Here is a 111,177-nt window from a genome sequence, read left to right as displayed (position 1 = left end):
TTAATGCCTAGAGGCCCCCATTAGGATCAGGTCTGTACAACTACAGAATAAAATGGCAGTCCCTGTCCCTCCGGAAATTACAATCTAAACTGAGAAAAATAGCAGGAGTAACAAACAATGGGAGAGAGAATGAATGAAACAGCAACAAGAATGTATGCCAGCACAGACAAGCTACATTCAGCAAGATAGTCATGCTTGTTGTGCTGTAAGATTAACAATGTAACCAAGACTCCATGCCAATCAATCTACAGACCTTCAAACATTCACTTTTTCTATACAAACAACTGTGCCACTACCTTTCTGTGACTTCTTTTCAGCATTCTGCTGCAGGTCATTAGTTTTGCATTGTTTCTAGTACTGAAAAACAGCTCCTCCCATAAAAACCATATTATATGTAAGCAAACTGCAGCACTGTCCTGCTTTTGTTTGCTTTAATTTTGAAATCCTTTAAGCAAGACAATTCCATATTTATCTTTGTCAACAAGGAGGCAGGAGATGCCATATACTGTAGTATTTATTAAACAAGACAACTATGGCTAAATTTTCGATGTCATCTAGGGAATTTTGATGCCCAATTTTCATTAAAATTAGCATCCAAATCCCCTTTAGAACATCTCAGCATACATTTCGTAGGGGCTAGCTGGAACCATGACTTGGTGTAGCAGCCTTTTGCTCCTGGAGTAAAATGTTCATTACAATCAAAGTTACACACCCCTTAATCTTAGGGTAAAGACTTAGTTACAAGTGAATCTGTTCAGTGGCTTAGAACTTAAATTATTCCTTTTTGAAACCTGGAGCATGTGGTATTTTTCCAATCCCCTTAGAATTTTTTTCTTGTAAATCATCATATTTAACGACTGGTCGCTGTAGAACAGAACAAAAAGTTTTACTCTTATAGTTCATACTGTGTTACCAACAACATGTTGTGGATTAGGGCGAGATTTAGAAGTTGTCCCAATGATCAAGCTGAATTTAACCAAACATTTGAACGTTAAGGGTAGTTTCACTTCACTGCTCGTTTAATCTTTGTAATGCTGAAATTTTGTAAGGGTTATACAAAACTACTTCAACCTTAATGTTAAGCGAAGGCTTTTTTATGTGGCAACAACATTTATTCTGGTAACAAGAACCTTGCTGATCTGCAGGGAGTAAAAATTAAAAAAAGTGTACCTCAGAATTTGTCTGCTCCTTTGCTTTGTGTTTCAGTAATTCTCTCCCCATTCATGAAGGCTTTGGAGTAAATCAGCTGATGGAATAAGAAGCTGAGAGCAGTAGTCTGTTGCTGGCAAACAATTTGAAAAACTGAGTAGAGAGGTTTGCATAATTCACTGCAGAAAAACTACCCTTTAGCAAATTATTCCCACTTCAGCTAACAATGTGTCAGCGTAAGGAACTGTAGATGGCACAGCAGAAGCTCAAGAGTTATGAACACCAGAGTTATGAACTGACCAGTCAACCACACACCTTATTTGGAACCAGAAGTACACAATCAGGCAGCAGCAGCAGAGACAAAAAAAAAAAACAACCACCAAACACAGTACAGTGTTAAACTACTTAAAAAAATAAAGGAAAGCAGCATTTTTCTTCTCCATAATATGGCTTTGAAACTTTACTAAGTCAATTTTCAGTTGTAAACTTTTGAAAGAACAACCATAATGTTTCGTTCAGAGTCACGAACAGTCTCCATTTCCAAGCTGTTCATAACTCTGAGGTTCTACTATATGTCAAAGATAAAATAGGTGGTTGGTTTCAGATTTATGCAATCATTAGCATGCAGAGAATTGCATAACTGCTTATCCCTCTTACTTGGAAGAGACAGTACATTTCAGGGTAACTGAAAATTAAATTAAGGAAAAACAGGAGCATAATGTATTACTATACCAACCAAGGCCTAAATAGTACACATGGTCCCTATGACTAGTGTCCATTCTTCCCTAATCCAAACACTTAACAGAATATTAAAAATATTAAGTATTACTATTAACAGGAAAGAGATTTAGAGACTGACCCACAGTCTGAAATTAGGCTACCTTACTATTTCTAAATTGTAGTCTTAAGTAAGATGGCTGGTCACATGATGCACCAGTGTCGATAGCTGAGAAAGACAGACTAATGGAAGATAAATGCAGAGCAGAAATAGCATAATTCACATTTCTTGAAAGAGGGCAATAAATACAGGCAAAAATACATTAAATACATTCCTAATATTTGCATGTGTAAGCACTGCTGTAGTTGCGTAGGGATTTGAAAACTTGTGCATGCCACCTATTCTGGTCAATACAGAGAAGAGTATTTGTGATAATTTAGAATTTCTAGAGATAATTTAAGACACTGATGTCTAAATGGGCACACGATCGCAGAACTACATGCATCTAAATAGACATCTTAGAATTGTAAGACATTGCACTGAAGAATAACACTGAAGCTTAAACCTAAATTTAATTTATTTTATTAAAATAAGATAATCAGAGGAACCTTGGTTTACAATAAAAGGCATTTTCTTGGAGCAATAAAAACAAAATTAAAACCCAAATCAGCAAGAAAAACTGTATACACTCAGTTTCCCCTTTTATAGTGCATCTCTCGGAAGACAGCATCAAATGGGTTGAAGTTGCTGTGTGTTTTGCAGAAATATTAGCCTTTCCTCATCCAAAAAAGCCTGTCATTCCGCACTTGATACCTCATTGGGCTGTAAGAAACAAGTCAATAGTACCAAAAAAGCTTCTTAAGTTACTGGAGAGGACCATAGCAAGATTGTGCTAGCTTCCTTCTCTGAGCAGTACTATTCAGAATATATTCCACTCCTCTGCAGAAGTTTTTCTTCTATGTGCAAAACTATTTTTGTGTTGATGTAGCAATTTGTTATAACACATTTCATCTGCTTCATGAGTACTCTTCGCAGAAGCTGATTGCCAGAATTAGTTTCTTCCTCTTTCCTCAGTCTTGTTTGTAGATGGCCATTTTAATCAAAGTCCCTCAACTTTACAGTGGCACGTGGCATGGGACATCCAAAAAACAGTACCAATCTGCAATATTTCTTTCCTCAAATGCTGAGTCATTCTTGCTATAAAAATACCAATTTATTAAACAGAATCAAGACACAAAACTGCCAAAGAAATGTCCATCTTTTCTGCTATGGGAAAATAAGGCTCAAGTGCATCTATTAAAAAAAATAGTAATAGATTTTCTTGATTAAAGTCTCAGTTAACTCTATCCCAATAAAAGAAATGGTAGAAAAAGGCATCATGGAGAAATGTCCCTGTAGGATTAGAACTGTAGAAATCCTTAGCAGCTTGTTCTTAAAACTGGGAGACAGATAATCCTGCTGGCATTGCAATCCTGTACATTGAGGCATTAAAAAGCACAACTGCTATGACTGTTTTTCTTTCTCATTATTGGTTAGAGCAAGGGAGAGAGCGTGCAATCCTAAAAAATAGGTAGTCTTGTGGATGTTAATGTGCATGAATTTATGTCCTCTGTGTGGGCTGCACGATGCAGAGAAGGTTCAGAAGCGCTACGGTTGATTTTGGGTAAAGAATGCTGCAGCAATTCAATGGAAGACAGTATCTGGAAAAAAAATGAACACCAAAAGGAAACTTTTATTTCAAGAAGGTCTGTTAGAAACAACGTGCCTGAAAATCTGTTTTTAATCCCAAACCTCAGTTTATTATGGGATTTGAGTGTCCTTCAAGATCAGTAATTGGCTTTCATTGGAACACTGGTCAGAATTGTCTAGTTATAGTAACCTGCCGGTTGAGTAGTCAAAGCATGGCATATCAGGCTGAAAGGGCTATACTACATAAAGGTTTATAATAGCAATGAAAATTTGAGTAATTGCACAGTGGTGGGATTCCTTCCTCAAATTCTTCCATGTGATGATCATCAAGTTTCCTCTACAAGAGATTAAGAATATAAAACCTGCCACATTGGGTCAGAAAATTGGGTCCATCTTGCCCAGTATCCTGTCTCCGACAGTGGCACATACCAGAGCTTCAGGGGGCATGTACGGAACAGTGCAATGATGGAGTCATTCATCTATCTTCCACTCCAGACTTCTGGCAGTCAGAGGTTTAGGGTCACCATGAGCACGGCATTGCAGCATCCCCAACAATTCTGGCTAATAGCTATTGATGGACCATGAATTTATCTAGATCTTTTTGGAAACCAGTTATACTTTTGGCTATTACAACATCCCATGGCAAGCAGCTCCCCAGGTTAGTTGTGTGAAAAGAGTACTTCCTCTTGTTTGTATTAAACCTGCTGCCTATTAATTTCATAGGGTGACCCTTTTTTTTTTTTATTGTGTGAAAGGATTAACGACACTTCTCCCTCGCCTTCTGTGATTTTATTTAGATGTCTCTTTCCTAAGATGAAGAGCCCTAATTTTTTTTTTTAAATCTCTCATATAGAAGCCATTCCATACCCCTGATCATCTTTGTTCCCCTTCTCTGAACCTTTTCCAATTCCACTATATCCTTTTTGAAATGCAGCAATCAGAATCGGACATAGTATTCAAGGTGTGGGTGCACCACAGATTTATATAATGGCATCATATTTTCTGTCTTGTTTTCTATCCTTTTTCTAACACGCTGTTAGCCATTTTGACAATTGATACACATGGAGCAGAAGTTTCCAGAGAACAATCCACAGTGACTCCAAGATCTCTTTCCTGGGTGGTAACAGTTAATTTAGAACCCATCATTGCATACAGTTTGGTTTATTTTTTCCAACATGCATTACTTTGCACTTATCTACCTTGATTTTCATCTGCTTTTTTGTTGCAATTTTGTGAGATCCCTTTGTAACTCTTCGCAGTCAGCTTTGGACTTAACTAACTCGAATAATTTTGTATCATCTGCAAACTTTGTATCAAGTGCAAACACTTCTCTGTTCACCCCCTTTTGCAGAACATTAATGAATATGCTGGATAGCACAAGTCTCAATATAGATTCTTGGGGGACCCTGCAGTTCACATCTTTCCACTGTGAAAACTGACCATTTATTCCTACCCTTTGTTTCCTATTTTTCAAACAGTTACTGATCCATGAGAGCACCTTCCCTCTTATCCCCTAGCTATTAGCTTCCTTAAGAGCTGTTGGTGAGGGACCTTGTCAATGAATTTCAGGAAGTCCAAGTACACTGTATCAACTGGGTCACCCTTTCCACATGCTTGTTGACTCCCTTGAATTCTAGTAGATTGGTGAGGCATGACTTCTCTTTACAAAAGCTGTGATGCTTCTTCCCCAACAAACTATGTTTATCTATGTGTCTGATAATTCTGTTTTTTATTAGTTTCTTCTAACTTTCCAGGTAAAGTCAGGCTCACCAGTCTGTAAATGCCAGAATCTCTTTAAGCTCTTTTTAAAAGTAAGCACTACATTAGCTACCTTCCAGTCATCTGGTACAGAGGTTGATAATAAATTACATACCACAGTTGTTAGTTCTGCAGTTTTATATTTGAATTCCTTCAGAACTCTTCAGTGAATAAGTAACTGATCCTTGTGACTTGTTACATTTTAGTTTATCTATTTGTTCTAAAACCTTTTCTACTGACATCAATTTGGGCCAGTACTTCAGTCTGTCACCCAAACAGAACAGCTCTGATGTGGGTATCTTTTTTAGTGAAGAACAATGCCAAGGATTCATTTAATTTCTCTGCAATGGCCCTGTCTTCCTTGAGTGCTCTAACACCTTTATCATCTAATGGCCCTACTGTCTGTTTGGCAGACTTCCAGCTTCTAATGTACTTAAAAAAAAAAAATTAATTAGTTTTTGCATCTTAGCAAGTTGCTTTTCAAATTCTTTCCTGTCCCACCGTATTATACTTGTACACGTTACTTGCTCGAGTTTGTGGTCCTTTCTATTTTCTTTATTACCTTTTGACTTCCAAATTTTAAAGGATGTCTTTGCCTTTAACGGCCTCCATTACTCCGCTCTTTGGTGGTCCTACCTTTTTTTGTTTTTTGTTTTTTTTAAACACTAGGGGTATAGATTTAGTCCAAGGGTCTATTATGTTGTTTTTAAGTAGTCTCTATGCTGCTTGCAAGCATTTTACCTTTGTGACTGCTCTTTTTAAATTTCCATCTAACTAGTTTTTAAAAGTTATATGGTACTGTGGCGGGTTGCCTTCTTTTTTTGGGGGGGTAATTTCCCACCTACAAGGATGCTAAATTTAATTAGATTACGGTCACTATTACCAAGCAGTTCACCCATAGTTACCTCTTGGAACAGAGTCTGTGTTCCATTTAGGACTATATCAAAAATTACCTCTCCCCTTGTGGGTTCCAAGACTAGCTGCTCCGATCAGCAGCCATTTACAGTTTCTCTAAATTTTGTCTCTGCAAAGGGAGATGGTGGGGAGAATTGTATGCTCTGACCATAGTCTTAGAATTTAAGAATCAGAATTTAGAGATAAATATTCTCAACAAAAAAAGTTTTATTTTATCAGAAAAATGGATATTTTTATAAAATCCCACCCATGCCAAAACAAAAAATCCAATGGCTATGGGGAAGTATGTAACTTCTGAACCCTTTTGTTGGGAAGCTGAGGGAAGGCATCTTTGTCAAAATACTCAAAAATGGCCTCACAAAACTACCCAGAGCAGGTTTATTTTGGAGTGATACTGAAGAAAAAACATGTGGATTCAAATATGGATAAGGCAAACTGGCAAAGTTAATGCAAACAAATAAATTCAAATGTGAATAAGCCACAGTCATCTGGAAGTAAACGGTTTTAACGCTGCCCAACTAACAGTATCTACATCAGCATATGTAAGATGACGTTTTTTAATGACATTTGCAAAATTCAGTGCAGTTTAGGTTATTAATTGTCAAGTGCTTAGGGAAGCAGGCTCATGCAGGGCATGGGTTTCAAAAATATATATCAAGCATAGGATACAAGTAGCACTTCAGTGCTATCCCTCAGTTTTCAGTGGATTTGTCTTCCTTCTTCACTACTGAACTTCATATTCTTAATATTATTTCTACAGAGTCTTTTTGTGAAACAGAGAACATGCAATGGATATTTCTATGACTGGTTTAAAAATTAAACTGAATAAAAATAGACTCCTACCTGTGGAAATAGAGGTCTTTCCTCCTTAACTTTCTTCACACAATCTGCTACAAGCCTCTTCATAGCTTTGGGACAGTTCTTGTACAGTTTACTGAGGTCTGGAGATGCATAACCTCGACCAACCATAAAAATGATCTAAACAAGGAGGCACAAACACAGCCAATCTGAACACCATTGGTGTGAATTACTTCAAGCCATTTAATACAGTCTTTAATGTGGAAGTACTGAAGGCAGGGAGGCAGCAGGTCCTACTGTAGTCAAATGTTTGTCAAAATTAATGAACTGGAATTGTGGTCCTGCTTTTCCAATGTACGACATTGCCAGTCTAACATCTAAGTGACACCGCATAGTTAGTTCATAATTTCTTCATGTATTAATTTTTATATAATTTATAATAGCAACAAGACCAGAGTCTAGAGCGTTTTCTGACATAACTTGCTGGAGTTGAAGGCTTCAAGTGACAAAGAACACAAACTCCATCCAGAAATCCAGTCCAATTTATGTCATTACTCATTAATCTACCAATGCATTTTGATTGATCAACACAAAACAGTATTTTTACGTTTAACTAAAAACTCCTTGTCAGACCACATATCTATTTAGAGGAGGCTATAAAGCAGAAGAAGGCCTCTTACAATATTTAAATGTGAAGGAAATTTTTTTTTCTAAAGATAAGCTTCAGTTTTCTTAGACTGCAAGCTAAGATGCAAAACAGCGTCTGCAGGTTTTGTTTCTTCTCGAGTAGCAGAACATTGACTCAGATTTAGCAATACTGTTATTCAGGCGTTAATGAACCTTACCAATGTGATCAAGGTGGTTAACAGACATCTAGTGATTTCTTGGCCCAGATTAAGCTAATATTATAACTCAGGATTTGGTCTGTACATATAGCTTAATAAAAATATTGCAAGAACTGTATCACACTTAAATATAATTCAAAACTGCTAAATTTCCCAAATAGGAATCCAATTGCCTAACATTAAATAAAGTTGCTGAAATAAGAGTCTTACTACAGGACATGGGGAAACGTTCCATCTGTTTCAGAAATAAATACTGGTATTTATTTGAATGGTAACAAGACAACCATGTTAATACTACTGATAGGCCAATGTTTTAGAACAGGGATGGATGTTTAAAGCTTCCACATAATTCAAATATAATGGCATTCTGAGAATTTAATGGGATTGTTTCAAAAAAATCCAAGTTTGTTTTCTAATTTGATGTTCAAAGTAGTTACAATTTAAGGGTAACAAATGTGGCCTTCCTGTGGTTTCGAGTATGGACTAAGATATTCTAGATCTTTTTAGCCAACAGTTTAACTAGTTTTCTTCCATTACTCATTACTAAAGCTTCAAAAAGAACTCAGATCAAAAGACACTAGAAATAAAGTTGGCCTATGAGTTCAACAACATACCGTGCCAGTGCAGATTACTGGGGGAAACATATTTATTAATAAATTAATAGGATACTTGAATTTGGCAAAACATTCAGGAATAGAGAATATTTTTTTTCCACTAATTTATTTTTAATTCAGTAAATTTCAGGATAATTCCAAAGTGTCAAGATTCCTAGATATTAATGTGCTACTGTTATGCTGGGTCATATGAAAGAAGTTCTGTATTAAAATCACAAATTAGTTTGATTCCCCATAGTTTAAATTCCAGGGTATTACTAATTAAGAGGTCTCTTGGGTTTTGGTCTCTTATTTGTACTGTTTCTCTCCCTCTCTGTGTGAAACCTGCAAGCTGCTAATTGCGTTAGTACATCCTAAAACAGAGTCTGTTCTCAAAGCAATACTTTGTAACAACAACTACTCACACAGAGAGAGAGACTCAAAGGGATACTTTGTAACAGAAACAGCACACAGAGACTCCCCGCCCTTTTGTTGTATTCATCTCGCTTTGTTAACAATTGTGATTAAAATAAAGAGGATGTACGTGGATGGATGCTTGGTGTGGATAATAAATGAATGATCAGGGAGGTGCAAACCTAAGAATCCACTGTTGATCAGCTGAAGAAGGCGTCAAGTGGAAACAACCAGAGGACCCCCAGAGGGCAGACTGGAATCCACCCAGCAGCCTCAAGGATGGGAGAACCGAAGAACAAGATAACATCTGGCAGCATGGAGCCATCAGGAACGTGCCATCTGCTGATTGCTTCAGCAACAGCATGATGAAGCAATTCCCATAGACTGGCATAGGAAGAAATTCCTATAAAAATGGACTCTAGAAACGGAGAACTATGGGGTCTGATTCTGCAAACCAACTTCCAGGAGCATCAGATGAGCACCTGACAAGGCCCTGCTCCCTCCTCGTGTCCCTCCTGGCCGGTGGCTTGGCACGAGCAACTCTAAGGCTGGTAAATATGATAACAACCTTGCAGAACCTGTGCGTGTGTATGAATGAATGTGTGGATAAATATGAAATTGAATGGAATGTTATAGCTATAACTAACTGCTTACTATGACTCTTTCTGTATTCACAATAAATGTGGCATTTTGCCTTATTCCCTTTAATAAGATCCTGCTGGCTTTTATTTTATTGGTATAACATTACCTTCCTGGTAGAAAATCTAGACAACTGCAATTAATAAAATTTTCTTTATAAATAGGCTCAAACTAGAACTTCATTAGGCCAAAAGGCCCATGATTGAAATTAGAGGAGTTCTCACGTCTCTGCTAAGATTCAGCAGCAGTATGATAATTCACTACAGCGCTCTGCTGCAACTTTACTACTCTAACACCACAGAATACTGATCACTTGAATAAACCCACGGAGCACTTTATAAAGTTCTGGTATGCCAGGAAGTATCCTGTCCATGGTATAGATCAGAGATCAGCAACCTTTGGCACGCAGCCCGTCAGGGAAATCCGCTGGCGGGCCAGGACGGTTTGTTTACCTGCAGCTTCTGCAGGTTCAGCCGATCGCAGCTCCCACTGGCCGCAGTTCGCCGTTCCAGGCCAATGGGGGCTGTGGGAAGCGGCGGCCAGCACGTCCCTCGGATGTGGCTAGCTGTGCATTGACACTGCTGGTATTAATTTAAGATGATTTACCACATTATTATAGTGTCTACATAAACTATATATCCCAGGGAAAATCCTAATACAAGTTAAAAACATAAAATGTAAACACTTTTGCACACATTCAGTAAACAGATTGCATATTCCCCAGAAATACAATGCATTATACCAGAGTTGAATGTTTCTCACCTGATCTCGGTTGTTAATATGGGAGTATGGCAGTTCTCCTGTCATCAGTTCATATAATACTATTCCATAGGAGTAGACATCTGACTGAAAACTAAATGGGTTATTATCCTGCATCCGGATCACCTCTGGTGCCTTTCAAAAAAACCAAATTAACAGCTACATTAACTGGAAGAAAACAACATTAGCTTAAGACACAGGATAAGTTGTTAACTTTCTACTCTAGTAAAGGAATTTTAAAAATAACTATAGCTATGACAGATTTTGGTAACTATGCAATTTGCCTCACAGTGGATCAAACCCACTACACTGGATGATAACTAACAGAGAAGCAACGTTCACATTTAACAGTTTACCATTAGGTAAAATACTTACTATTCTTACTCCTAGTATACTATTGTACATGTAAAGCGGCAAAATTAAGCATAATTACTGGTTCAGTTCCATCATTGTCAATTTATAAACTAAAATAACCAAGATGACAGAAGGAGCAATCTGCTTTGCTGAAAAGAACAGCAGCCTGTACATGGTTTCAGTAAATCTGCACAGGTCCTGATGTCCAGACAGGCAAATAAAAACAAAACAAAAAAATTTCTCTGCAGAATTTCTCACTTTGCCACAAACATATGTATTTTCACATATCATTGATAGTTGCGCACATATATTGATCAGGCTTGGGATCAGAGAACAACATAATGCAGGGCCCAGCATATTCTACTAACCTTTTAAAGCTACTAAGTAAGTGGAGTGAAAAATGGGAGTTTTTCCCAACAGTGGACATGTACTAAAATAATACACCCACATTCCCTGTGGAAGCCACACACATCTTTATACTTCACCTATTTTCTTGCTTTTCTTTTAGTTTTTTCATATAAACACCAAACGTTATATTTTAAGGAACTTTTTTGTGTCTTAATCACTCATTTAAAAACTAACAGAATTAGAGCATGTGTTGTGATTCATAGGTACCAGTCTTTGGCCTTTGTACTGTTGTTAAAAGGGGTTGGAGGAAAGAAGAATAACGTATCAGCCTCCAAGACTTGGGGGAAAAAGGCAGAAAATCCAATAGTTCCAAGCCTGATGGAGGGAGTGGATTCCCATGATAAACTGTCTTTCTGTTTTAACATCCTGATGCCAGAGACCACAGGGCACTGTATTTAAAAGGAACATCATCAATTGACAGGTTTCAGAGTAACGGCCATGTTAGTCTGTATTCGCAAAAAGAAAAGGAGTACTTGTGGCACCTTAGAGACTAACCAATTTATTTGAGCATAAGCTTTCGGGAGCTACAGCTCACTTCATCGGATGCATACTGTGGAAACTGCAGAAGACATTATATACACAGAGACCATGAAACAATACCTCCTCCCACCCCACTCTCCTGCTGGTAATAGCTTATCTAAAGTGATCACTCTCCTTACAATGTGTATGATAACCTGGATTTGTACTGGAAATGGCCCACCTTGATTATCATACACATTGTAGGGAGAGTGGTCACTTTGGATAAGCTATTACCAGCAGGAGAGAGAGTTTGTGTGTGTGGTTTTTGGGGGAAAAAAAAAGGGGGGGGGACCTGGATTTGTGTTGGAAATGGCCCACCTTGATTTTTCTCTCCCCTACCCCCCTTTTTTTTTTCTCCAAAAACCACACACACAAACTCACTCTCCTGCTGATAATAGCTTATCCAAAGTGACTACTCTCCCTACAATGTGTATGATAATCAAGGTGGGCCATTTCCAGCATAAATCCAAGTTTAACCAGAACATCTGAGGGGGGGGGGGCGGGGGTAGGAAAAAACAAGGGGAAATAGGCTACCTTGCATAATGACTTAGCCACTCCCAGTCTCTATTTAAGCCTAAATTAATAGTATCCAATTTGCAAATGAATTCCAATTCAGCAGTTTCTCGCTGGAGTCTGGATTTGAAGTTTTTTTGTTTTAAGATAGCGACCTTCATGTCTGTAATTGCGTGACCAGAGAGATTGAAATGTACTCCGAGGGGTTTATGAATGTTATAATTCTTGACATCTGATTTGTGTCCATTTATTCTTTTACGTAGAGACTGTCCAGTTTGACCAATGTACATGGCAGAGGAGCATTGCTGGCACATGATGGCATATATCACATTGGTGGATGTGCAGGTGAACGAGCCTCTAATAGTGTGGCTGATGTTATTAGGCCCTGTGATGGTCTCCCCTGAATAGATATGTGGGCACAGTTGGCAACGGGCTTTGTTGCAAGGATAGGTTCCTGGGTTAGTGGTTCTGTTGTGTGGTATGTGGTTGTTGGTGAGTATTTGCTTCAGGTTGGGGGGCTGTCTGTAGGCAAGGACTGGCCTGTCTCCCAAGATTTGTGAGAGTGTTGGGTCATCCTTCAGGATAGGTTGTAGATCCTTAATAATGTGTTGGAAGGGTTTTAGTTGGGGGCTGAAGGTGACGGCTAGTGGCGTTCTGTTATTTTCTTTGTTGGGCCTGTTCTGTAGTAGGTGACTTCTGGGAACTCTTCTGGCTCTATCAATCTGTTTCTTCACTTCTGCAGGTGGGTATTGTAGTTGTAAGAATGCTTGATAGAGATCTTGTAGGTGTTTGTCTCTGTCTGAGGGGTTGGAGCAAATGCGGTTGTATCGCAGAGCTTGGCTGTAGAGGATGGATCGTGTGGTGTGGTCAGGGTGAAAGCTGGAAGCATGTAGGTAGGAATAGCGGTCAGTAGGTTTCCGGTATAGGGTGGTGTTTATGTGACCATTGTTTATTAGCACTGTAGTGTCCAGGAAGTGGATCTCTTGTGTAGACTGGACCAGGCTGAAGTTGATGGTGGGATGGAAATTGTTGAAATCATGGTGGAATTCCTCAAGGGCTTCTTTTCCATGGGTCCAGATGATGAAGATGTCATCAATATAGCGCAAGTAGAGTGGGGGCATTAGGGGACGAGAGCTGAGGAAGCGTTGTTCTAAATCAGCCATAAAAATGTTGGCATACTGTGGGGCCATGCGGGTACCCATAGCAGTGCCGCTGATCTGAAGGTATACATTGTCCCCAAATGTAAAATAGTTATGGGTAAGGACAAAGTCACAAAGTTCAGCCACCAGGTTAGCCGTGACATTATCGGGGATAGCGTTCTTGACGGCTTGTAGTCCATCTTTGTGTGTAATGTTGGTGTAGAGGGCTTCTACATCCATAGTGGCCAGGATGGTGTTATCAGGAAGATCACCGATGGATTGTAGTTTCCTCAGGAAGTCAGTGGTGTCTCGAAGGTAGCTGGGAGTGCTGGTAGCGTAGGGCCTGAGGAGGGAGTCTACATAGCCAGACAATCCTGCTGTCAGGGTGTCAATGCCTGAGATGATGGGGCGCCCAGGATTTCCAGGTTTATGGATCTTAGGTAGTAGATAGAATATCCCAGGTCGGGGTTCCAGGGGTGTGTCTGTGCGGATTTGATCTTGTGCTGGAAATGGCCCATCTTGATTTTCATACACATTGTAAAGAGAGTGGATGGGCTATTACCAGCAGGAGAGTGAGTTTGTGTGTGTGTGGGGGGGGGGGGGCGGAGGGTGAGAAAACCTGGATTTGTGCTGGAAATGGCCAACTTGATTATCATACACATTGTAAGGAGAGCGATCACTTTAGATAAGCTATTACTAGCAGGAGAGTGGGGTGGGAGGAGGTATTGTTTCATGGTCTCTGTGTATATAATGTCTTCTGCAGTTTCCACAGTATGCATCCGATGAAGTGAGCTGTAGCTCACAAAAGCTTAGGCTCAAATAAATTGGTTAGTCTCTAAGGTGCCACAAGTACTCCTTTTCTATTATCAATTGAATTTTTTAAAATTGACTCATTTTAAGTTTGACAGCACCTACCCCCTAAATAAGATGTACAGAAGTGCAGGGGAAGTTTTTAAATTCTGTTTCAAAAGACTCCTAATGTTTTTCTGCTTTCCTAACACACAAAAATGTTCAAAGTTAACAAACTAAAGAAATCTTCCTCTCCCAACACCACCAATCTCTTTCAAGTATAATAATTGAATGTGCTATTTGTAATAAATGTAGGCATACAAGTTTCAGAAATGTGATTTTCAAGTTGACTGACTAATCATTCTTTTTTCATGATGACAAATACCATCAATATGAGGCTTCTCTATGAGTACATGCGTTCCTATTCACAAATCAGCAGTTGATATAATCAGCAGACTTTTATTCCCTAATAGAATTTATACTGCAAATATTTAACAATGAAGAAATGTTTGTAAAAGAATGTAAAGTTAAGGTTGAAAAAAAAAAACAGATGGTATGCTAGAGCCACTACAAAACACAGAAATAAAATCAACTTGTGCCCTGACAAATGCAGCCAGAAACTGATTGAAAGAAACATGGCTGAATGATTCTGCTCTCATAAACCCAGACATAAACCACTAAATAGCTTTCCTTGATCAATTTCTTCAGAAACCTTCTACCAAATTTTTTTTTTTTTTTGGTCTGGGGTAGGGATGAGGGGAGTGACCAAGCATGCTAAGAATACCAATGTGGATATTGCCGCTGAAGCAGAGACTCAGTCTAGCCACCTAAACTCAGAGCCACGGGGTCACATGGGCTTGAGAGAGCCCAAGCAGTCACCTGATCCACAGAGCTGTTTTTTTGGATTAAATGCATTACAGAATTCATCAGTGGAATTAAGAAAGTTAGAGCTTTTCACACTTGGAGAGGGAAGCTATTTGGAACTGAAGTATTGACACAATGATACATGTTTCCATCTCACTGTATTTTTTTACATTTCTAAGTTAACCTGTTGAAATGAATGGGGTGATTCAAAATTCTCAGTGCTATTGTTTCAGGTGGTTTGCAGACTTGAATAAAACAGCATTGGTTTATACTCCATTCAAGTTTTCCCGATTTTCTTCACAATCATGAGGACTAGAAACATGGATGTTTTTGTTTTAAAATTTAAAAAAAAAATCTTGGATTCTGTGGCAGAACTTTTTTATACACACATAACAGCAGTGGTTCTCAAACTTTTGTACTGGTGACCCCTTTCAAATAGAAAGCCTCTGAGTGCAACCCCTCCTTATAAATTAAAAACACTTTTTATATATTTAACACCATTATAAATGCTGGAGGGAAAGCAGGATTTGGGGTGGAGGCTGACATCTTGAGAACCACTGCATAACACGGATTGATTCCAAAGTTCCACAGTGGTGTGTAAAAGTAGCAAAATAGATATTACTGGTCAGAAAAAATTGTCACGCCACTGACATGCATGAGGATATCAGCTACTACAAAGGGCCAATACTGTAGGAAAGGATAAAAACAACGATATTCCTCAAAGAAAGGGCAGGTCTCCCCTAATCTACAACAAAGATGAATTTGGACCCCTAAGAACGTTGGTATAACCAAAAAAACCCACACGGGAATACTGATATTTCATGAGTCTTGACAACAGAGGTAGTCAAAGTGCAGGCCACAACTGCCCTCAAGCTTTACTATAAGGTGTGACTAGTGGAGGCTATCAAACCAAGAATTGAATGCTCCATCTTGATGAAAGCAGCCCTCTGCTCTGTGGAAAACATTTCATCATCAGGTTAACTAACAATACTATGAAGTTATTCATTAGTGAATAGATCCAGAAAGTCATACAAATCTATGTCTACCTATGTTTAATTCTAAAAGTTCTTTAAAGAGTACCTAGAGGCTAATATATTTTAGTATTAAAAACTGTATGTTCTAAAAGTAGCACCATCTTTATGTGTAAAAAGAAAAGGAGGACTTGTGGCACCTTAGAGACTAACCAATTTATTTGAGCATGAGCTTTCGTGAGCTACAGCTCACTTCATCGGATGCATAGCTGTAGCTCACGAAAGCTTATGCTCAAATAAATTGGTTAGTGTCTAAGGTGCCACAAGTACTCCTTTTCTTTTTGCGAATACAGACTAACACGGCTGCTACTCTGACATCTATCTTTATGTGTATAACTTGCTTTCTCAACAGAGCCTGACAAATCCACTTGCCAACAGCTAGTTCAGGGGTGGGTAAACTACAGCCCACAGGCTGGATCCGGCCAGCCAGCTGTTTTAATCTGACCCTTGAGCTCCAGCTGGGGAGCAGGGTCTGGGGCTTGCCCTGCTCCAGTGCTCCAGCCAGGGAGCAGGGTCAGGGGCCATGCCACACAGCTACGGAAGCAGCAGCATGGCCCCCCCTCCAGCTCCTACGCATAGGGGCAATCAGGGGCCTCCGCTCTGCACACTGCCCTATGCCAAGTGCTGCCCCTGCAGCTCCCATTGAGACTGCAGCCAATGGGAGCTGCACGGGTGATACTTGCAGACAGGGCAGCATGCAGAGCCGCCAGAACATGCCTCGCATAGGAGCGGGAGAAGGGACATGCCACTGCTTCCGGGAGCTGCTTGAGGTAAGCGCTGACTGGACCCTGCGCCCCCTGAGCCTCTCCCTGCACCCTAACCTCCTGATCCCCCTCCTGCCCTCTGAACCCCTTGATCCCAGCCCAGAGCACCCTCCTACACCCCAAACCCCTCATTCCCAGCCCCACCCTAGAGGCCGTACCTCCAGCCAAGCCCTCACTCCTCCCTGCCCCCCCCCCCGGTACTCCTCTCCCCCATCTCAGCCCAGAGCCCCCTCCTGCATTCTGAACTCATTTCTGGCCCCACCCCAGAGCCTGCCCCTCCAACCACAGCCCTCACCCCTTCATGCACCCCAACCCCAATTCTGTGATCATTCATGGCCCACCATACAATTTCTATTCCCAGATGTGGCCCTCGGGCCAGAAAGTTTGTTCACCCCTGAGCTAGTTGCTAATAAGGACTTACCAGAAGTTGCTGAATAACCTAAGCTTTCATGTTTCTACCCCTTATGGTTACAAAGATAAAAGTTCCAAGTGAGAACCAAATCCATCAATATAGTGCTGTCTTCCTGAATCTGCAGACAGCCTAAAATAAGAACTAGGAAGTGCCCAAATCTTGGCCCCAGTTCACAAAGTCTGAAAAGCCAGACTCATCCTTGTGAATTCCTCTACAATGGCAGAGAAATATTTTTCCCCCATCAAGTGTTCCTTCTATGCTATTTCAGTTTCCAAGTGTGGGTTATTTGGAATATATAGGCAAAAACCAAAGCATTTGGTCTTTTGCCACTTAAATCAGTGTCAAGTATTCCCTTTCCCTTCAGAGTAAATGAACAAAGTGTTCTAATTAAACAGAAAATTGTACTTATGACAGCAACAATAAAATCTCAGTAAATGCCTTGTTCTGCTATCAACAGGAGCACAATCGAACCCTAAATTGGGTCCTTTATGCATAACAGAAACCTTTTCAGCTCCTGCAAGAGAGTTGTAAGTAATGCTTCCTGGCTGAGAATTTGCTAGAATATAACTTACTGATTCTGACACAAAATCATCAGAATAGATATTTGAATTTAATCGAAGACCTATAGAAAAGTTTAGAAAATGTACTTTATTGATGATCTGTAAAGTCTAAGCCAAATTGAAAGGAAAATTTCAAACAGCCTTCAAGTTTCACTTTTGCGAGTGTTAGGATTCAGTCTTACATCTTTCCTTCATAAAATGAAATCTAGCAAAATAAATCTTATTGGAACAACATGTCAAATATGTCAAAAAAAAAAAAACCCACAGAGCTCCTAAGAGTACTAAATATAAAAATTTTAGTGGTCCTTTAATAATAAATGTCCATTATCAGGTAAAAAGGAAAAAAAGTTTCTTACCCAACTCCTTAGAGTATTAATTTGAAACATTTTAACAAAGTTTTCACTTTCATCATTTATATTCTTTTCTTTTTTTTTTTTTTTTTAAAACCTTCACTCAGTTTTCACAATGAAAAAAGATTGGTCAATATCATTTTCCAGATTATGTTCTAAGACAACACTGAAAGATTCACACTGCCTCGGAATAATTTAACTCAAAGATTTACTGAATTTTAAATATTTTAATTAACACATTTTAACAGTCCTGAATTTTAGTATTAGACTACCTGCAAGTGTTACTTTAAATGTAAGCTCTTGGTGTTAATATGGGCTGGCAGTCTTCATTGTTACTCTAGATTTGTGGTCTGAGAAAAACCAGGAAATGTTTGTTAAGAATACAAGGATGCTTGGCTAAGATTTGTTTATGGAAGATAAGTATACAAATAATCTAAAACATAATAGCAAACAGAAAATTGTACCAAAAATGCAATGCTTCATAAAAGCTTTACTCCCCCTTTCTTTTGTGTAATATTTTTATTTCCTAGAACTAATTTAAACCTATCGATTTAAAAAACTTAACTGTTTATGAGAAAACATATCACATGAATGCCAAATGCTAAAGAAAACTTCATATAATCCTTGCTCTTTAAACATTAAAGTTAAAACTCTAAATGCCAAAAATTGTCAATCCTAAGTGTTCAGCCATATCCTATCGGTTTTCTCTAGTGCCCATCATTGTAGTACCTAATTCTTTAGGGCTCTTTAGACAAGTTCTTGATGCTACGAACATATGTATTTAGCATTAATATAGGGCATGATAAACCTGGACATGAATAAAAAAAAAGACAGAAAAGGAATTAACTGTCAATACATTATAGCCTAGTAAGAGTTCAGCTTTGGAAGGAACGTTGAAATATAGCAACCCATAAAGTATTGGACTATAATCTCAGAGAATGCAAAACTATGCTATCTTGAAGTTGTGATGTAGCTGAAAATCATCATTCAAAATGATCACAGCACATGCACTTTCCAGTGTCAGAGCAATAACTGTCTAGTACAAATTATTTAGATTTTATTTGCAAATTTGATACCAAAACAGCACGCCACATATTAAAAACTACTAAAAGGAGGGAAGAACTCTCTACCTTCACAATCTTACAGTTTTGGTTGACTGAAATACACAAGATATACCAAGAACAATACAAAAACCTAAAATGTACAGTTGAATACAATCCAGAGCACGTTTTCTAAGTTTAAGGAAGTGTGAAACTATGCAATCATTAGATTGTAAAGGGCAAAGTGTTATTCAGATGATCAGTCCTTAAAACAAGTACCACAACCGAATTAATTTCGGGAGTATTTTTTCATGAGTAAGGACTGCTTGAATGAGTAGGGGGATTGCAAGATCAGAGCCAAAAAGCAGTTGACGCCTTTTATGGCTAAACGGCAGCTATTTGAATTCACATCCATTTTGTTTGTTACACATGGATTGCATGATTACATAGACTACTTTAAAGCTGCAAACTATGTCCAGCTGTTCTGATATCGCATGTTCTGCCATTAGCCAAGAACAAAGTTATGTAACACTTAAGTAAACTTACATCAATCTTCAACAGGAGTCCAATTTTTCCAGTCCATTGCAAGCAGCGAACATGCTGCAAGCATTATGCCAAAGTAGTAACAAAATCCTATACTCAAGTAACATTTAGCAGCTGATGCAAGCCACAAAAGCAAGGGTGGGGATATAATGACTTGTTGCATTATGCCTAGGTAAAGAAGGGGACCATCAGTGTGCAGTGAAATTTCTATGAACAACAGGGTGTGAAGAGGATAGAGAAGAAGCCTTAAATTTCTGTTCCTTACTTGCAAGTTTCAAACTTAATACTACTTTGTCTATATTTCCTTAGAACTGGCATTTAATGGTAGAGAAAACACTCTATAAGGTATTGTTACTCTTGCTTGTATAAAAGAAGAAAGACAACACTTACTATTCTATATCCTAGTTTTACAGACAGGAATCTTAATAGAAGCATGAGATGCCTAAATAGTGTTAATTATACCCTCTTCTGTCAATATATGCTACAAGAGTCCTCATAGATATCAACTATTGACACAAGGGTAGTTTTGGTCCATAGTGCTAACAGGAATTGCAATTCCTTTAAAAAAAATTCACTTATTGGTTTCAGTTTGTTAGAAAGCAGTATATACAAGTAGGAAACATTGAAAAAGGTAAGAAAGAGCCAGAGCCATGAATCAGAATTAAGTGAACTGATCAATACAACCCAACATAGGAACTGTGTAAAAAGGTAATTTCATATTTGAGACAGAATATTTAGATAAAAAGCAATTCACTTTACTATTATTTCTATTTCTCTCTTGCTATTATTCAAGATGTGTACATTAATAAGAACGCATCCTCTCTCACGTCACTCTGTTTGATCCAGTAATGAAACCACACCATGTGTTGGTAGCAATATCATATCTTTCACAAAGCGCCTTACAACTTCTTTGCAAAATCAAATGGGGAGAAAACTAAACAGATCATAGAATCATAGAATATCAGGGTTGGAAGGGACCCCAGAAGGTCATCTAGTCCAACCCCCTGCTCAAAGCAGGACCAATTCCCAGTTAAATCATCCCAGCCAGGGCTTTGTCAAGCCTGACCTTAAAAACCTCTAAGGAAGGAGATTCTACCACCTCCCTAGGTAACCCATTCCAGTGTTTCACCACCCTCTTAGTGAAAAAGTTTTTCCTAATATCCAATCTAAACCTCCCCCACTGCAACTTGATTAGCAAAATGCATTTAAGTAGTAAATAGAGCATCAAAGGAGGGCACATAAATATTTCCCCCACAGTGTGACCCTCTTTCAAAGGTACAGTAAGTTATACACATGTTACTCCCTCCAAGTGGTTCAGGAAAAAAATATTTCCAATTTAATCAAAAGTCAAAACAAATACACTCCACAGATGCTGAGTTGGAAAACAAAAAATTCTCATGTCCTGCCAAGTCTACTATATTGAATGTATGCAGTAGGGATATACATTACAAGAATATGCAAGTATGCATATTAGCAACAGGGATTGCCCATGAGTAGCTTCATAAAAAAAAAAAAATTATCTGTATAGTAGCACAGGATGTTCTTTATGAGTTGACTGAAAGGTAGAGACACTCATTTGCTCAAAGTCACCTAGAACAGTGGTTCTCAAAGCCGGTCCGCCGCTTGTTCAGGGAAAGCCCCTGGCGGGCAGGATCGGTTTGTTTATCTGCCGCGTCCGCAGGTTCGGCCGATCATGGCTCCCACTGGCTGCGGTTCACCGCTCCAGGCCAATGGGCCTGCGGGAAGTGGGAGCCGCGATCAGCCAAACCTGTGAACGCGGCAGGTAAACAAACCAGTCCGGCTTGCCAGGGGCTTTCCCTGAACAAGCGGCAGACCAGCTTTGAGAACCACTGACCTAGAATGATATTTTTAAAGTAGTGCCAACAAAATCACTACAGGGGCTTTACAGAAACACAATAAAATACTAATCCAGCAACACTCAACATTTTTTAAAATCCCATCACACCAAGGGAACAAAAATTAATAATTTTAATAATCTGCATATTTTCTAAAAATTAGAATAATTAACATTTCTGCTATATGGCAACGGCTGAAGCTTACTGGAGCCTAATGTGCCAGAATGGATGATTTAAAAAAAAAAAATATTTTGAAGCACAATACAAGCAAAATGCCAAACTGTTCTAAAGAATTCTGACTCTTTCAACCCTTTAGGTAAAGCAAATATTTTGCTGTCCTATCAAAACCATTTTTAAAAAAATGACACTTGCAGGACTGACAGCAGCATTTGTTCTATGCTGGTAAACCATTCTCAGACGTGAGCACCGAAATAAGGAAACACAGGACGCCCACATCTCCATGGATAAGAGATCAAGTACCCAAAGGAACTTACATGCTTTGGAACAACAAAGTACCTTTGACTAAGCAATTAGCTAATTAACGAGAGAGAGAGAGAGAGAGAGAGAGAGAGAGAGAGAGAGAGAGAGAGAGAGAGAGTGTGTGTGTGTGTGTGAGTGAGAGAGAGAGAGAGAGAGAGAGAGATTTATTTACGTATTTATTTGCAATTTCCCTTTGTTTTATTTAAGGTATAATTTTGCATATTATCAAAACAGTTTGAATCAGATTATTCTCCCACTGACAAAACATTTTGAATTTGCACATAAACGAGGCAGAATTAAAAAAATCAGCAAGTATTTTTCTTACCATCCAGAGGATTGAACCGGAAGGCTGTTCCACCTGCTGAGACCCACTCCATCTGGATTTTACTGTGGCCAGACCAAAATCTCCTATCTTCACTGTGAGGCCTTCATGAAGAAATATATCTAAAAGGTTGTTTAGGAACTTCTGCAGAAATTTTGTGTAAATCAGACTGGATTTTCTATCACCTTTACCAAATGGTTTCGTTTTTCTCACATTCCAGTCAGTGGGCCAAGAGTTTTGCCCAGTTTCTGTATTTGCTCTGATTCATTTCATGCATTACCTCAATAGGTGGTAGTTAAAAACATTTTCCTAGCTTTGAAATAAATATAATCCCAAATACCTCCCCTTTCATTTTATTCATATTTATTGTGCCTACACTAACATAACTAACACTCAGGGAAAATGCAAATATTTTAGCAGAGGGGCTGGAATAACTATAGGAGATGGCTCAGTATTATTGTTTAGTGCACTAGGTACTCCTGGGGGAATTCTGCGCCAAAAAATTAAGCATTCTGCACACAATACTTTCAAATTCTGAAAAATTCTGCATATTTTATTTGTCAAAATAAAACTATATAATCACACCAGTTTCAATTATTTTTGGTCATTTATTTCAAAATACCAAGTATGTCTGCAACAATACAGACAACAAAAAAGATTCAGGAAATGTTTTTTGACAAATAGATTCCTTACTACGCATATTAATACAGAACTCGGAGTAATAATTCATTTAAACTACAATACAGAACCATATTTCCAACACCCCTCAGAAGCAGTGCAAAGGCTTGGGGGATGTCGGGGTAACAGAGGAGCTATGGGAGAGGGAAGTAATTGCTGGGAAGGAGCCTGAGTGTGAACTTGGAGGGTAGCTGGGTTTGGGTGGGAAAAGCATGGAACAGGTTTTTGTTTTGGGGTTTTTTTGGGGGGGGGGGCAGGCAGGGATTGTTAGGGAGCTTCCCCCATGCAGACCCTGGCTGACCCCTAGTGTCTCTCATTCAGTCAGTCACATCTGCCCCTGTCCACATGTGTCCCTCCACCCCCACTTAAGACACCCACTCCCCCCATCCCCATGTGTCCTTGCACCCCCTTGTCCACGTGTCCCTCCACCCCCAGACACTCCTTCCCCTCTATCCCCATGTGTCCCACTCAGCCACCCCCATCCCTATGTAGCTCTGCACCCCCTCCCCCATCACCATGTGGGCCTGTTCCTCCCTCCCCCTGCATGGCCCTGCGCCTCCACTCCCATTCATCCCCCTAGTCTGTCCTCACGCACAAGCCCTTATGAGCCAGTCTGATCCCCTCCCCTCAGCAGCACCATGAGGACTGTCTCCCCCAAAGCCCGTCTCCTGACCTAGCCCAATAGGCACTGTGAAGAATGCAGGCTCTCTCTCTTCCCTAGCTGGCTGGGAGCAGCTGCTCTGTTCTAGAGCCAAGGCGCCCTCTGGTGTGCAAAAGGTGGAACTGCAACAACTTTCCAGCAGAAGCTTTTTTCTGCACAAAAAAATAAAAAGTATGCACAGCTAATTAATTATGCACATGCAGTGGTGCAGAATTCCCCCAGGAGTAACTAGCCTTTCATCTCTACCATAGCTAAGTTTAGATCATAACTCTCACAACAGTTCATGTCTGTATCTGCATATATACCTAAGTAGGTGAAAAAAGCACACAGTTTATCACAGAATTCAAAATAAGTGGAAACATTTATCACTGGAAACAGAAACCAAATTAAACTCATCTATCTGGTGCTCATTGTTGGGGGGGTGTGCCAAGAAGCTTAATTTAAGAATGTCACTCAATTGAGAGATCTACAGTCTGTAGCATGGGATATAAGTCTTACACAGTATACCAATCATTAACAGCTCCAATATGTTCTTTAGTAGTGGTATTGTTCCAGAAGGAAAAACACACTTCAAAATCTAATTCAAGAATTGATTAAAAAAATCTAATATTCTGGAAGATTCTATAGATGTGTCAGAGAGAGCTATCCCTTACTCTTCTTATGATATCTGGTGAACTCGAGGGGAAAAGCAGACTGAAATAAAATGATATAAAAGATAGTTGCAATTATAAATGTATCAATAGCAATTTTACACTTAAAATGATTAGTCTTTCATCCTCATTGAAAACATCAACACTCATTTGTTTACTGAACAACTGAAGTTATCTTTGTAGAAATTCTGCCATTTAAGAAAACAGCTTCCCCCCCCTACATTCTGCTGAGGCAAGTTTGAGTTTGTTATTTTGCCAGTTTCAGTCAACATTCTACTTGGTAGTTTCAAAGCCAGAGACTTGTATGAAGTTCATAAGCCAGAGATTTGCCAGATATTCAGTTCATAAACTAAGCTCCTAGAATAGAATTTTCTTTTAAATTACCTACACATAAGCCTCACATATCAAGAAAAGAAAAGTGACATGCAAAAGGAAACTGCAGAATCTTTATTTAGTATGAATTATTCAACAGGTATGCTGCTAGGAACATAATAGTCAAGTTCATTATACATTTTCCTTTCCCAATTTTAGAATCAAGAAGATTTTTGGCTCAGTTTCCACCAGAAGTTTCCAGATTTTTTGTGTTTTTGGTCATCTAATCCCATGTGAAAGTAATCAAAACAAGAGTCTAATTTCTGTCCTAAATTATCTTTTGAAGCTGGGGCTATACTGGAAGTCAATTAGATTAGAATAGGCCAGGTTTGCATCCCAAGATTGTATATGAACACAGGTAAGAAAGACAAAGTGTATAAATATATATTCCATACATCCTTACCTGGCTGGAGAATGACTTCCTCTTGATCACGAAAGAGAACTGGTTTTTTTTTGGTTTGTTTTTTTAATTGTTGTAATTTTAACTAGGATGTTTCAACTTCACAGGAAGACCTTCAGAGTATTTATATTCAGTCATCAGTCTGATACCAATTTAAACAGTTAAAGGAAATTTGACGAATTAGAGAAAGGATACTATTTGATTTCATGTCTCTGTGGATGATATTCTTTGCATGTAAATAGCTGTGAAAAGAAAAAAATGTTTTAAAAATATATCAATTGTTACATATATATTTATACTAATTTGGCAAACCAAATTTAGTCTAAATAAATTTTTTTACAAAAGCTACCTGAATAAATTATAAGATTATATCACTAAGTGTTTTAGGGTTATAGTTCAACTTGTTCTAAACTTAAAACTTGGTCCTAAACGCCCTTTGGCTTCATAGCATGTATTTAATTTTACCAGTCCACAAGACTAAAAACAGAAAATAACCATCATTTCTGTACGTTCTCCATAAAGTTCTTTTTGTGCTTATGCCCCATTTGCTGTTTACGTATCAACATTTGCCTTCAATAATGAGAAAATACTATAAGAACTGTGTCATTCCTTTCCACATGAATTGGTCAGTATCTTTTCTTTTAGAACAGCCAAAGAAAGGGATGCAACTCACCACTAATGTAAAATTATCTTTACCTAATATTGCATTCCATTAACCTACATCAACCCAAAATTACACTAGTGAGGTTGAAATCAGCTTAAAATTGTCTGCCGATAAACTAAAGGTTAAACTATATCTTCCAGCTGCTTCTCTGCAAAGCAAACCAAACGTTGCACACATTGCTAATTAAAAACATACTGAAAATTTGTGAACTGCCCCCATCTCTGAAAGGCTGTATGACAGTGTTATCCTGTGTCTCAGATTTAAGAGCAAGAAAGAAAAGATTATCTAAATGTCACGCAGCACCGACAAGAATTTTTAAACTTACTGTAATCTTCCTGCAACCTGTGCTGACAGATAATTATAAAGGCATACTGGCACCACTGTAAATATATAAGAAACTGCAGGGATTTTCTATATTAATTTTTTTAGTTGCTTACAATTTGGTTTTAAAATTTATTCTGAGCCAAAATTTACACAAACTATCTGCCTAGCAAAAACTGTAAATATATTTCACTTTGTTTTTTAAATCAAATTAACTTCCTTAATTTTTATTACATAAAAGGTTACTAATTTAAGATACTTTTCTATACATAAAAATGGATTTGATTTTTGATAGAACCCACACAGGGAGACTAGGACTAGACTATGCAAGGTAAGCATACTGGGACCGGGATGAGAAGCGTGGACTGGGTAGGCAAACAGAATGGACTGGGGTGGGGCAGAGACAGGACAGGCACAGGTTGGAGGGGATGGGGTGGAAGAGTCTCTGACTACTAGAAACAATTTCCTCCAAAACTCAGAACACAGCCAAGATTCCTTGAGTCTCACCATTTCTTTGGTGTCAGCAAATATCTATGAAACCCTGTGGCAAAGCCTGTGCTCCACCTCCTCTAGTGCTGGTGCACAAAGAGGAGAACCTATTAGTTACTCCATTAGCACAAGTGGCAGAGGTCTGAGTGGCAGATCTAAAAGTTCCACCACTGCTGAGAACACACACGCGTATCAATATAATGCCACATGGTGGACTTTGTTTTTTCAGTTTGCTTTTTTAAAAGCCTTGGAAAGTAGAAAAAAATCTACATTAGAAAAACGTTAAGTTTGCAGAATCGGGCACTCAAACATTAGGAAATGCCAGAATTAAGATTTCCCATGCAACCTTAATTCAAATCATCTTGTGCATATGCGTTAGGATACGGTCTTTGATTACATGATCACATGCTATTTTTCTCCAGTTTTTTGTGTATAATACAAATGTACATTTTAAATTATATGACAGGAGGATTTTAAATTGTGTTTTTAAGAAGCTCTGAAACATTAAAATTTCTAAAATGTTATTCAGACTTTCAGTCCCCAAACAACATTATCTTCCCTAATAATTTGTACACAGGAGAACCTCAGAGTTACGAACTGACCAGTCAACCACACACCCCTCGTTTGGAACCGGAAGTACACAATCAAGCAGCAGTGACCCAAAACAAAAAAAGAGAAAATACAGTATTGTGTTAAACGTAAATTACTTTAAAAAAAAAAAAAAAGGGAAAGCAGCATTTTTCTTCTACATAGTAAAGTTTCAAAGCTGTATTAAGTCAATGTTCAATTGAAAACTTCTGAAAGAACCACCATAACATTTTGTTCAGAGTTACGAACAACCTCCATTCCCGAACTGTTCATAAATCTGATGTTCTACTGTAACTCTTTGAGGGTTTGGTACCATGTTAATATCTATTATACATTAGGACAATGTTTCTTTTATGTATTAGTTGCTCCTAAAGAAGGTCGATAGATCAGAATAGACAATTTCTAATCCTACTCACTCCATTCCTTGTGCTGTCTGTCGGGCAATATCAATGAGCTGAAACATTTGGAACTTGGTCTCTTGTACATGCAGGTGCTTATACAGACTGCTCCCTTCACACCACTGCGTAACAATAGCCAGATTATCTTTAGTCATGTAGCCCATGAACAGCAAAATATTAACATGCCGGGTCTTCCTAATGGAAGAAGTGGAAAGGAAAAGAACATATATCTTCTTTTAAACATTTGTAAAGTTCCCTGAAATGTATTCTTGGCTAAGGAGACATCAACGTATTTAGATCTAGAGTTTAAAAAAATTATTTGAGGAGCATGTGGATGCATATGTGCAAGATGTTATTTTTAGAAAACAACATACCACAATTACATCTTAAAAACAGGAAAGATAGCAGGCATGTTTTTTAAAAAAAACCCTACCAATTATTAACTTTAAAATGTTTCTTCTTAGTTTCAATAAAGTTACGTCAGAGTCCAAGTAAAGACAGATTAATACAATACTTAAGTATAACGTGACAGAATCAAACTACTACAGCTTCTGTAAAGGCAAATTATCCCTCTCTTCTATGTTAAAGAACTCTGGAAAAGTTAACTGAAATGGTATCAAAAGGTCAAGCTGCAGTTTGCAGATGACATCAAATTGTTCTGGTTCACAGAAAAGACTAGAGAGACATGAGAAAATGACAGATTTAAATACAGTGGAGCATTACGCAGCATGATAGCGGACACTTTTAACTTCATAGTGTAAAATAATTAAATGGAGGCAAAAAAAAGCTAGTCCCAAACACATAAAATGACTCTTAATTACAGGGTTTCTACTTCATCATTATTGATGGATCAATGATATTGGACACTGCATAGGCAGTAATTAAAGCAAAGAGGTTTTCTGAGTTGACTAGGGAATGGATTTTAGAAGTACAGAAAATACTATTACATTATATAAAAAGGCACACCTTCATCTCAAATATTCTGTCCAGTATCAATCAACTTACCTAAAAGTGATGAGATTCAAGAGTTCCAGAGAATGGCAACAAAATTATGGCAAGGTTCATATATGACAAGGGATTACAAATGTTAATACTATTTAGCTTAGAAAGAAGAGTACAAGGGATAATAAATGAGGTATTGAAAATTATAAAGGTCTCAAAACTGACCAGTACCTCTATTATCCTGCACCATGTGATAAGCTGGCACTCAAAAGGCAGTAAATTTACAGTCCATAGCAGGAAACACTGTACCACATACTGTACAGAAAATTCAGTAAATACAAAATTATGCAAGTCCATGTTATCAGCTCACCTTAATACAGCCACTTCATTTCTGAAGGCCTGAAACTGTTCTGGGGTTGGATTTACAACCTTTAATATCTTCACTGCTACATCTCCTGCAAATACATTTAACACAATATTGTTGGTAACCTTTATAACAGTCTTTTAGAGCAGCTTTATCACCTCTAAACTTAAAAATTCTGAAATTTCTGCATAATACATCTTTGGTAATTTGTACAGAGAGAGGTCCACGGACAAAACAGACTTTTGTATTTTCATACAACTCATTTGGTGGAGATGGTATCAGGTAACCTCAAATAGAAGATCAGTCTTTTTCTAACTACTTGAAAAGGGTTTCTTTATTATTAAATGGTTAGTAACCGGCTGATGGGACCACATATGTGATCTTAAACAAAGGCCACTGTACAACATATTTAAATCTGAAGGTATAAACAGTTTAGTTATTAATCTAGGGGAAACCAATTAAGTTGTTTTTCTAAATAAGAGCTATTTGGGGAGAAATGCATCCTCAGCACATTGTTTCAAGCACTGTATCCACTGTATTCAATAGATTTCTGTCAGGAACCCAAATTCTCATTTCTCTTCCCTCTTCCCAGTTTTAGTACAGAGAAGTTAATAGAATTAGACTTTTATTCCCTCAAAATTAATGTCTAGAGGACAGCAGAATAAACCATGATTTTAATGTTTGAATTACAGAATTAGTGGACAAAGGAAGAGTAATAGTGCATCAGTTCTTTAACCATTTGATACAGCATATTACAAAATATTACTTGAAAAGCGAATTCAAATTAACTTGAACATGAGCACCTGTTTGGATTCTGCACCTGCTGCAGGAATATAAACAAAGACCAAAGTTAAGCAGCAATTTAGTTTATGTATGGGAAGACTGATATCCAGGGTCAGCTGTTTATAATTATATTACTTGGGTAAACAAAGAGGGAGACAAATATGATTCAAGAAAGTACAATAATAATGGTACGATGCTGAGCAAATGAATGTAAGGAGGAATTTTTAAAGCAGGGACCATCAGTCCCTCCAGGGAAGTAGTGAAAGTTACACTCATTTAACATTAGACTGTACATTGCACATTAGAATATGCTGGAGGGAATAATCTTGTATTGGCAGGGCCTCATGAGGGTGAGAATGGTTGTAATCCTCTTGTCAAATAGAACTGCAGGAAGCTGGCTGGCCTAATCTGTACATAAGTAAACCTAAGGACCTGCCTGATGATAGGCCTGTTTGATGCACCTCACACAGTTTTAAGGTTACTCCTATTTAACATTGCCAAACCACCTACGTTAAACAAAGCCCCAACGGGCACAGGCTTATCTGCAATCATAATGGCAAATTAACGATTTTTCCAAGATGGTCTCTCCTGCCTTTAGAAAAAGATTAATCTCCAAAAGTTCTGACCGGTTCTTTGAGGAAAAGTCTCCACAATCCTTTCAGCTACACAGCAGGTGTTCCATATATAGAAATGGATATTAATAGTATTTTTCATGTTCTGTGTGTTATTTTAAATCACCATTATTATTTGTATTATTGTAGTGACCAGAAGCCCCACCCGGGATTGGGGCTCCATTTTGCTAAATGCTATACAAACATATAGGAAGAGTCTCGCTGGTCTGAGGAGCCTTCAATCTAGAAATAAATAAATAAAAGAGAGGGGGAAAGGGATACAAACATGGGCGGCCCGTGACCCAGCTGCCAAGGGAGGCTAGCCCCCAGCACCTCCCCTTGTATCCAAGGCCCTGCTCCCCTCCCCCACTGGAGCCCAGAGCACCCCAACCACACACCCCAGTCCTAGCACCAGGTGGCAATGCTCCCGGTGGCCAGGCAGGGCAGTCAGCCCCAGTCCTCCGGGCAGCCAGGCAACAGCATTCCTGGTCCTGACTCCTCCCTATAGGAGGCAGGCCAACCAGCCCCAGCCAACCTCCAAGTCAGAGCACTCTGGGAACCGCAGGATGGGGCCTGGGTTGGGTGCAGAGTGTGGGCAAGGCAACGCTAGGCTGTTTGGGAAGGCACAGCCTACCCCCTATGATACCCGCTGTCCATGGATTCAACACAAGAAAAGTAAGCATTTGTTGGCTGACCATCTTCTCTACTTAACTCATATTTATTTTTGAATTAGCCACAGTACTGGAGCAATATCTACCAATATCTTCCTACAAGAGCTTTTTTGTAAAGAATCCCACTGGAGTCTTTCACAGCCTCCAGCTAACCCCCTTTTTCCTCTGCCCTCCTCTCACACATAGTACTAAAAACAGGGCAACCATTATACTATCACTAACAGTTGCAGTTCAGAACTATACCCTGGCTTCACAATGGAGCTCTTTTATCATAACATTTATCCACTCTTGCTCCTAAATCTATTCCCATTTCTGTGGGGGAAATGCCATCCTTAATATAGTCAGTCCGGCATTGCAAGCTTCCACAGGACTACTGCCACTCACTTCTCAGCTGTCAGGGCAGGTCTCATCTTGGCATTCCTGCACTTCAGGGCGGGGGAAGGTAACTCACAAAGTTCAATGGAAGTGGTCTTACACATGCAAAAGTTTTGCAGACACTGGGAATCATCCCATACCTGCAACACTATGCAGAACCACCAGTCTGTGCTTGTTTGCCAGGCCCAGAATCAGCGTTCCACTCTATCAACATACCCCAGTGCTGTCATGATATCCAAATTGCCACATCCCATGCTTTCAGGATTGTCTGTGTCTATGTCCTCCTCACAATCTTCCTCATACTGGCGGCTCCTAGCTAGTCTCTGCACATACTGCAGAATAATGTGCGAGGTGTTTACAATGCTCACAAAAGCAGTGTGCAGCTGAGCGGGCTCCAGGCTTGCCATGCTATGGCATCTGCACGGATAACCCAGAAAAAAAGCAGTGAAATGATTGTTTGCCGTTGCTTTCAAGGAGGGAGGGAGGGAGGGAAGGGAGACTGACGACATGTACCCAAAACCACCTGTGACAATGTTTTTGCCCTATCATGCATTGGGAGCTTAGCCCAAAATTCCAATGGGCAGTGAGGACTGCGGGATAGCTACCCATAGTGCACCACTCCGTGAGTCGATGCTAGCCACGGTATTGAGGATGCACTCTGCCAACCTAATGCGCTTAGTGGGGTCCTGCATGAGATGGGGGAAAAAAGGGTATAAGGGAATTATGGAGGTAAGCAGAAGCCCAGAATGCAGCATCCCCTCAGCAAGAGCTAGAGCTCCCCCTGTTAAGCAAGCCCATTGAACTCTCATCCTGACAAGCACTACCCCAATACACCTAGACCCCCAGAACGAGCTGCCCACCCCCAGACCTTCACCCCACTGAGCCCCAACCAGCTTCACCAGGACCCCCACTCCATCAAGGCCCACTCCCCCAGCACCCAGACCTGCCCCCAAGCTCCCCACACCCAGATCCACCCCCACTGAACCGCATCTCCCCACACCCAGACCCCCCCGCTAAGCCCCAATCACATGCACCTGGATCCCCTGCAAACTCCCATTGCCCCTGCACCCAGAACCCCCCCAAAGAGCCCCTGTGCATCCAGATCTCCCGCTCAGATGCCTGCACCCAGATTGCCCCACCCAAACCTCTCACCCCAAACCTGGATCCCCCCCATACTAAGCCCCTCCATACTAGGATCCCGCTGGGCTGCGCCTGCCTACCCCCACCTGGTGCACAGAATCCATAGGTTGGGATAGAGTGCATCTCTTGTTCTGCAACAGGAGGTGAGGAGTGACTGGAAGAGTCATCAGTGGACATAATGCCAGCTGTTATAGGTAAGGGTACCACGTCTGTCTGGGCTATGTGGGCGCAATCAGTATGATGTTTGCTTTTTCTCTTTTCATTTTCAGCTGGATTTTCAGTAATAGAAGGAACGGGGGAAAGGCATAAAGAAGGCCCTTGTCCCATGAGAGGAGGAGTGTGTCTCTCCGAGTGTCGTCCAATCCCCACTCTGGAGCAATACTGTGGACATTTCTTGTTCCAGTAAGTAGCGAACAGGTCTATTACCAATGTCCCCAACTGTCAGAATATGTCGTAGAGTACCACCAAATCTATCTCTCATTCGTGGTCGGCATGGGAATTTATGGCTGAGACTGTCCACCATCATGCTACATACTCCTGGTAGGTAGGCCGCTGATATTAAGACATTGTGGGAGAAGCATCAGTTCCATAGTTTTAATGCCTCTATGCACAGGGAATGAGACCTGGTGCCTCCCTGTCAGTTTATGTAATACATGCAGGCCATATAGTTCATTATGATGTGTGTGTGTTTGTTTCATCAGCGGGAGGAAGTGAACGCACGCATTTCTGACTGCTCTGAGTTTGAGCAGGTTGATATGGAGGCATGCCTCTGCTGGAGACCATTTGCCCTGTATTGTGTAACCACTGAGATGTGCACCCCATCCTAAGACGGATGCATCAGTGGGCAAAAGTAGAGATGGGGAAGACTGAACAAATGGGATTCCCATACAGACATTTACTGGGTCCTTCTATCAGTCTACAGATTGCTTGACTCTGGTAGACGTAGAAGTTTGCTTATGTGGTCTGGGGTCTCTGTTTGGCCTGTAAACCGAACCGAACCATGCTTGGAGGCATCTTGTGTAGTCTGGCATGAGCAACAACAAACGTGCCCATGGCCATGTGCCCCAGGAGCTGGAGGCAATGTCTGGCCAAAATTTGGGGACTGAATTGTGCTGTCTCTATCAACAAGGAGAGACTGGAATCCGTGATGAGGGAGAATGCCTTCAGGTGTACTGGTGCTAAAGTTGACTTTTGTTTGTTGATCTCTTGGCCCAGATTCTGAAACAGGTCCAGCGTGGTGTGAGTGACTGCTTGGGCTTCTGTGAAGGACCATACCCTGAGAAGGTAAGGATAAGTCCAGGTAAGGATAAATCACAAAGCCTTGAGAGACTAAGTGGGCTGCCACTACTGAGAGGACCGTGGAGAATACCCTGGGGGTCAATGAGAGGCCAAAAGGGAGTACTCTGTACTGATAGTAGTCCTGGCCTAGCATGAATCTGAGGTAACATCTGTGACTAGGTATGATGAAAATGTGGAAGTATGCATCCTGAAGGTTGAGGGCCAAGAACCAGCCTCCTTTCTCTAATGCTGGAATGATCACTGACAGAGTAACCACCTTGAACTTCTGTGCTTTGAGGAGATGGTTTAGCCCTCGGCATAGCAGACTCTCGTGAGAAAGGTCCCTGAAGAGGGACAGGGAAGGTTGTTTGGGAGGGATGAAGGAGGAAAAATGAATGGTGTATACATTCTGGATGATCTCAGGACCCACTTGTCAGAGGTTATCCGTTCCCAGGTGCTGTGGAATGGGGTAAAGTTGTCTCCGAAGGGATGAGCGAGGCTTTCCACCATGAGATGGTGAGTAGAGTGTTCTATGGGCACCTCAATCAACTCGTCAAAACTGCCACTTCAAAGTGGAGGGCTGAGATGCAGTTGTTTGGGGTCCTGATTGTTTTTGTCTGGGGAACCTTTGCTTCCTCTGTGGCTCCAAAGATCTTTGTGACAAATACCAAGATGTGTACTGTGATGATCAAGACTTGAACGGTGGTTGAGAACTGTACTTTCTTTTTGTAGGCGGGAGTATAAATCCCAAGGGATTGAAGAGTTGCCCTAGAATCCTTCAGTGTGTGGAGGAATTCAGCAAATACTTCATCTCTTCCAAAAAGAAGGTCCTCTACCATAGCGTGGACTTCTCTAGGGAAGCCAGACAAATGAAGCCACAAAGCCTGTCTCATCACCGCCACTGAAATTGATCATGCCTCTGTGTCAGCCACATCTAATGCGGACTGGAGGGATGTCTTAGCCACCAGTTGGCCCTCGTTAACTATGGCCTTCAATTGGTCCTTATGAGAGTCAGGGAGTTGCTCAATATGGGAACTGAGTTTTGTATAGTTCTGATAGTCATATTTTGCTAACAAGGCTTAGTAGTCGGCTACATGGAAGTGGAGGGCAGCTGATTAGTATGCCTTCTTGCTGAACACATCCAAACATTTCCAGTCCGGATCATAAGGGGTGGATTTAAACTGGTGCTGTTGGTACTAATGATATTGATGGAGCCACGGATTGTTTTCAGCTTCATTGGGGCTTGCTATGGGGACTCACAGACCTTCTCTTAGTGGTCTTGTGTGACTGTCATCTCTCTGGGCTCATCTCCCTTCGAAGTAGAAGGCTGCGGAGAAAGTTCCCGCTAGGACTTTGGCCGTTGAAGGGCCAACTCAATGAGAAAGAGTCTGAGCCTTACTGCTTAGTCTTTCCTGGACCTGGGCTTCAGTTGTTGGCACAAACCACACTTTTGTGCTCCCCTCCTCCCCCAACTGAGGAACTTTTTGAAGTACTCTTGTGGGGGGGGGGGGGGAGGTGTCCCCGCCACCAGGGTTGGCGGGAGGGAAACTTTTCTTCTTTGTTTTTTTTAGGCACAACCCAATAAAATGTAAACCAAGTAACAAAGAAAAAGGCTTTAAGGGAAGCTAAAATTAGCAAATCTAAAGGGAGTTAATGAGCTGCAAACAGCTCTGACTCCATCTCTAGCCAGGGATAGTTGAGAAGGAACTAAGGAGGGTTGCCTGCACATGCTGGCTAGCCTCATGGCAGGTGAGGAGCAGCACCTGTGCAGGCAGGAGGGACTGTTACCGAAGTTCTCTGATCAGCAGCGCAGGGACACACACACTCCAACAGTGGAACACCCATAGGAACACTACTCGAAGAAGGGAAAATTACTCAGGGACACCAAAACAAAGTAAACAACTGGCAATTACTTATATGACCCTCACATAAAAAAAGCGCCAGAAATTTAACACCTTTCTCTCCTTCCCATTTACTAGAATGTCATCCTAGCCTTCATCCACTTTGGTTTAATCGTCACAGTTTTAAGTTATATGCTTTTATAAGATCCTCCCTGCTTGTCAGTATTAGATAAAAGGGACCTATCAGAAAACCTTTATGAAGGTTTACCTTACAGGTGGGTTTTTTTAGGATATACTTTAAACATTACAGATGAAACTTATTCTGATATGTGGCATATGAACTGAATAAATGATGGGTACCAACTGTTTCATCTATAGCAAATTACGTCAAAAAGCATGAGACATATACAAACGGGTAATTCAAAGACCCATGGTATTAACCCCATAATTTAATAAAAACAGTTACTCATCTTCTCATAACCGTTGTTCTTCAAGATGTGTTGTTCATGTTGATTCCAATCAGGTGTGCTCACGCACCGCAGGCACAGTTGTTGGAAAGTTTTCCCTTAGCAGTTCCTGTTGGATCGGCTATGGAGCCCCCTGGAGTGGTGCTTCCATGGCGCTCAATATATGACCCTGCCAATTCAACTCCCCTTCAGTTCCTTCTTGCTGGCTACTCCAACAGAGGGAAACGAGGGTGCGTATTGGAATGGATGTGAACACACCTTGAAGAACAGTTACAAGGTGAGTAACTGTTTTTCTTCGAGTGCTTGCTCACATCAATTCCAATCAAGTGACTCCCAAGCTGTACCCCAGAGGTGGGGTCAGAGTTCAGGAACCATTGATTGGAGCACCGCCCTGTTGAATGCTGCATCATCTCTGGCATGTTGGGTGATAGCATAGTGAGAAGTAAACGTATGCACCTGCCCTGCAGATCTCTTGTATCAGGACCTGGCCCAGGAACGCAGCTGACTAGGCTTGTGCCCTTGTGGAATGTGGCATAAGAGTTGGGACTGGGACCTTGGCTAACTCGTAACATGTGCAGATGCAGGAGGTGATCCAGGAACATATTCTTTGAGATGAGACCGGGAGTCCTTTCACCTGGTCTGCTACCACCACAAACAGTTGGTTCGACTTCCTAAACGGTTTCATGATCTTGATGTACAATGCTAGAGCTCTCCGAACATCCAGTAAGTGCAGCCTCTGCTCTTGGGTACTGATGTGCAGCTGAGGATAGAAGATAGGTAGAAAAATGTCTTGAACAGTGCGGAATTGTGACACTACTTTGGGAAGGAAGGCTGGGTGAGGCCTGAGCTGCACCTTGTCCTTGTGAAAGACCATGTAGGGTGGGCCGGATGTCAGAACCTTTAATTCGGACGCCCTCCTGGCTGATGTGATGGCTACCACGAAGGACACCTTCCATGACAAACAGAGCAGGGAGCAAGTCACCAGTGGTTCAAAAGGGGTCCCCATGAGCCTGGAGAGGACCAGGTTAAGGTCCCATGTGAGAAGCGGTTACCTAATTTGTGGATATAGGCATTCCAAGCCCTTAAGAAAAATGTCTTACCATGGGGTTAGTGAACACAGAGCCTCCAGCCACTCCTTGGTGGAAGGCTGAGATAGCAGCAAGGTACACCTTGACGGATGACGCTGCTAGGCCCTGCTGTTTGAGATGCAGAAGGTACTCCAGGATGAGTGGTATAGACGCCTGGAGTGGAGGTGTGTGTTGCTGGGCACACTAGCAAGTGAATCTCTTCCACTTGGCTTGATAAGTAGCCCCAATAGATGGTTTCCTGCTGCCGAGTAGAACCTCCCTTACCAGCTCCGAGCATAGGAGCTCCATGGGGTTTAACCATGAAACTTCCAGGCCGTGAAGTGGAGGGACTGGAGGTCTGGGTGGTGGAGGCGACCGTGATCCTGAGTGATCAGATCAGTAGCATGATTGGGGTGTCCATTGACAGCTCCAGAAGCGTGGTATTCCAGTGTTGATGGGGCCACACTGGGGCCAGTAGAATCACCTCCACTTTGTCCCTGAGGATCTTGAGTAGCACCTTGTGTTCGAGTGGGACCGATGGGAAGGCATACATGAGGCAGTCTCCCCAGGGTAGCAGAAACACGTCCCTGATTGAACCTGGGCTGTGTTTCTGGAAGGAGCAGAACATTGGGCACTTCCTGTTGCTCCGGGTGGAGAACTGGTTGACCTGGGGAAATCCCCACCTTTGGAAGATGGGATGGATAACATCTGGATGGATGAAGCATTTGTGGTTATAGAATCATCTGCTGAGGTGATCCACTAGCTCATTCTGCACTCCTGGGAGACAGGACACCTCCAGGTGAATGGAGTGGGCTATGCAGAACTCCCACAGTTGGAAGGCTTCTTGACATACCGGGCTCCTCCCTGTTTGTTGATGTAAAATACAGCCATGGTGTTGTCCATCATCACTGCCATGCTCTGGCCTTGCAGCTGGAACTGGAAAGTTTGGCATGCCAGTCGCACTGCTCTGAGCTCCCTAATACTCATATGAAGGGAGAGCTCATCCTGAGACCACAGGCCTTGTGTTCGGAGATCTCCCAGATGTGCCCCCCAACCCAGATCTGAGGCGTCTGTTACTAGGGACAAGGAGGGCGGTGGACTGTTGAAGGGGACACATTCGCATAACATCTGGGGGTTGAGCCACCAATGTAGGGACTCAAGTATGTGTTGTGGCACCATCACTACTGAGCCCAGCCTGTCGCGTCCCAGGCGGTATATCTGGGCGAGCCAAGCCTGGAGGGGTCTGAGCCTCATTCTGGCATGCCTGACTACATACCTGCAGGCCACCATGTGTCCAAGGAGACTCAGGCATTCCTTTGCAGTAGTGGTTGGGTAGCACCTGAGGCTTTGAACATGTGTCATGGCCTGGAAACGGGTCTCTGGCAGGAACGCCCTTGCCTGTACAGAGTCCAACACCGCTCTGATGAATTCTGTTCTTTGGGTTGGAGATACAGTTGACTTCTTCATGTTGAGGAGTCCCCGCAATCTCTCGAAAGTGAACCTGACCAATCATACAAGAAACTCTACCTGCTCCCTGGTACAGCCCCTGAGCAGCCAGTCGTCTAGGTATGGGCATACCTGCACTTGCCTCCTCTGGAGGAAGGTGCTACAACCAACATTCACTTGATGAATACTCAGGGGGCTGTCAACAAACTGAATGGGAGGACCGTGAGCTGATAGTGTTTATGGTTGAGCAGAAACCGGAGAAAATATCTGTGCACAGGTCGAATGGCTATGTCAAAGTATGCGTCTTTCATGTCAAGGGCTGCGTACCAGTCTCTACGATCCAGGGAAGGGATAATAGTGCTTAGGGAGACCATGCAGAACTTCAACTTCACCATGAACTGGTTGAGTCCTCGCAGGTCTAAAATGGGTCCAAGGCACCCCCTGCCCCTTTGCCTTGGGGATTAGAAAACAACAGGAGTAGAAACTCTTGCCCCACAGCTCCTGAGGAAACTCCTCCACTGCCCCTTTGGTAAGGAGCAATTGCACCTCCTGGATAAGGAGTTGCTCGTGAGAAGGGTCCCTGAAGAGGGACAGGGAAGGGGGGTGGGAGGGAGGGGAGGAGCAGAATGAGAGAGAATATCCCACTTTTACCATGCGAAGAACCCAGCGATCCGATGTTATTTGGAACCAAGCATGGTAGAAGTGGGATAGATGATTCATAAAACATGGGTAAGGATCTGGTGGTGTGATGGGTGCACCATCCGTGGGTGCATCTTCAAAAGGCCTGTTTAGAGCCTGATGAAGGTTTGGACTGGCCATGACCTTGCCCCGAAGGGGGACTGGAAGGTTTTCACCTGCCGTTCCTGCCTTGGCCAAGAGGGATATGAGCGTTATTGTTGTGGCTGGGGCTTAAATTCTTGCTTGGAGTTGCTGGTATATGCATTCCCAACAACTTCATGGTTGCCCTAGAATTTTTCAAGCTGTGCAGCTTGGAGTCAGTCTGCTCCTAGAAGAGCCCCGCGCCCTCAAAGGGAAAGTCCTGCAGGGTCTGCTGCACTTTCAGGGGTAGCCCAGATGCTTGAAGCCATGATGTTCTCCTCATGGCTATGCTTGAGGAGAGGGTACAGGTGGCCGAATCCACCAAGTCTAGGGACATCTGTAGAGAGGTCCGTGCTACTGTCTTCCCTTCCTCTACAATGGCAGAGAATTCAGCCTCAGAGTCTGCAGGGATCAGCTCTTTGAACTTCAACATGGAAGTCCGTGAATTGAAGTTATACCTACTTAGGATAGCTTGCTGTTTAGCTATCCTCAGCTGGAGGGCCCCCCGTGGCATAGACCTTTCTACCGAATAGGGCAATCCTTTTTGCCTCTTTAGGCTTGGGGGGTGGTCCTTGCTGTTCCTGACGCTCTCTCTCGTTAACCGCCGACACCACCAGAGACCATGGCTGCGGGTGTGAGAATAAGTATTCACGGTCCTTGGAAGGGACAAGGTATTTGCGCTCCACTCCCCTGGCGATCAGAGGAATTCAGGCCGGGGTCTGCCACAGCATCTTTATGTTGTTTTGATCAAAGGAAGAGCTACCTGTGATGGACCTTCGGAAGTGAGAATATCCTCATGGGGTCCTTGGCCTCGACCACCTCCTCTCCGCTTGTAACCTCAAGTAACGGGCAATCGGCGTAAGGAGGTCCTGATGTGCCCTGTGGTCAACGGGAGGGCGGCCCAAAGCGGACGCCCCTACCACAGCTTCATCAGTGGAAGAGGACAAGGTGGCCTCCTGCCCCTCTGGCTCCCTGACCTCCTCTTGGTTAGTGCACACCCCTGTGGTGGTTACAGCCTGCAGGTCTGTAGCCTGACCCTGCAGCTGGTCCTGTGCTGGAGTGGCCTCTGCCTCGACCGGAGCCTGAAGGGGCAGTTGGGACACAGTGGCCTTGGAGCCGCGAGGTGTAGGACTGTCAAGTTGTACGGGGCTGCTATCCCTGGCTGCGATGCCGGAAAGCGCCGGTGTCAAGGGTCTCTTGTGCTAGAGTCCTTCCTCGGCACTGTGTCAGACATGGATGCCGGAGCACTCTGTACAGACGTGCCGGGTGCCGGTGCCCGGAGGTCCGCAGCCAGTTGTGGGCATAGAGCAGATTCCATTAACAGTTGCTTTAGGCAGAAATCATGCTCCTTTTTGGTTCTTGGCCAAAAAGCCCTGCAGATTTTGCACCTGTCCGTTTGGTGCGCTTCCCCCAGACACTTTAAACAAGAGTCATGGGGGTCAATGATGGGCATAGGCTTACTGCAAGCACTGCATGGCTTAAAGCCGTAGACTTGCGGCATGCCCCGGAGCCCAAGGGGGATTAGGGATTGGGGAGAGACCCCGCTCCCAACCTACTATCTAAACCAGGGGTGGGCAAACTTTTTGGACCAAGGGCCACATTGGGGTTGAGAAATTGTATGGAGAGCCGGGAAAGAAAAGCTATGCCTCCCCATACAGCCTGGCCCCCGCCCCCTGACTGCCCCCCTCAGAATGCACAACCCATCCAACCCCCCCTGCTCCTTGTTCCCTGACGGCCCCCCTCCCGGGACCCCCCGCCCCTAATCACCCCCTCCGGGACCCCACCCTCTATCCAATCCCTCCCCAACTCCCTGTCTGCCCTGACCCCTATCCAACCCCCCCCACCACCACCTAATAAGCCCCCCGGACTCCCACACCTATCAACCACCCCCCCAAAAAACCTCCGCCCCATCCAACCACCTCCTGCTCCCCGGGACCCCCTGCCCCTTATCCAACCCCCCCGCTTCCCACCCCCTTACCATGCCGCTCAGAGTGCCAGGACTAGCAGCCACAATGCCATGACGCCCAGAGCGCTGGCGACAGAGAGAGCTGAGGCTGTGTGGGAGGGGGACAGCAGGGGAGGGGCCGGGGTCAAGCCTCCCTGGCCAGGAGCTCAAAGGCCAGGCAGAACAGTCCCGCAGGCCTTAGTTTGTCCACCTCTGATCTAAACTAACTACAACACTAACTAGAAACTCTAATGACTAACAGAAGAACATTAAGGGAGCACTTGCTGAGCCAGTGAGCACTGTTCCAATGACCGTCACAGATGGTAAGAAGGAACTGAAGGGGAGTCGGGTTGGCAGGATCATATATCGAATGCCATGAGGGTGCCACTCCAGGGGCTCCACAGCCGACCCAACAGGAGCTGCTAAAGGAAAACTTTCCGACGACCATGAATGTGACGCGTGCACACCTGATTGGAACTGACGTGAACAAGCACTTGAACTAAAACATCCTAATTTTTTCCCCATCATTAACTATAACGAGCTTAAAAATACTAGTGGACTCACTGAGACTAGACTGCAGTTATCTTCCAATGTACTCATTTTAATCACTGCAGACATCCCTTTAATTTCTGTTTGCCATTCATTTGGAATCTGATTCAGAAAACACTCTGATGGTAAGAAAAGGAGTACTTGTGGCACCTTAGAGACTATAAAATTTAGTTATTACCCTCTGATCCCACTGAGGGTTACCAAAAGAAACTACACCATCTGCTCAAGAAACTCCCTGAAAAAGCACAAGAACAAATCCGCACAGACACACCCCTGGAACCCCGACCTGGGGTATTCTATCTGCTTCCCAAGATCCATAAACCTGGAAATCCTGGTTGCCCCATCATCTCAGGCATTGGCACCCTGACAGCAGGATTGTCTGGCTGTGTAGACTCCCTCCTCAGGCCCTACGCTACCAGCACTCCCAGCTACCTTCGAGACACCACTGACTTCCTGAGGAAACTACAATCCATCGGTGATCTTCCTGATAACACCATCCTGGCCACTATGGATGTAGAAGCCCTCTACACCAACATTCCACACAAAGATGGACTACAAGCCGTCAGGAACAGCATCCCTGACAATGTCACGGCAAAGCTGGTGGCTGAACTTTGTCCTCACCCATAACTATTTCACATTTGGGAACAAGGTATATCTTCAAATCAGCAGCACTGCTATGGGTACCTGCTATGGGTACCTGCATGGCCCCACAATATGCCAACACTTATGGCTGACTTAGAACAATGCTTTCTCAGCTCTCATCCCCTAATATCCCTACTCTACTTGCGCTACATTGATGACATCATCATCATCTGGACCCATGGAAAAGAAGCCCTTGAGGAATTCCACCATGATTTCAACAATTTCCATCCCACCATCAACCTCAGCCTGGACCAGTCCACACAAGAGATCCATTTCCTGGACACTACGGTGCTAATAAGCGATGGTCACATAAACACCACCCTATACCGGAAACCTACTGACCACTATACTTACCTACATGCCTCCAGCTTTCATCCAGACCACACCACACGATCCATTGTCTACAGCCAAGCTCTACAATACAACCACATTTGCTCCAACCCCTCAGACAGAGACAAACACCTACAAGATCTCTATCAAGCATTCTTACAACTACAGTACTCACCTGCTGAAGTAAACAAACAGACTGACGGAGCCAGAAGAGTACCCAGAAGTCGTCTACTACAGGACAGACCTAATAAAGAAAATAACAGAACACCACTAGCCATCACCTTCAGCCCCCAACTAAAACCTCTCCAACGCATCATCAAGGATCTACAACCTATCCTGAAGGACGACCCATTACTCTCATAGATCTTGGGAGACATGGTGCTTACAGTCCTTGCTTACAGTCCAGTCCTTGCTTACAGACAGCCCCCCAACCTGAAGCAAATACTCACCAGCAACCACACAATAGAACCACTAACCCAGGAACCTATCCTTGCAACAAAGCCCGTTGCCAACTGTGTCCACATATCTATTCGGGGGACACCATCATAGGGCCTAATCATATCAGCCACACTATCAGAGGCTCGTTCACCTGCACATCTACCAATGTGATATATGCCATCATATGCCAGCAATGCCCCTCTGCCATGTACATTGGTCAGTCTCTACGTAAAAGAATAAATGGACACAAATCAGACGTCAAGAATTCTAACATTCAAAAACCAGTTGGAGGACACTTCAATCTCTGTGGTCACTTGATTACAGACCTAAAAGTGGCAATTCTTCAACAAAAAAACTTCAAAAACAGACTCCAAAGAGAGACTGCTGAATTGGAATTAATTTGCAAACTGGATACAATTAACTCAGGCTTGAATGAAGACTGGGAGTGGATGGGTCATTACACAAAGTAAAACTATTTCCCCATGTTTATTCCCCCCTCTGCTCCCCCCCCCCGTTCCTCAGACGTTCTTGTCAACTGCTGGAAATGGCCCACCTTGATTATCACTACGAAAGTTTCCTTTCCCCTCCCCACCACCGCTGGTAATAGTTCACCTTAAGTGATCACTCTCCTTACAGTGTGTATGGTAACACCCATTGTTTCATGTTCTCTATGTATATAAATCTCCCCACTGTATTTTTCACTGAATGCATCCGATGAAGTGAGCTGTAGCTCACAAAAGCTTATGCTCAAATAAATTTGTTAGTTTCTAAGGTGCCACAATTACTCCTTTTCTTTTTGTGAATACAGACTAACACGGCCGCTACTCTGAACACTGATGGTAGAATGTGTTATCCTATTTTCTTTGTCAGATTCATTGTAACTTCAGTAAGTGCCGTATACCTTTCCCATTACACTCCCTAGAAACATTCAGCTGAGAGCCATTTTCATATTTTTAGTTTGCAGTTTGTTCTGTAACTTACAGATGTATATTTTTCTCCGAAACACCAAAATTCTACACAGTACACAACAGGCTATTAACTGACCGGATCCTGCTGTAACTGCCGTTGATGTATGTTATGAGGCCAGCAGTTAACAATACTGAACTGAAATTATTTTATTTAAAAAGGATTTATGGTGGGCTGTTACCAGATAACACACAACCAGGCAAAGATGCAGTAACCACTGATTATATAAAGCCAAACAAATTAAAATTATTCTCAATATGACTTTTTAGAATATGGAATTGTTCCATCAATTAATAGACATTTCCCACTTGTATTTTATAAAAAGACACAAAAAAGTTAAAGCAACAGGCACCCTGTCTTTTTAAGTCTAATAGCACTAGTAGCTGATGTGGCATCCACCAGTGAAGGCAAACATTGACCCTAAGGCAGGTTTCTCCACAGAAAAATACACAAGAGTGCTTGCTCCTGCTAAGTAACATACTCTAGATAGTCCTCTTCTCACCTCCCACCAACCTCACAGAGACACCTAAGTCTAGAACTGACCATTTTTTGTCAAAATGCCATCATCAGGGCCAAGGAGGAAATGTGATAGGCAGTTTTCCAACTCACTTTAAGCAACCTTTGCTCTCTTTCTTCCTTTTAAAGCTAGAGGCATGTTAGCAGGACACGACAGGATCCAAATGGACTCTGACAGTCTGTAACAGAAGTGGTGCTAATATCAAAACTAATACTTAAACCTTTCATCAGAACATTCTGGAAAAACACAGGATATCCATCCAGTTAAGCATGCATTCCTCTCTGTAAGATTACCTTAAGAGAACTATAATAAAACACTGCAAGTGATTGTATATACTTGAAAATATCTACTGATTTCACCTTTTTCCTTGAAGGCAAAGCAAGAAGAGTTAAATAAGCCTCTGACATTTTTTTCAGAGAATCTCTCAACATAGCCCTCACACTTGTGCTCTTCAATGGTCCATTGATCAGCAAGCCTCTTACTACAGATCTAGTCAATTGACCCCAGTTGGACACTCGGCAGATTGTTGGGCCCTTGGTGCTTTAAGCCTCCAGAATCTGAACACAGTCCAGGCACCATCCTGGCTTGGAGTCTCTATAAACACTCTCAAGATGCAGATCCTCTGTTATAGCACCATCTTCCAAGAGTCAAAATACCCATCGTCCAATTGCCTTGCTCATAGGACCAGTGCTAACCACTCAGAATGCACTGTAGCTTAAACACACGCTCTGTCAGAACTTGAGCTGTGTGGACACTTTTGATTTACAGTTTACCTCTTTAGGGCCCATGCAAAGTTAAAGCCAGAATCTCGTTCCAGGCCTATCTAACACACCATCATTCTTTGCTTAACAGCATAAGGTAACACAAAACTAGATGAAACACACACTTCTCCCGCCTCTGTTTCCTCACCACTCTGGAGAGTTCTTTAGGCTTGGGCAGTCCTTTGGGGTGCCAAGGATACTTCCCCAGCAGCTCACAATTTTTATTCTGAACCCATGGAGTCTTTCGGCTCAGCTAGTTTTCTCTGAGCTTGTCTGCTCCATAGCTAAACAGGGAAACCCTGCTATGAAAGTATGCCTCTCTTTTCCCCTCACCTGTCCAAAGCTTCCAGTTCCAGTCTCAGTGAGTCTCTCAAATGTAGATATCCTCCTACCCTTCCCCAACCAGTTTCTTTGTTCTGTTGCTAATTTTTCTTCCTCACTCTTCACTTCACCAGATGCCTAAACACAAGTTGGAGTATCTTCTCCCAGCTCCAGCTAATCTCCATAGTATGCCAACTGTTCGATCAGAGTAAAGATATTTAAGTTTATTGACTCTCCATAGTCCTTTGTCTGGTAAGTGCATGCTTCAGCCCATGTCAGCAAGTGGTGGATTCCACAGCCACATAGAGGCACTCCCTGATGCAGCAATTTTATAAACAACTTCATAAACCAGAATTCATAAATTGTACAGATTCCTCAAATCGTCACACCCCTATTCTTGAACAAATCAGCAATGCTTACGGTGCCTCTAGCTTGGTCTGGAAACACTATTTAGGTTACAGCAATCTGCCCATTTTGTCTCCTTTTATTTAGCTCCTGCTTGGAAGCTTTTAGTGCAATGATTATACTATCAAAACAGTTTGACACAGAGAGGCCCGTGACTTCATTAACTGAAGCATGAGCTTGCTGTTTCCTCAAACCTACACAGAAAAAGATTCAAAGGAAAATAACCCATCTAAATGATTTAAGACCACAGTATTTAACTGCATTAAAAAGCATGTGTGCCAAAACATGCTCTCCCAGAAAGCTGCTGTTTAACAAAGTCAGTGACACACCCTAAATCAGACCTAAGTAAAGTAAACAAGGCTGATTTTGACTTCACAGAAAAACATTGTAAGTTAGAACCAAACTGGATCCTACGTTGTGACTTCTGTTGTATCTCACTAGATTTAACTTTTATTTATATATAACTGAAGAGAAAAAAGTCATTTTGTTACTATTCAGTATGGTTGAAGAGATCTATTAAAAATGGGGCAAATTTCCTCATGCAGCTAGCACAAATGTGAGACCCTATTAGTTGACAAGCATACAAATAACCATTTATTGTTATATAATTGACTGCATGTACAACTTTACCCATACTGTGCACACACAACATATATATTTAAGGTGTGCAATCACAAAACCAAACTTCCTGAAAATCTGGTCCAAAAAGTAACTCAGTAAAGGGCATATGTCAGGTAAAAAACAAAAAAGATTCTTAATAAAATTTTACATTGAAGGATATTTTAAAAATTGACTTTCTCCAGTTATAATGGTTTGTTTCTATATTTCACTTGACTTGGACAACGAAAATCAGTTTAATTATTTATAACCAATTCCTATTCAGTTTAACTGTCCAATCCTCATTGACGATGATACAACATTTGAGCTGTAAAATATACAGGGAATATTTTTCCTTTAAAAATATTTTGAATCTAATTTTGTTTTTTTAACTATGGAAAAATTGTTATTGATCTTAGGCTTTTTAAAAAAAACAAAAACCCACAAGCCCTACATTTGAGGCCTAAATTGACTTGGCAATTACAAGTACTGTAACAATTTTTATGCACCTTATAGTAAAACTCATGTAAACAGATATTTTCCCATCCATATCCAAATTCCATTGCAGATGTCATACATGCTTGTTTCCTTTCTCTGAGATCACCAAGATGACTAAACTAATTAAAATTCAGTAGGTCAAAATTCATTTATGTTAGTATCTTTAGCGTCAGGATATGGAATTTCTTTATACAAACTCCATTGCTAGCAACTAAATATCCTTTTCAGGAATAAAGCTATTGTAGAGCATATTAGATTGAAGAAAATAAGGCAAGTCTGTTTTAGCATATTAAACATACGATGGAGTTGAGAGATTTGGATTCTATTCCCAGTTCTGCCATGGACTTGCTACATTACCATGGAAAAGTCATGACTTTACTGTGCCTCAGTTTCACCAGTTACTAAACAAGAAAATTAATATTTTGTGCACATCTACAGACCAAAAGTACTAAAAGTGCAGAGTATTATTACAGAGTTTATCTTTTTCTGGATAGCTGCCATTTCATAGTATCAACATTTTAAAAAAATACAAAACTAAGTGTTTAGTACTTACCATGCCATTTGCCTTTGTAAACAGTCCCAAAAGACCCTGACCCTATTCTGGTTGAGAGCATAACTTCACTTGCTTCTATTTCCCAATAATAACTTGAATCTCTCTGTCCACGAGGCCTCTGGAACACAAATACATATTTAAGGTACAAGCATGTCAACCATTGGGACAGCTCTCTTAAGTATTAACATGGCTAGCTGCCTGGACAATATGTTTCAAGGACTGTACCTAAAAATACACTCAACTTGACTCATAAAGTCTTAAAAAGATGAACTGCAGAACTGCAACACTCTGGGTGATCTTTGCTAAATGCAAAGACAATTGCTAATATGTTATCTTGTATTCTAACACATACCAGTTTGTTCCTCCATTTTCTTTCCAGGACCCATTTCAGGATTCAATGTTCCTCTTACAACAGTTGATAACCTCAAAACCAAAAACAGGTAGACAACATTTACCTGGATGATTTTGGCTCCTTACGTTATCAACTGTTGCAAGGGAAAAGCAGAACTGTGATATTAGATCTTCAAAGACAATTGAGTAAAGAAATTTTTTTTAAATTAATGTAATGTTTACAGACCCTATCAACTTCTTAAAAATTATAAGAGCAGCTACTGGTTAAAAATGCTCCTGAATAAAATGTAAATGTTTATTAAATGCATTTCAAAAGGCACCCATTGCTAGGGCCCTATCAAAATCATGGTTCATTTTGGTCAATTTTAATTATTTGCTTTTAAAATCATAACTTTCATGATTTCAGATATTTAAATCTGAAATTTCAGTGTGGTAACTGATGGACTCCTGACCCAACTATGAAGGCAGCAGCGCAGCAGAAAGGGTGGCATGGTATGATATTGCCACCCTTACTTCTGTGCTGCTGCTCATGGGGCGCTGCCTTCAGAGCTGGGCACCTGGCCAGCTGCTGCCGTTCTCTGGCTGCCCAGCTCTGAAGGCAGTGCAGAAGTAAGGGTGGCAATACCACAACCCCACTACAATAACCTTGCAACCCCACCCCCAACCCTCTTTTGGCTAGGAAGCCCCATTTTGAGAAACACTGGTCTCCCCATGAAATTTATATAGCATAGAGTAAAAGTACACAAAAAAAAGGACTAGATTTCATGGTCCGTGAAGCATTTTTCATGGTCACAGCCGTGAATTTGGCAGGGCCCTACCCATTGCCCATGGTAACTGACAAGATACTAGTCTGGCATTTTTAGAAGCCCCTAAGTGACTTAGGAGCACAAGTTCCATTTCAATGGGACTTATTTTCCAAAGCATCTAAGTAATTTAGGTGCATACCATCCACTGGTCAATATTTTGCTGACGTTACTGACAAAAATACATATTTAGTTATCTGCTTTACCGCAATCTGTTCCTGTTCACATGAAATATGTAATTGGACAATCTGAAATTATACCACATGATTTTTTTATTTTTAAAAGATATTTAAGGTATTGACAGTGTCTCCAGCAACTGTTAAGGAAAAGTGGCCTACTACCCAAAGACCACAAACAGCACAAGTAGAAAAGCATTGATTAGGAAGTTTGGGGAAGTGTACAAAATACATACATCTAGACAAGACCTTCATGGCAGTATTTGAGTACCTCACAAGCATTAATTAATCCTCAGCAACACTGAGGTACGAAAGAGGAAGACAAAGGGACTTGTCCACGGTTACAAAGGAAATCTGTGGCAGAGCCAGGAACTGAACCCAGATCTCCCAAGTCCCAGACCAGGACCAACAACTACAAAATCACTCTACCTCCTAATTTAAAATAATTCAAAATTGCCCTTTCATGTCAAAAATATCGGCTCTATGGTGAATCACCTTTCACACCAGACTGACATCCCTTACATTTAAAAGGATGCTACAAAGTGACTTAATCCTATTTCATGCATCTGAAAGCATGTAACAGAATGAAAAATGCATTCCTGATTCCAAATCTTTTTTTCCTTAAAAATGAACACAGCAGCTCTGACTTGTTAACAACACGTGAGCACTACACTTGGTGAATAATTTAAAGTAATATATTTGCACCATGACGATCATGTAAGCGCATAGCTTAGTTTATGAGCAAGACTTACATTAAAGCAGGATACATATATTACTAGGAAATACTCTCTTACAGAGCCTAATGAAGAAAGAGCAGTGCATGAGAACATCATCATTCTTGACACCCAACTGACGTAAGTTTCACCAACAAAAGCACCAGTGTGGACAGCACTAGGTCAGCAGGAGATGCACTCCTGCCAACACAGTTAATGTTGCTCATTGAGAATGGCTTAATTATGCTGGCAGGAAAGCTCTCGCCCATTGGCATAGAGCGACTATAAAGGAGACCTCATAGCAGCGCAGTTGCAGTGGTACAGCTGTGCCGCTCTAAGGACTGTAGTGTAGACATAGCCTTAGACTTACAGGCCTAAACTACTAGACCAAGATGTTAAAAGAACACTTGCATTTTGTTAAATTCAATTTTCATAACAAATTTCATTTAACTACTTACCACTAAATTGAACAGACACTGTCAACATCATTTTTCAATGAAAGCCAAAGGAAGTTTCAAATGAAGACAAACAATTTTAAAAATCTAGTATCTTTCAAAAAATATATCGACCTTTAAAAAAAACTCAGATGATAATGCTTGAATCAGTACTACAAACATTTTACATGGGACATGAACTTGAAGTTACACACAGTGATTTGTTATAGGAATTTAAAGTACAAGGTCATCTCATTTCAACACAAACTAAACAGAACATTCCCAATAGTTTCATCACCAGTTATGGCCTTCAAAAACTGGAATTTTGTCACAAAGTCCCTCTTTTTCTCCTTCAGGATTAGTCTGAAAACAAATACTACAGTACTTACAATTTTGTTTTTTTCTTGTGTGTTGGATCCAGGAGCTCTCTCTCTTTGGGCTGGCACTGGGGTTTTCGGTTGAGACCAGCCAGTTGGGCTTATATTGTTGGGACTTCCAGACAAAGCTGATGGTGAAGCTTAATACACAAAAACAAAGCAGGAAATATGAACAAGAGAAAATAAATGTTGAGTAAAAGAAAGAATTATAATTATTTTATGTATAGAAATCTTACCTGACTCACTGTGACTTCGAATTGCATCCTAAAACGGGAGAGAAAATAAAATTAAAACAAAAAAAACCCCAACATTTCAGTAAGATGTCAAACACAGAGTGTGGAGGGAGGAAAGGGGTCTGGAAATCAGATATCAGAAAACATAGATCACCCATGAAATGGTGCTAAAGAGCTTTGATTCAGGGCACCAGATTACTGACCAGTATCTTCCAAAACAGAATGTTTTGGATATTTTAGAAATCATTTAAGAATCCAACTGTTACTTGCTGAAAACATCTAGTTTGCCCCCTTTTCAACCTGGCTCTAATCATGAGCTTGCACAATTAATTTACATAATTTTCATGGGGAAGTTAAACTATATTGCTATACAATGGCTCCTGCTGAATAAGAACCTTTGTGTCAAAGAAAATACTAAACATGTTTTTGATATTCCCAGCCATTGTACTGTCTTGTGAAACTGTTATGCACCCCTGAATTTCAGATAGGTACATAATTCATAACGTGGCCTACTACCTACAGTGAGTGCATTTAGAAAATTATTATTATTTTGGCACTGCATTGAGAGAGATTCCTTACACATATAATGGGGAATATTGTTAGAATGTGAACAAACTTTAAAACCAGTAGACACTTTGGAAGTACATACACCCACTGTACCATGTGAGACTGCAAAAGATTGAGATTTGTACTCTAATACCAAAGTAAATAAGTTCTCACAAGATTTACATCGCTGACCGAAACACAACTCTACAAATAAGCTAAAAATAGGTTGTTACACTGCACCAGAGTTGGCCTTTCTCCTCCCCTCACCTCATGCCACACAAACTTTAAAGCACTTAATTCTGTAATCATGCACAGGGTCAGTTCTGGCAGAAGCAGCTTTTCCAACTTGTTCCTTCTACTAAATCATATCCCATACAAAAGTAAGTACAGGAAAGGCAAAATGGCTAAGTACTACACAAAGCAGGAACATGCACTACAAAAATGTCAAATATTAAAAAAGATTAATAGAAGTCAATTCAAATCTTCCAACCAACTATCCACAGATGACATTTAGATTTCATGGCAGTGCAGAACAACCTACAAGTACCCTACACGAAGGCTTATGAATGATCCATACTAACTCTATTAAGGTAAGCAACGTATTTTTAAAGAGTTGTCTTAATTATAATTCCTAAAGATTCAGTTAGAAAGGTATGCGGTCATGGCTAGTAACAAACTTTGACCTATGACCTGTGTTTTGAATCAAAATATTCACACATTTCTGCTGTACTTCTCTGCTCTAACCTTCAGCAGATTACAATGTGCAGAAATCTAACTCTTTGAAGCACTCTTGAATTACACTACCCGTTCAAGAACGGAGACAACCAGGCACAAAGCAGAAAACTTTATAAGAATCTGCAATCAGTACCAGTGATGGATTTTGTACAGCTGCCCAGGAGTGTAATTTCAGTCAAATGAGTTGAAAAACTCACCTACTTTAAAGAAAACCATTTTAAAAAGTTACATTTTTAGATTTACATACACATACACCTGATTTCTAAGGAAAAAAGCACTTCTACTGTACTTCAATAATTTTATTTTATCTCAGTTTGGGCTAAAGGGAAAATATTAACCTCTGCTGAATCCTTTTAGTCAAGGAAATAATATAGGCGCTCTTTTGAGTAATCCCATACATATAATTATACACCAGTACTATAATTTGTCATTTACACCTAATCTTTATGTGAAGTACAAGTAGTGCAAAGTGGCTCACTTGCCAGGATTATCTGGGTACACCTGACAATCGTTTCTCTGCCACAGCAGGGGCTTTGGGTAGTGGTGCACCTGAGTCCCTCCTATTCTCTGGCTGTGGCACATAATAGTCTAGTCTCCTGTGGGCTGCAATACTTTGATCTAATTATGGTTGTTGGACTTTGTGCGTGGGTGCTGGGTGGTGTTGGTGGCCTGTGATCTACAGGAGGTCAGACTAGATGATCTAGTGGTACCTTCTGGCCTCAAGCTATGTGACTCCATGAGCACACTATTTATTTAATCTTGGTTTCTACTTGGCTATATCATCTTGGTGTGGCCATGCTATAATTCACCAAAACAATTCCCAGAGAGAAGGCCAGACAGTACGTTAAAGGACGTGTTTGAGACAAGATATTATTTTAAACATTGTGGGGCCAATGCATCTTTAGTGTAAACCCTACTAAAGTGAATGGGTTTACACAAAGGATGAATTTCACTTTCTGTAGAATTATCAACTTAACCCATGACTGAAACTACTCTGCCCAGGTATCCCCTCCAATTACAGTACTCACATATTAGAACTGAACTAAACCAAACATGCCATACCAACATCTTTATTAAACCAATTTTAGATTAATAATTTCACTTAGCCATTACTATGGTTTACAGTCTTACAAATGCTGTTAAATTGCAAGAAAGCAAAGGCACGAAGAAAAATACCTACTCTTCCCCTCAAACAAAATCGTCTGCACCAGGAACTGGGAGAAGCATTCAAGCTGTTGTTCTAATACAAAGCAATGAGAAATAAAAAAAAAGAACAGAGGAAGTAGTAAAAAATAATAGTTTTCAGTTGCTAAGATGAATGAATAAAAGAACAGAAACAATCAGGAACTTGAGGAAAGAAAAAGCAGCTTTATTCATTAGCTCTGTGCAGGTCATATTTTTCTCTCTATTAAGTATAGTTTTAAACTACTGAGAGAATATTAATGCCCACATTTTTGAAAACTACTTTATTAAAAACCAATCTTTTCCATTCAATTACTGTGTGAAACACCTTCCAGAGATTATGTAAAAAGCTATTTGTTTCTGGAAGACTGCACATTTACATTACTTCATTCACAACCCTTTAAGATATTAAAAAGGTGAGAAGGGAGAAAGACTGGCATCTCATTATCACAGTATATGAAACACAAACATGACAATGTATCCGTCAAAGCCCTGTGTACTACACAATTATTACGGAAGCCCCATAAAGCCCAGCTTGAACATAGCCTCTGCTCCAAAAAGAGCTCAGAAGCTCTGCCATACAGGCATCTTTCCCCAGCTGTAGAGTCCAAAGGTGCTCAGAAGATACGCTCCCTCATGAGCCCTTTTGGAGGCATGCCAGAGAGGAACCAAAGGCAACAAGCCTTTCTGTGCATCTTACAATCTCTGCAGCTAGGGATGTGTCCTGAGAAGTTCCAAAATCTGTTAGAATAAAGGCTCTGGTTGGTAGGAACTGTGCAGGTCATGCTCCTCTTCCTGCAAGCCCCCCCGACCCCCAGTGAGTTTTAACATTAATAGTACCTAATAGCAACTAGAGCACCTGTTTCAGGCTTGACTGCACTGCCAATCTACAAAAAGAATAGAAGTCTGAAAGCAAGTTGCAGGAGGGTGAATCTCAGCTGTGCTGAAACTTACCACCTAATTCTAGGGTGCTTAATGCTAAGTATAGGTCTAATGGGCTGCATAGCACAAGAGGCATTGCCTTTAATATTCATTCTTTGCAAATGACATGCAGATATGCACCACCATCTGATTGATTTATCAATTTGCTTGTGAGTTTATGTTTTTTAAATGGCAAAGAACACATTCCAAAGGACCGAACAGTAAGCATCTGTGTAGCAAATCTGGTCTTGCTCTTGCGCAGTAAGAGTGATCTGTTGAACTTCTGAACATTAGGCTCCAACAATTTTCTGTAAAGCAGCACAAAACCTGTTAAAAGTTTTTGCAAAGGTGAGAGGCTGCAAGCATGAAAGATAAGATACTTAAATCTCTAGGCAGATGTTGCTCACCCTGGGCTTTCACCACTTACCAAACTAAGGGAAGATGTTAAGAAGAAAATAGCAACAACATGATTAAAACACTGGTTAAATAACCAGTAGTAGTTTTAGATGAGCTCTACACAGTTTCTTATTCAGCATATTACCTCAATTATCCTGTTGTCTACAGGCATGGTAGTGCTGACCATATGGACATTCGGGGTGGATGTAGATCTCTGTCTTTGGGACAGGGAGCCCTCAGAGGAAGGATTTGATGTGTTGAATGTGAAGGCATGAGGCGTAGAGTATCTGTGCTGGGAACTGACATGAGGAGAGAGGAAAAATAAGTCACAGTTCATTTTTCTTTCTATACTAGCTGCAAATTACTGTATAGCATCTTGCCTAAAAACAAAGACACACAGAATCCAGGAAGTTTAGTCAGCAAATAGAACTAATCCTATTTAGCCAGTTGGATCTTGCCCAGTTTAATTTAGGAACAAAATCAAAGGGTTTTAAAGCAAGATCTTAACAGTTGGCAATACACGCCTGGCACGTTCAGCAGCAGTCTGTGGTATTTTTGCCATTATTTAATTTGTTACTCCTCATTTCAACTCCTGCCGACTCATATTTAACCAATTGTTAAAATACTAGCTCAGTTAGAATTAATTCCGATCTGAGAAATTTAAGCAAGAACCTTCTTTCAAGCCTCGTCAATTTTTAGGAGTTTAAAAAATAGTTTTTATTTGCTATGAAAATTATAGTTTGGGAAGGGGGAGTAGATTGCTGGGACTGTTCAACTGATCACGCAGAACAGCTTACGAGGAAGTCATGAAACCTAATACCAGCTAAAAGGAGCTCTATACAGTTCTATGGAAATCAAACAACAGTGGTTAAATAAAGAATGTAATTTGTCTAACATATGGCCAAGTACTGGATTACAGCTGAAGCAAAGAATTACCAATCAGGATTAAAGGCCAACCAAATCCTGTTTACCTTAAATCACATAAATAGCCAGATTGAAGTAACTAACTATTTACAAAAGATGACAAGGATGCATCCCTAATCCATTTGCTATTACCCGGGTTGCAAGTGGGATAGGAGGTCAAGAAGGAATGAGTTACTACTGCAGATCCCCCAAAAGACAATGTTTCAAGTTAACATGCTGGGATCACAGAAATGGGCTTGCACCACTCCTGAAAAGACAGTCTTGTCAGGAGGAAGCTGAGGGGCATACACTTCTGGCCTGGCCTAACCTCATCAGCCTCCAATACTGCAGGGAAAGGGACCCAAGCCTGAAGTAAGGGTCAGAGGACATGCTGCATGGAAGGAGAACAATATGCATTTAGCATCTAAATCCACACAAATTTTCTTTAATTTTCAGAATTTCAAGAGTAGTATGTTTTCTTTAACCTATTATACACTTTGTTTCCTTTTTAAACCCCTCTACTTAGGTTAAACCAGGGGTTCTCAAACAGGGGGTCAGGACCCCTCAGGGGGTCATGAGGTTATTACATGGGGGGTCATAAGCTGTCAGCCCCCACCCCAGACCCCGCTTTGCATCCAACATTTATAATGGTGTTAAATATATTTAAAAGTGTGTTTAATTTATAAGGGGGGGGTCACACTCAGAGGCTTGCTATGTGAAAGGAGTCACCAGTACAAAAGTTTGAGAATCACTGGGTTAAACTAAGAATATGCAGTAGTATCAAAACTGATGGTGTTTTAAAAATTTCTATATATGACTCATGCAAAACAAATGAATCATCCATTTTCACATATGTACTACATGACTAGTTGTGCTCTAATGGGGCTATTGGCACAGGACTGTCTGAAGGAACTTATATTCTACAGCATATTACTTTTTGATACTGATATTGTTAAAAGACAATAGTCTCAAATATTTAAAAAAAAATCCCCACACCTTTAATGATCTGATTTAAAACCTCAAGACTAAAAATTCAAAGCCAGCAATCTCAAGTGCAAGTGTTTCTTAATCCTAGGAACTGTAGAAAAGGGGGATATTACACACCTTATTTACAATCTCTATATGTAAAGAGATATTAGCATTTCAGCCTTAAAACTGAAGTGATATTGTTTTAGTGCATTCTGTCCATCACCAGTATTACATGATCATTCCATTTTATTAAAACTATACTTCCCAAAACAAAAAGTAATGGAAATAGTTTACCTAACAGGCATCCGGGAGACAGACTCACGCATCCGTCGCATTGTCAAGGGAGGTAGTGCAGGGACACCACTGTCACTGATATTTGAATTAGGGAACAATCTGAAATATCAACAAAAAGAATTAAGTAAGTACTACAATACATCCTGATCAATGCTACAAAAAAGGGTATGATTATAGGTTCCTATTTTTGTGTTATGATTGATTTCTATCATGCAAGATATTAGATTTATCCATATTTATATGCAGTTTGTTTTCCTGCTCTGTCTTTAAGCTTATGGTGTGCTCTATGACAAATAAACCCTTACAGACCTAATGATTTTTTTCAAGTGTTACTTCTAAATTCAACTTTGGGTATTAGCCTTTCCTGGCATGACATTCAACACCAAACTGCTAGTGCAAAGGAAGGTTTAGAAGTTAGCTCTGAATCCTACAATTTATCCTACACTATTTGGGCTGGTCTACATTAGAAAGTGCATACCTACGCAACTAAATTTAGTTAAAATAATATAAACTACTAATGTAGATGTACTTGAACCATTTTATTCATTTAAATAGGTTTAATTGCATCTGCATTAGGATTCTGCAGCAGTATAATTAAATTTATTTTATTTATAATTAAATTTGACTTAGTTACACTTAGTTACGCAGCTTCCTAATATGAAACAAGGATAACATTTTCAAAAACCCCTTAGTGACTTAGGCCATATCTACACTTAAAAGTTTACAGCAGCACAGCTGTACCAAATACAGCTGTGCCGCTCTAAGAGTGCTTGTGTAACTGCGTTATGCTAGTGGGATAAAGCTCTCCCGTCGACATAATAAAACCAGCTCAATGAAACCACGCCCCCGAGCGACAAAAGTTTTGCTGACATAAGGACTACAGTAGACATGGCCTTAGAAACCTAAATTTCATTGAGTTTCAAAAGGACTATGGGATCTGGGGTAAAATTTTCAAAAGCCCCATAATACCAATAGTACTCTATGTCAAAAGGGTTAATTTTTCCCTGAGGCCAAGTCTACACTACCCGCCGGATCAGCAGGTAGTAATCAATCTATCGGGGATTGATTTATCGTGAACAGTGTAGACGCGATAAATCAATCCCCCATTACTCTGCTGTCGACTCCGGAACTCCACCAGGGTGAGAGGAGGAAGCAGAGTCGATGGGGGAGCAGCAGCCGTCGATCCCATGCCGCAAGGAAGCGAAGTAAGTGATTCTAAGTCGATCTAAGATACGTTGACTTCAGCTACGCCATTCTCGTAGCTGAAGTTGCTTATTTTAGATCAATCCCCCACCCCCAGTGTAAACCAGGCCTGAGACAAAAATGAGTTGTACAAGGAACTCTTGCATACGTCCATGTTGAATGAACTTTGAGGTGACATTACAGAAATTAGCTGGACATTTGCCATGTCTGGGTCTGCTTGTCCCAGAATATTTTACAAAAAGAGCCTAATATATTTCATGGCAATAGTCCTATTGCATAAACTGGCTGGGAGCAGATACTGATGGTTATTTCATCACGTCAATACACAAATCTTTTTACATATTACACTGCTCACCAATTCATAACTCTCACTGATATTAAGACTGAGTCTGAGATTCTTCAGTCACAGAGACTGTTAGTATTAGTAATTAAAAGCTCTTACAAGAGTTGCCTGATATTGCTCCAGTCCACACACATGGTTGGGACTTTAGTGCTGCAGTGTTCATGGAATTTGTAGCCACACGTCTGACACCGGAACCCATTTAGCAGGAACTTCTGGCATATGTCACAGAAGGCAAGCTTTAGAAATGTCTTCCGAGCCTAAAACACAAGTTAAATGATTAAAATGTGTGTACACACACTCTCACACCCCCTTGTGGTACCAGCTCTGTCAAGTGGCTTGGATGAATACCTAAGGATCTGGCAAAAATTAACTGTAAAATCATGAATGAAAACTTTTTATAAAACTGTTCCACACCAAATATTGAACTTAACACTATACTTCAGAAAGTCTGTGGATTTGTGCTGTTACAATTATGGATATTTTGTAGACATTTAGTGAGCTCTTTACCTAGCTATTTAATTCTCAAATTTAAGTGTATCCTTGCAAGATTCAGAGCACCATCTTGTTTCCAATAAGGTGCTTGGGAGTTTTGACATTGACTTCCTTCATTGACGTTTTAGACTCCTAATGTAAAGCACCAATCACTTCACCTTGGACTTTTCTTTTCTCTTTTTTAAACAGTTATAGAATTGCGTGTATAAAAGTAATCAATATGTTATGCACAAAAGAATGCTATTTAGTAGTTATATTCCTTATGGCAAATTTCCTTTTAGGTGAACTTCCGTGTTTTTAAACATCTTGACATCTCTTTACCAAGACTTTTGGGAAGCAAGGCATATAACAGTCCTTTCCCCCACAATGTACAATTAAGGCAGGATCCAAATCTAAGAGATTTTACACTTTCTGTTCTGCCTGGTCACAAACAAGTTCGCTTGCGGTCTACCCCAGACAGAACAATGGATCAAATAAATGGGGCATCGTTATGTCAATCATAACCTTTCCAACTGACAATCTGCTAAAAAAAATTGTTAGCCCTGCCTGATGTATCAGAAGGGTTTCAGTCTTTATCCAATATCCCTATAGAAAAATCAAATCTTGTCAGAGAAGACTGGAATGAAGTTGCCCATCAGTTTAGATAATGCATGGTCATATTGTGAAAAAATTTGGCCTTATTCCATCTTGATAGAAGGAAGAAAGGCCTTGAGAGCCAACCTTATTGTTCTCCCCTCCCACACAATTAAATGTAGCCTGGCTTTCTTTTGCTTCTAAGTACCATAGACTTAGAGTTGACATAGATCAGAACTCCAAACCTGCTTGGATATATCTGTTGCCTTATCTCTGTTGAGTACAGTATTGACTGGATCCCAAGCAAAGGAATCCCATAGCATGCTGTTGGGAAGAAACTATAATCAAAACGAGTCACCTCCTGACAGAACAAAATTCTGTCGAATTGTGAACATAGCCTCATACACAGCCTGGCAAAGAGATGTTATGAATTTGCAGGACATCAACATGCTTAACATCCTGAAAAAAACAACCAGCCTCTATAACAGATTCTATAAGTGGGCTTCATCATTGATTTTTTTGACCGAAGCATCCAGACTCCAAATGCAAGTCATTTTCAGATCCTGAACCACCTTCCAAGAAGGCCATATCCTTGGAAGCACATGCACATATACACAGTTAAACCCAGGTGACGAAGACCATCAGTCACCAGAGACAGGCATTTCATGACTATGCTTAGGACTACTGCTAGCCCAAAAAGCAACACCTTATTCTAGCAACAATCATTGTCCAGCTGATACCTTCAAAAAAAGCAAACATGCGTGCCAAAGAAACCATGAATACTTTCTCTTTGCATAAGTGATGCGAACTTTACTGAATATGTAAGAGAAATTATTCAATTTTCTGAAATAAAAGACTAAGGTGAAGACATCCATTCAGTTTTGGGATTAGAAAATACTGTCAACTGGAGTGTAAAAAAAACTCTGCTTCTGATCCTCTGTCAGGTTGTTATTTCATTACTACTATTGTAAATAAAAGAGGGCATTGACACATGTTCTAGGCCAGGTCTGAAAAAAATTACTGAGATTAGGGGACTAATACCCGTAAATAATCTGGGGTTGTTGTCATTCTGGTTTTATTGATTAATAAATTAATAGTAATTTATTGGGAGAGAATACTGTAGCATCAAGATTTAAAGTTGCTTCCCGTGTTTAAGAAGTCAACTGAACCTGCATTCAAAAAACAGAAGAAAACTAAACTTACAAAGTTGTGTGTTGTAAGTGGAACATGATCAAGGAAATCTACTTGCAGTTCCTCTCCAATCAAGGAGGCAGCATCTGTATTCCAATCTAAGCGTGCTTTTTTGCTAAAAAGGAAAAAAAACTGAGAAGTGAGAATAATTAGGTCTATTCAATAATGTAAATTGTAATACATGCTCCTATAACATAGATTCATAGATATTTAGGTCAGAAGGGACCATTATGATCATGTAGTCTGACCTCCTGCACAACGCAGTCCACAGAATTTCACCCACTACTCCTGCAAAAAACCTCACACCTATATCTGTGCTACTGAAGTCCTCAAATCGTAGTTTAAAGACTTCAAGGAGCAGAGAATCCTCCAGCAAGTGACCCGTGCCCCATGCTACAGAGGAAGGCAAAAAACCTCCAGGGCCTCTTCCAATCTGCCCTGGGGGAAAATTCCTTCCGGACCCGAAATATGGCGATCAGCTAAACCCTGAGCATACGGGCAAGATTCATCAGCCAGATGAAAACAAATACAAGCAATCTCTTAGAATTAATGGTATTTCAGTGTTTTGTTTTTAAAAAACAACACAGAATTGTACGTGATTTCCAATTTTTCAGCAATAGCAGTTTAAATACCTTACATGGGTTGTCATATATTTTGATGATTGTTTTTATAAGATAAAAGGCATCCAGGTGTTATGGTGATGGGCACAGTAGAAATCTCTTTATGAACAAATGTACCAAATTATGAATGGCAAGTTTAGTGATATAGAAACCATATTATGTGCTTGAGCGCCAAAGTTACTTGAGATCTCAATACAGACTCAGTTACACAGAGATTAATACCCACAAATGACTGTCTCATAATTGTGGCTTCAAAAAGCATTGAGCCCAAGTCTTCTGATGTGTGAAGTTAATACATTAACTCAACGAGATACCTTCACACTCTCTGCTTGTAAAATAATCATTTGGCATTTAATAGCAGCACCCCCCAGCCCTACAGAACGCAAAGGAATACCTGAGATGAGACTCAAATCCATAACATTTTAAAATTTCCACAGGAATTTATAACATTAAAATTGAATACAAGGATCCTTATTTGAGAGAATCAAGCATGTATAATGCTGAAGTATGTATCTTCAAATGCAGGAAGAAAATATTGTGTGTTCAAATTTGAACACACAATCTAGCTAGATTAGAATGATATAAAGAAGTCTGTAAAAAGCAGCTAACTCAGATTTTTCCTTCTTCAGTTTTGAAATAGAAGTGCAGACATATTTCATGGTGTATATAAAATCCTTACTATTATTCCTGAGGGAATTCTGCACCGAAAAATTAAAAATTCTTTGCCAAAAAATAAAAATTCTGCACACATTTTAAAATTCTGCAAATTTTATTTGACAATAAATAAATGTAGAGGCTCCAGCATGGCAGTGGGGAGCACTGGCCACATGGAGGTGGGAGATCACCCTGCAAAACCCCTTGCCCTCCTGGGACACGGATTTGGTGGTGAGACTGCACCCAACCCTGACACAGCACAAAGGCTGGCCCTGCCCCAGAAACACCCCAGGACCCTGTCCCTCTGTGCCAGGCACACCAGATGTGGGTAGACAGGCTTAGTCCGGCAAGATCCAAATGTGGAGGGGCTTGGGGGGAGAATCCAGGTGTGGGGTGAGAGGGTTCTGTGTGGGGCAATCTGGGTGCGGGTGGATCACTGGGGGGTTCGGGTGGGGGGGATCTGAATGCACAGGAGCTCGTTGGGGGTTCCTACAGCAAGGGGAGGTTTCTGGGGGTGGGTCTGACCCAGCCCTGGCTGCTCCTTGCAGGGAAAAGAAAATCCTTTCCTCCCCTGCCCCCAGACAATCTGGGACTAGCAGCTGAGCCTGGCGCAGGGTAGGAGTCAGTCATCGGTCGGGGTCTCGCCAGGGCCCCCCCCCCCACTGTGGTGATTTACCTCTCCACCAGCTGCTCCAGGCACCCAAAATGATGTGCCCACACTCCTGGGGAGGGACACATAACAGCTCTTGAGGCTTCTCTTTGTTTCCCCATCAGAAAGTAATTTTTCTGCAGGGAAGCAAAAAAATCTGCGCATATACAGTGGTGTAGAAATCCCCCAGGAGTATGAGCATTTAAATAAAACTAATATTTAATTTCTTACATCATTTCAGCATGCTTAAGGCATGGCTTGTTGAATAAGAAATCTGAGAAGAGCAAAGAAAGCATGAAGAGAGTCTTCACAACCAAGTTAGACTTCTAAAAATGGGGGAAGAAACCACAGTTTCTGCTAGTTTAAAACCAGGATTTGAAAAATCCAACAGAATGTTAAAACTGTTTCTCTGATTTAGTACACAGCTTCTTACCCTTTTTGTTCATTAAAAAGTCGAAAAACTGCACAGCATTCTGGCTGCAGACCTCTGACTTTGAGCGCCTTCATAAGACAATCATGTAGGGTCATCCCATTCCGCACATTTACCTGTGAACAAGAGCCAATTCAAAACTCTAATGAGGACATAAAAGGGTTTAAAATACCATTTTTCTGATCTTCATATTCTACACAAGACTAGACACATCATATTCTACACATCACTACAGTGAAATTAGACTTAGTAGCACTTTTATTAATAGAGACTGAAATTTCAAAAAAGTGTGCCTAACATGCCACACTGATGACATGTACAAGCATTTCTAGGAGCAATGCTAAAACAGATTAATAAGAGATACTATTTCCTTCAGAATTTAACTGAACAAATCCATCCAAAAATCCATCCAATATAGCTTTCCCTAGAAAACAAATGAGCCTTACATCATGCCCTTAATGTAAACACATTTGGAGCTCTCAGATCAATGTGTGAAGGAGCAATGAACTCAATCATCGTGCCACCAGAACAGTTCCCAAACTTTCAAATCCAGGAACTGAGTGAAACTGAAAGTACCTTAGCTGATTTGAGGTGGTGTGACAACGGAGAGACAAAGGTAGTCTCTTAAGTAGCCAGATCCCAAACCATACATACAGGGCTTATTAAGATCAAACACCACACAGAATGGCACCCAAAAGCAAATCAGCAGCCAATGCGGATAGCTGATATTGCTGCTCTCTCATTGGCTGCAATTTCAGAATGGTCTTCTAATGCAGCTCCCATAGAATGCATTGTCAAATCTCAATAGGATAAAGACATGGGTAACTGTGGCAAGGTCTCCCTTCAAACTGAAAGGCTGTAAGTCTGATCAGATGCACATAGCAGTGCTTTTTGGCCATCAGTGCTACCCCTTATGATCCAGAAGCATCTCCAGTTGTGAACCTCCTTAACAAATGGTATATTCACCCCCATTTAAAAGGGGAGACCTGCCTTTGCTACCCTCCCTAAATGTTTAAGAATAAACTACTATGCTTAGTGGAAATTATGGTTGCATCATGTGCATCAACTTCTGGGCTTCTGTAAGAATTTAAAACTTCAAGATAAAGAAAAGTTATCCTTCCATACAAAAAAATTTCATTATAATAGTTATTTTGCTTTCTAGGACGGTCAGCAGAAAATAAGAGGAAGTTAAGCCACTGTTTGCTTCATTCGTTTGCCTTGACATTAAAGGAAGTGAAATGTAAGGTTGAATGTTTGAATCTACATGCCCATGAGCACATTGGACAAGTTTGTGATGTCTTATGCTCAATTGGATGGTATTTCTCTGTTTGGATGCAATATATAACTTTTTAATGCTGCATCCCTACCACTTGATCTACAATAGACTCAAGAATTATGCCTGTATGACCCTTTGGCTCAACATGCCACTTGATCTTGACCAAAAGAGAAGCCAAAACAAAGGCAGATGATACAGGTTTTGTGTATGGCATTCTGAATTTGTCAATATCTTCTCATCAGTTTTGGAAGGAGGTATTTTGGTGATTGCCACAATCACTTTATTGTAACGGTTTGCTATATTTACTGTGGCTAGTTTGTTTTTCATACCAACAAAAATTGTTCTGGATATTCCTTTATTATGAGAAAAGACCGCCTTAGATTTAAGAAAAAAATTCTGCTTGCTTAACATAAGAAATATCAAACATATTTCTTTTTCCCCCTAGGAAACACTGGCAGTAGTTGGGCTTGGAATGTGATGTTTGAACCAGAGGTTGAAATTTGAGTTACAGCTCTCCCAGCCTAAGTCTCATCCTTTCCTCCTGTTCAACTTTCTACCTCCAACTATGAGGTCACATTCCAGGTCCTCCACAGGAAAAGCAGTAAGTCCTAACGTAGAAGCAGAAAAAAGCTTTTCAGAAAATGTTTGAGGCAGTTATATAGATCAAAGGATCCATTCCACTCTTTAAAAAAAGAAAAAAAACAAAAAACAAACCACCACACACTTGCTTTACAGTTCACTTTTGAAGGTTTGTCTACAAAAGTTAACTTGTGGTATACAACAATGGACTTGCTGGGACTTAATGTTTTGGCTCATGGCATGCTGTCCTAACAGGCCAGACAGGCATATTTTCTGTCACACCCACAGTAATATATCAACTTGAGTCAGGAAATTTTGTTGTAGTTTACTGTTTTTATGCTAGACAGAATGTTTTATACTTGACACATACACAGACAGAAATGACAGCACTGTGAGTGGGTGGATGGCATTATGTTGAGGGAAGGGACAAAACATGAATTAGGATTTCAAGCAATGGATAGAGTTTTAGCGTATTATTGGAATGCTCCGCTTGGAACAAAGACCAAGCAATGTTTAAGTTCAATCTATCTTCAATATATTTCATTGTAGGGATCCATGTTGAAGCAACCTGTGACAAAATCATTATATATTTGAGTTCACATAGGCTAGGATAGTTCTGCAACAGTACTGTAAATTAGGTTAGCCCACTACTGTAATCTCTTGCCATTAAATATTTGAATGTAATCTACACATGTATATTGTAGAACGTTGCATCAGAATAAGATGCTATATTTTAAAATATAGCCTTTAGGATTAATGGACTAACAGTGACTTTCCTAAACATAGACCAACCTTCCAGTTTTATTTAACATTTCTGTTGCCACATACACATTAACAATAGTAAAAGTCTATTATATCTCATAGGATGCTTCAGCACTCCCTTCTTTTGGAGGCGTGTAGTCGACGTACATGCACAGTCTCCCTACCGCAGGTAAAAATAGCAGTATAGACTGTGAGGCATTGCTTAGGTGAGTAAACTACAGATACATCTGAAGTAGACTCAAATACACATCCTACATGGATCTCTAGTCACCCAAGCCGTCCCTCCCAGTCTACGTTGCTATTTTTAGCCATGTAGCGTCCCACTGCCTCCCTGCTTCTGAAGCCTTTCCCCATTGCAGGAAAAACTCTGGCACCAGGGAAAGGCTCCAGCACCTCCCTGCTGCCAGAGCCCTTCCCTGCCACAAGATAAGGCTCTGGCAGAGGTGAAGCCTTTCCCTGCTGCCTCCTCCCAGCCAGAACTTTTCCTCGCCAGAGTGAAAGGCTCCAGCAGCACGCAGCTGCTGAAGCTTTCCCTGCTGCCTCCCCTCTGCCAGAGCCTTTCACTGACACGTGTAGCTACATACTGCAGTGTGGATGTGGTACACTTTTGACTGCTGCATGTAGCTACACTTACACTACACAGCGTTGCCAATAGACCGTAATGTAGACGTAGCCATACATGAGGCTTGTGTAGACTTACCACTGTGCGCTGCTTGTTAGGCAAGAAAACCCGAATGGTATTACTAGTCTTAGATGTATCTGAGAGCTTGCCATCATCAGAAGCTCGGCGTTGATAGCCAAACTGCTGAACAATAGTAGGTGAAATACAGTTTGATCCATCAAAGACAGAATCCTTAAATCCAAAACCGTTACTGATGGTCTTCCAAGCTCCCTGAATGTGCTCCATTGATACAGGCTAAGGAACAGCAAAATCTGAAATGAAGTACAGGCAAAAGAAATTACAACGTTCTCAGATGTTAAGATAAATCTGTAAGCAAATACAGTAAAAGACCAAACAATGTAATAAATAATACCACCTTATGCTTTTATATAGTATTTTTCATCAGTAGATCTCAAGTGCTTTACAACCATGGTATCATGCCCTAGTTATATTGTAAAATTATACAAACAACATTTATGCAGAATGCTATTGTCCGTGTTTTATTACAACAGACAAACTCATAAAAATGTAGTTACAGCAATCTCAGCTAAGTTTATTTAATTGTGTAGATCTCCATAAATACAGATGCGTGCACACATTCCTGTGAATCTTGAAAGCAACACGTTCAGTGCACACTTACATTTCTGATGGAATTTTTCCTTTCCAAGCTGAAGTATACTTCCCTCACTCATGGCTAAGTACATGCTACGTTTGAAACTAAAAGGTCTGAGTTAAAGTATAAATATATTTAAAGTGTGAAGTCTTTTTTCTGTTCAGTTTTTTTTAAGTCATTATCAAGCTTTCCAAAAACTGAGAAGAAACAAAATTAAGCCCATACATTCCCCCCCAAAAAAGATGAGCAAAGAGTATCTGAAGACAGGGCTCTACAATTACACAATGCAAGCTTTTTAAGTATATTTACCTAGCCAAGTTACAGTAAGAGAGATTATTGCTAAATAAGTCTTTGACAATTATCTCTATTCCTGATCTTAATATTCTTTATACACACAAAACTATGTTAAAAAATTAAGATTGCGAAGTCAAGCACCCAAAAGCTAGGAAATACTAGAATTAAGGCTGTCTGTGCAACCTTAATTCAGCCCTCTTATACATATGCATTATGACAGTCTTTAATTACATGATCACACTTTTTTTTCCCCCCAAAGGATCCCTGTCTCATTCGGTACATAAAATGGACAGTTCTCACTTCATGAGCAGTTATTCAATAATTTGTTTTATCTTCACAGTTCAATGTGTGGCCCTAAAACTTACTTACTGCACTTTACTTAAACCCTGTTCTGAAGGCAGAATTACTAATTTTCTCATGGGCTTTACGATGGATCACTATTTATGAGTACTCAGCATTATTTAAGTTCAAAGCACAGCTCCCCCCACTGACGTCAGTTGCAGCTGTGAGTGCTCAGCCCTTCTACAAATCAGACCCCAGGACCTCAAGTAAAGTATCCAGAAATTGAAGAATGCATAATTACAGATCATGTGTGAAAAATTTGGTTTAAGTGACTTGCCTAGCATCACATCGAAACTCTGTGGCAGAGGATAGGATAGAATCTAGTTTTCCATGGCAGCATTTAACTGCCTGCATGAGACCATCCTCTCACTTTAAGCAATTTCCTGCTCATGCACTACCACGTCTTCCAACTTCTGCAACTAATGAAGTAGGAGTCCTCCATCACTATACTACCTTGATTCATCCCCAGAGCAGGTCCATCTGTGCAGTGACTTAGGCCAGGGTCCTGTGGAAAAAACAGTATGTGATCATGTAAACACCATATCATAATAAATATATAGAAGGAGGATGAATTAAAGTTACATAGGCAACCATAAATCTGGCATTTCCTAACTTCTGTGTGCTCAACTTTGCAACCTTAATGTTTTATTAATAGGGGAGTGGGGGGATGGAAGAGAAGAGGTTCTGTGTATAATTTTCCAGTCTTTTAAAGAGCAAACAGGGAAAAAAATTCCATCACATGGCATCATACTAACACCTACATGAGTTATCAGCAGAGCTGGAAACTTTAGATGCACTGGACAGACCTCTACCACTTGGGCTAACAGAATAAGTGATAGCAGTAATAGGTTGTCATCCTCTATGTGGACCAGCACTAGAGGGGGATAAGACACTTTGCTAGTGGGCTTCACAGGTATGTACTGACAGCAAAGGAATGATGAAACTCAGAAATCTGGGGTTCCATTTCAGGCTCTGGAGTAGAGTGTTCTCTAGAGGTCAGATACTTTTCTGCCTGTTGACACCAAGTCCTGTCACTTCCAATCTGTCCAAGTACCATTCCTATCTCTTCCCCACCCCTGCCTCCCAGTCCAAGTCTCCATGTCCACTTCTCAGGCTTCTCATCCCCCAATCCCAAACTCCTTGTCAAACCAGTCTCATTTCCCCCCCTCCCAGATCTTCATTCATTCTCTCACTCTCCTTGCGGGTTCCAGTTGCTCCCAGATCTGTCCCCCTCTCTCCTTGTCTCAGGGCTTGTCTACACTTACCAAGGGATCTACGAGCAACGATCGATGCATCGGTCAATTTAGCTAAACCCTGGCTAAAGACCCACTAAATCAACCACAGATCGCTCTCTTGTTGACTCCTGTACTCCACCGGATCGAGAAGAGTAGGGGGAGCCAACGGGAGAGCGTCTCCCGTAGACACTGCATAGTGTGGACCCCACAGTAAGTAGGTCTAAGCTACGTCTATTTAAGTTACACTATTCACGCAACTCAAATTGTGTAGCTTAGATTGAATTTCCCCTGTAGTGTAGACAAGGCCTCAGTAGCCCCCCTCCCTGGCAGCTTGACCCAGTCTCATTGCCAAGTTTTTTCCTGGCTCCATGTCTTTTATCACCTCCCAGCCCCGTTCCCTGACACACTGGTCTTCGGTCCCAGTCTCCTTCTCCTCCCACCAAGCTCTTTGCCTGATCTGTGTTTCCCTCTCCCGCACCAGTTCCCAGTCCGAATTTTCTTGCCCAACCAGCCCACCCCCCATCTGGCTCTCAAACCCAGTCTCCTTATCCAACCAGCAGTTTTCCCCCCACACTCCAGCTCGCACTTATAGTTTCTCTCTAGTCCCAGTCTCACCAGAATCCTTGTCCCAATCTACTCCCCTTCTTCCCCGGTCTCCTTTTATCCCCTCAGGTTTCAAGTCAGACAACTTCTTCCTCCATGCTCCTAGGTGCCAGCAGAGTGATAATCAGAGTAGAGAAAAGACAGTTTCTCAGTTCCAGTACCCAGGTCACAGCTACTGGAAGCTACAACTACAGGAAAAGTTCAGTTTTGCCCCCTTAGCCCTAGGAATGGAGCATGCTCAGTCACTTTGTTAGGACAGTGCATGCAGAGTTTGGTCAGCACTAAGAGCTAACGAAGCATGCCCCAGGAAGATAGAATCTTCACAGATTTTAGCCACTAAATTTTGTGTTTACTGAGCACATGCAAACTAAAATTTTTCAAAGTTGTATAATTTATCCAAATTTGGGTGGATTTGCACAGGAATTACGAGACATATTCTCTATCAAATATCAGCTCTAAACTGGTTCTACCATAACATTAAGCAATCCTCTCCTTCAACTGTGCCAAAAACAATAGGATCTCCCAGATGTTGTAGTATCAAAGGGATAAAAAATTTTCTGAAATACCTAAGGAGCTCGAATCCCACTGAAAGTTAATGGGACTAAGACACTTCTGAAAATTTACCTAGCATGCATAAATGAGACTGGTTTTGTATTTGCAACTTGAGAATCAAACAGGAAAGGAGACTAATGTCAGCAAGTTAAATTACAACAGCTTTTATAGTTAAGAGTGGCTGTCTAACTTAAACTGATAAGCTGTTTAGCCAATCTGGATCAAGATTAATAACTTACTAGCTGTGATTTTTTTTTCAGGGAGAGGACAGATGTCAGGGAGCATACCTCCTCTACACTTATTTCCCATAAAATCTCAACTTGACGTGGTACTTGTTTCCCTTAGCACTGAAATACCAACTAATAGTTTTCCCCAGCCTTTCCAAACTTCAGAACAACAAATTTGTTAAGATCAGGTAGACTCTACATTAACCTATCACAGTTAAAAATGCAACTGATACATAAGAGTCCCAACAAGTTACATACAAAACGTAGAATGAAGACAATAGATGGATGCTAGCTATAATTTCCTGTAATTTCTAATCAAATTTAAGAAGCATTCATAAAAGCCTTTGATTCTGATATGCGAAAATATACATGTTACTGAACATGAATATTAATAGACTTGGTCATACTATGCTGGTTTTACAATGCCTTCCAGCTACGTATTACCTTTAAAGAGAAATGCTGCAAACATTATTTTGACTTTCTAGAATTATATCACTGGGCATATGATGTCACATCTTTAGATTGTACATAGGGCTTTAACAATTTACCAGGCATCAACAACAAGAGGCCTATAAGAAAGATTTTTGAGGGAGGAGCTTCTACCACCAGTGAGATCCAGGAGTGCAGAAAGCTAGACAACTTCCAGCTGCTGGGAAGAGGAGGGTGCTCTCCATGCTCCTCTTCCTAGCACCACAGATGTGATTAAATCCAAGTCACTTCCAACCCCCACCTGTACAGAAAGTGTCCTCTCTTCACCTCACCCCAAAAGCCTCCTTCATTTAAAGGAAGTAGTATCTGCTACTCACCTTCCCCTGTTCCCTTATATGCTCTGGGGGTGGTGGCGATTCTTAACTAGTCTACCCCTTTTTCCCCCTCCTCTACTTTTCAATCCTCTTCCAGACTTCCCTGGGAGGCAGCAAATGACATGACAACGACATGATTCTTCCCAAAAAATTCTGATGGGCAACGCAACTGCCCAGAATCATGTGAGCTTTGCACTGCTGCATTTGACTTTTACTGAAATAGTTAAGCTGTTTTTGAGCATAATTATTAAAAAAAAAATTAATTTTTCTAAAAAAATAATCTTGTAACCACTTTTTGAACAGTTGCAATATCACAACGGAAGTTGATGCAAACACACAATGCTAATTTGTTATGGCTGGATTATAAAAGGGTTTTTAAATGTATGTAGTGTATGAATACAAGAACAAACAATTAAAACTAATAAGCTCCCCAAGTTCCTTCATCTGACACTGCATATATTTGTAATCAAAAAGAGGTCACCTCAGGATTCCACAGGACATACCCAAGTATAGTCAAGTGGAGCAATATTTCAGTTATGCTCGGTTGGGCACTGAAATGCGATCGATGGAGGTGCATTAAAAAAAAAAAAAAAAAAAAAAAAGAGATACAGGAACGCCAAAGGAGGCCTTTCTTCCACATGATAGAGAAAGGTGGAAATCTAATCTGACAAGGGCTCCCACCTCATGTACTGCACATGTACGGTACATAGCACTATACTCATGTCTAGTGAATAGCAGCACACAGAAAAATGTGTTTTATTTATCTTTTTTAAAAAGTAGGAAAATCTATACAACGGAACTGCATAAAAAACATTCAAGTTGCAAATCGACCCTATCAATAGTCAGGAAGGGACAAAAATTAAAGTTGCTTGTGCAATCTTAACACTGCTGCCTTATATACATACAGATTTTCCTTATATATGTATGAAATACAATAAACTATATTTAAAGAACATTTATGTTGCAAAATCAGGCACAGATAAGTCAGGAAATGCCATTTTCACAGTTACCTTTGCCAAGTTATATCTGCCCCACTGCATGTCTATCCTGTGCACTGAATGAGGCAGGGTCCTGTGGAAAAAATAGAATGTGAGCATGCAACTAAAGACTATCATAATGCATATGCACAAGGAGAAAGAATTAAGTTTCCACTGACAAACAAATCTGGCATTTCCCAGCTTTGAAATGCTTTGACTTTGCAATCTAAATACCATTCTTTTAATGTAATCGACTGAACTTGCAAGGCCTTGCACTCAACTTAATGACATTTCTCTGTTTGGATGTAATAACTTCTGAACGCCACAGCTATTCAATTCCAAAAGTTCAGGGACTGTTCTAGGTGTCAATGGGCAGAACCTACTGATTTTGGTAAAAATGGGAAAAACCAAAAAGGGAAAATGGAGGACTCATGGAATTCCCTGGCAATACACCTGATCTTGGTTCTACCAATTCTCCCAATACAGTTTTAAAATGTTGACACCCTGAAATAGAAAGAAAATAAAGAATGGTGGTTTTGGAGGGAGATGGTGATGCACACAGAACCACTGACATAGGAAGTAGAATGGAGGAGGCACACAGAACCCATGGCATACAGGGGGAGTGGGGGAACCTGGTATGGAGTAGAAAGGAGAAATTTGGGGCATGAGGAATTGCCTGGTGAGGGCAATGCGCTCAGCCTAGAGAAGCAACAAAGCCTGTGACCCTATATTTTATTTGGATGTAATTTCCTAGATTGGTTGGGGGAAGGGGAGTAAGAAAGAAAAAAGGTACAAATAAATACTATTATGTACAACTAGAAAAACCTCTAAACAAAGATAGCCACCACTTGAGCTAAAGGATTAATTATATTAGCTGGCACAAGCAGAAGGCTCTCTCATAGTGAAGACCGCGGGGGACAAGCTTTGTCCACCTCTTTTCCCCCCCTCACACTAGGAGGTGGGATTTTGGGTTCAGGAGGGAAGAATGAGGAGAAATAGGCTATGTCCTGTGATTGGGGGATGGGACAAGCTTACTCTCTTCTCTCCCCACACTCCCTGAAATCTCTTTTCAGCTGCTCCAGCAGCTCACAAGTATTCCTTTGTGCAGCATGTGTGGCAGTGGTGGTACCAATCTAGGAATTAAAATGTTCCTTTTTTATTATTTTTAAGCATGCTACCAAAATTTTTGAGGAATACAAAAGATGAGAAAAGGCAATTTTTAAAATTTGTATCTTGCCAAAAGCTGAACAACATTTCATGGGACAAAAAAAAAAAAGCACTTCCCCAGCCCAAGGGCCTTCCTCCTGCCAAATATGGAAAGCCTACTGCATACCAAGGAACAGTGAGAGGCTGTCAAGTAAAGATCATGAGAATCCATGAAGATCACAAGAATCTTGTAATAGAAAGTGTTAGGCAGTGTAAATATGGAGATTGCAACCAGCTTCCCCTATAATATGAGTCTTCAATTACACATTCACATACTTTTTTCCTCAGAACCTTTGCCTTTGGACCCTCAGAACATTGGACAATAAAGCAAGGTTATGGAGTGCATTTGTTTAGGGGTCCAAAGCACCCCTCTTACACACTGCACTAATTGGCTAGTGTGTCATGCATAAGCCTGGTGTCCACTGTAAAAGTTTTAAGGCATGTAGCAAATGAAGCAGGATTCTGCTGGAAAAGAATAAATAGCTTTGTGACTAAGGCACTGGATTAGGAATCTAGCAATATGGATTCTATTCCTGCCTCCGCTGCAGACTTCTCGTGTGATCTTGGGCAACTCATTTAGACCCCGATTCAGCAAAGCACTTAGCACATACTTAACTTTAAGGACAGTTATATTTCCACTGAATTTGAAGAGATTACTCATATGCTTGAAGTTAAGCACATTCTTTAACAGTTTTACTGAATTCTGGAACCTTAAACTGTGCCTCAGTGCCACATCTGTAAAATGGTAGTAATACAGTCCTTCCTTGCCCTATGGGGATGTTCTGGGAATAAGTTAATCAAGATATCATACTAGTTATGACAACCATAGAAAAGTCTAGAAAACTCTGTGACAGAATCGGAGCCACTGTGTAGTCATTTAAGAATACTGTATGTTGATCTGGGTATTAGGATGTTTACAGTATGAATACACTAGTTTAATCTAATCAGAGGCTGTAAGGAAAAACCAAGCAGGAAGCCAGGACAGGAAAAGGCCCCACACACACTGAAGATCAAAAGTTGTGGCAGGTTTAGAAAAGGAACACTTTCTCAAGAGAGAGGAAGTTGTTTGGGGGAACCAGAGGAAGACCACTTGGGATGTCTGAAGAAGTTAAGCCGGTCTAGGTTACTAACAGGGGATGATAAGCCTTTAGGTAAAGCACACATCCATGTACTCCAGGGGTTTCCAACCTTTTTTCATTTGCAGACCCCTAAACATTTTCAAATGGAAGTGCAGACCTCTTTGGAAATTCAGCTTGTGGTCTGCGTCCCCTACCATACAAGTCTTGGGCTACGTCTACACTAGCACTTTTGTCGGCAAAACTTTTGTCAGTCAGGGATGTGAAAAAACCCACACCCTTGACGGACATAAGTTCCACCGACAAAAGCGCTAGTGTAGACAGCACTATGTCAGCGGGAGACATGCTCCCACCGACATTGCTACCACTGCTCTTTGGGGGTGGTTTAATTATGCCAGTGGGAAAACACTATCCGGTCAGAATAGAGCGGCTACACAGGAGACCTTACAGTGGTGCAGCTGCAGCAGTACAGCTCTGTCACTGTAAAGTCTGTAGTGTAGACACAGCCTTAGACTGAAAACTGAAGGAACAGAATTCAACTATAAATGTTGCACATGCCTGGTACAGCATTTGATGCAACCTGAGAAAGGGCATTAAACCATGAGCTTTAATAGTAACAACAAGACTTCCAGGTTTTGACCAGTAGGTGGGGGTATTCACATACTTTTGAATGATCAGAAAAATGTAATGCTTTTTGGGGATTTGACACTTGATTTTCATAAAAAGAAAAGGAAGACTTGTGACACCTTAGAGATTAACAAATTTATTTGAGCATAAGCTTTCATGAGCTACAGCTCACTTCATCAGATGCATTCTGAAACCTTGATTTTCATAGTCACCCTTCACTGACCCATTAGACATAGTATGCGGTCCATGGACCACCAGATGAAAACCACTGGTGTAAACTGTTTTAAAATCCTTTTTTCCTCTTAGGCTCTGTACCTACTAAAATAAAAAATACTTTGGTTTTAAGAAGGCTGTTTTATCACTGTGTAACAGTGGTTACAGGCTCCTCAAGGGAAGAACCGCAGGTGTCCAAACACAGTTGGAATGGCTGGGTAAGCACAGGTTTCAGAGTAGCAGCCATGTTAGTCTGTATTCGCAAAAAGAAAAGGAGTACTTGTGGCACCTTAGAGACTAACAAATTTATTTGAGCATAAGCTACATCAATGCATCCGATGAAGTGAGCTGTAGTCTCTAAGGTGCAACAAGTACTCCTTTTCTTTTTGCAAATACAGATTAACACAGCTACTAATCTGAAACCTGCACTTAAGGTGAGCTATTAGCAGCAGGAGAGCGGGGGAAGGGATCTTTTGTAGTGATAATCAAGGTGGGCCATTTCCAGCAGTTGACAAGAACATCTGAGGAACGGCAGGGGGGTGAAGGGGAGGGGACAGGAATAAACATGGGGAAATAGTTTTACTCTGTGTAATGACACATCCACTCCCAGTCTCTATTCAAGCCTAAATTAATTGTATCCAGTTTGCAAATTAATTCCAATTCAGCAGTCTCTCATTGGAGTCTGTTTTTGAAGTTTTTTTGTTGAAGAATAGCAACTTTTAGGTCTGTAATCGAGTGACCAAAGAGATTTAAGTGTTTTCCAACTGGTTTTTGAATGTTATAATTCTTGACATCTGATTTGTGTTCATTTATTCTTTTATGTAGAGACTGTCCAGTTTGACCAATGTACATGGCAGAGGGGCATTGCTGGCACATGATGGCATATATCACATTGGTAGATGTGCAGGTGAACGAGCCTCTGATAGTGTGGCTGATGTGATTAGGCCATATGATGGTGTCCTCCGAATAGATATGTGGACACAGTTGGCAACGGGCTTTGTTGCAAAGATAGGTTCCTGGGTTAGTGGTTCTGTTGTGTGGTGTGTGGTTGCTGGTGAGTATTTGTTTCAGGTTGGGGGGCTGTCTGTAAGCAAGGACTGGCCTGTCTCCCAAGATCTGTGAGAGTGATGGGTCGTCCTTCAGGATAGGTTATAGATCCTTGATGCGTTGGAGAGGTTTAAGTTGGGGGCTGAAGGTGATAGCTAGTGGCGTTCTGTTATTTTCTTTGTTGGGCCTGTCCTGTAGTAGGTGACTTCTGGCTCCTCTTCTGGCTCCGTCAGTCTGTTTGTTCACTTCAGCAGGTGTGTATTGTAGTTGTAAGAATGCTTGATAGAGATCTTGTAGGTGTTTGTCTCTGTCTGAGGGGTTGGAGCATATGCGGTTGTATTGTAGAGCTTGGCTGTAGACAATGGATTGTATGGTGTGGTCTGGATGAAAGCTGGAGGCATGTAAGTAAGTATAGCGGTCAGTAGGTTTCTGGTATAGGGTGGTGTTTATGTGACCATCGCTTATTAGCACCGTAGTGTCCAGGAAATAGATCTCTTGTGTGGACTGGTTCAGGCTGAGGTTGATGGTGGGATGGAAATTGTTGAAATCATGGTGGAATTCCTCAAGGGCTTCTTTTCCATGCGGTCCAGATGATGAAGATGTCATCAATGTAGTGCGAGTAGGGGCATTAGGGGACGAGAGCTGAGGAAGCGTTGTACTAAGTCAGCCATAAAAATGTTGGCATACTGTGGGGCCATGCGGGTACCCATAGCAGTGCCGCTGATTTGAAGGTATACCTTGTCCCCAAATGTGAAATAGTTATGGGTGAGGACAAAGTCACAAAGTTCAGCCACCAGGTTTGCCGTGACATTATCGGGGATACTGTTCCTGACGGCTTGTAGTCCATCTTTGTGTGGAATGTTGGTGTAGAGGGCTTCTACATCCATAGTGGCCAGGGCAGTGTTTTCAGGAAGATCACCGATGGATTGTAGTTTCCTCAGGAAGTCAGTGGTGTCTCGAAGGTAGCTGGGAGTGTTGGTAGCGTAGGGCCTGAGGAGGGAGTCTACATAGCCAGACAATCCTGCTGTCAGGGTGCCAACGCCTGAGATGATGGGGCGTCCAGGATTTCCAGGTTTATGGATCTTGGGTAGCAGACAGAATAGCCCAGGTCAGGGTTCCAGGGGTGTGTCTGTGCAGATTTGTTCTTGTGCTTTTTCAGGGAGTTTCTTGAGCAGATGGTGTAGTTTCTTTTGGTAACCCACAGTGAGATCAGAGGGTAATGGCTTGTAAAAAGTGGTGTTGGAGAGCTGCCTAGCAGCCTCTTGTTCATATTGCGACCTATTCATGACGACGATAGCCCCTCCTTTGTCAGCCTTTTTGATTATGATGTCAGAATTGTTTCTGAGGCTGTGGATGGCATTGTGTTCTGCACGGCTGAGGTTATGGGGCAAGTGATGCTGCTTTTCCACAATTTCAGCCCGTGTCATGAATAGGTCGGAATATGAACAAGAGGCTTCTAGGCAGCTCTCCAACACCACTGTTCCTCAGACATTCTTGTCAACTGCTGGAAATGGTCCACCTTGATCATCACTACAAAAGGACGTCCCCCTCCCCCCGCACTCTCCTGCTGGTAATAGCTCACCTTAAGTGATCACTCTCCTTACAGCGTGTATGGTAACACCCATTGTTTCATGTTCTCTATGTATATAAATCTCCCCACTGTATTTTCCACTGAATGCATCCGACGAAGTGAGCTCTAGCTCATGCAAGCTTATGCTCAAATAAATTTGTTAGTCTCTAAGGTGCCACAAGTACTCCTTTTCTTTTTGGGTAAGCACAGTTGCTACACAGAGTACCGTAGCTCAGGGCCCAGACAGAGTGGGAGAATTGCAGAATTCCATGCTGTGATAGGAAAGGCATGAGGCTTTAGACCTGAGGGGGTGTCCTCAAAGACTGGAAAGGAGTCACAGGTACTGCTAGCCTGGTAACCATCAGAAAAGCATTTTCCTTATTTAGTGAAGGAGCTGGATGGTGTGCAATAAATGAAATACGGGCCAAATGATGAGAATAGGCAGTTGTCACTCCTCAAGGACTTTTCAAACTGCACATTGAACAAGGCCAGGGTTCTAACAAAAAATAGTAGTTTATCATAACAGACACAAGGTGACAGTTATAACTGCACCGGCAACTTTAGTTTTATTATTTCATGACTTGAGTGTTTTGCTTTGCAACCTTAATGTTCTTTTAACGTAGTAGTTTCATATGGATATTATATTGTGTTCTAACTTGAAAAACAAAGAATGCTTTTAATCAGCTTAAACAGCTGAGGAGCCTATTGTCCCCTTCAGGTACACACATACCTGACTTCCATCATCACTAACAGGAATTACAGAAGCATCAAAAGAACTTTCTGTGACTACATATTTATTTCTCAACCATAATAATATTTGTTCTTGCTCTCAGTATTGTCATTGTGGAACAGAAACTACCATGGTCTCAGGTACTGATAAAGGTGACCTACAAAAAATTTACGCCCACTTTTTTTCCTGGCACTTTTCTTTTTTTTACCTTAGAAAAACCAGGAAAGTCAAAGTCTTCTCTTTCTATGGTTGGATTTGTAATATTAAAAAAAGCACAGAAATCTGACCAAACCTTCACACATTGCAAATGCAGCAAAACTGGAGAACAAAACCCTCTCCTCCATTATTCTTTGTAAGTTACCTTTAAATTAACATTGACCCCTGGAGCAGTTCTCCGATACCTTTGAATGAAGAGAGTTTCAGTGGCATATTGAAACGAGTAATCTGAAAACCACTTTCTGATTCCAAAAGGCTTCACACTGCACACAGAGAAAATCCCCCACAAGTCAGACAAGAGAAAAGAGGAGCTTTCTAATTATTGGACCACTAAAAAAAATACACCACATGACGCTGTCATATGTAACAAGTATAATAGGTCACTTTGAATACAGTATCACTGAGACTAATGAATGTTTAACTATTTCACAGTATCTGGAATAGTTATTTCTCTTACCATACCAAAATTAAAAAAATCTGCACTATATCATTTGCATTCCATGGTGCCGTAATGTGCACCTCTGTCTTGTTTTGTTAGTATAATCATTCTGTTTTAGTCACAATTTCTAGGCTTAGAGCAATGTGTACATTCCTGAGGTTCTACTGTAGAATATTTTTTCACGTCAGCTAGTATCTAAGTATTTCAAAAATATGCTCTTAATGTACAAATAGAAATTATTGTTGACAGTGTGCATACTACTGGAAGTGAACAACAACAGTATCAGAACTGTTATCTTTGGGATCTCAAAAACCATGATTCCAGGCTATATTTTGGTATGGTCTATGGGCAATTACAGAAGTTTTTGCTAACATGACAAACAAACCTCAGTCAAGGGAGAACTGTATCTCATATTTTATTACTTGGTTTATACCATTCCTTCTTCCCTCCCATCCGCAGCCTAGCCCTGAATTATCTCTTTCAAGCAGAGTTGATATTGGGACTCATGTTTAAAAAAAATTAGGGGCATAAATATGCTCTTGATTTTTGCTTATGCAGTAATCATCAGGATTGCACAGGCAACTCTAATCATGCAAAATCATATTTGCTATCTGCACACTGAAAGCATGAAACAGGCATGTGTTTTGCATGCCTAATTTATTAGTTTCTAGATCGTCGAGAATTATTTATTGAGCAGCCCTGAAACTCCCACTCCAAAGCCAGATATAGAGAGTGTCATACCCGATCACATTTATTACAGCGGGACAAACTAAGAATGGGGCCCCACTGTGCTAAGTAGTAGATGATCCCGGCCTTTAAGAGTTTACAATCAAAATTGACAAGACAGGCTGGGGACTATAAGTGGAGTTGGTAGCACTGACTGTTAAGGTTGCCCAACACTTCCCATTGTAAAACCTTGATTTCAGTTGCTTATAACTTTGCCAAACATTAACCAATTTGGGATACCTAGGACCTGATTTTTCAGAATACTCAGCATTTATGTAGTACTTCATATGTTCAAAGCACAATTTCTATTGACTTCTGTTGCTGCTGGAGTGATCAACATTTCTGCAGGTCTGACCGCAGAGTCTCAAGATGGGCACCCAGAAAATGAAGAACACAAAATTGTGAGAAGTCTGGTTTAAGTAACTTGCCTAGCATCACACACAGGAACCCTGTGGCAGAAGCAGAGAACAAATCCAGTTCTCCAGAATAGCATTTATCAGCCTTAATTATGAGACAGTCCTCCTTCAATTCCCACCTCAGTCTTACACACCTTCCAACTTCTCTGATAAACGAGGCAAGGACCCTACAGACAATAACCACCTTCAGTACGCAACCCAGATTTCCCCAGAGCATAGTGGAAAAAATAGTACTTGGTCATGTAATTAAAGGCTGTATCATAATGCACACACGTAGGGGAGGCTGAATTAAGGCAACCTTAATACTGGCATTTCCTAACTTTTGAGTGCTTTACTTTGCAAACTTAATATTTTAATGTAACTTGTGTGTGTAATATAATACACAACCAAAGTAAACCATGTGATGGCATAAATGTTATGTCAGTTCCTACAATTTGGGGGTGAGCGAAGGAAGGGGAGGTTTAGTTAGGAGGGGATGGAGTGGCAAGAAATGGGAAGGTAGGAAAGGGGAGCAAGATGAGGGTAAGGACAGATATGGAGTAAAGCCCAGTTGAAGAGACTGCGAGGGAGAGTTGGGCAAACAGCTGAACAGCACAGGGCACAAAGTCCAGCCAAAACTGTAGAAAGTTCTCTGGATGTCTGATGGCCTTTCCTTTGGCTGCTTCTGCAGCTGCTCCCCTGTAGAATTCTGGGTCTAAGCGTATGCTGGGATTCATGTGGCCATCATTTTATTCCATTCCCCCCTTCTTTCCCCCTCCCCAGAATCCCTGCTTTGGCTGCTTTTGCAGCTGCACCTTCTGGCTGGAATCTCTAGCTGATTCCTCTCTGCAGCCTCTGCATGCTGACAGAAACTCCGTCTTTTAGCCCCACCTCTACAGCACACTCCCCTGCTTTGCACACTTTTTTCTTCGTGGAACAGGGTGCAGCTGTGAGGATGTTACCATATTACTGCTAAGAAACAACAAATCTGATCAAACAAAAACATTATGTGGTGCAGTATGCTCAGTTCAGATAAGAAATAATTTACAATACAGTCAGGGCGGAGGGTTGTTTTTATTTTTAACTGATAAACCAGAATTCTCCACATAATGTTTAAAACTGAACACAGCCTCATCCCCAATATTTCTGAATCCTGGGGAAAACAGTACCAAGTTTAAGATTACAGTTATAACAGAATGAACATAAATCTAGCACAGAACATACTTTATGCAACTTTCAATGAACTGAGTTAGTAAGCGATTAAATACTAACGAGAAAAGCTTTGAAACAAGACTCAGGACAAAGTTTTAAACTCCATGCCCTACTGTACCCATGTTAACTAATTTGCAAAGTCCATGCGGTTGTAAAATCAATTGGTGTTGAAGTCCAAGATGCAATACCAAAATTCAGGTGTCCTTAAGGCTCTGCCTAACCCTTCTTGCCATACATTATTTTAAACTGCAATTTTGTAAGCATTTAGCAGGAAACCAATAGGTGGAAATAGCAGGAAACAGGTGTCCAATAATTTTTTCTAGCCCCTCCCAAAATATATATAAAAGCAGACATTAAAAATCTGTTAAAGTGCAACCTCTCTCAGTATTGCTTCCATATTTTCCAGAATATACACTTACATTTACAATTTTAGGACTGTAAAACTGTTATGGTCTTTTCTGATCTTCACTCAACACAATTATGTTAAGGTCCTGAATTGTGCCACACCCAAGGCTGAACACCTGCCCCCTCAATTGCGCTGCTGGTAGAAGACAGAGCAGCTGATGGAAAAAAATAATAAAATCCTGAATGAAGTGGCATAACTATAAAAAGAAAGATTCCTTGAAGTCACAGTAGCAGCATAATGGGCTGAAGAAGTGATTAAGGCAGGGGCGGGCAAACAATGGCCCGCCAGTTGTTTTAATCCAGCCCTCGAGCTCGTGCTGGGAGCGGGGTCTGGAGATTGCCCCCCTCCGGCGCTCCAGCACAGCTCCCAGAAGCAGCAGCATGGCCCCCTCCGGCGCTCCAGCCAGGAAGCAGGGTCAGGGGCCGTGCCACACAGCTCCTACACATAGGGGCAGCCAGGGGGCTCCGCTCTGCACCCTGCCCCCACCCCAAGCTCTGCCCTTGCAGCTCCCATTTGCTGTGCAGGGCAGCGTGCAGAGCTGCTGGAACACGCCTCGCATAGGAGCCAGAGAAGGGACATGCCACAGCTTCCAGGAGCCGCTTGAGGTAAGCGCAGCCCGGAGCCTGCACCCCGCACCCCAACCCCCTGATCCCCTTCCTGTCCTTTGAACCCTTCGATCCCAGCCCAGAGCACCCTCCTGCATCCAAAACCCCTCATCCCAAGCCCCACCCCAGAGCCCGCACCTCCAGCCAGAGCCCTCACTCCCCTCCCCCTGGCACTCCTCTCCCCCACCCCAGCCTGGAGCCCCCTCCTGCACCCTGAATTCATTTCTGGCCCCACCCCAGAGCCCACACCGCCAACCAGAGCCCTCACCCCTCCTGCACCCCAACCCCAATTTTGTGAGCATTCATGGCCCGCCATACAATTTCTATTCTCAGATGTGGCCCTCAGGCCAGTAAATTTGCCCACCCCTGGATTAAGGGCTGGTCTACCCTAGAAAGCTAGGTCGACCTAGCTATATTGTTTGAGAGATGTAGCTAAGGCGACCTAAGCTCCAGCATAGACAGTGCCAGGTTGAAAGACAAATTCTTCTGTCAAACTAGCTACCACCTCTTGGAGAGGTGGATTTACTACAGTCATTCATTTCAGAGTAGCAGCCGTGTTAGTCTGTATCCGCAAAAAGAACAAGAGTACTTGTGGCACCTTAGAGACTAACGTTTATTAGAGCATAAGCATTCGTGGGCTACAGCCCACTTCATCGGATGCATAGAATGGAACATATAGTAAGAAGATTATGTGTGTGTGTATATATAATATTATACACACAGACACACACACACAGAAGGTGGAAGTTGCCATACAATCTGTAAGAGGCTAATTAATTAAGATGAGCTATTATCAGCAGGAGAAAAGACTTTTGTCGTGATAATCAAGATGGCCCATATAGACAGTTGACAAGAAGGTGCAAGGATACTTAACATGGGGAAATAGATTCAATATGTGTAATGATGATGAAGAACTCCTTCCATCACTGTAGTATCTATGCTATAGCATTGCAGCTTCAGCGCTGGAGCTGTGCTACTGTAGCATTTCTAGTGTAGACATACCCTACAATACTGATTCAGAGTAAATACATTTTAAAATCTCAAAGGGATTGAGCTATAATCCAGCCCTGCATTTCTAGGATTTGTTCATATTTTTGAACCAGAACAAATCATTAACAATTATCAATTGAATTATAATAATATAAGCAAAAAGAAAGCAGGCTGCTGGGTAGAGGTCAAAATTAACACTTACACACTGAAAACTGCGCACTTAGCTTTAGGTAACTATTATCACTGTCTAATGAAAACAAATGCCTTTCTGAAGATGGATATTGTTTGTATATTTGTTTACATCAGTTCTGATTGTTTTGTACAAATAGAGAACATCCCAAAAAATTTTAAAAAGTGAATTTCTGAAATATGCTGTATTTAGATTCATGCAGTTCAGTTGAACAAAACTCATGCACTATAATTATATTTAAAACATTTTCTATAACCATGCCTTTAGTCTCATCTGCCAACCTTCATAGTTTAAAAATAAATTCAAAAAGTATGTTTTATATCTTGCATAATAAGAAAACAAACACCCAAGCAGGTAAGTGTTCAAAGCTTCAAAAAAACCCTCTATACCACCCTCAATTTTTAACTATTACACTGAAGAAACAAAAAACGTATCAAAAAAGACCACAGAGTTAAACTAAACAACCAAAGATGCTGATGGATAATTTGGTGATCTTTATGCCTGAGACAGGAACTGTTTTTTGTTTATTTTTTTAAATCCTCATTCCTCCTAGAAAAATCTTATATTTAAACAGATTTTGTTTCAAAAGTGTTCATCTTCTATGCTTTCCCCTTGTGTACTAACATGTTTGATTAAAAACCATGTGTGACTTTATCAGTTGGCTAACCACGTGGAAGTGACAAGTTGTGTGGAAAAAGTTATATTTAAATCTTTGTACAACAGTAAAAAGAAAGAGAAGGGAAAAGACATTTTACAAATCTCATAAACTTCATATTAACTATACATCATGAGAGCTTCCAGACTTCTTGATCATCAGACTAAACACTCATTGGCAAGGAAGTGCGAAATTGTTAGCTGTTCAGACTAAACATTTACCTTTTACAAGCCAGAAAAAAAAAACAGACAGGATATTCTAGATGCAAAGTAATTTCAAGCTAACAAAAATAATTTCCCTTGAATTATCCAGTTTAAAGCTATGACATGGTACATTGTGGGCACTCAAATCAGCTGTACCAGGCTCAGGACATGGGAGATTAACTCATTGTGGGAGTCTATACAGATGGTAAGAGGTTTTGTCAGTCCTTCATCACAAACAAAATCAGCACCGAGAGGATGGTGAGCCTGGCACACAGAAAATTCCCCATTACAGCTCCTCTAGCAGCAATACAGCCAGCAAAGGAGAGGGGTCTCTGCTGAGGGAGGGAAGTGGAATTACTCTCTTCCCACCCTTTGCATACAGGTAGATAAAGTATGTATGTAAGACACGGGAGATAATTTTCCTGCTCTGCTCACAGTGGTAAGGCCCCAGCTGGAGTACAGTGTCCACTTCTGGATGCCACAGTTTAGGAAAGATATGGACACATTGGATATTGTCCAGAAGGGAGGAAAAAAAATAAAAGGTTTTTTTGAAAAAAAAAACACATGGTCTATAAGGAAAGGTTAAACAAATTGACATATTTAGTATTGAAAAAAAGAAGACCCTGTTCCAGGCCCATGACCTCATAGAGAAGAGCAGCAAGCAGGATTTTTGCATTTTTATACTTTTATTGATGGGAAGAGACATTTCATTTTTGATGTTCATTACTTCTTTAACTTTTTTATTTCTAGGATGGTTGGTGGTTTTCCTCTTTCCTTCTTTGTTCTTCATTCTCTTTTAACCTGTTTACATTATGCATAAAAAAGTTACATTCCATAACAGACTTTTCAATGGAGAATAATTTAGACACAATATACACAAACTCCATTTAACAAAGAGCAAGAAGAAGGAGCCTAAGATGGCACTGACACACTAAGTGAATTGCAAAGGAAAGACTGGGCTTATCACTCTCTTGCTTCTTTATGATGTATGAAGATGGTGAGAGGGGTTCCCTCCAAATTATTTCAAGAGGTTTTTTCCCCCTCCTTCTTGGTTTTCTTTTTCTTTTCTTTTTTTTTTTAAATGTTACAAATTCATGTCCTATCTCACCTGGAAAACTAAGATGACTGGAACTAGAGAAGTGTCAGCATCACAAAATGAGTGAAAATTAAGCTACAAAGGTCATAGCGGTCACACTATTCAAAACTTTGGTTTTCATTTTTGCTAAATCTATGTAACTGCAATAACTATCTTTTCACCACTGCCCATCCAAGTAAGATGCAAAAGTTAAAAATACACCTGTTCCAAACCATCCACAAGGGCAAACCCCAGGGATGGCCAGAATTTATTTCCTCATATTTCTATGAGTTTGTCTACACTTATAAGTTTTGCTGCCTTAACTATCCGGCATTGTTAAAGTGGCAAAAACACCTCTATTCTGGATCTGCTTACATCAGTATAAAAGGGCTTATACGAATATAACTTATAGCTTCTTTTGGTTCCCAAATCTGAATATCAATATAAAGCACTTTATATAAAGTATAACTATCTATACTAGGGCTTGTCGCTGAATAACTTTGTCCGGGGGGGGGGGGGGGGGGAGAAACCACCACTACCCCCTACCAACATATAGCTGTGCTGGTAAAACTAAGTGTAGGCAAGACCTAGGGTAAAAGCAAATAATTTTCTTTTTAAAAGGGATCTTTCAGGCCAGCTTAATTAAAAAAAAAAAAAAAGCAGAAGATGCTGCAAATCCACTTTTTAACAATTCCTCCGCAGGTCTCCTTTACCACCACCAAAGGAGGTTGGTTTTTGGTTTTCTTTTTTTAAAACTAAGTTTGGTGAGCTTCAGGAAGCAATGCAAGACTTCCATTTATCCAGGCCTTAATTAGCTGAGAGGAGCCCACTTCAGTACAATATATTGCTTTAATTTCATCAGAAAAAAACATTATTGCTTTTAAAGCAACTAGCTGTTAAGGGATATAGATGTTTCTAAAACTTAAAATAAAGCTCAAATGAGTAAATATTTCATAAAAATTGACCTTATTTCTATAACCCTTTCACACTAAAAAAAGCCAGAAAGCTATTTGTTCAAAGTTGATGTTTGTGCTCTTGAAACTACAACTCAGTCAAATGGGACTGTCTGTTTACAGAGCATACCAACAATACAAGGATAAAAGACGTGGTGCTATATTGTATTATCTTACAAAAAATGGGGACCAAATAAAAATAGTTAGGTTACAACACTGCCTAAGAAAAGCCTTTCTACTATGACAGGTTTCAGAGTAGCAGCTGTGTTAGTCTGTATTTGAGAAAGACCTTTTCCTTTCTACTATGATACTTACAAATCACTAGACACTATAGTATATTATGTTTACATACCAACACAAAATAGGATGCAATGAACCAACTAACTCACAATTAACTATTTTCCTGAGTCATCAAAGTAGAAAGAACAAGAGAGTTTTCACATTCTTCTACATTAATTGCTTTTAAAATACATCTGGGCATGGGTCAAGATAGGTTTGGCTCAGGTTGTAGAAACCGAACACACGATAATACTCTAGAGTTTTATTAGCTCCAAACTGTTTGGACAGCTCTGTAACCACTTTTATTATTCTTATTTTACAGTTTACCATACCAGAAGGGTGAACAAAGCAGCCTACATAAAATGGTAAACAAATACTTGATTAAATTAGAAGCTCCAGATCCTACATGGGAAAAAGCTGTTCGCTATTCTGTCAGTCATTTGTTAATATACCCTCACAAGTGTCCAGAAAGTATGTTCTAGATGGTGTTCTCAAAGAATTCCACCTCTGTTTGGTATGGTAAGCCGTGATGCCCCACACCATCCTTTGCACACATTTTCCTGAATTATAAAGATTTATTTTATAGGGATGCTTCTTCAATTGCTCCAAATTCCATGAACCTAATGACAAACTCTGCTTCAAAAGAGGTCTTCCTCATAATAGACTTCTTGGTGCAAAGGAAGAGCAATGTCCACTTACCATAAATCCTGGTTACAGCAGCATTTTGTAAGTCTGGAAATCCAAATCACAAATTAATGAGGCTTACCATTATTTGTGACAGACCTACATTTGTGCAGAAAGATAGATGCTATCAAGAGAAAGAGAACATGTAAATAAGGGACAAAACTAACCTTCTGCACTATCAGGTGCACAAAGCAAAATATTGTACAAGATTGATTAAAAACTATGGTTACATTGCACTTCACCCAAACTGTGTATGTCTTACAAAACACAAATCTGCACAACTATAGCTATCATACCAGACGTCAGGTATTTCTGAAAAGCCCCGAGCCACATTTTATTCAATAGCCAAAGAGTGCATGCATAGCAAATGACACTGAAGAGATGGCCCTTCCTACAGAAAAGTGAGCCAGAACTCATGCGGAATGGAAAAGGAATCTATACTTTTAATCTTTACTAAAAGTGACTGGAGTCCTAGGGAATGAAACCCTCAGGTACAACACCTGGTGAATATAAACAAAAAGCAGAGGTATTCAAAAACATAAATATGACAGCTGTATAATACACCACACTGAAACGATTACTTGCATATTACAAGTATTACCTTAACATAGGAGTTAATTTTATTTCCTCCTACACTATCATGGCAAGTTTTCAGGACCTTCTAAGCCTTAGGTAAGGAGTTGTCAGTCATTTTTAAGCAACATTTCAGTGGAAAGACACTGAATTTATAAGGCTAGATTGGTCTCTACATATCACACAATTAATTGTAATGCTGTCCCCAATTCAGCAGGATGCTAAAGCCCTTAATTAATTTCACTTTTACTCAAAGTATCATGCTTAAATCTCACTGAAGTCAAGTCAAGCACTTGCTAAGTGCTTTGCTGATCAGCAATAGGATTACTCCTGTGTAAAGTTCCTACAATTAAGCACCTTGCTGAATTGAGGCTGTTGTTGCCAAGCACTGGTTCAAGAAAATGCAGTACCAAACTAGAACTCTGAGGGCCATAAAAGTAGTTATATTTAAACAAACCTGCACATGACGAGAAAAAATTTCTAGGAAACCTGGACAAGTCTTAATAACTAAGACATGAGGCTCAGATTGGGCAAAGGAAGAACTGTAAACCAAGCATCAATCAGAAAAGCTGTTAGTTCTCATTAGTGCTGCTGGAAAGCTAAAAGGAGTAAAAATACTTTTGGGACCCAGAATCCCCATTTTGGACTAAACATACACTTCCTAAAATAATCCAACACTGACTGAGGGCTAGTCCACATTGGCAACGCTAAAGTGCTGCCTTGGCAGTGCTTTAACGTGGCTTGTGTGGTAGCGGCAGAGCGCTGGGAGAGCTCTCCAAGTGCTCTAAAAAAAATCACCTCCACAAGGGGCGTGGCTCCCAGCACTGGTGCATTGTCTATACTGGAGCTTTACAGAGCAGAAACTTGCTGCGCTCAGGGGGTGCTTTTTCACACCCCTTACAGAGAAAGTTGCAGAGCTGTACATTGCCAGTGTAGACAAGCCCTGAGTCAGAGGGTAAAAATCCCATGGAAGGCCAGGAAGTAGAACAGAAACAGAATTTCAAAGATAGGACTTTGTAATCCCAGGATGTTTCTAGCCAGAAATGAGCTCTCTTCTATCACCTGAAGAGCTGAAAGCTGCAGGCCACTAGTCTGAAGCAGCAAACTCCGGACAACACAGAATTTAAAAAAAAACAATTATTATTTTTCAAGTCACAAGAGTCTGCTTATTTTGAAAGCAGGTTAAAACTGAACTGACCTACCTGGCACTTTTGACATACACATTTTTCCAATTTCATACTGCACACACTTTGCTACAAAGACAAGCATTTCAGGAGGAAGTGAGCTGTAGCTCACGAAAGCTTATGCTCAAATAAATTTGTTAGTCTCCAAGATGCCACAAGTACTCCTTTTCTTTTTAAATGAAAACAAATGTAGACCAAAAAAGCCAGCCTGTTCTTGCTTTTCAATGGGAACCAACAGATGCATACACACACAAGCCATTTGTTTAATCAGATCAACAGCTTTGTAAATTATAGCAATGTTCCACATTAATTTGAGAAAAATTAACATGTTTTGTTCTTAACAATTTTGTCTGTACCCACTAAATAGAAATAAAGACCATTTTAATAAAAACCACTTGTAATGTTCTTGTTTAAAAATCAACTCAGTACGTTCATTATAAAAGCAAAATAGAGTACTGTTTCTGTCTGTAAGTTCATCACTTTGCATTTTAAAAAATTCATTTAAGCTTATTTGATTTTTTTTAACCTGATATTGTAACTTTTAAAATTCTGCTTACCATAAATATACATTTCTAAAGTCCAAAAATAGCATGCCCAACAGTTTGCAATCAGGAAAGTTTTAAATCACAATACCTGCCAACACTGTTAGAAAGAAGCACATCTATTCAAAATAAAGGCATATTATATTTAATAAGTTCAAAAAAACCACAACAGTGCAGTGTTGTAGTTAAGATTACATAATCATGAAAGTTAGAAAAGTCAAAGTTCGGGTTACATGGCAATAACTTGTATATATGTGGTATTTTCTATTAGCCTATTACTTTTGCAACACTACAGTGATAACAGAAGTAGTGTTTTCATTATATGCTCCAATTTTCACTATTATCAGTCTTCTAGTTGAAGTGTTTCATCTCTGGCAGGACTTGAAAAATCTACTCACAGTGTGGAACGTTTTCCCTGGTGAAAGAAGAATCTTAGGCTATAGATTTTGCAGAATATAAACAAAACTTTTTTTAATTGACTTAAATTTCAGGTTAACAGTTTCAGACACTATGCCCATTCCTGTGCCACGAGGCCAATTGTTGTTTTACAATCGTATTGGCTCTTTTTAAAAATGTTTCTCCCTAGCTGCTGCAGGAGTAAAAACAAACAAACAAGGGAAATACTCAACAAGGGAATCTCAATACTTCACAAGGGAATTTCTCAAAGTGACTATTGACAAACTTCTGTTAAATGCGAAGTACACAAAACAAAAGAAATGGAGAAAACTATTTCTTTCAGCTGTAGTGGTCATTTTATTTGTGACAATATAAACTATGTTCTGACATATGTGATTTTAAGTTGGCAGCATCTGGTTAACACTCTCTCACAACACTCTTCAGCGCATACTGTAAATTGGTAAAATAAAGTAATTCCAGTCACTGTCCTGTAGTTTAAAATCATACGGGCAGATCTTACTGGAATAGGTAAAAATAGCACTAGTGAACATGCCAAAGGGGAATCTTTCCACTATATGGCCACTGCTTAGATTGCAACATAAGCTGGCTCTCTTTTCATAACTTAACTGCCTATGCATGTGCTACACATTAAACACAGTAAACTTAAAGCTTGAGACTAGAAAAGACAGACCGGGAAGTAACTCACCTTCAGTTAAATTTAAATCCACTACATTACTGTGCCTTTACTTTTTTTGCAAATCATTATTGCCTATCTGCGAGTTCTACACTGACATCCCTATAGTTTCATAGAAATGAATTATGAGTCTAGAACCTTGTATTTTGTCATTTGAGATAACCAAACCATAAAACAAGAGGGTCAAAATGTTCTGCTTCTGTAGGACAAGCTCACTCTACATACACAGGAGTCCCTTGTATTCCTCCCTTCCCTCCTGTTCTATTTCAGGAACTCCCTGCAATCCCCACTACCTCCTTCTGTTTTATGTCAAGGGCTCTGTGTTCAACCCCATTCTCTACTCCCTCTCCCACCATTATTTTATTTCTTTCTGCCTGGGAAGTAAGTCATTCAGGGTGTTAACATTTTAAACCCTGTTGGGACCATGGGCAGGCCTGAGAAGTGATGGGGTGAGGTATTGTTATGGTGGGAAGCGTTAATAGTTGATCTATAGACAAGAGTAGTTGAAGCTGCTCGGTCCCCCATTTCCTTCTTCTGGTTTTTCGATTTTCATCAAAATCGGCAATGTTCTGCCCCAATTCTTAAACCATTCCCTGAAATTTTAGAATTCACTGGATGTGGCAATGTTCAGAATGTATCATATGACAAACAAATGCCATCAAGTTGAGTGTAGGTCCTCAGGCACTATTAAAGCTTCTTTTCATCTTTCTTGGATAAACAATGCAAAAACATTTAACTCATTTAAGACTGATGACAAACACTGGTTTTTAAAATATTTATTATTTGTATTCCAATAGCACGCACAATGAACTAAGCCAGTCCAATCATACAGAAAGATATTCTCTGCTCTAAAGAGGTTACACTTCAAGCTTTTCTGGGGGAAGGGAGGGGCGAAAGGGGGAGAAGAGGTTTTGGCATGTTTGTCATCCTCTGTTTAACTTTGCAGTCTTCTTTTAAACCAAGTCTGTAATGTAACAAAAGATATTCTAACCACTAAAATCACAATTAAGAGACAGTAATTTAACTATATAAAATATGATGGAACTTAGAAAGAAAACAGCCATCTTACAAGGTTAAAAGTAGTTTAGAACTTAGAAAACTCAGATTCCATCAGAATGCATTGAAAGGTCAATTTCAAAGTTGTCTTACAGTAAGTATTTTACAACTTTGAAGTTAATTTTATGGTTTTAGAATTGTGGCTAGAAACTGGGTTTCGACCTAACATCAGGTCCACATCCTGTTACAAATGAGGTCAACTTTCAGTAAAAGAGTGACCCACAGGTTTAAAAAAAAATTAAATTCTTAATACATCAAAAACATTTTTCAATTAAAAAGAACAGGAGTACTTGTGGCACCTTAGAGACTAAAATATGTTAGAGCATAAGCTTTCAAGGGCTACAGCCCACTTCACGGGGGGAGGGATAGCTCAGTGGTTTGAGCATTAGCCTGCTAAACCCAGGGTTGTGAGTTCAATCCTTGAGGGGCCATTTAGGGATCTGGAGCAAAAATGGGGGATTGGTCCTGCTTTGAGCAGGGGGTTGGACTAGATGACCTCCTAAGGTCTCTTCCAACCCTGATATTCTATGATTCATCGGATGTATAGAATGGAACATATAGTAAGAAGATATATATATCTTCATGGAACATATAGTAAGCTTATGATCTAATATATTTTAGTCTTTAAAGTGCCACAAGTACTCCTGTTCGTTTTGCGGATACAGACTAACACAGCTGCTACTCTGAAACCTGTCATTTTTCAATTAGTGGCCAGTTTACATGCAAGATACTGAAAATACAGTCTTCTTCCACTCCACACCAATCTTTCCTGCATTTGTTACATTACACTGTGAAACTATCCCAACTGTGCTCCTGAACATAATATTTATTCAGCTATAGTGAACTGAAGAGGACTACTCATTCCTCATCTGTTTCTCTGTGCTCCAGCCACAAAGGAAGTGGCACAGAAAAACAGCACAGGCAAGTTTCTCCTTATGCTACCATAGTGCTCTACAAACTAGACAGCGGGGAAAAGGAGAAGAATTTTACAAGTGGAAGAAGGCAAAGTGAACAAAGATTGTGGTACATCATTCATCAGTCCAACAGGTAGTAAGTGACTGCATTATGGAGAAACTCATCCCAGGAGAGGAACAGGACAGAGAATGGAAGGAGGTAAGAAGTGAAGTATATGTTTTTCTCTAGAAATCCTCCCAAGCAGACTGAAAGGACCATTCTAAACACTGAAGAGAGAACCAGGTCCAGTTCTTCAGCAAATGAAGTATCCATAATCCAGGATCTTTGAGATAAGAAGACTAAAATAAGAAAGTGGTGCATTACAGAAATGCCCTAAATTAAGGAGAGAGAGAGATTGAGATTCAAGAAGAGGAAGGAAAAGATTAGCAGAATAAAGGACATAAGAATTTAGAAAAATAGGCAGATTAGTAATTGGATATGGAACTTTAAACTTACAAATATCTAGTGTGGCCATGGAGATTGAACTATGTTCTCAACCCTAGAGATAGTCCAGATCGGGGCAAGGCATTTTGCAAGTTAGTAGAAGCTTCTGTACATGATACTATTTTCTACATAAATCAAGGACTTTTCCAGACTTCTACTGATGTCAAACAGACCAGCAACTTTCACAAACAATTAGTTGACAGAGAAGATTACAACCAAAAAACAACCAGGGGAGGACAGAGAGAAACCCATTTAAATACAAAAAATATTTGAGGAGACTAGAAAGACTCAAAACTTTTTTATTAAACGTTTTATTAGATAAAATTGCAAATGCCAAACCTCTAATATTAAAATTTATTTTCAAGTACACAGAATTTCTTCAGGTACGTAATAATATCCGATTTTGCTAGGCTAAACAAAATCAGTACAGTTTTCTTTTAACTCCTCAGATCCTTAATTCTCTATTTCATGACACACACTTGCGCTGGCAGGCCAGACTGGTAAACAGATGTATACAGCCAACTAAAAAATCCAGATGTCCACAGTGGGTGGGAAGTTTGTTCTGACGAGCAGGAGGCCCTATATCAATTTCTGCACAATCTAAGCTTTCATTTTTACAAAGTTTCTAATACCTTTAGTTGCAAAGATAACCTTTCAAACAAACCGAATCAGAACCAGGCAGTTTTGCCTTCTTAAGCTTACAGGCAACAAGTGTGCCTCTACTGTTGCTCATCACTTTGTCAAGCAAGACCACAATGAAGTTAAGACTTGTGTCACTGTTGCTATTCAGAATCCTATGGGCATCAGTGAAATTTAACAATCATGTAGTCTGAGCTACTATTGTTGCTTGGGAAACTCTGGACAGCAGTAGCAGCTGACACAAGAGGTATTCACAGGAGACATGGACCCAAGAATTACAATTAAAACCTCTTCTTCCTTCCCCTTGCAGCAGTGAGGAGCCCGGGCTGAGGGAACAGTACAACAGCAGTGGATGTCTACTTCCCTTGTAGCAGCCAAGAGGCCATTGGGGGGGTTGGGGGGGGGGAATCTTAGCATCTTAGTATCCTCTCATTCTCATGTAGATGGCCTCTCATCACGGCATTGCTCTCCTCCTGGACCCTTTTGGTTCCCTCCTTTCATACCTACCACAAGCTAGTAATTATCTGGCATGCTTTACAAGCAATGAATGCGAACAGTCTTTCTACCACCTCAGCAAGCCACTGTCTGATTTACCCATAGGTTTAGACAGAGCAAGCAGCAGTGATCAGGGAATAAAAGCCACAATACCCTTCCTCTGAGGAGCGAGAAAGGGATTTAGCAGTAGGAGTGCAACACAGAATGGAGTTTCCCCACTCTCCCCAAGTCATCCAGGAGGTAGGAAGAGAGAAGAGGGGACCACCTCGCTCCATGAAGCAGGGCAATGCCTGTCTCTTTCTTGCTAAGTCTCCAGCTTTGCATCTCCATTGGACAATTCCCTCAACAATGATTTTCAAAATTCTAGCTTGCTCTCCAAAGAGAGTTAAGAAAAGCAAATCTGAGCCCCCATTATATTAAAAGTCTAAAATTCTGAGCCAACTTTAATTAATATGGTTAACCCTTCACCACACCCAGCTGAAAGTCAGTGAAGCAACCTCCTTCAGTTTGTGATCTAAAAATATACTTATAAGATGTCCCAACTGTTCTTAAGTAATACTATGTACATCAACTGGAATGCAATACAAATTAACACCCTTTTGTGAGTAATTTACAAAAGAAACAGTTTTTGGTCAAACCAACAACAAAGATGCAATGCAACACCCAATTTGGAATCTGAATTAGAACAATCTAACATAACAATAAAAAGAGGAGAAGCTAGGCAGCACTGAAATACATAACTGAAATATGCAGACAGCAGGCCTCACATAGTATAGGCAATGTAACGATTCAATAGAAGGGTAAAATGGAATAAAATTGCAGAACAGAAAGATCAAGCTAAATATCAGAATGGTCTCCAGATACAAACCTAAATCTGATTTCCCCGAGAGTGGAAAGGAAACAAACCAGTATTGCCATATATATTAGTACATTACATGAAAGGCCCACTGCCTAACTGTTTTGTCTAAAGTTAAAACAAATCAGCTTTGACTGGTTAGAATGTATGCTCTGCTCCATTTATTTCAGTAAGCAGGATATCTGTTTTTGGAGCAGGCACTAGAGAAGAATGGCAAAACTTAGACACACCTGCAATGACAAACAAAGTCAGATGGATATATTTTTGTATTGCTCATGAGAGAATCTAGACAATTTTTGTATTGCAATCCTAGTTTTGAAAAGCTAAATTTTCCTCACCACAAAGAAGGCAAAAACTCCAGAAAACACTTGGAGTCAATCAACATTGACTATATCCCATGAAAACAAATGTCCACTGATATAAAGTCCATTTAACCGTGGTTGTTACATTTCTTAGCTTTGAACTCTACTGAGAGATCATGGCTAAACCCAATCAAAAATTTCTCTCAGAGGGCAGGTGTACACTTAAAAAGCTGCAGCAGCTTTAATGAAGACACTACTAAGCCGATGGGAGCTACTCCGGGAGGTGTAATTAATCCACCTCTGTAAGAGGCAGTAGCTATGTCGACAGGTCTTCATGGATACAGTGCTATTTACGGGGTGGGAGGGTGTCAATATAATCTCATCACTCAGGGGTGTGGATTTTTCATACCCCTGAGTGACGTAGTTATACGTAGTTATACTGATGTAAGTTTGTAGCACAGACCTGGTCTGACAGTATTTCATTTATTGGACTGTAATGTAACCAAAGTAGGGTTTTAATACACAAAAGAGGCATGTTCCATTTAACTATAAAATGTTAGCATCCAGAATTCCAACAAAATCACCTTTGCATGGAACAGACGACGTTTATAATATAAAGGCAATATTCAAGTAACTAAGTAAGTAAACATGCAGCCGATGCTTACCAAAGTAAAATAGTTATTTACAAAAAAAATACTGTGCAAGTAGCAAGGTCCAGTAATCCACTGAGAATTAACTGTTCAGAAAATTATGTCTGTCTAAATTCTGCCTTTCCTTTTAGCAGTGCTAGAGCAAATACATAACTGAAAGCATACCGAGATTATTCATGTATTCAACTATGCAAGGCATACCATACCAACTTCAAATCATCTCAAACCTGCAAAAGCAATTAATTCATACCCATTCCTTAAAAGAATCTAGTTAATTTTATAAAGACCAAAAAGGTAGCATTTTTGCCTCACTGAACTCTGTTATATTTGATCAGTGACATGAATTATCTAGTCAGTCTACTTAGAGAACCTGTCCTATGTATGTATTGAACACATCTCATATTTCTGCTTTAGAAGAGTTTTCTTACAACAAATACATGCCACAAAATATAAGAGCATTTTTTCATCCTATATCCATAAGTACCCCACCATGATCCTGTCATTACAAACAGTATGTATCAAGTGGATATGACTGGTCCGAAAACAGTAGCACATTTCTCAAATCGGGTAAACATGAAAGTACAGTAAATTACTGCTGTTGTGAAATAAAATATCTAGTCTTGGAGATATTGAGTATGTACATAAACTGCATGATGAGTGTGCTTCAAATTTAATAATCCATTACAGGCAATCTTTGCAAATCTATGTTACCAACACAATTTTGCCAGGTTTGTATTATTAAATAAATTACACTCATGAAATAGGTTAAAGTTCTGATCTGTGTCAACACAATTTAGTGACCAAAAGTAATCTAAGAGTTTGTCTACAGAGAGAAATTAACTACTTAAACTAAATCAAATTAAGATCATATCAATTCTGAATGAGAGCACCCACACAGGGTTTTAATACTGTTTAACTAATCTGCTTTAAATTCACAATTTTAGCTAATTTGGATTAATTTTCCTGAATGTCCCTATGTAAACTCGCCACAAGCATACTTCATCTTCACACAACAAACAGACCTATTAATTAGTCAATGTTTGTAGGGCACTATCTAAATATTAGCTATTTACAAGCTTTTCAACACAGATGATCATTTTTAACCCTCTTTTCAAGCATTTTCCATCCACCACAGCTGGCCTCAGCTTCTGTAGAGCCCCAGGCAAGTAAAATGTTCAAGGGCCCACTCAGTTTCCTTCTCTTCTTTACATGCTTAAGACAATCTCCAACTGCCTCTTACAGGCCTGGAACACATCCCCAACTTGACAATCCAACTTCAATTGGTTCTGAGGCCTCAGAGCCTCTGACGAACTCCTTTCATTTATGGATGCCATTCCAAGGCTATTAGGGTAGAAGGCAACATCAGACATGTAAATTTCAGAATCTGCGCCAGAAGACATGACAACTATACAAGCAGATGCTATTTAGGGGAAGACCATTTGTATGCCTACCAGAACCTTAGATAAATGGGCTCTATGTAACCGCATAATCATAAGGTACTGCTCTAGAGAAAGGCCTTGTCTACATGGCAAAGTTGCCCCAGTTTAACAAAAGTCATAATTTTAAACATATTTGGTTAAATTGCTAAAAAAAAAAAAAATCCCTGCAAAGACACACTCATTGCAGTTCTCAAAAGGTGTATTTAATTTGAACTTAAATCAACTGAGAACTGGTTTAAGCTAAACCAAAACATGTAGCATCAAAACTGAAATACCAATGTCCAAACAGTGATTTGCACTGTGTTTAAAAACTGATTCATTTAACCATATAAGAGATACATACACTTTCTATTCTCAGTGCAATAGAGCAGATCAAGGTGACAGTAAGATTTAGTGGGCTACATCTGTACAGCACTAGAAACTTGGCACAATAGTCCCCAATTCTGTGCAGTACTAGTACAGCTCCAAGTAGATCATTTCAGTACAGATAAAAAGAAAAGGAGTACTTGTGGCACCTTAGAGACTAACCAATTTATTTGAGCATGACCTTTCGTGAGCTACAGCTCACTTCATCGGATGCATGCCGTGGAAACTGCAGCAGACTTTATATATACACAGAGAATATGAAACAATACCTCCTCCTCTGCTATTACCAGCAGGACAGTGGGGTGGGAGGAGGTATTGTTTCATATTCTCTGTGTATATATAAAGTCTGCTGCAGTTTCCACCGTATGCATCCGATGAAGTGAGCTGTAGCTCACGAAAGCTCATGCTCAAATAAATTGGTTAGTCTCTAAGGTGCCACAAGTACTCCTTTTCTTTTTGCGAATACAGACTAACACGGCTGTTACTCTGAAACCTGTCAGTACAGATAAATACAGAACAGCATACCATACTTTATCAGGGTAGCATTCCAGGTGCTTCTAGGTGCCCATTGCTCACCTGTCCCGCCAGACCTAATGAACAGTGTGGGAGAGATTAAAAAAAAAAACCCATGGAGAAGGAGAAAAACTAAAACAGGAAGGGCTGTACAAACTCCTCAGCTACATGGCACGCCCCACACTACTCGGCCACTTAGCTAATGTGTGTCACAGACCCCTGGCTACAGCCCCGCTTTCCAGCGTCTCTCCCTGCAGGAGGGAATACTCTCTCTGCCCCCAGTCACCTCTGGGGGGCTCCCATTGACACCGCCAGGCAAAAGGGCCACCCTCCCCTGATCCGCAGCGCCTACAGAAGGAGGAGCCCCCCTCCCCGTCCCTGTCCCCTTCCGCGGTGCTGGGTCCAGGCCACTGCGCCTGGAGCGCCCTACTCAAGGCTCAAGCCAGGCAGGGACCCAGCTACAAACGGCTCCAGCAGGCTGCCCCCGTCCGGTCCCGTCTCTTCACCGCTCCTAGCGCAAGGGCAGCCCAGGGCCCTCCGCCTATGTCGGGGGAAGAGAGGGTCACCTCGCTGACACCCGCTCTCCAACGGGGCGGCGTCTCCTCCCCGGGCGGGTCAGCGTCCCCGGGGTTCAGCAACAGGGCAAGGAACCGCTGACTCCGCTCCAGGGAAAGGAGCTAGGAAGGGGAGCCCGGCCGAGGGAGGGGGAACCCCCGTTACTCCACCCCCCTCCGTGACCTTGGTCCCCGCACTGCCCGTACCTCCCTCACGCAGGCTCCACGGCTCCCCCGGCCTCGCTCCTCACTCGGCGCCGTTCGTTCCGCTCCCCATCTAAAATGGCCGCCTCACCCTCCGCGAGACATTTCTCGCGAGCCCATCGATCGGGCCGGCGCTCGGCTCCTCCTCCTCCCCCCGCCGCTAGCCCAGACCGCCGAGCCATCGATGAGACCCACCTTCTGGCCCGCCCCCTGTGCGACCCAAGTCGCCATTTGAGAGCAGGGGGAGCCGCGTGGGGAGAGGGGGTGAAAGACTCCGGCTCTACGTGCGGAGTGGGGTCTGACAACAGCCACTGCCCGCCCCTCTTCTGTGACAATCAGTGCGACCATACGCCTTGCCCCGCCGCCACTGCGCTTCCTGGGGGCTGGGGCTCGCCCTTCTCCTCCGGGAGCAGCTGCGGCGGGATCTCTTTACTCACAGCTGGCTGCTCTGCCTCGCTTCTTTCTGCTCCCTCCGCCTCAGCCTCTTCCGGGATGCAGGGGCTTTGGCTACTTGCAGGGGGGAGAGGCGAGCTCGGCTTGCCTGCCAGAGCTCTGCTGAGCTGTCTGCTCTTCCCCTGGGGGAAGTAGCCTGGCAGTGGGGTGTCACACCCGCCCCAGTAGCTGCAGTTTTGGATGTAGCTGGTGCTGCTTCTGTCAGCGTGAGAGACTAGCTTCCCCTAGCGAGGCTGGGCGCCGCTCGTTCCCTTGCGGTGACCTATTTGTGGAAGTGTCTGTGCTCAAATTTGTTTCCAGCCCGTGTAGCAGCAACATGCAGGAAAACCACCCTCTCAACAGGGTAGAGGCATCATCGACCGTCTGAGGAGGACGCAGTGCCTGTGTAGCCACTGCAGGACCTGTGTTGACCCTCCCAGTCTTCCAGCAGCTGGCCCACACTGCCCCATTCCATTACACTGACTGCTAGTCACACTTTTAAACTCCACTGCTCAAGGCTCACCGACCAGAAACCACCCTCCTGCCTTTACAACCTCCCCTGTGTTTTTGAAATGCTTTTTACTGATTGCCCACCTTGGCAAGCATACCTAGCAGCCAGGGGTGAAAGTAACATAAAACTCTCACCTGTATGGGGCCTGGCTCTGGGACCCCAGAAGAGGCGGAGCTGGGGGTCAGCCACCACCAGCCAACTCTTCCGCGCCGCCCAGGGCTCCAGCCATTGCCGTGGGAGCCCCAGGTCCTTTTAAATCACCAGGCCCTGGAGAGCTGCCCCTTCCCCCCAACACCTTTGGCAGCCCTCCCAGGAGAGTCCTTAAAACTCTGCCACAGCAGTGCTTTAACATTGGCTGTGTACAGGCCCATACCGGTGGCAACTTCTTACCAGTACACTGTACTGGCCCACTTTCACCTCTGCTAGGAGCTCACCCTTGTTGTGTGCAACCGCCCAGCTGACCATGGCAGCTCTGCGCACTAGTTGTGCTCCTGCCTGGATCAGACAGGAACTAATGGTTCTCCTGTGCATTCACACCTACAGGCCACCTGTAGAAACATGGACATTTTACATGTGAGCAGATTACCCAGGCAAAGGGGTATGACAGGAATCAGGAGCAGTGCGGTGTGAAAGCAAAGGCACTGGCATCAGGGAAACCACAAGGTGAGGGAGCACAACAGTAGATCTGCATGCTTCACCACAGACTTTCTGTTTCTGCAAGGAACTACATGCCATGCTTTGCAGAGACCCCACCAGCACACTTCAGACCACTGTGGATACCTGAAGGACCCTGAGACAGGGACCCCTGCCTTGAACAGCGGGGAGAAGGAAGAGGAAGAAGTGGTAGATTCCAGTCATGGAAGCCAGGAGCTATTTGAGACTGCCACAGTCTAGCCAGTGTCACCAGGCAAATGCAGATGAGCCTGATGAAGGGGAAGGGAACTCGGGTAAGTGTGTCTATTCGTTTTTCCTTACAATGTTTAAATGTAAAGACGGCACCCATCCCATCCCCACGTTAACAAGAAAAAAGATACTGACTTTTCATTATTTTACTCTTATGAGAAGAAGTAGAGACACAACAGATGGACGTAAAGTTGGCAACTGCTTTTCTTTCCCCTATTGGGGTAGGCTGGAGAGGGGCTATGCAAGCACCCCATTTATGTACATGGGGATAGCTGTTTTATCCTCCTAGAGATTTCAGTTTAATTTTCTGGGTGAGGACGGCAGAGGATCTCCATAAGTTTTCTAAGGATAGCTGCCTTATTTCTTCCTCGATGGTAGGATACTTTTCCATGCCACTCTATGATGAGTTTGGATGGCACTATTGCAGTAAACAGGCTCATAGTATATGGGCCTCAGTGGCTTCAGGAAACCAGTAACAACTGTGTTCTCTGTGCCTTTGACACACTCAGGAGTGAGATCAGCTAAAATCACCACCACCTGTGGATATAGTGCCAACATTCACTGCCATTGTCCTATACCCATAGGGACCAAAGTTTTATAGCTTCATGTAACAGAAAATCCCTCCTCCCCACCCCAATCCATGGTAGGCCATACGCGCCATGGTTGGGGCTGGAGAGCAGTGCTGTGTCCAAGGCACTCTGAAGCTAAAGTGTCAATCAGCATTTCTTATTCAAAGTATTTATTGGAATAAAAGAAGGGAGTTTTGAAACATTTTTCCCTTTGCATTGTGACTGTAAATCCAATGACACATCTGGCATGGCAGCCTTGAAGGGTGCCCCTCCATGCCTGTAGAACACCTGACCCTGAGGAGGAGAAGAAAGAGGATGCGGGAAGCAGGATCTTGCAGAACATGTCAAGCCAGTGCTGCATTGGACCGTGAACAAAGGGCTTGGAGGGCCAATATGACCAAGAGCATAGAGAAAGAGGAGAAGAAACAGGGCCCAGGAGTCCCAACAGGATAAGGAGAAGAAAATGCCACCAAGACATAAAGGGTCTTCTCAGGCAGCAATCCTAAATGCTACAGACCTTGGTTGACCTCTGTAGGTCAAAAAATCCCAGACTCTCCACCCTCTGTAGTCCTTGGAGGACTCCATGTTTGCCATTCACTATATCCTCCAACATATCACATGTCACATTACTACCCCTACCACTGCATGCCAGGAAACAGTAAGGAAAACCACTGTTTCACCTACAATAGCTTTGATTCATACAGGTCAGTTTATGTGTATCAATAATGGGCTACATTTGTGCACTCAAATGGACATAAGCATTTATTTCCTTTCTCATTTTAAATTTTTGTCCCATTACATTGAAAATTTTATATATGTTGCCTTTGGATTTAAAAAAAAAAAATTAACATATTTCTGCACTCCTCCCTCCCCACCCTAAAATTCTATATTTTGGAGAATCAAATTACTGTATTAGTTCACAACAAATTTTGCAGAATGCATAGCGGTAGTCAAAACAAACAATACTTGTAAATGCACAATAAAAACCACATACAGTAATTCAGAGCTTTCGGAAGACACAAAGTCATATTTATAAATTTATAGCAAGCACTATACAGTTCTTAGCAGCACCCAAAGCTGCAGGCCCAGACAATATCACCACAGAACAATACTGTCTCTGACCATTAAAGTGCTCTTTCAAAGCCTCCGTCAATTACACAGCTCTATGTTGGGCTCTTGTAATAGCCCTTGTGTCTGGCTGTTCAAACTCAGCAGATAGCAGAACCACGTCTTCCCTCCATCCTGGCAGTAGCTTTTCTCCCTTTCTCTCAGAGTCATTATTAAGGATACAGTTTGGTCACAGAGGTCATGGATTCCATGACTTTAACAGATCTCCGTGTCTTCTTTAGCTTCAGCCACAGGCAGCAGGGCTCAGGCTCTGGCTTCAGCTCTCCCATAACCATACCCTGATTTTGTACATTTTTCCCTATGATTGTTCTGTGAAATTTGCTTTATTTTAGTATAACAAAATCATATTCATAGACATTATACAGGATAACAGGCAGCTACAACCATTGGGATATTTTTCTTACTGAGATCCATTCTAGTGAGTAAACACTGCTAGTGTCCCTTCAATCCACCAAAACCACACTATCATTCTTCACTGGCTGAGCCAGCAGTTGAATCTTTCCTTGGTGCTGTTAAGGTGGCCAGTGTACAGCTTCATGAGCCAGAAGAACAAGGGGAGTTTGGGTCACACAGAATCACTATTGGCATTTCGATATTGCCCATGGTAATCCACAAGTCAGAAAAAAACACCCCTGCTTGCAACTTTCTGGACATTCCCGAGTTCTTAAAAATGCAAATGTCATGCACCTTCCTTCACCAGCCCACATTAATATTAATGACACATCCCCCCCATGATCCACCAATGTTTGCATGACCATAGAAAAGTAGCCCTTTCTGTTGGTTTACTCCAGGGGTGGGCAAACTATGGGCCAGATCCAGGATTGCCACCCTGTGGCGCCATGGGCCCCACGCCACTTCCGGAAGAGGCCGGCACCATGTTCCTGCAGCCCTTGGGGTGGGGTGGGGTGGGGACAGAGGGCTCCGTGAGCTGCCCTCGCCTGCGGGTACCTTCCCCCGCAGCTCCTATTGGCTGGGACTGGGGAACTGCAGCCAATGGGAGCTTCAGGGAGGTACCTGCACCCCACCTCCCCCAGGGGCCCAGATAAGCGGCACAGGGCCGGAGCCCACACCCCTCACTCCTCTTGCACCCCAAACTCCTGTCCTGAGCCTCCTAACCCCCTGCCTTGAGCCCCCTGCTGCACCCCTCCTGCGCCCCAGCCCCCTGCCCTGAGCCCCCTGCCGCACCCCTCCCACACCCCAACCCCACATTGATGGCCCTGCATGCAATTTCCCCATCCAGATGTGGCCCTCAGGCCAAAAAGTTTGCCCACCCCTGGTTTACTCTGTAGAAAAGTGGGCTGCTGCCACAAGTAAGGATATACATGCCTATGCAGTCTGCTGCCCCACTGCAGTTCTGGAACCCCACTTTTGAAAATCCATCCATTATTCATAGAATATCAGGGTTGGAAGGGACCTCAGGAGGTCATCTAGTCCAACTCCCTGCTCAAAGCAGGACCAATCCCCAATTTTTGCCCCAGATCCCTAAATGGCCCTGGGTTTAGCAGGCCAATGCTCAAACCACTGAGCTATCCCTCCCCCAATTCTCTGCATGTTGCTGAGAGTTACAGGCCTGCATTAGCAGGAGATGGTTAATGGCCCTACATGCTTGCATGATGATGGCCTCCACCGTAGCTGAGGATTTTCCAACTCCAAAATGATTTCCCACTGACTGGAAGCTTTCAGTACAGGATTGCTACCAGAGTGCGATCACCTCTTGCTTCTCCATTGTTAATGGATCTCTCATTCTGGTATCCATATGCTGGTGGATTGGAACAAGCTTGGCACGCAGATCTAAAAATGTGGCCTTTTGGATGCAAATGCTGCAACCACTGCTCATCATCCTAAACCTGCATTATGATGTGATTCCACCAGTCAGTGCTCATTTCTCGGCCCCAGAAGCAGCACTCCTGTGCCTGCAGCTTCTCTGTGAATGCCACCAACAACCTTGAATTATTTTTCTCTGTTTCTCAGCAAACTGTCTGCGAAGAAATCTACATGTTCCCCATTGTTGCAGTACTTCCTGTGGGTCTGTAAATACAGGAGAATCATGCATCCTGTATTTGCAACATTCATGAGAATAGCGCAGAACTCTGCAGGCTCCATGCTCCTGTCAGAGATAGGAGACAATGAAAAGTGCTATACAGGTTTGTGGGATTTTTTAAAGGCATGAAAATTATGGGATTTGGATGGCATTATGGGAGGATAAATTTGCATGCTAGGAAGTTTACCTGAAGCTCCTAGACATCCCTGGGCAAATCCTTTTTATCCCACAACACACTGTGAAAAATTCCCAAAAAAGACATTGCAGTAGTTGGCAGCATGTGACACACTGCACCAGGATACTTATCTGTGGAGCGCTGCACTTTACATGGACGCAAGCATGCTAGGTGAATACATACTGTACCAAAGCAAGCCGCCAAGTATGCATGCATTTGAGTGATACACAAACTTTGGCAGCTGTGTGCCTACGTAACTTGTGTCTACCACAGTTTGTAGTGTAGACATGGCCTCACTCCAGCCCTGGCCAAACCTCACTATTAATGAAAAAATCGTGAGAGGTGGCAACACTGTATTACCCTCCCTCCAGCCATCTGTATGTACACATTAACTTGTGTTAATACCATTTTCCGATCTGTACACTAGACTTTTTAGAGGAAGAAGGATTGTCCAGTGGTTAGGGCACTAGCTTAGACCATGGGAAGCCTGCATTCAATTCTCTGATCACCACAGATTTCCTGTGTGATGTTAGGTAAGGCCTTCCTGCACAGGGGTGTTGCAAGCATGGATACATTAAAAATTGACAAATTCTTTGAGATCGACTGATGAAAAGCATAATATAAGAGCTATGTATTACTACCAGATATTACCTCTCACATGTTTGTTCTGGGCTACAGATGTTTGTTCTTTACCAGTTTACAGATCTGTAATATCAATATGTTTCTTGTATCTAGCTGACTGGATTGCAAGGCTTAAAGTTTGTAAACTTTACTAGTTAAGCAACAGTTGTAGCCTAGAACAAATGTATGGAAAGTGTGTAAGACTAGCCTTTGCAAATGTGTTAAGTACCTCAAGTTAATTAGCAGTCAATTAACTTACAGTATAAAAGTTTAATGGAAACAAGCCCAAAGACTCAGAGCTTGTCTATACTTAAAACACTACAGTGGCCCTCCCATAACGCTTCAGTGTAGACACTACGTATGGCAACAGGAGGGATTCTCCTGTTAGCTAGGTAATCCACCTCCATAAGAGGCATTAGCTAGGTCGGCAGAAGAATTCTTCTGTCGACCTAGCGCTGTCTACACAGTGATTTAGGTCAGCTTAACTTTGCCGCTCAAGGGTGTAGATTTTTCAAACCCCTGACCAACATAGTTAAACCAACCTAATTTTCTAAACGTAAGTCAAGTCTCAGCCACATTGTGTCCTGGAACAATACTTTGTAGAGCATATATGTTTGCATTTACAATCATGTTAACTGCAGATCAGTTAACTCAACACCAATAACTCTTGCCTAAATAGGCCTGTGATGGCATGGAGGTTTTTTCCAATCCGTCATATTTAGGGCTTGTCTACACAGGAAAATACCAGTATAAACAACTAAGGTGTGAATTTAAACCAATATAGCAGTATACCTCTATGTGTGGAAATTTATGCCAGCCTAAGGACTAACCTACACTAGAAAAGCTTTGCTGGCATAGATATGCCAGCAAACTCTCCCAGTGTAGATGCAGTTTATACTAGCAAAACCATGCTTTTGACAACATAGCTTATGCCAATTGCCAGAACAAAATAAGCTATACTGGTAAATACACTTTTTGAGAATAAATACATTAAAAGTTTGTGAAGCACTTCGAGATCTGCTGTTGAAAAGCACTATATAACAGCTAGATAAAATTATTAGCTTGTATAACTGCATCTACATTAGGATTTTTCTGGTATAAAATTGTAATAAATAATCACCCTCCTTACCAACACTGTGATAACACCAAACTTTTCTAGTGTAGTCCTGGCCTAAGTGTCTTATTTTAGTTTAATTTATGTCATTTTGGTGAGGGTTGAAGCTCAATCAAAAAAAAAAAAAAAAAAGGCACTCATACCAGAAAATGTGTCCACATGGGGCATTATAACAGTTTAACTATAGTAGTATAACTGGTAAAATTTTCCCTTGTAGACATACCTTTATTCTCCCCTCTTTCCCACTGCCACAGGCCTTGTCCTGCAAAAAGAAAAAAGACCAACAAATAAAACCGATATGATATCTCCAAAGAGCAAGACCCTGACACACACCAAAAGGCATGTTTTATAAACATGAACTGAACTTTTCCTGTAGAGTAGTTTTTATTAAATTGTTATATTAAACCTTGTGTCCAGTTCTGCCCTCAGATGCACGTATACAACTCTCAAGGCCTTAATAGGAGTTGTATGCACATCTGACTGCAAAATCTGGCCCAGAAAAACAAGTAATTTTAAGCCATTTAAACATTAGTTATACAGACATACTTAATTTGTATAATACTGTGTCAAGGAGATAGGTTCTGGCAGAGCCTACACTGTGCACTTTATATAAAGAGTTGTAAAATATGAGATAAACAAGACAACATGAGACAAAAGAAACCCAAGAAAAAATAGAGAGGAAAGGGGAAAGTGATCCCAGGATAAGTGCTATTGATAAGAGACTGCTGATTAATTTTTAAACTTGTAATAGAGAGAAGAAGCCACACAAAGCTTACCATTATAGGAGAGAGAAGAAGCCACACAGTCATAGAAAAAGTTAACATATGTAGGGAACAAACTAAGCCAAATTCCAAATAGCTAAACAGTGAAGTATTGTAAAGAAATATAGCCATTGCAAGGAAAAAGAAAGCCAGAACAAGGAAATTGAGCAACAAAACAAAATTATCACAACACAAAAATAGAAGTGGAAAAAAAAACAGTCAAAATAAAATAGAAGTTATTAGTGTCTTTCTTGGTTGATTTGTTTCATGTTCATGTTTGCTTAGGTTGACAGTACAATACAGAGTCTCTCACTTCATTTATGTCATGCTCTAATATGTCCAGATACAGCTTCAGACGGAACATCACAGAAGATCTCACTATGTACAAATGTGAGAAGTAGGGTGGCCAGTGATTAGAGTGAGGGAATGGAAGTCAGCACTCCTGAGTTCCATTCCCAGGAATACCACTAATCATTGTGTGATCTTGAGAATTATCTTCTCTGTGCCTCAGTTTACTATGTGCAGTATCAGTACATATATTTTTCATCTACTTGACTGGGATTATACGATTTAGTTTCTAAACTGCTTTAAGATCCTCAAATGATGAGTGTAAAACATTGGTCTTAAACTTTCCACACCATTTAATTGCAATTTCACTGCATTTAAATAAATACATAGATAAAAACAAATGTGGATAAACTACAAGGAACAGCACAGACAAGACTACTGTTAGAGCATATCTACGCTACAGTGGCACAGCTGCAGCTATGTTGCTGTATCATCATAATGTAGATTGCTTACATCAGTGGAAGGGGTTTTTCCATTGATGTAATAAGCCACCTCCCTAAGTGGCAGTAGCTACGTTGACACAAGAATTCTTCCATTGATCTAGCAGCATCTACCTCAGGTGTTACGTTGGCTTAACGATGGGGGGCAGAGGGGTTGGAATTTTTCATGCCTTTGAGAACACAGCTAGGTTAATCTATATTTTAAGTGTCTACCAGGGCTAAGTGAAAAAAGTAACAAAGCAAAGACAAATAAATGCACACACAAAGTTCTCAGGGAGGAATGGCTATAACAGTACTTCACTTTTACCTTCAGCCTACAGTATTTATATCACTGGGTACAAAAGAAGTCCAAGGTAAACAGGTTGTATAGAAAGCATCTTGAACAAATCAAGGCATTAAACCAAGCGATGAAAATCTAAAAGGTAAGCTATTCAAAAAAAGAGCTGTGACACACTAAGAAGGAGCTTATTATTGCAGCTGTTTGTAGCTTTGTTATATTTTACAGCTAAGCCTTAAAAGGATTTGTGGCCCTTATGTATTTGGTGTGGTAAAAGATAGTGGAAGAGTAATTATTTCCCCCCCTCCATTTTAAATTTAGATTGCATGCATGTTTAATGCACAGCAATGGGACATCCTAAATATGAAGCTACTATCAAGGCAGCAAGCTTGATTTTTCTGGAATGGAAAAAATAAAATGGAATAAAGCTGTTTACATTGGTTCATCCCAAAATGTCCTGGAGGTAAGATTAAAGAAAAATAGCAAGAGTATTGCAGTGCTAAACTTTTACAGTAATTGATACTCACATGAATAGTTGCTGTTTGGGTTATTTACAGCGTATACTTTTTCTCCCATGGTGAGTCACAACAGCTAGATCTTAAAGAGGACTGTTATTTTATTAAAATGGCACCTAGCACATTTTAGGCACCAGACACCTTCCTCCCTCTCCCCAAGAGAGTTTACAATCTAAAATTTATCATCAGTGGTGGGTTAAATCCTGCAATCTTCCTTCACATAGATCTCCCATTACCTTCAAGATAAGACTAAAACCTGCAAATGGACACATGTGGGCAGACTCCTGCAGTCATCCAGAGCCCATTTAAGTCAGACTCCACACAGGTGTACCTGGGCAGATCCATTTGCAGGATCTAACCTCAAAATATTTTTTAGTTTTAGTAAGGACCTATTTAACTCACAATCTATGTTGCTATAGTTATGTGCTATAAGAATAGAGAAATCTCACACTTTAGGTCCTCTAAGTAGAATATGCCTTTCTTCTACCCAGTGTAGCTTTGCCACAGGGCCCTTATGAGACAAGCTTAGGTATAACAGTCTGTCAATTGTATATGGTTCCTATAGTTTTATTGCACTCCACTCCAGTGTATATTTTGAAATAGGTTTTTATAGGGCTGTCAGTTAATCAAAGTTAATGCCTGTGAATTAACTGAAAACAAAATTAACGCATTAATTGCATATCTGTGGGTGGGGAGGGACGCATCGGCGGCAGAGGCGCTGAAGCCCCAGCCCAGAGCTTTCCAAGGTGGGTGGGGAGGCAGGCAGGCTGAAACTCCAGCCTGGAGCTGTAGAGGGGCTGAAGCCCCAGTCTGTAGCTCTGTGGGTGGTGGAGGGACAGAAGCCTGGAGCTCTGAGTGGCTTGATGCCCCAAGGAGGGCTGAAGCCCAGAGCTCCCAGCCTATATTTGAAAATATAGAACCCCCCAAATTTTTTAAATAAATGGTATTCTAACATTGTTTAGCAGTGCGGTTAAAACTGCGATTAATTTTTTAATCCCGTGATTAATCGTGATTAATTTTTTTAATCACTTAACAACCCTATTTTTAAAATGTATTTCCAGTGTCAAAACAATTTGTTTTTAGTACCTTCTTTATCTCTTGAGACAAAGGGCTTGTTTACACTGGCAAGTTTTGTCGCCAAAACAGTGATAGTTTACACACTGCAATATGACTTTTTTTCGAAACAGATACCTAGTTTTGGCGACAAAAAACTACCACCCCAGTGAGAGACTTTTGTCTTTTCCCCTTCCTTTATTGTCAACAAACAGCCAGTGTAGACACCACAGCTTTTTTTCCCCCAATTTTATTGGCCTCCAGAAAGTATTCCACAATTCCCATGCTATTGCTCTGGTCGGCAGTTTGAACTCCATTGCCCTGCAGTCAACCCGTCCCTCCCCCTTGCAAGCCCCAGGAATTTAAAATTTCATTTCCTGCTTTCTGGCTTCCCAGAGGAGCTTCCCAGGTGGCTTCCCAGGTCAGCATGGCTGGCTATTGCACCAAACGTGCTCCCAGTTGGACCACCTCTGAGTTGTTGGATCTGATCAGTATATGGGGAGAGGAGTCTGTTCAGTCACAGCTGCGATTGACCCGTAGCAATTGGGACACATAAAAGCAAATTTATCGAGGCTTGTGCGAAAAGAGCTATGATTGGGACATGCAGCAGTGTACAGCGAAGATAAAGGAGGTGAGGCAGGCGTACTATAAGGCAAAGGAGAACCATCGCTCTCGTGGTGCACCTAAGACCTGCCGCTTCTATAAGGAGCTGAATGCTATCCTCAGTGGTGACCCCACCTCCATCGCTGATAGCCCCGTGGATACTTCGCAGGCAGCGGAAAGAGGAGGTAACCCGGAGGCTGAAATTCTGGATGAAGAAGTCGAGCTAGAAGAGGATGTTGTTCTCCCAGCAGGGTTGCCTGGTTCAGCAGGCAGCCAGGAACTTTTCTCCACACCACAAGAGCTCATCTGGGAGCAGGAGCAGATGAGAAGCTGGGTAAGTTGCTGTGGGTTGTGTAGGGAATCGAAAAGTGGGAGGCAGGTAGTATTTTCTGTGAGCTGGACATTGCCCTGTGTAGCTAATCTGCATGGCCAACCAGGGTCTCAATGG

General features: G+C 41.2%; 2 protein-coding genes across 14 annotated transcripts in view; one reads left to right on the top strand and one right to left on the bottom strand.

The window, feature by feature from the left end:
- Nucleotides 1–2,433: 2,433 nt before the first annotated feature.
- On the bottom strand, nucleotides 2,434–99,402 carry RAF1 (Raf-1 proto-oncogene, serine/threonine kinase). 13 transcript variants are annotated; one of them, XM_073352235.2, is made up of 20 exons: nucleotides 99,242–99,402; nucleotides 98,544–98,557; nucleotides 66,274–66,506; nucleotides 62,960–63,072; nucleotides 60,616–60,718; nucleotides 58,447–58,604; nucleotides 56,802–56,900; nucleotides 54,781–54,934; nucleotides 53,317–53,376; nucleotides 50,859–50,886; nucleotides 50,635–50,762; nucleotides 47,769–47,886; nucleotides 28,755–28,839; nucleotides 27,461–27,637; nucleotides 25,178–25,224; nucleotides 22,225–22,343; nucleotides 10,281–10,412; nucleotides 9,971–10,099; nucleotides 7,073–7,207; nucleotides 2,434–3,567 (listed from the first exon to the last, which is right to left on the bottom strand). In XM_073352235.2, the coding sequence occupies exons 3-20, from the start codon at nucleotides 66,478–66,480 to the stop codon at nucleotides 3,427–3,429; spliced, it is 2,133 nt and encodes a 710-aa protein (XP_073208336.1). In that variant the 5' UTR covers nucleotides 66,481–66,506; nucleotides 98,544–98,557; nucleotides 99,242–99,402; the 3' UTR covers nucleotides 2,434–3,426. The 13 variants fall into 13 exon arrangements, with proteins under 13 accessions (XP_073208336.1, XP_073208334.1, XP_073208332.1 ...); XM_073352233.2 differs by lacking the exon at nucleotides 98,544–98,557 and adding an exon at nucleotides 67,937–67,988; XM_073352231.1 differs by lacking the exons at nucleotides 98,544–98,557; nucleotides 99,242–99,402 and adding exons at nucleotides 71,914–71,974; nucleotides 98,493–98,511.
- An 11,250-nt stretch (nucleotides 99,403–110,652) lies between these two features.
- LOC144930765 (uncharacterized) overlaps nucleotides 110,653–111,177 on the top strand; it is a 1,447-nt gene continuing 922 nt past the window's right edge. Inside the window, exon 1 of the mRNA XM_078853940.1 lies at nucleotides 110,653–111,063. Coding sequence (XP_078710066.1) covers nucleotides 110,728–111,063 — 336 coding nt within the window. The 5' untranslated portion in view covers nucleotides 110,653–110,727. The remainder of the gene's footprint in view (nucleotides 111,064–111,177) is intronic.

Source organism: Lepidochelys kempii, chromosome 7 (assembly GCF_965140285.1).
Source record: "Lepidochelys kempii isolate rLepKem1 chromosome 7, rLepKem1.hap1, whole genome shotgun sequence".
Classification (NCBI taxonomy): Eukaryota; Metazoa; Chordata; order Testudines; family Cheloniidae; genus Lepidochelys; species Lepidochelys kempii.
This window is presented reverse-complemented; position numbering and strand designations above follow the sequence as displayed.

Bases quoted from the DNA above. Each gene is read 5' to 3' on its own strand.
- RAF1 (XM_073352235.2), bottom strand. From the start codon at position 66,480: ATGGAGCACATTCAGGGAGCTTGGAAGACCATCAGTAACGGTTTTGGA. The intron at 50,887-53,316 runs GTAGGTATTTTT...CTCCCGTTTTAG, and splicing joins GATTTTGTTTGAGGGGAAGA to GATGCAATTCGAAGTCACAG. The intron at 10,413-22,224 runs GTAAGAAAAATA...TTTTTTTGAAAG, and splicing joins CCGGTTCAATCCTCTGGATG to GCACCAGAGGTGATCCGGAT.